This window comes from Haemorhous mexicanus, chromosome 32 (genome assembly GCF_027477595.1).
Source record: "Haemorhous mexicanus isolate bHaeMex1 chromosome 32, bHaeMex1.pri, whole genome shotgun sequence".
NCBI lineage: Eukaryota > Metazoa > Chordata > Aves > Passeriformes > Fringillidae > Haemorhous > Haemorhous mexicanus.
The window spans coordinates 1,053,184-1,194,816 of record NC_082372.1 but is presented as its reverse complement, the minus strand read 5'-3'; the positions used below and the strand labels follow the sequence as shown (position 1 = coordinate 1,194,816).

Below are 141,633 nucleotides of genomic sequence, written 5' to 3'. Positions count from 1 at the left end.
CCACCAGGGCCTCTCTAGGAATGTGGGCTTGCCCAACAGGGTCTGAGTGGGCTCCTTCTCCAGCCAGGTGGTCAGTTGTGAGGGCTGTGATATTCTGGTTTGCATGCCCCACAAATTTCACAAGCAAAGCTTCTAACTCCTTTTTCCACTGAGCATCTGTGGAGGCTGGTGGGCCTACAGAACAAAGTCCATTATAGTCCTTTGGACAGACAGACCCTAAGTTGGAGAAATCTCCCCTGTTCAGGGTGACTGAGCAGAGCCTCTCCCAGGATGCTTTGTTGTATATGCAAATGTACCCCAGTTCTACCTCCCTGGTTGGCCTGTTGGCCTCTCTGCCCCTTTTTCCTTATTGTGTATGCCCTAGAATGTTCTCCCTTCCCTGCTTACCCATTGGCCCCATATTGCCACAGTGTCCCACCCCTTTACCCTATTGGCTGCCACCCCTTGTCTCCCCTCTGTACTGCCCTGAGCCCTCAGCCCATTGGCCCTGATGCTCTGCTCCACCCCCTTTGTCCCCTGTATTTAAACCTGGACCCTCCACTGTTCTTTTGTCTCTGTCCCTGGACCCCTTTGTGCATGGCTGCAATAAACCTCCTCCTCTGACCTCCATACAAAGCCCCGTCCCACTTCTTTGTCCTTGGTGATTCCACAAGAGAAGTGTGTGCTGCAGTGACTCTGTGTGTGTGTGCCTGTGCCCCCGGGCGCCTTCATTACTGGAGACACTTCTGGAAGGTCACGGCTCCGCTGCCTCTCACTCCACCACCAACGGGTGAGCGGCTTGTGACAGCTGGCACCCTGAACAGGGACCTCTTCAGAGCATTCCTGGAAGTGTCTCCAGTGGCTTTTTTGCTACTGGAATTAAGTTGTGTTTGGAGCAGCCAGTTCCTAGAGGAGACTCCTAACTTTTATTGGGGGAATCCCACAGGCAACCAGCAGCCTTCCCGAGGGGAGAAAATCAGTCAAAGCTGATGGACCACCCCAAAAGCTTTTGTTGACCCACTGTCTTGTGAGTAATATATTTGGGGGTCAGCCTTTTCATCTTTCCTTTGCTTTCTTTTCCTCTTGGATGTTGGGAGGAAGTGTGGGGATGGGAGCCAAAGTGACCCACCCTCAGAGGGAAGTTTATACCCAAGTTAAAGGAATCCTTGTGGGGAAAATTTTCATTTCTCAAAGGCAGACTTAAAATGGTTTTTTTGTTGGTTGTTGAAGTATTTTCCTGATGTTATGAGGGAATCCATTGTAACTAATTAGTTCTGGGACCATGTGGGGAAAAGGTTCTATGTTCTTCATGATAAAGGGGATCTTTCAGTGGGAAATTTTATCCTTTGTTTGATATTATTGTTTAGTCTGTAGAAAATGTTGGGAAACATTCAGCACCCCAGTTTAAAACCCATTCTTCACGTTCCTTCCCTCGCGTCCCTAAACCCTCTTCCTAGCCTCAGGGTGGATTGGGAGATGGATCCTGCCAGCAGGAGCAGGGTTGCTCCCGTCTCCCTGACATCTCTCAGTGTCCTCTGTCCCCTCTCCAGGGCAGCACTGGCCATGCTGCCTTGGGCTCTCCCCTAACCCTCTTACCAATGCCCACGTACCCAGTTCTACCACCCCCAGTCGTTCTCCAAGATGGTGCTGGCAATGTGGCCAGCCCCGCCATCTTGTCTTCTCCCTCTCCAAGTTTTCCTGCCCTTTTCCCACAAAATGGTGCTGACCCCACAAAGGCGATGGCCATTTTGTGACCTCCCTGTCCTGCCAAAAATGACCTCTCTGACCCTCCTCCCACTTTCTCTATTCCTGTAATCGCGCCCTGCCCCTCCCCTTCTGTGTCAGGAAGTGTGTCCCTGTTGGGACTTCCCCTCTCTATTGGGAACCCCCTCCCTGTTGTGCACACCCCATCTCTACCTCCTCCACTCCTGGCTCCTCCCCTGATGGTCCCTCCCCTTCCCATTCCCACAACACTGGGAACAGAAGTGGTGATGACAGTGACCAGGAGGAGGCCATATTGGCTTCCACTGCCTCCCACACACAGGCAGATTCTGGCTGCCCCAAGAGGCCCCCTGCAGTCATCAAGCGCCCTCCATCCTCATCCTCAGAGGATGAGAGTGAGGATTCCTCACACTCAGATTCCAGTCCCAAGTCTGAGGATCGCTGGGCCAAGCTGCAGAGGGAAACTACCTGGGAGGGCTCAGAGCTCGCCTAAAAGATCTTGGCCTTCCCCGTTACAGGTAAATGCAGCAGAAGGATGACTGCAATCAATTCCTGGGAGCCCATCTCTTATGGGGAAGTGAAGGAGCTCTGCAAAGTGGCTAATGGGCATGGGCATGGGTTGCACTTCTGTAAAAACTCATTGGAAGCCACCTTCTCTGACCATGTCTTGGTCCACATGAAAATAAAAATATCATGAACTGCCTCCTCTCCCCGGCTGAGTACATGCTGTGGGAGAGGCAGTGGAAAAGGCATCTCAAATCACTAGTGACACATATTCAAAAGATGCCAACAAACCAAATTTAACCCTTGAAGAAATGGCGGGAGAAGGTGACTTCCAGAAGCCACAAGACCAAGCAAAGGATTTACAAGAAGCTGCACTCAATGACATCGCCACAGCTGCAAGGACATCCCTGCTCCTCGCTCTCGATGACACCCTACCTACACAGAGTTTCACTAACATCAAACAAGGAGCAAGTGAAACTTTAATAAAATTTGTAGACAGACTTAAAGTTGCACTTGAGAGACAAACAGAAAGCCCAGAGGCCAGGAAGGGAGTTCTAAATAAGATGGCCTTGGCAAAGGCGAACAATGAGTGCAAAACAGTACTAAGAGCTCTCCCCTTCAACCCAGAACCTACAATCGACCAGATGGTTGAGGCCTACTGTTGAGGAGTTTTTGCAGAGGAGTTTTTGCAGGACAATGGCCATATTCATCTGATGCACAATCCAGCCTGCTTGGGATAATGGACAATGGACACGTTCACAAACAATAATGGACATATTCAGAAAATGGGGTTGGTATATCCTTGGAAAAAGATACAAGAAGAAGAGTCAAATGGACTCAGGAAGTTTGCCAGTGAGCTTGGGAAAGTAAGGAAAAAGACAGTTCACGGGTGGGACAGAAAACCACAGCCAGACACGTGAAAAGTTAGATGATCCAATCAGCATCCTATCTCAGACATGTGAACTGCTAAGCTTAGCCAATCATGTATTAGCTAGAGACGCGTGGACAGTAGAGAATTATTATAAATACAGTCTTTTTAAGGATAATAAATTTGGCTTCACTGGATCATATTGGTTGTGGTGTGATGTCCCTGAACCTCCGCATCCCACACCGTTCCCCCCACATTTCTGGTGGAGATCACGGGCAGCCCTGAGAGGGACTCAAGGACAGCAATTTGGCTGCTGTGCAGAGGATCAGAGCCAGCCCTCGAGGAGAGGAGAAGCCGGTCGAAAGCATCCTCACTGCCCCGGTGAGAGGAAAAGGTTACTGGAGCTCCAGTTGTAGATGTCCTGAATCTCGCCCTGATCAAGGTGAGCGGCCGGGGAGGAGATGGGGTCTGAACATGAAAGGGAAGGTGTTCAGAAACTCCTCCAACATATCCTCTCTAAGAGAGAACAAAAGTATGATGCTTCCAATTTGAAGGGATGATTACACTGGGCTTGGGAACATAATCTCATAGCAGGAGCACAGGGTGCCTTTGAGATTTCGACATGGGAAGCTGTGGAGCGAAGGTTGTGGGACTGTGTTTCATCCGGGGAAAATGAGGCAAAAGAGGCATCCACGTATGCTACGTTATGGAAAACCATCATGGACGTTTTACAGGCCTTAAAGGCAGAGAGGACAAGCTTGTGCTGCCCTTGCCTCTGAGCCAGAAAAGCCTCAGGCGTTCCTGGTTGTCCTGGTTCAGGGCAAATTTGGGAGAGAACCCCCAAAGGGCTCCTCTAGGAAATCAGATTCAATCGCCCTTCCCCCCAACCGGTCCAGGAGAAAAATACCTCCTTGGAGAAAAATGGAAAAAAACTGTTTATTAAACAATAAAACCTAAACAATATTAAACAATAAAACCCCTTGCTGCTCCAAAGGAGATGACAAACCCAGAGAGTCCCCTCTCCAGGTTCCAGTTCAGCTCACTCAGTCCCTTATCAGTCCCTCCGGCGCTGGAAATGCCGTGGCCCAGGCCCGGCCCGCTGGCCACTGATGAGAGCTGCCTGTGCTCTGCTGGGTGTTCAGTCCAAGGTGGGTGTGAACAAGTCCAAAAAAAGGGAAAAAAAAAGAAAAAAACCACAGTTCAGGGAACTTCTTTGCCTCAGCTAGCTAAACTAACTAAAAGAAAAAAAAAAAGAAAAAAAGAAAAAAAAAAAAAAAAGAGTTCAGTTCTGCTGTCTGTTTGTCCGCAGACAACACAGTCCAGGAGCAGGGATGTGTAGGAGTGAGTTCAGTGTCTGAAAACAAACTGCACGCTTCTTCTCTCCTTCTCTCCTCCCTTCAATCTTTGGAACAAGTCTTAAATGTGCAAAACTTCTTATTCAGCATAAACAGAACGAGACGATTGGGGATAAAAGCATCATATAGTCAACCCAGGACATTCCACCCCTTATCCCCCTATCGTCAGCTTATCACTAAAACTAATATATATTCTAACTCTATAAACACATACATCATACATTTAATATACAGCTATACACAGACAATGGTAGTAACATTTAGCAAACAGTGATGTTTAGAGATATTTACACATAGGTCTCACCCAACAATCAGATCTCCCTGAGGTACACATCGTGTTCTTCCATCTCTTTGCATTATCCACCATGTGCAACCTGGTCCCTGAGCAAAGACAACCCCACGAATGGGTTTGTCTGTACTCAAGGCCAGAATTGATCCAAACTGTCTTTTCTATCAAACCTCTGACATGTACCACTGGGACTTTATCTCCATCTACTCTATGTAAAGGCTCAGATTGGGCAGGGCCCACTCAGTTAGTAGAGCCTCGGGTGTACACTAACCAGGTGGCTTTTGCCAGATGCTGCTCCCAGTTTTTAAAAGATCTCCAACCTAATGCTTTCAAAGTGGTTTTCAACAGTCCATTATACCTTTCCACTTTGCCTGCAGCTGGTGCATAGTAGGGGATATGGTACACCCACTCAATGCCATGTTCCCTGGCCCAGGTGTTGATAAGGCTGTTCTTGAAATGAGTCCGATTGTTTGACTCAATCCTCTCAAGGGTACCATGCCTCCAAAGGACCTGCTTTTCAAGGCCCAGGATGGTGTTACGGGCCATAGCATGACACACAGGGTAGGTTTCCAACCACCCAGTGATGGCTTCTACCATTGTGAGCAAGTAGCGCTTGCCTTGGTGTGTCTGGGGCAGTGTGATGTAGTCGATCTGCCAGGCCTCCCCATACTTGTACTTGGACCACCGCCCACCATACCACTTCACTCCCTTGGCCTGCTTGATGGCAGCACACATCTCACAGTCATGGATAACCTGAGAAATACTGTCCATGGTTAGATCCACCCCTCGGTCTTGTGCCCACTTATAGGTGGCATCCCTGCCCTGATGGCCTGAGGCATCATGGGCCCACTGAGCTAGGAATAACTCTCCCTTGTGTTCCCAGTCTAGGTCTATCTTTGACACCTCTATCTTTGCAGCCCGGTCTACCTGCTCATTGTTTTGGTTCTCCTCATTAGCTCTGCTCTTGGGGACATGGGCATCTACATGGCGGACCTTCACAGGTAGCCTCCCTACCCTGGTAGCGATGTCTTTCCACTCATCAGCAGCCCAAACTGGTTTTCCTCTATGTTGCCAGTTAGCTTCTTTCCACCTCTCCAGCCATCTCCACAGAGCATTGGCTACCATCCATGAATCAGTGTAAAGGTAGAGTCTTGGCCACTTCTCTCTTTCAGCAATGTCCAGGGCCAGTTGAACGGCCTTGAGCTCTGCAAGTTGGCTTTATCCACCTTCTCCTTCGGTAGCTTGAACGACCTGTCTTGTGTGGGGCTCCATACGGCTGCTTTCCACTTTCATTTCATTCCCGCAATGCGACAAGAACCATCAGTGAAAAGAGCATAGCGTGTTTCTTCTGCTGGCAGTTCATTGTATGGTGGAGCTTCTTCAGCACATGTCACTCCTTGTTCCTCTTCATCAGCAAGACCAAAGTTTTCACCTTCTGGCCAGTTTGTAATTATTTCCAGAATCCCAGGGCGATTCAGTTTTCCAATACGAGCGCACTGTGTGATCAGAGCAATCCACTTGCTCCATGTGGCACTGGTGGCATGGTGCGTAGAGGGAACCTTTGCTTTGAACATCCACCCCAGTACTGGTAGTCGGGGTGCCAGGAGGAGTTGTGCTTCAGTGCCTATTACCTCTGAGGCAGCTTGGACTCCTTCATAGGCTGCTAAAATTTCCTTCTCTGTTGGGGTATAGTTAGCTTCAGACCCTCTGTAGCTTCGACTCCAAAATCCAAGAGGTCGGCCTCGAGTCTCCCCAGGCACCTTCTGCCAAAGGCTCCAGGACAAGCCATGGTTCCCATGGAATTCCATTTCCATGGAATGTGCTGCAGAGTAGAGCATATTCCTCACCTCTGGTCCTGTCCTAACTGGGCCAAGGGCAACTGCATGAGCGATCTCCTGCTTGATCTGGGTGAAGGCTTGTTGCTGCTCAGGGCCCCAGGGGAACTGGTTTTTCTTACAGGTGACCAGGTAGAGAGGGCTCACAATCTGACTGTACTCGGGAATGTGCATTCTCCAAAAGCCTATGGCACCTAGGAACGCTTGTGTTTCCTTCTTGCTGAATAGTGAAGACATTGCTGTGATCTTGTTGATGACATCAGTGGGAATCTGACACCATCCATCTTGCCACTTCACTCCCAGAAACTGGATCTCTTGAGCAGGTCCCTTGACTTTGCTCTTTTTGATGGCGAAGCCGGCTTTCAGGAGAATCTGGATAATTTCCTTTCCTTTCTCAAACACTTCTGCTGCCGTCTTCCCCCATACAATGATGTCATCAATATATTGCAGATGTTCTGGAGCCTCACCCTTTTCTAGTACACTCTGGATTAGTCCATGGCAGATGGTGGGGCTGTGCTTCCACCCCTGGGGCAGTCGGGTCCAAGTGTACTGCACACCTCTCCATGTGAAAGCAAACTGAGGCCTGCATTCTGCTGCCAGAGGAATGGAGAAAAATGCATTGGCAATGTCAATGGTGGCGTACCACTTTGCTGCCTTGGACTCCAGCTCGTATTGGAGTTCCAGCATATCTGGCACGGCAGCGCTCAGTGGTGGAGTCACTTCATTCAATGCACGGTAGTCCACAGTCAATCTCCATTCTCCTTCAGATTTACGCACAGGCCAAATGGGGCTGTTGAAGGGTGAGTGGGTCTTGCTGACCACCCCTTGGCTTTCCAGCTCACGGATCATTTTGTGGATGGGGATCACGGCATCTCGATTCATCCGATACTGCCGGTGGTGCACCATCGACGTGGCAATTGGCACTCGTTGCTCTTCCACCTTCAGAAGTCCTACTGCAGATGGGTTTTCTGACAGTCCAGGGAAGGTGTTCAATTGCTTGTCGCCCTCTGTCTCTACAGCAGCTATTCCAAATGCCCATCTGAATCCCTTTGGGTCTTTGAAATACCCACTTTGGAGGAAGTCTATGCCTAAAATGCATGGGGCCTCCGGGCCAGTCACAATAGGATGTTTCTTCTACTCATTTCCAGTCAGGCTCACCTCACCTTCCACCAAAGTGAAATCCTGGGATCCCCCTGTCACACCAGCAATAGAAACAGACTCTGTCCCCACATGTCTCGATGGGATTAATGTGCACTGCGCACCAGTGTCGACCAAAGCTTCGTATTCTTGTGGTTCAGATGTGCCAGGCCAACGAATCCACACAGTCCAAAGAACACGGTTTTCCCTAGCCTCTACCTGGCCAGAGGCAGGGCCCCTCTAAGCCTGGTTATCCTTCTTTCCCTGGACATATGTCTTGGAGGTTCCTTCAAGGGCATCAAAAATATTATCATCAGATATGACAGTTCGGTTACTGGCTACTGGAGCTGCTTCCCTTTTGGAACTTCCTCTCTGAGTCTTTAGTTCATGCACCCGTTGTGCCAGAGCAGCAGTAGATTTCCCATCCCATCTCCTCATGTTCTCTCCACTATCACGCAGGAAGAACCACAGCTCAGTTTGTGGGGTGTACCTTCTCTCTCCATCTGGGGAATGCCTGCGCTGGGCACCAGAACCTCTGATCTGTACTGCTGAGATTTGATGAAGGTCTTCCTTAATCTCCTCTCTGAGCTTCTTGTGATTCTCCTCTATCTTATCCTCTAACTTCTGCAGACGTGTTTCCACTGCTGCGATTCTGGCATGTGTTGGGCCATGCACAGCGTCTGCATATGCTCGGAGCTTCTTTGCCATATCCAGCACGGTCTCCTCACCGTCATCCCGCTTCATTATGGCTAGAGCAGAAGCATATTCATGTGGCTCGAGTCGTACAAGTTTTCTCCATATCACAGATGTGCGTGGTACCAAGTCTGGATTTACAGTGTTTACATCATCCGAGAAGACAATCTCTGCCACTGCCATTTCCCTCAAGCGCTGGATCCCTTGCTCTATGGTCTTCCACTGTGTTTGCTGCATATAGAGATCATCTGCACACAGGTATCTTTGTGCAACACTTCCCAGGACCCGTGCCCAGAGGCTGTGAGGGTTAGCCCCCCTCATCATTCCTTGGTTGATGACAGGATCATGGGACAGGGATCCCAAATGCCTGGCTTCACTACCATCTAAAACTGTAGCTTCACCTGCAGCATCCCAGAGACGGACTAACCAACTAATTATGGATTCATCAGGTCGCCGGGTATAATCCTTCCTTAGGCCACGAAGGTCCTTCAGGAAATAGGACTCAATAGTGGCTGTGATGCTGTGTCAGTTTCATTAACTTTGGGCTTTTTATCAGTAGTTGGTGGTGAGGGTCCTTCCCCTGGATCATCATCATCAGTCACTGGCCGATTGGTTTTGCTCGTGTGCTTCTTTCCTGCAGCAGCTGCCAGTGACTTAGGCTTACTGTCTGGTTCAGCTCCAGCCTGAGCAGCTGGAGTGTTGGCTGCAGCCTGAGTGACTGGGGCAGCTGCTGCTTTATCTCCCTGCCTGCCTGCCTCTGTCTGCTGCCCTACAGTATCTAGCAGGGTGCGATAAGTGTAGGCCAGGACCCAGCTTATTGCAATGAGACTTTTTTCCTTAGAGTCACCATGGCACTTCTCTTTCAGGTATTTTCCCACCTCAGCTGGGTTCTGAATTTGTTCACATGGAAAATTCCAGACTACAGGATCAGAAAATTCCTTCAGGGTTTGGCCCATATTTTCCCATTCTCCACACCACTCATCATTTTTCATGCCTGCCTCTACTTCTGGGTCAGGGGTCTTGTCAGCTCCTCTGGACATCTCAGCCCTCATTCTAGAGAAGCTGCAGACCATATAGAGGAAGCTTACCACATTAAATGCCAGAAACATGGTCTCCTTACCATTCAGGGGAAACTGAACATTCTCAAAAAGTGACATAACAGATTCAGAGGAGAAGAAGGAAAGGAAAGGCTGGAAAGTCTCATTTCCTGCTCCTCCTCTAACAAACTGGGTGCAATTACTAATAAATTCCCAAAACATACTGCCGGAACTAGGACGCGGGGTAGGACGAAGAAACCATACACCATACATATTGTAAGCAGACTCCAGCAACCTTGTAAATGCCCTATAAATCATTATCACCAAGGCCAGCAAAATAGCTATTCCAATCCATGCCCCTGTACTGTGAAAATTACGTCTTAGGGACAATAATCCTAGTGACCAGAAAGGTATTGAAACTTCAAAAAGGCTTATAGACCAGAACCACATGAAGGCCTCCACCCCAAGAGACATTACAAAATCAAGCAACATGGCTACTGACTGCTTTAACTCACTGCAGAGAAAGCACAACCAGCATGTAATCAATAACACTTTTTTCCACTTTCTTGAGCCACGCCTTGGGTGACAATAGATGTATTTGTCCTGGTTCAGGGCAAATTTGGGAGAGAACCCCTGTTGTGGTGTGAAGCTCTGCTTCCTCCTTGTTTCCCCCCTGCCCTCTTCCTAATGGCTGTCTGTCCAGTTCCACATTCCAGCTAGAGCATTGTGGGATTGGCAGAAGTTCAAAAGATGCTTTTCAGACTTGGAGTCATTGGCCTGTCCAAGTGTCATTGTCCCCTGAAACCTTTCCCCTCCCACCTGGTTGGTGGCTCCCCTATCCTCTTCCTCCCACCTCCCTGTGAGTTTAAAAGGTGCTGGAACCATGCGGTCGAGGTCTGTCGTACTGAGATTCAGATCTGTGTCACCTTGGAATAAACTCTGGATTTAACTCTCTGGCAGAACCCGCTCTTTTTCTCTTCACCATTGCCTGAACTTTTTCCACTAGAGGTAAACCGAGTTTGTACTTCGTATGAGTCTATTCCGAGTGCCTGGCTGCAACTGCCTGTGAGCTAAAGGTGTCTCTGAGGAGAAATATCCCCAGCAGTCATCTCTAGCACAGTGCAATCAATTAACCCCCAAAGGGCTCCTCTAGGAAATCAGATTCAATCGCCCTTCCCCCCAACCGGTCCAGGAGAAAAATACCTCCTTGGAGAAAAATGGAAAAAAACTGTTTATTAAACAATAAAACCTAAACAATATTAAACAATAAAACCCCTTGCTGCTCCAAAGGAGATGACAAACCCAGAGAGTCCCCTCTCCAGGTTCCAGTTCAGCTCACTCAGTCCCTTATCAGTCCCTCCGGCGCTGGAAATGCCGTGGCCCAGGCCCGGCCCGCTGGCCACTGATGAGAGCTGCCTGTGCTCTGCTGGGTGTTCAGTCCAAGGTGGGTGTGAACAAGTCCAAAAAAAGGGAAAAAAAAAGAAAAAAACCACAGTTCAGGGAACTTCTTTGCCTCAGCTAGCTAAACTAACTAAAAGAAAAAAAAAAAGAAAAAAAGAAAAAAAAAAAAAAAAAGAGTTCAGTTCTGCTGTCTGTTTGTCCGCAGACAACACAGTCCAGGAGCAGGGATGTGTAGGAGTGAGTTCAGTGTCTGAAAACAAACTGCACGCTTCTTCTCTCCTTCTCTCCTCCCTTCAATCTTTGGAACAAGTCTTAAATGTGCAAAACTTCTTATTCAGCATAAACAGAACGAGACGATTGGGGATAAAAGCATCATATAGTCAACCCAGGACAAACCAGTAGAACAATGCCCAGCACCTGGACTCCATGTTAATCCAACACAAAGCCTTAGACCATGCCAGAGTGTCCCAGAGACCTGACAAAGACCTTCCTGACTTCCTCCCTGGGACCACTGACCCAATTTGAGACGCCAGCTGTCATGGTTTGGAATGGGAGGAAATTCAGGGAAGTGATGCAAAGCTTTTTGTGTAACTGACAGTCTGTTGAACGACTCAGAAGCTGGAGACGCCTCTGGCCAACACACATGTTAAAGATGAAAAAACCCGGGAACTCTCTCCTTTCTAGTCGGTGGGAGGGAGGAAGAGATGCCTTGTTTTTGGAGCTGAAATCCTCTTGGAAGCTAGGGAGAAAGGACTCTTTTTCCTTATAACACAAGAAACTATGGGGAGATGAAAGTGTTCAAATTGATATCGAGCAAAAGTCTCCATGCTAGGATAAGCAGATGTTGAAATAGCTGTGATCCCATGAGAAGGCTGAACAGAGGAAGAGAGAAAAGCAGTCCTGTGCTTCCAGGAGAAGATCTCTGTTCCCAGGGATGAAGATGATTTTAGAAATAGATAATGAGAACTTTTGCCTTTGAACTGCTCATCATTAAACAATCCCCCATAAGTCGGCATGGCCCATCGAGGAGCAGTGGGAAGGCTTGCAGAAATGGGAAGGATTTCACAATAGCAGGGTTCCCTGGGCAGCTGCTATTCGTGACGAAATTGAGAACCACGAGAGAACTGGTTTCTATCCTCTTGTGGAGAAGTCTCCATAACCTTAACAAGAGGGACTTCTCTTCCTCAGTGAACTGAAGAAAGACTTTTTTGGAAATGGTAAACTGACTGGAAGTCTTAGGTTTGGTTTCTTTCCACCGTCAGTGGAAAAGAAAAGGTTGTGGGGGGAGGAGAAGTGTTCTGAAGGGTTTGTTTTGATTCTTACTACTGTTTTTTCTTTTTAGTTACTTTTAATAACATTTTCTTTATACCCTTTTAAAGTTTTGAGCCTGCTTTGCCTTTCTCCTAATCCCATCTCACAGCAGGAAGTGAGTGTATTGGTCATTGGCCAGCACTGAACCTGCCACATTGTTTGGTGTGTTGGCCGGGAAAATCTCAAAATTGGGAAACCTGAAACTGGCAAACCAAAACCACTACACCCACCCAATTCAAGAGAAGAATTGCGCGTGCATGAAGGACTAATAACCTCATTTAAACACAAAGAGGGGATAGGAAGTACCGGGGTTGTGCATATGTATTATTTTGAGAAATAAATAGAAGGCAAAAATCCTTGTGTGGTGCAGTTACGCATTTCGGGGATGACTTCTCCCCGTGCTGCCCACTGGTGTAATAAACATACAACTTTCTAACTTTAACTAGTTAGAGAGTCTTTGTCCTTGATTTTCAGTTTTAAAGATTCAGTAACAATGCCTATAGACCCAAAATTGACTACATCTGGGACTGCACAAAAGATTATGGTATTAAAGAAACAAGAAAAAAACCGAATACCCCTAAGAAGAAGCAAAAATTTTTTCTGAAAAAAGAAGCAAATAATGGAGGATAAAAAAAAAGAAATGATAGAAAAGATAGAAAAACTGTTCAAGCCAAATAATTTGTAAAAAAGGGAAGAGGAGGGATTGATATAAATGCATATTATATTGTTTGTTTTTTGCAAATATTAAGATGAATGTTGTATGTACAATGTTAAAAAAAGTTTGCTTTTATTTCTGCTGTTAACGAAAACTTATACATAGTAGCTGATCTAGTTAGGAGTGAACTGTCTGTCTGGTCAGGATAACATCCAGTGAACATGGCATGAGCACCCTGCTGTTGATATGCCAACTATCAGCATCTGCAGACTGAAGAAAGTGTGGACCGAGGGCCAGAGTGGAAGTGATCAAGAGAGGGAACCAAACCCACAGCCAAGAAACACACATGCTCTAAAAAGACAGACCAGGGAGGAGCCATGCTAAGCAGTTCCTGGAATATGTAAACTAGATGATGGATATGCATAAGGGTCTATGAATATGCAACAGGCTGATGTAATAGAAATGGTATAAAAAGGGTGTTTCCCAAACTAGCAGGGATGCTCTTGGCTGAGTGCCAAGGTGCACTGGCTGTAATCTTTGCTTTACTGTCTCTGTCTCCTATTGTCCTTTATTAAACTTTTACATATTAACAGGAAGGTTTTTCTCTTTTTTTTATCTAGTATATTTCGCTATGGGGCTGCGCTCTTTGATGGCTTTTCTCACGATCTTTCCCCTCCTTCGCTTGCTCGAGGCTGCAATGAGTTCATCAATTTCATCTTCCTCGGAGCTCCTGGAGCAGGAGCGCTCTGATTCGGCTGACCCTGTTGTACCATAGAATCTATTTTGCCTACCCCCGATCCTAGGAAGCCCCACGCAGGATTTGCTGCGTCTTTTAACCCGGGCTGCGCGTCCGCCTGCATCGGTGACGTCATCCCCCGAAGCGGCTCCCCGGCGTTCAGGGTTGCTATGGAAACGGACAGACCCGAGAGCGGAGAGACCCCTGCCCCCATGGGAGGTTCCCCCTCCCCTCCCCTCCCCTCTCCCGGTACAAGGCTCTGCCCCCGGCTGCTCCTCCCGGGGCTGTGCCCGCCATCCATCCCCTCCCCTCTCCCGGTACAAGGCTCTGCCCCCGGCTGCTCCTCCTGGGGCGGGGGCGGCGGCATCCCTGCCTGCCCAGGCTCGCCTTTCTCCTCCTGCCCTGGCTGGGACCCCGCCTGAGCTGCGCCTCCCCCGCCCCCCGATCGTGGCGGCAGCGGCGGGGGGCGGTGGCGGCGGCGGGGACACACCTTGGCCCGGACCCGACCGACCCCACCCTCAGGACGGGAGCAACTCGATCTAAGCCTTCTTCCTCCTTTGTTTTACTTTCGCTGTCCAATATTGGCTCTTTTTTCCTTTTCTCCCCTTTTCCCTTTCAGACTAAGGTATGCTCTCCCTTTTCCTTTGCTGCCGAGCTCCGCTGACATGCTGACACCCCAAAGAGCCTCGCATACTCCCGCTCACCTGAGCACCCTGAGCATTTATCCTCGCGTCTACGGGAAATCACACTTGATATTAATCTTTTATCCAAACTACCACACTCGGGCCTCGTCTGATTGTCCTCTAGTTCATACCGCGGCCAGATCTTTTCTGAGAGTCTGATAAGTTTCATTTGAAAAACAAGGCTCCCCTCCCCACCGAAGGTCTCCCCAGATTCTCAGTGCTAATCTCAGGGGACTGTCTCTCGGGATGTTATCGCTACAGCACTCGCAGCAGAATATACACACCGATTTTTATCAGTTAGGAGGATAAATTAAAAGAACCAAGGAGAGAGAGAAAGAGCAAGATTCCAATCGCGGCGCTCCGGAGTGGCGGTGCGGGAACGATCCCCTGCGCCACCGCTGCTGGCCCCACGCCAAGCCCAGCACCGCAATCCAGCCCCGCTCTCACAGCGCCCGCCCTCCCTGACACCGGGGCACACCGAGCACCGCAGCCCTGCGCTCCAGAGCACAAAACACCCCTTTGCACCGCTCTCACCTGAGAAACACAGCACCCCTTCAGCCGCTGCCGCCTCTCTCGCTCCTCCCGAGCTTCTTGGCCTCCCACACCCTCTGCAGCGCACCTGGGCCCCGCCGGTGCCGCGGGCTGGGGGGCAGCAGCTGCACCTTCCTCTGCCTCTGCTCCAGCCCTTGCCCAGGTGCCTCGGCTCCCTTCGTGCTCGCCACCAACTGATGGCTTCAGAAGGCTGACCTGAAGCAGAGGCCAGGCACAGTTACACCATAAAGCAGGCATTTGTTAAAAGGCCTCCACGGAGCCACCTTGGGCAGAACAAGAGCCCAGCCAGGCTACACCCAAGGTGAACCAAAATGGCCACAAAATGGACGAGGTCACGAGGTCGGTCACTTTTATCAGTTCTGCTCCATTTGCATCTTGGAGTTAATTGTCCAATTATAGCTTTAGCTGATGAAGTCCCATCCTTCTTGTTTTTCTCTCCTTACTCCACGTTGTTTATGTTCTTGGGCCTGAGGTTTGGATTATTTGTCCTTGGGTTCCCAGCTAGACTGGAATTGTTTTGTCTCCCTGCTCTGTGAACAGAGCTCAGCATCCCTTAATATGAAGCCCAGAGCCACAGAGTAAGGCAGCACAGAATCTGAAAAATAGAAAAGGCAAAACCTGAGGCATCAAATCCATGGGACACCCCCACACTCACCAGACCCCCCCCCACCATGGCACTCCACAGGCCCCCCCCATTGATTGAAGCCCCCCAAGACACCCCCTGGCCTTCCCCCCTCAGCTCCCTGAGCCCCCAGCCCGTGTTCTCACCTGGGAAACCCAGAATCTTTGGGAATTCTCAACTGGGAAGCCCCAAATCCCTGGAAACCTCACCCAGGCTTCCCAAAACCTCACCTGGGACCCCCAAAACCTCACCTGGGACCTCCAAACCCCACCTGGGACCTCCAAACCTCACCTGGGAGCCACCAAAACCCTTCCAGGATCCCCCCAAGCCCCCAAGGATCCCCCAAACTCCATCTGGGACTCCCCCAAACCCCCCCAGCAGCCTCCAAACTCCACCAGGACCCCCCAAAAAACCCCAAACCCTGGTGACCGTGGGACAGAACTGGTGGCACTGGCTTGGTGGCACTGGAATGATGACACAGGGGTGGTGGCACTGGGACAGCCCCGGGGACCCTGGGGTGGTGGCAGTGGGATAGAACTGGTGGCACTGGGACAGGGATACTGGAACAGGACTGGGGACACTGGGAGGGGAGACTGGGATGGGGACGTCAGGAAGGGACTGGGAGCACTGGGCTGGTGCACTGGGGTGGAACTGGTGACACCAGGACACAACAGGTAACACTGGAATGGGGACACTGGGACACAACTGGTGACACTGGGACAGGGACACTGGGACAGGATGGGGGGCAGTGGGATGAGACTGGAGACACTGGGCTGAAACTGGTGGCACTGGGCTGGTGACACTGGTATGGGGACAATGGGCTGGTGGCACTGGAATTGAACTGGGGACACTGGGCTGGAACTGGGTTGGTGACACCGAGTGGTGGCACTTGGGTGGTGACAGTGGAATAGAACTGGTGGCACTGGGATTGAACTGGGGACACTGGGGTGGTGACAGTGGGGCAGCCCTGGAGACACTGGACTGGTGTCACTGAGCTGGTGGCGCTGGGATGGAACTGGTGACACCAGGACAGGACTGGTGGCAGTGGCACAGGGACACTGGCATTGAACTGGTGCCACTGAATGGGTGGCACTGCCATGTCCCTGGTGCTACCTGTGCAGTGTCCCCATGACCCTGCAGTGTCCCTGGACTTGGCCCGCACTGCCCTGGGGGTGGCTGAGGATGGTGTAAATCTCTGTCCAAAGTTTCTCTCATCTGCCTCAGGATCGTTGTGAAAAGGACAGAAACTGGGGCCACTGAAAAGACCCTGGCTGGAATCCTGGTCTTGCTCAGGACAGTTGTTCACCAAGACCCTGAGGCCTGAGCAAAGCCCTTGGCTTGCCAAGCTGTTGTTTGCAGGTGTGTTTGCTTCCATGGAAGACTGAACCTAGTGAAAAGGAGACACCTTGCCCTTTTCTTGTGCCTGCTTCACAACAATGGCCCTGGAATTTCCCCACCTTTCAGCTTGGCTGGACTTTTCTGGGGTTCCTTTGGTGGTCTCCACAGAAGACCCCACATCTGCTTCACAGCCACCGTGATGGACTGAGATGGGAGAAGCCTCTCCCTCAAGGACTGAGACATGAGACCCCTGTGTGGAGAAGCTCCCCCTCCTCCCAAGGACTGGGACTGAAACCCCTCACCTCGGGGAGGTGTGTGGGGGAGGCGAGCTGACCAAAGTGAGATGTGCACCTGCAGGTGTGACCATTGCACCAAGAAGACAATGGTTCTCACCCACTGCTGAGAATATGGACTGTTTGTACCCTTCTTCAATACCTTTCTTTTTTCCCCCCAGAAATTACAATAGACAATTCTTTACTACTTTTGATTCGATTTCAAGACTCATCCCCTTCCCCCATCAAAAAAGACTATAACAGGAGTTCGAATCAACCAGAGTCTTTGACATCTCCCCTGACGTGACCAGGCGAGCTCCATCGACTGAAGACTTCGTCATTCTACGTTTGGTAGCTATATACCTTCCTTTCTCTTCCTCCCTCTTTTTTCTTATTCCTCCCTTTTTCCCCAATTCCCCCCAACATATTTTGCTGTGGTCATCCAATAAAGGTGCATTTGGTTTTTGATTATTACTGCAAATCCCCTCGCCATGTCGGTTTTTGCGCTCTGAGATCAATTCACGAACCATCTCGAAACCCGTTCGTAAGGACAGATCGTGACAGGGGGCGGGGCCAGGCGGTGACGTCACCTCGCTCGGTCCCTTCCGCGCGTGCCGCTACTCGGGCGGTGACCCCGGCTGGGACAGGGGCTTGTCACAGGGATTTGTTCACCCCCGGACTGTCCCCAGAGTGTCCCCGCCCTGTCTCCAGCGGCCATGGAGCCCTGCGAGGTGTTACAATCCCGGCGCGGGGGGATTGGGGTGGAGGGGACAGGAGAGACACGAGGGGTGACAGAGGGGTCAGGGGGGCGGCAGGGGGGGACAGGGGATCGCAAAGGGGACAGGAGGGCGTGGCGGGAAGGGGGGAGGTGACAGAGGGCTGGAGGGGACCGAGGGTGGTGGGGCAAGGGGAAAGTGCAGGGTAGCGGTGGGGGGGGTGGCAGACGGCATTAGGGGCTGACGAAGGGACAGAGGGGACTGAGGAGCCCTCCAGGGAGGGGACAGAGGGGAGGATGGGAGGGGACAAAGGGGCCACCCCAGGAGGCCGCAAGTGCCACGAGGTTCCTGCCACCTTCCCTGTTCCCTTCCCAGTGGCTGGAGGCTGTGGTGGCCATGGTGGCCACCCTGGGCAAGATGGCAGCTGCCATGACCAGGAGACATAGGGGCACATGGCAGCACATGTCCCCAAAGTCCCTGAACACGGCCCTGAGGAGATTCACCTGGCACCTCCATAAGACCCTGAACACTGTCACCTCCCTGGGCCACTCCAGTGTCTCCTCCGTGGGCCAGGCCCTGGCTGCCCTTGGGGCCACCCCTGGGACCACCTGGGCCGATGTGAGAGCTGCGGGCAGCACCTGGCGGGAGTTGGCAGAGGTGCTGGAGAACTGCTGGGACTGGCTGGCCAGGGAGGCCACCAAGCTCCGTGACACCTGCAGGGACACGGCCACCGCTGCGGCCATCGCTGCAGCTGCCGTTGCAACCATCACCACATCGCGTGCCTGGAACCTGCAGGACAAGGCTGCCCGCTGGGGGACGTCTCTGCACAACCTGGTGGCCATGGCCCAGCGGCCGTCAGTGGCCCTGGCCAAGGAGGCGGTGGCCTCATCAGTGGCCACACTTGAGACCTGGCTGGCGGCAGTCACCAGTGAGGAGGAGGCGGCCACCAAGGCCATGAGAGAGGCCATGGCGGCTGACAGCTGGGTGAGGGTGGCTACCAGGAGGGGACGGCAGGCAGAGGCGGCCCTGGGGCCACTGGAGCGCTTGGTGGCCATGTGTGACAAAGTCACCGCGTTTCCCCAGGAGATGCGGCGCTGGCTCGGGGACATCGAGGCTGACCTGGAAGGGGACAAATGAGGCATCCCCTGATGTCCCCGAGGCCTTGGTGGCCAAAGTGGCAGAAGCCAAGTGGCTGTGGGAAGCCAGCACCCACCTGTTCATGCATCACTTGCTGAGGACATTTGGGGATATCCACAAAGTCCTCTTCAGTCGCTATGGTGGCCGCAGTGGCCCCAGTAGCCCCAGCAGCCCACGCGGCTGAGCAGTGGCAAAAGTGCCATTGAGGACATCCTGAGGCTGCTGCAGGGACAGTGATGTCACCACTGTGATGTCATCAGGACAGTGACATCACTGGGGAGACTTGTGGACACTCAGGTGCCACCAGCCACTGGGATGTTCCCATGCATTGACCCCCCCGCCTCACCGAGCACCAGGACTGGGACTGAGCCCCCCCTTGTGTACCGACCCCCCCAAGCACTGGGCCCGGACCCCCGTTTGTGCCCCCCAACCCATCATGGGGGTTCTGACCCCTCTCCTTTGACCCCTCCTGGAGCTGTGGGATCCCCTGGGAATAGTGACAGGTCTGGGGGGGCTGAAGAGCCGGACTGGGCGGACCCCAAGTGCAGGAGGGGCACAGGGGGGTCCCCAGCACTGTGGGGATCCCTTGGGGCTCGGTCCTGTCATTCCCCATGTTATCAGCCAGGAATCCCTGTTATCACTAGGGACCCCCCCAATTTACTAAGGACCCCACACACTGGGACCCCCCCTTCACCAATCCCTAAATGTGCTTGGACTCCCCTGGTCCATGAACCCCCCTGTACGCCAGGACCCCACACTCCCCTCCCCTTCCCCATCCATGGGATCCCCCACACTCACCAGACACCCCCAACTCACCAGGACTCCCCAATCCATGGGACCCCCATCACACCATGCCCCCCCTTGGAACCCCCCAGGCTCCCCATTCATTGACCCCTCCCTGCCCCAACGCCCCCAGGCCCTCCCCCTGGCTGGCTCCACCCCCACTGCGCAGAGCCCATCAAGAAACGCTGATTGGTGCTGTAGCCACGCCCATAGAGGGGCGGGGCCATATGATTTGGCCAATGGGAAACAGCAGAGTGGAGAGAGGCGGGGATTGGGGAGGGTGAGGAATGGGAGCCTGGGCAAAGAAGCGGGAGCAAGAGCCAATGGGGAGTAGAGGGGGCGTGGCCTGAGGGGGTGGACAATGAATGGGGTGTGGAGAGGGGCGGGGCCTGGAAGGAAACAAAACTGGGCGGGGCCTGTGCAGGCTTGAAACAGGTCCTGGGCAAAGGGGCGGGGCCATCAGTGAGAGGCTGGGAAGGGCAGAAAAAGGGACCCCTTGGGGACATCGGGGGGATGCTTTGGGGCCCCAGGGTTCCCAAATGATCCCAAATCCTGCTGGATCCCAAGGAAGAAACCCAAATTATCTCAAATCCCAAATCCTGGAACCCAAAATATCCCAGATCCTGAATGTTGCTGAATACACAAAACAAATCCCAAACAATCCCAAGCCCCAGATCCCAAATCCTGCTGGATCCTAAGGAATAGTCCTAAATGATCTCAAATTCTGGATCCCAAGCAATCCCAAAAGTACCCCAAATCCTGGATCCCAAGCAGTGTTAAATTCCAGATCCTAAATCCTGCTGGAACCCAAGGAACAGTCCCAAATGATCTCCAACCCTGGATCCCAAACAGTCCCAAAGCCCAGATCTCAAATCCTACTGGACACTGAAAACCAATTCTAAATCCTCTCAAATCCCAAATCTTGGATCCCCGTTCCCAAATGCTGCCAGATACCCCAAATCTGATCCTAAAAGATCTCCAGTCCTGGGTCCCCAAACAATCCCAATTCCCAAACCCCGAATCCTGCTGGATCTTCATAAACGATCCCCAAAACCAATTCCAAATCAGGGTCCTGGCAGGGATAAATGGGCCCTGAGGGGGTCAATGGGGTCCGGGAAGGATAAATGGGATCCTGAGGGGAAAATGTGTCCCAAAGGGATAAATAAGGGCCCTGAGGGGTAAGTGGGGTCCTGAAAGGGTGAATGGGGGTAAATCAGGATCCTGGCAGGGGAAATCAGGGCCCTGAGGGGTCAATGGGGTCCTGGCAGGGAAATGGAGCCCTGGGGGATGGATCCGGGCCCCAAGGGGTTAAAGGCAGCCCCGAAAGGTTCCCTGAGGTCCTGGCAGGGCCAGTTCTGCCCCTCGGGGGAGGATCAGGGCGTGGGGCCCTCCCTCCTCCCAGCCTCGACGCCCTCTGCCCTCAGAGCTCCAGACGCAGCCTCTGGATTGAGACAGGGATGGAGCTCAAGGTGGGAACCCCAAAACCCCGGGGTAGCCCACAGCAGGCACCCGAGGGGATTGGGGGGATTTGGGAGGATTTGGGGGGGATTTAGTGAAGTTTGGGAATCCCCAGGGCCAGGGCTGCAGCCGGGAGGGAAAAAGGAAGTAGAAAGATCCGGAGTCGGGTGATTTCAGAGGGGGCGGGGAATGGCGAAAAGGGGAGTGGGACTCCCCAAATTCCTGGGGGGCTTCAGGTGGAACCCCCCAAAATCTCACCTGGCTACCTGGGAACCCCAAAACCTCCCTGAAGCCTCACTTGAGACACCTGGGAAATCCCAAATCCTTGAGTATTCTCACCTGGGAGTCCCTTGAGACCCTCACCTGGATCCCTGGGGCTCCCCAAATCCTCACCTGGCCAGCTGGGAAACTCCAGATCTTTGGGAAACCTCAACTGGGAGCCCCAAAACCTCAACGGAGAGCCCCAAAATCTCACCTGGGTCCCCTTCAGTCTCTTGGAAGCCTCACCCGGGACACCCTTGATCTCTGTGTCCACCCTGACTCCCCAGTGCTGTGTCCCCTCTTTGCCTGGGACCCCCAAAACCCCACCTGGATTCCCCCCAAAATCCTTCCAGGGCCCCCAAAAGTGCCCTCAGGATCCCCCAAACTTCATCTGGGGTCCCCTACGCCCCAAAAACCTTGCCTGAGACACCCCAACCCCCCCGGGCCACCCCTGAATACCCCTCAGGACCCTCCAAAATCTCCCCCAGAACCCCCAAATCCCTCCTGGGACCCCCCCAAACCACCCCCACCTGAACCCCCCCAATCCCTCCCCCACCCCCCTAACCACCCTTTCTTGTCCCCAGGTGTCCCCCCCTGCCCTCACTCCCGAGGTGGCCCCAGCGGTGGCTGCACGAGACAGGGCCCGGGTGGCCCTGGTGGCCCTGGCTGAGGCCTTGGGGACACCGGACAGCGTCCCCACGGCACTGGCTGAGGCCGAGGCCGCGCTGAGCCAGGCCCAGGTGGCTCTGAAGGGGCTGGAGGGGGCCCGGCAGGCTGCGGTGGGCCCGGCAATGGCCCGGGGGACCCTGGGGGACGAGGACGAGCAGCGGCTGCGGCAGCTCGGGGCCAAGGCTGAGGAGGCGGCAGCGGCACTGGAGCGTGAGGAGCAACGGGCACGGCAGTGCCAGCACTGGCTGCGGGCTGGGCACGGGCTGACCATGGGGCTGATGGTGCTGTGCGGGGCCGTGTGTGAGTAAAAAACCAGCATGGACCAGTATAATCCAGTATGGACCAGCATGGATGAGTATAGAGCAGTAAGGAGCAGTTTAGAGCAGTGGGAGGCAGTATGGAGGAGTATAGACCATTATGAACCAGTTTAGGCCAGTATAAACCAGTTCAGACTAGTATACATCTTTATAGAACAGTGGGAGGCAGTTCAGATCAGGAGGGACTTTCTCCTGTCCTTACCAGTATAGACCAGTATGGACCAGTAGAGAGCTGTGGGGACCAGTTCAGACCAGTATGAACCAGTATAAACCAGTTCAGACCAGTATGGACAATATAAATATCTACAGACCAAGAGAGACCTTCCCCTGCCCTGACCAGTATAGGCCAGTTCAGACCAGTATAGACCAGTATGGACCAGTGTAGAGCATCATGGGGCAGCAGGGGATGCAGAAAACCAGTACAGACCAGTTCAGACCAGTATGGAGCCCTACTGACCAGCAGAGACCTTCCCCTGCCCCAGGACAGGGACACTGGGATGGAACTGGTTACACTGGGACAGGGACACTTGGACAGGACTGGGGAAACTGGGACAGGACTGGTGACACTGGGATGGTGACAGTGGTATGGAGACAATGGGGCGGTGGCACTGGGATGGTGACATTGGTATGGGGACAATGGTATGGGGACAATGGGGTGGTGGCTCTGGGATGGTGACATTGGTATGGGGACAATGTGGTGGTGGCTCTGGCATGGTGACATTGGTATGGGGACAATGGGGCGGTGGCTCTGGGATGGTGTCATTGGTATGGGGACAATGCGGTGGTGGCTCTGGCATGGTGACATTGGTATGGGGACAATGGGGCGGTGGCACTGGGCTGGCAGTGGGAGCACTGGGATGGAACAGGGGACACTGGGTTGGTGGCACTGGAATGATGATACAGGTGTGGTGGCACTGGGATGGAACTGGGGACACTGGGTTGGTGACACTGGAATGTTGACACGGGGCTGGTGGCATTAAGGCAGCCCTGGGGACAATTGGGTGGTGACAGTGGGATAGAACTAGTGGCCCTGGGATGGAACTCGTGACACTATGACACAGCTGGGAACACTGGGACAGGACTGGGGAAACTGGGGTGGGACTGGTGACACTGGGATGGGGACACTGGGGCAGAATGGGGGACACTGGGGCGAAACTGGGGATACTAGGATTGAACTGGTGACACTGGGCTAGTGCTATGGGTGGCACTGGTGACACTGGGATGGGACTGGTGACACTGGGATGACTCCCTGGGTTGGTGGCACTGGGGACACTGGGAGGGGACACTGGGATGAGAACATCAGGAGGGGACTGGGGACACTGTGATGGGACTGGGGACACAGGGACACGACTGGGGACACTGGGAGGGAACTGGGAACACAGGGATGGTGGCACTGGGCTGGTAGCACTGGGAGAGGACTGGTGACACTGGGTTGGTCACACCAGGACAGCCCTGGGGACACTGGGGTGGTGACACCAGAGCAACCCTGTTGGCACTGGGATGGTGACACAAGCCCAGGGACACTGGGCTGGAACTGGCAACAGTGGGAGATGACTGGTGACACTGGGACGGGGATACTGGGGATACTGGGCTGGTGGCACAATGATGGAACTTGTGACACTGGGACACAACTGGGAACACTGGGACAGGGACACTGGGAGAGGATGGGGGACAGTGGGACAGGACTGGGGAAACTGGGAGGGAGCTGGTGGCACTGGGAACACTGGGATGGTGACATTTGGATGGATCTGGTGACACTGGGATGGTGATAATGGTATGGGGACAATGGGGTGGTGGCACTGGCCTGACACTTGAAGCACTGGGCTTGAACTGGAAGCACTGGCATGGAACTGGGGACACTGAGATGGTGGCACTGGGACAGGACTGAGGACACTGGTCCTGCAACTGGGTTGGTGACAAGGGGACAGAACTGGTGGCACTGGGATGGAGCTGGTGACACTGGGGTGGTGACACCAGGGTAGTCCTGGGGACACTGGGCTAGTAGCACTGGGCTGGAACTGGTGGCACTGCTCTGTCCCTGGGGCCACCACTCTGGTGCCACTAGACAGGTAGCACTGCCGTGTCCCTGGTGCCACATGTCCGGTGTCCCCATGTCCTTGCAGTGTCCCTGGACTCTGCCCACACCACCCTGGGGGTGACCGAGGACGGTCACCTGCTGCGGGCCCTGACTGTGGTGGCCGTGTCCTGCGAGGTGGCCCTGTGGCGTCTGGGGACATCACGGCGTCACCTGGCCACTGCTGCGGGCCACCAGCGGGACATGGCCCTGAGCTTGCATGACCGTGCCCAGCAGGTGGCGGCCACCAGGGCCAGCGCCAAGGCCGCTGCAGACACCAACAAGGACAGCGCGGTTGTCCTGGGGCCGCTGACAAAGGTGACGCAGGCGCTGGGGACGTTGGTGGATGCTGTCACCCAGGACAGGGGGGTGACACCCTGGGGGACACGGGAACAGGGCTTCCCCAGAGCTGCCCAGGAACTCAAGGACATCATAGTGGCCTCGGGGACATGGGGGGTGGGTCACGAGGAGGTGACGCGGAGGCTGGAGGCGGCCCATAGAGCGCTGGTGGGACAGGGGTAGGGACAGGGTAGGGACATGGTGGTGGCACTGTCACTGCCAGGGCATGGGGACACTCTGAGGGACATTGGGGACCTTGGGGACGCCCCCGTGTCCTTCCCTTGGGGACCCCCAGGCCACCCTGACATCCCCTGTCCTGTTTTGGGTCAGCACAGTGGCCCTGATGTCCCCACAGTGTCCAGAACAGCATCCCAGTGTCCCCTAGTGTCCCCAGCAGGGTATCAGGAGACATTTGGGCCCTGTTGGGGATATGGGGGGGACATCAAGGCCTGTTGGGGACATTGGAGGGATATTTGGGCTCTGTTGGGTGCCCTGAGGGAATGCTGGGGACATTGGGCTCCTGTTGGGGACATCAGGGAAGACATTGAGTCCCTGTTGGGGACACTGAGGGGATACTGGGGTGTGTTGGGGGACGACATGGTCCTTTTGGGGACATTGAGGGGACATTGGGGTCCTGTTGGAGACACTCAGGGGACACTGGGCCATGTGGGGAACCTGAGGGGACATCAGGGTGCTGTGGGGGCCATCAGGGGGATGGCACCCCTCAGGTGGGGGGGCGGGGCCAGGGTGTTGACGTCACCTGTTCCTGTTTACTGCCGGCTGTGCCACGGTGTTGGTGTTGCGTGCCACCCGAGTGTCCCTCGGGCGTGTCCCTGCCCTGTCCCTTGAGGCCATGGAGCCCCGTGAGGTACAACAATCCCGGTGTGGGGGGTGGGGGGGTGGGGGGAGAGGGGACAGGGGATCGCAGAGGGAACAGGGGTGTGGCAGGAAGGGGGAAGGTGACAGAGGGGTGGAAGGGACTGAGGGTGCTGAGGGGGAGAAAGCGGGGCGGTGGCGGGGTGTGGCAGAGGGGGCCAGGGGCTGAAGAAGGGACTGAGGGGACAGCAGAGGCCTCCAGGGAGGGGGCAAAGGGGAACCCCAGGAGGGGATAGGGGACATCCCAGGAGGCTACAAGTGCCACCAGGTCCCTGCCACTTCCCCTGTCCCTTCCACAGCTGCTGGAGGCGCTGGTGGACGTGGTGGCCACCCTGGGTGAGCTGGCAGCCACCGTCGCTGGGCCGGATGGGGACGTGCTGCTGGGCGTGTCCCCAAGATCCCTGCAAATGGCCCTGGACACCTTCATCAGTGACCTCCAGGGCACCCTGGGCCACCACGGTGACACCTCCCTGGGCAAGGCCCTGGCTGCCTTTAGGGCCAACCTGGGGGCCACCTGGGCCCATGTGACAGCTGCAGCCAGTGCCTGGCGGGGCTCGGTGGCCAAGCTCGAGGACAGCTGGGCCCAGCTGGCCAAAAAGGCCACCGAGCTCCGCAATGCCTGCAGGGACATGGCCACCAGGGAGACCACCACTGCGGCCACCGCCAACACGCGGGCCAGGGACCTGCAGGACAAGGCCACCCGCTGGGAGCCATCTCTGCACAACCTGGTGGCTGAGGTCTGGCAGCCGCTTCTGGCCCTGGACAAGGAGGAGGTGGCCTCAGTGGTGGCCGCGCATGAGGCCCGGATGGCAGCAGCCACCAGTGAGGTGGTAGCAGCCACCAAGGCCAAGGAAGAGGCTGTGGTGACCACCAGCATGGCAGAGGGGGCCACCAGGAGGGGAAAGAAGGCAGAAGCAGCCCTGAGGCTGCTGAAGCGCTTGGTGGCCGCGTGTGACAGAGCCATGGTGTACCCCCAGGAGCTGCAGCGCCAGCTTGGGGACATCGAGGCCACCCTGAAGGGGACAAATCAGGCATCCCCTGATGTCCCCGAGGCCTTGGTGGCTGCGGTGGCCAATGCCGAGCTGCTGTGGAAGGCCCGTGCCCGCCTGGCTACGCGTCACCTAGTGGGGACACTTGAGGACATCCACTTGCTTCTCTCAAGTCACGCTGGTGACACTGGTGGCCCCAGTGGCCATGCAGTGGCTGAGCAGTGCCAAAAAGCCATCGAGGACATCCCAATGCTGCTGCAGGGACAGTGATGTCACCACTGTGATGTCATCAAGGGTGGTGAAATCACTGGGGACATCACTGGAGTCACCTGTCCACTCCCTCCTCCCTGCCAGAGATTTGAGACAAATTTGGGGAATTTTCTGGGAATTTTCATTAAAATTGCCCTAAATCCTGATGGGAATTCCTGGGGTGATGTCACCGGGGACACTCTGAGGACACTCTGGGGACACTCAGGGACACTCAGTGGCGCGTTGGGGGGGTGAATGAGGCAGCTTTCCACCATGGGTACAGCAGATCATTTCTCAAGCCTCCTCAAAAAACCTTCAGGTCCCTTTCCCTCTGTGGGCAGTTTCACCTCAAATGCCCAATTTCCCTGCACTGGTGACATATTGAGCCTCAGTTGTTCAGTTGCCCTTTTCACTTTTAGGGCCTCTCCCCCAGGAGCTCTGGTCCCATTGTCCTCCCCCTGCTCCCGTTTGCCGTGCCCTGACAGAGTCAGTTCCACAGGGGGTGGGTCCTTGCACGCTGGTTCCCCTCAGCAGTAGTGGCTGCCATTATCTTTGCTTTCCCCTTGGCTTTCTCCTCATCCCTCCCTCCGTACAGTGACCTTCTGGGCTTCTTTTATCAGGTCATTCAATCCCTTATCCCGCCATTCCCCCAGTCTTTCCAGCTTTTCCTTGTATCCAGCCAAGCATGAGTGACAAAGGTTATCTTCAATAAAGCTTGTCCAGCTATTGTATCAGTCTATACCTGAGGATTGTATTTCTTTTTAACCTCTCCAGCCATTCAGTTGGAGTCTAGTCCTTCTTTTGTTGTTCAGCAAATGCCTTATGGGCATTCTGAGTTGGTGGAGCAGCCTCCCAAATTCCCCTGATAATTAATGCTCTATAATCTTCCATGTTTTGCCTTCCCCCAGGGTCATGGATGTGCCAATTAGGGCATTACAGGGCATTTTCATCTCCCCATGGGGTCCGTGGTGTGCATGTTCCCTCTCCCAAATCCACGTCCCTGCTGCTCAGATCATTTGTCTTTCCTCTGCTGTAAACAAAAGGTTAATTATAGATTGCACTTTGTCCCAGTTATAAACATTGGGTCCCAAAAATTGGTCTACTTGTTCTGCTAATCCAATCGGATCTTCACACAGAACTTGTAATTCCTTTTAAAGTGCTCTACTTCAGAGGAATTAAGTGGGGCAGTGACAAACCCGATTCCCCGCATGCCCCACCCAAGGGCACTTCCCAGAGGGGGTTTAGTGCCACTGCTTGGTTCTCATTTTTCCATTCCTCTCGCTGGATCGCTCTGCCCCAGGTATTCTGGCTGCCTCCATCAGGAGGTGCAGGGAGGGCATCGGGTGCTGGAGGATAAGGAGGGGGCAGATACTCTAAGGGGTCCCAGTTTTTCACTTCTTTTCATTTAAATGTGTTCTCCTTCTCCAGGGAAGCCTCACCCTTCCAACTGGCAGCAGAATCGGTTTTTTCCTGACTGGCTGGTTCTTTGGCATTCACATGAATATTCAAAGTTTGGCACATCCACCCCTCAAAGGAACTCTTTTGGCCAGATCAGATCAATGATAAATGATCAGATCTTATCTCCTGATGAGTCTATTTCATTATATAGTAATCAATCATTTTGGTTTTATTTTCATTCTTTGTGTCAGGGTTATATACCCACTGTGCCAATTTTATCCCTAGGGGGCTATCTGGAGGTATATCCATTGATGTTTCCCTGCTCCCCTTTCCCCTGGGGGTTTTCTCTTTGCTTGCTTTATGTCCCATTTTCTCGGCTTATCCCGGCACTGTCTGCACACCTTTTTTTCCCTTCTTTCTTAACTTCCAGGCAAATCTGACTCTACACCTTTCACATACATTTTCCCAGTCCTTCTCAGGTACTGTTCAGGCTCGGTAAAATAAATGCTGTTTTCCCACACACTATTTCCTACAGAAAATTTAAAAAATGCAATGCCCAATTCCTGTCTCTCAGTTCCACTCTTTCCCACTCCCAGCCCCAGGCACTCTTTTGTGTGGCTGTGCAATGCCACCTCTCATGACAGATTTTACACTCACACCATACCCAAGGATCACATCCAAGTCGGTAACTTAAAGACAAAATTACATTCATACAGACAACACAAAATCTTTATTAAAATTTTTATTCATATACAAAACACATGCTTTGCTTTTCTCTGGCTGTCTTGGTCACCTAAAAAGTGGAAGTGTGGCTCAAAGCTCCTTGTTGTTTTGTCCTGCAGTACATCTCATTCACTCAGCAGCTACACCCATCAGTCACACAAGACACAGGACATAAACATTCACTTCCCACTCTCCTCATTTCCCATTCACACTTTCACACAGCACTAAGCTGTAGCAATGGGAAACAAAGAGACAGGGATGGCCTTGTGCATCCGAAGGAGTTTGCTTTATTGTAGAAATCACTCTCCTTTTATACCTTTACTCTCAACCTGACAAAACCAGAACTCAAGAGAAGAAGGGCACCCATTGGCTGGCTCAGCTGCAGTCTGCTGTCCACAGGTCCTATCACCCCATCAGCTTCCCTTTCATGTGCTGTCCATGCATTGCTCCTCATAACTGCCTCTCACCCCCCAACCAACCTCCAACCGTCCAGCCTGCAGCTGTGCCTTCCCCACAGGGCCTCTGTGGGCATAAGCCTTAACAACTTTAGGAAATATCACCCCACATTCCACATAATGCCCTTCCTTTTCTTTAGGCAATAAAAACATTCTAAGAAAAACCTAAACAAGTCCTAAAACATTAATAACAGGGACAACAAGAATAACTTTAACAACTTTTAAAAATTGGTAACATATGCCTAAATTGTAGCAGCTATATACACATGGGATCAGGATGGTGGGACAAAAGGCCACACAGCGTGATGGAGCCCACTCCACATGGAGACACTGTGGAGACACAGGCACAGCCCCTTCCCCATGTCAGTAAGCCCAGGGGTCCTTTCCATTGTCCAGTCAGTAAGTCCTTCACCAGCACTGGAGGTCTTAGATGAGCCTTTGTGTTGAAGGAATGCTGTCTGTCACATGCAGTCTGTCCCATCTCATCCCAGTTTTATAAACTGAGGACATAAAGGGCTTTAGCTGGTCTGTCATGAGGGCACCACAACTCCCCCTCTTTTTGTTTTTCAAGCATGGTCTTTGGGGTTCTATGGGCACACTTGACAATAGTTTGCCCTGTGGGAGAGCGGGGAATGCCCGTATTGTGAGGCACACCCCATTGCTGCAAGAAGTTACAAACTCACTCCAAGATGTAGGCAGGTCCATGGTCCATTTTGATGGTGTCAGGAAGGCTCAGAGTGGCAAAACAGGTGAGCCAGTGCCAGATAACATCACAGGCCTTTTCGCTGGTGTGAGCAGTTGCCTCAGAAAATGAGAATTCATGTCAATGGAAACATGAAGATATTTTAAGCAACCAATTACATTGTTTCTCACACCTGCGGACTGGCCTCTCCAGGTGATAACAGTGACACAAACCTGAGAAGAATTTATGAATTGATCAGGGGGTGTGAAACAACAGGATGGAACCAGGAGAAGAAATCAAATACATGGACCCAATCTACAAAATGTCCTGCAGACAAGTCAGAGGTTAAAACCAAGCAAGAGTTCCTGGAACATCCAAACTTCCCAGGAATGTTTGAATATTGTCTAAAGTCAGGAATATATTTGCACCCCTGCAGGGGAATGCAAGCTGGAGAATGATGGGTAAAGTTAAGGGCGAGTTCTTTGGCTAAGTGCCAAAAAACCTTTCTTATCCTTTATGAAACTTTTACAAATTTCAAAGAGTGAACTTTGTTTTTCACATTGGCTGTGGTTTGGGGGGCCAGGGGGGTCCCTGGGAAACTCCCACCTCCACCCCGACACCCCCGATCCCGGCCAGTGACTGCGAGTGGCGCGGCTCCGCTGCTGAGCACTGACCCCGCCCCAGGGTGTGCGGGGATCCCCCCAAAAACAACACCCACACCTCCTTCAGTCCCCCCGACCCCCACTCCAGCACTGACCCCCTCCTCACTGTGCACTGGGACTGGGCCCTCCCTCATGTACCAACCCCCCCTGAGCACCAGGCCTGAACCCCCTTTGTGCCCTGACCCATCCCGGGGGTTCTGCCCCCTCCCCTTTGACCCCCCTGGAGCTGCGGGACCCCCTGGGAACAGCGCTGGGATGGGGGAGCCCAGGGATGTGAGAAATGGATTTGTAAAGGATTCCCAAAACCTGGCAGAAAGCTCACACAGTCTTGTCCATGTCCATGCAAACTCTGAGATCAGCTGTGCTGGCTTAGGAAGGCCCTGGAACAGAGTTGACATTGTGGAGAGATTGAACTGGAAACAAGTTTCAACAAGTCTCAAAAGATGGCCTTATAAAAAGACCAGTTATTTCAGAGAATTAGACCTGTGAAAGATGCATTGTAGCAGGACCATGTGGGGTGAAAATAAGAGTGATTGGTGTTAGAGGTAATACCAGGATTGTGTGGCACAAGCTAATAGGCTTAAAAACATTTCTAAGGTAAACAGGAAATGGGTTGGCTTCTTGTGAAAAACATGGTTCACTTTCCTGTTAAAATTTAAAAGTTTAATAAAGGACAATAAGAAACAGAGTCAGTAAAGCGAAGATTGTGGCTGGGTGCATCTTGGCACTCAGCCAAGAGCACACTTACTGTTGGGATACCCCTTAAATACCTCTTCCATCACATCAGTCTGTTGCACACTCAGAGACCCTTATGCATATCCATAAGCTAGTTTACATATTCTAGGAGCTATTTTACATGACTCCTCCCTGGCCTGCCTTTTTAGAGCATGAGTGTTTCTTGGCTGTGGTTTTGGTTCCCTCTCTTGATCACTTCCACTCTGGGCCTTGGTCCACACTTTCTTCAGACGGCAGATGCTGATAGTTAGCATATCAACAGCAGGGTGCTCATGCCATGTTCACCGGATGTTATCCCTACCAAACAGACAGTTCACTCCTAACTAGATCAGCTACCACCACTACTATGTCTAAGTTTTTGTTAATAGCAGAAATAAAAGCAAAGTGATTATAACATTGTACATATAGCGTTCATCTTACTGTTTGTGAAAAGCCAATACTATAATACGCATTAATAACAAATCCTCCTCTTATTCTTTATAAATCATTTGGCTTGAGCAATATTTCTTATGCTTTGGACTTTGCTGGTAATTAGCTGAATAAAAAAAGGAATCAAACATGAAAGAAATATCCAAGCAGCTGTAGCACAGAAAAGGAAGAAGCCTAATTTCTTCCACCATTCTATCCCCAATGCATTATCCCACCAGCTAGTGTTTTTAACATTGGGTCCCAATTTTGGACCAGTACATGGGCTATTTTTCCTTGGGATCACCTATTTTCAGCAACCTGATATATTAAATTTTCCACAAACACCCCCTTCTTTAGCCAGTAGATCGTCTAAAGCCAATCCCTTCTGATACATTATGAGTTTTGTTTGGCTGTTAATTCTAATGCGCAGCTGGTTATGTTTGTTATTATCTCTACAACTGTTTGGAGTCCTATAATACGATTCAGCATATTGATTGGGGCTGATACAGAGTTAGATTGCTGTGCTGGTTTTACCTTTCTGTTTACTGATTGTTCTTTTACCAAATCTTGGCCTCCACCCTTAAGGGCAAATATGAAACAAATCCATCTCTTCCCTTTTGGACATTCACTTCCCAATCTATTCCCACTTTTTCCTAAGTTTCTCTCAATGCAGTATTTCCCCCGTTTTGCATGCAGGTACTTAATTTGGATGGGTCATAGCAGTGACTGCTGACATGGGTGTGTGTAATAAAAGAGGAACTTTGATTTCTTTCCATGTAATGCTTTTGATAGCATTTGTGACACGATTTTGCTGGTATCCCTAAAGGGAAAAGACAGAAGATGAGTGACAGAAAAAGGAATAACAGAGGTCTGGTATGGCTTATACCCCCACCTGCCATGCCTATGGGGGTGCTGCCCACAGCAGGGGTATCTGATCTTCTCGGTGGAGAGTACAGTGGCCAATCCACTCTTGCCCTCTTCTCCTTGTCACCCCCTTTTTGCTAATTTCCAGGCAAATCGTTTTTGACACTCCATAATTGTGGTTTCCCACCATTCCTCAGGTATCTCCCACTCAACAGGCACTAATAATTCCCATCCACAAAACAAAGTTATTATTTCAGTTGTTTTGAGTTCTGTCTGGACAGGGGATAGATTTGGTACTCGACACTTCCTGCAACGAGAGCATCGATTGTGTGAACTTCAACACCAACTTTCCCCACAATTTAAACATTTACATTTAACCCAGCATTTTAACCCAGCATGTCTGGTATAAGGATGAAGCAAACAGGGGATATGGTATGGCACTGATGGAAGTTGTAATTCCTCTTCCTCTTTGTATAAATCACAAGCTAAGGCCAGAACACGAGAATTCTCTGACTGAAATTGTCCTGACCCTCCTGTTTGCAGTGGAAGTATTCCTCCCCAAAGCGGGTATCTGATGTGTCTCAGATGGCACTTGAAAGCACTGATAAAAGCTTGGCCTTGTTTCTCAATTAGCTGTGATTCTTTGTACATTCCTTGGATCATTTGGGTCCTCCCAGTTCATTACCACCCAGTCCCCAATTAAGAGTCAATTTGGTATCACCCAGTTTAAATGTGCTAGTCCACTCCTCAGGTTCCTTCACAGCTCCTTTGATTCTGCTGGCCTGGATCCACTCTCTTTTCCCTTGGCTCGGATTGCTGCCTCAGTTGTCAGTAGTACCTGAAAAGGACTTTTTAATAGCACAGGAAGCGTGACTGGAAGAAAGGCAGCTCTACATCAGGATTTGCCATTAGAATTCTTCAAAACTTTCTGGGTTTAGCAACAAGTTGGTTTTTTTGGGGTTTTTTTGGCCACAGCTGCTTGTTCTTTTTGTACCCAGCTGGGTCTTCAGCTGCACTAAGCTGTTCAGCTCTTGGGATCACGTTGATAGTGGGGCCCTGGAGAAATGCTAAGATAAAACTCTGAAATGTTAAGCCTTGTGTTTTACCTGCGTAAGTAGTATAATTGCTAGATGTGATGATTGTTTAGTAATGAAAATAATTATTGTATAATCATAAGAAGAACAATGAGAAACTGTATGTTCCTAGTCTAAGGTGGCCATGCTTGGCTGAAATCTATGTATACAATAGAACAATGTAAGTTTAATAATTAACATGAAAGTTAAATAACGATAGAATATAAAAGCATATCCATCCCAAACCTATGTCGGAGTCAGATTTGGGTTTGTACCCCTGACACCCAGAGCTCTTCAATAAAAGCACCTGCATATAATCATTACTCGTGATTATGTGATCCTGAACACTAACAACATAAAGGACAGTTCTCCTAGAGAAAAAGGGACTTGCCGTGCTTAGGATGCTGCCTTCTTGCTAAGGCAGGAAGCCTCAACAGCACTGAAGGGAAAACTCAGAGGCAAATTCCTCTTCTTGTGAGCCACAATTAGTTAAACAAAACAAAAAAGAAACCCCCAAACCCAGAAAACAAACAAACAAACAAAAAACCAAAACAAACCCCAAAACAAACAAACAAAAAACGCAAAAGACCCAAACCAAATCAAAACGACAAAAAAACAAAACCAAAATTCCAGGCCAGTGTTAACATCTACTGCCTTTTACCCTCTGAGGTAATTATTTAGCTGTTTAGCCTTCACAGACCCATTCTTCTAAAAACTTCTCAGAGCAAAAACCCCCATCCTAACAGCGAAAAAAGAAGAAAGAAAAAGAAAGGAAAAAAGAGTCTTGCCTTAAGAAAACAAAAGTAAACGACTTGGCGAGGTTTTGAGAATTAGCGAGAGATTAAGGCTATCTGTGCCTTGGTCTTATCGCTTATTCTCACACCGCCCCCCCTTCTCTCTCTCTTCACTCACAGCAGTGCCTTCAGCGCTGTCCCTTGTTTCTCCCTGCTGCCGCCACCGCACCGCAGCAGCCCCGGCAAGGGCGAGCCAGCGGCTCACTCTGGGAGCGGGGGGGCTCGCAGACAGCCACCTCTGCAGGGACCCTGGGGGCATGCCTCACCCCCCCTTTCACCCCTTCTTTCTCTCTCTCGACCACCTACTGGGGTTGAGGCTGCTGCCCCAGACTGGGGACCCCAGCAGGCTGGGAGCCAACGCCCCGGCAGCTCCGTCACTCAGCCAGCCCCGCTCCTCAGCGGCAAACTGTGCAAACCGTGCCCAGCACCTCTGCCGGGCTGGTGAACGTGTCCGGCAACCCCACACCCTCTGAGACCCCGGCACCACCAATCCAGCTCCCGAACCCCAGCGGCTCCCCGCACAAACCCGCGCCCCGCGCTGCCTCCACCGGGTGGGCAAACACTGGAAGTTCCCTCGCCGAGCCACCCACATGGATCAGCCCCTGCCACAGCCCCGAGACTCTGCTGCTCGCACAAGAGCGCTCAAACACCCCACAACCCCAACAACCTTCATCCTGGTGTTCCCAGGTATTCTTTTTCTTTAATAAGCATTTGGATGAACCATCAAAATATATCTTTTCCCTCTCTAGGAGGGCGTGTTCTGCTAGATCCTCCTGAACTTCAGTTTGCTATTGCACAATTTCTGAACAATCATGTGTTAAGGTATGTTATTGTTTGAGCTTGGCGCAATGTTAGTGCTTTTATGAGAATACTTCTTTCTTTGGTATTTACTGTGAGATGTGATCAGAGACAGAGCAGAGCAGGTTCTAACTTAAGATTGAAGGAAAAAAAACTTTATTAACTTAAAACTACAAGGAAACACACACAGAATACAGGATGAAAACTTTCTAAATTTCTTCTTCTTCTCTTCACTAAATTCTTAATTTTGTTACTACTCTTTAGATAATCAATTCTTAATTTTTCGAGAAGAGAGGAGTCTTTCTTGCACTACAGACTTCTTTAGGAAACAGTCAAAACTTTTCGTGTTTTTGTGTCACGTGTGGTACTGCTTGGAGAACATTTGCTATCGTGACTTTTTTTTTTTATGTCTAGTGTTCTCACTACTGCACATGGACTAGAGCTGGTTTTAGGGGTTTTTTTTTTAAGGATGTTTTGTCTAGTTCTAAAAAAGAGCACAGTCTCTCTCTTTTTGGGACACTTGTCTCTCCCAAATTTCACCCGTTGGGGTTGAGGGGTCTCTTGAATAGAGATCATTTTCTTCTTCTTTTTCTTTGAAGATGGAGGGCACTACTACTACTACTCTCCTCACTTATCGTCTCTGTTCACACACTTTCACATCACCACACTCTCTTGGCTCTGAGCTATTGCCTCCCCCTAGAATGCAGTCTCTGTGTCACAGGAACTCAAGGGTTCTGTCATGGCTATCTAAGAAAAATCTAGCTAAAGGCCACTCCATCATCTCATCCTACCTAGGATTCTTCTTAATTTTTGTCATTCTCATCAACTCTAGGAGGAATTAGCATTTGCAAGGCTTCTATCATCTCAAGAAGGGTTAAAAGTCTCAGGCTCTGCTGGTTTGGTTCATGAACTCTCAGGGCTGGCTGCTCTGCTGGGCACTCCCCCCCCTTCTCCTTCATGCTGGCCAGGCTATCACAGGCACAGGCTGCTCTCTCTCTCTCTCCCTCCGGGGTGGGGGGAATGGGGGATGGCTGCCCGAAGCCCCGAAGCCCTCGCAGTGCTTCTCCACCCTCCGGCCCAGGCCTGGCCTACCTCCCTCCAGCCGCATGGCTCCCCTCCCCCCACCCTGCCCAGCTCAGAGCTGGGCAGGGGAGGGTCTGCTGTCTTTTAAACCGGAACTTAAAAAGGAAATTCTTCTCGGAGTTCACAGCTTTTAACCCCTGTTTTCTCAGAGGCATATCTATGCCCTCAGTGGACAAACCAGGTGCCAATATTAAAATCTGAACACTGATTGGCGTGACTACACTATCACAAAAAACTTCATTTCTTCTCAAACCACGACATTGTACCTTTTTGTTTGCCAAAAAAATTGAGCTAGATACAAACTTTTTTTACTTCTAATGTTAAGTTAGCATTGTTTCACATTTTTACATCTTAGAGTCTGCTAACCATTTTTTCCCCAGCTTTTTCTTTTCCTTTTTTTTTTTTTCCTTTTTGATTTTAACACATTTTGGACCATATGAGGTGTACACACTACTAGTTTATTTCTAAGAGTTTGTCCACAGCCCTTTCTTCTTCTGGTATAACCTCCATTCCCAGCTGGATTTGTAAGTCTCTTCCCAAGAAGTTGACACCTACTCCAGGAACTAAGAAGACATCTCCTACCCCTATTTTGGTTTCCCCTTTAATTGCTACATTTTTAATGACAGGGATTTTAAACCCTTCTCCTCTTTCCCCCGCCATTCCATTGTTTCACCACCGACATCACATCCTCCTGGAACGTCTACTACATAAGTTCTCTCTGCATCAGTATGAACTATAAATTCTAATACTTCCTCTTGGGGGCCTACTTTTAAAGTTCTTAAATGCTCCAGATGGCATCCATCCCCCAGAAAACAGAGCCCACATTCCTCCCACTCCCTCACCAGGCACACCCCCTTAACCATCCCCAGGCCTCCTCCTAAGTGAGGGTGAGCTCCCCTGCTACAGCAGAAACAGGCATCCCTAGTCCTCTCCCAGGACCCTGACTGTAGGGGGATACAGTATGGGTAAATGAAGGTGGTATAGAAGGTAATCTTATCCCCCAATGAGTTGCAGCTGGACCAATTACTAAAGATTAAAAGCAGGCCTGATCTTAACAGGCCACACCTGTAGCCAATAAGAGCAAGTGGTATGAAAGAGTGCACTGGTGAGATCTGGAGTGAGATGACTGCTGCAAGGACCAGGAACAGGCAGTGCTTAGAGGAGCTGCCTGTGAGAAACATCGAGGAGTTATGAAGCTCTGGCGATATGAAATCCTTGCATTATAATGACGTTAGAACTCATGTTATGTGAGACAACACCTGACCATGCCGGGGCTCTGTCTCCTTCTTGAACCTCTCCCATAGATACAGAGGGAGCTGAAATCACCAAGGGAACAGAGACCAGGCTGAAAGTTGGCTGTAAAGCCAGATCCAAAAGGGCACAGAGGGAGGAGCAGAATTCAACAGTGTAGCTAGAATCAACAAAGAAACAGAGGTAGGTGCAGGAGCAGTCAGCTGGGGAGAAGCCACAGCAGGGATGGGAGTGATCATGGCCGATATAGGTGAGAAGGGCTGAAGCTCTTGGCTCAGGCAGAGAAGCTGGTATGGGTAGGGAGACTGGAGCTTCTGGCATGAGCAGAGAAACTGGGGACAGGGAGAGACACTATTTCCAGAGGGTCCCTGCTGTCTTCTCTGGCTCCTTATCTCATTTTCCCAGGACCCCACCCACTTTTCCCTGCTACAATCCATTTCCCCTGACAGCTTGAACATTCCTCACAATATGAAAACAACCTTCCTTTCCAATATGATCCCACACAATCCACCTTCCTCCAGAAAATGAAGTTAAACCATCTATATTACATATGCTTTCATTCCCCCATAATCATTCACTTTTATTTATTTAATATGTCTCAATCACTTTGACTCACTACAGGACAATACAAAAATAAGGTACGTTTGTTCTCACGTCACTTGTTAATATCCACCCATAGGTTTTATAAAATCTCAAAATATTGGCCAACCCCAGATATTCTTGGGTATCCCCCAGTCCAACAGTGTTGTTCAACCCTGGATGCTCTTGGGTATCTTCATCCCTCAATCCAGCTGTGTTGTTCAACCCTGGATGCTCTTGGGTATCTTCATCCCTCAATCCAGCTGTGTTGTTCAACCCTGGATGCTCTTGGGCATCTTTATCCCTCAATCCAGCAAAATTTTAGGGGTCTCCTCCTCTTTTTATCCCACTTTCCCAATGGATTGGAAAACCCTGGTCTTCCCCTCCCCAAGGGGTCCCACCCCTTCCCTGAGACCCAGTCCCAGTTACGCCCGGGGGATTCTCTCACTCCTTTTATCTTTCACTTCATCTCTTTAGTGGCCGTTTTTCTCATGAAAGAACGGAACCGCAGAGTGGGAGACTCGACACTCACTTTGCAGATTTGGGATAACCAGCCCATGTCTCATTCATACACACATTCATCCCCCCGTACCTTGTACCTTCCCCCCACCCCACCCCCTCCCCACAAAGAGTCCTTACAATCCTCTTTTTCTTCTTTGAGTCTTCATGCACAGCAATTTTGGGGCCACCACAGTTTTAGGGAAGAGCCTTTTCCCTTTCCTTTTCTTTATGAGTCTCCTTTTGTCCATGGGGTTTTACCTGCAACTGCTGATCTCACCAGAAGAAGCAAGAGGGTCTGCATGTGTTTCCACAGATACTGGAGTATGATGGGTATCTGCGAGGTGTGTCCACCCTGGTTTGTGACACCAAAACCAGCATGTGGCCAACAGGCAACCTCCAAATGATGATCAAGATGACGACCATCAATCACGAGTGGGGAGTGAACATTCCATCCTTTCTTGGCTTCTGAAGGACTGTTGACAGGCTAAGACTGTCAGTTCTTTGAACAAATTAATGATAAGTTAGACTTAGTATTGAGATTGTATTAGAATAAGTAAATGATTTTAGGATTGATAATGCATTTCTTGTAAGAGGGAATCACAAGTTCTGATCTCTCTGGCCATTTTAAATTGGCAACTGATTGAGGTTCTGACTGATGACTAGCAACTGCTAGAGGAACCTGTGGAGCTATGTTTGTTCTCCTTCCTGCAAGGGGCCCCGCAGAGGATTACAAACACCACCTCCTCCTTTAAACAAAAAAGGGGGACCTGTGGATGTGACAGCCTGGTCAGAGAGTGAGAAAACCAGATAAGCTTTCTCATGGCTGACTTGACAAACTTTTGGGAATTGTAGAGAAACAATGATAGCTTGTTATTATAAAAAACCTGCAGGGGGTGTTTTCCTACTCTCTGTTTTCCTGTTTTTCCTCAAAGATTATTTATAAGAGAGGTGTTTTTATTAATTAGGTGAAGTGTATCAGAACAGTTTATAAAAAGAGAGAATTTTCCTATTAAAGCTGCACTGTGCAAACCAGACTTCTTGTGAATCTGTGCCGTTTCTTACTCAATAGTGACACAATTCATTCTATAAACAGCTAGAGAATGTTTCTGGATCATCAGCCCTTGCTCTTGTTGGTAATTTCAAGCTGCCAGACATTTGCTGGGAACTTAATACAGCTGAAAAAAGACAGTCCAGGAAATGTTTAGAGTTTGTGGAGCACAGCTTTTTGTCACAGCTGGTGGGTGGAACCACCAGGGGAGGGACTATGTTAAATCTGTTATTTGCAAATAGAGATGGGTTGGTGGGAGATGGGGTGGTTGGAGGCTGCTTGGGACATAGTGAGCATGAAATGATAAAATTCTCAATATTTGGTGAAGTCAAGAGGAACATTAATGAGACTTTTACACGGGACTTTTGGAGGGCAGACTTTGGCCTATTCAGGAGACTTATTGAAAGAGTTCCTTGGGAAGTAGTCCTTAAAAACAAAGGAGTTCAGGAAGGGTGAGTGAGCTTCAAAATGGAGATCTTGAGGGCACCGGAACAGACTGTCCCTGTGTGCTGAAAGATGAGTGGAGGAGGGAAACGTCCAGCCTGGCTGGGCAAGGAGGTTTTGGAGGAATTCAGGAATAAAAAAAGGATGTATTATCTTTGGAAGGAGGGTCAGGTCTCTCAGCAAGTATTTAAGGGGTCTGCTAAGAAAAATTAGGGACTCTAAAGAACAGTTTGAACTTAAAATGGCAACTTTTGTAAAGAATAACAAAAAAAATTTTATACATATATTGAGGGTCTAATAGATAATATTGAAAAGGAAGCGTAAAACCAACCTTTGTTCTTTATTGGATGCTGAAGGGAACTTGGTAACTGCAGACAAGGAGAAGGCAGAGGTGCCTAACGCCTTGTCTCAGTTTTTAGTGAGAAGACTTGCCTTCAGGATAACTGTCCTCTTGGGTTGCTCAGTGGTATCAGGGAATAGAATGGTCCCCCCATCATCCAAGAGGAGACAGTCAGAGAACTTTTGAGGCACTTGGATAGTCATAAACCCGTGGGACCAGATGGGATCCATCCCAGGTTGATGAGGGAGCTGGCAGATGAGCTTGCGAAGCCACTCTCCATCATTTACCAGCAGTCCTGGCTCACTGGTGAGGTTCCAGATGACTGGAAGCTGGCCAATGTGACATCCATTCACAAAAAGGGTGGGATGGAGGATCCTGGTAATTACAGGCTGGTCAGCCTGACCTCAGTAGCAGGTAAGGTAATGGAACAGTTCATACTGAGTGTCATCACACAGAACTTGCAGGATGGCCGGGGTATCAGACTCAGTCAGCAGGGGTTTAGGAGGGGTAGGTTATGTTTGACCAATCTGATCTCCTTTTATGACCAGGTGGCCCTCCTGGTGGATGTGGGAAAGGCTGTGGATGTTGTCTATTTGGATTTCAGCAAGGCCTTTGGCACTGTCTCCCACAGCACACTCCTGGAAAAGCTGTCAGCCCACAGCTGGGGCAGGAGCACTCTGTGGTGGGTTCAGAACTGGCTGGATGGCCGGGCCCAGAGAGTGGTGGTGAGTCGTGCTACATCCTGCTGGCAGCCAGCCACCAGTGGTGTCCCTCAGGGGTCTGTGCTGGGACCAGTTCTGTTTAATATCATTTTTGATGACATGGATGCGGGGATTGGGTCTTTCATTAGTAAGTTTGCGGACGACAATAATCTGTGTGTCCTTCTGTTGGAAGGTAGGCGGTCTCTGCAGACAGACTTGGAACAGTTGAGTGGATGGGCAGAGTCTAACAGGATGAAGGGAAATAAATCCAAGTTCTGAGTCCTGCATTTTGGCCACAATAACCCCCTGCAGCACTATAGATTGGGGACGGTGTGGCTGGACAGTGCCCAGGCAGAAAGGGACCTGGGGGTGCTGGTCGACAGCTGGTTGAACATGAGCCAGCAGTGTGCCCTGGTGGCCAAAAAGGCCAATGGCTCCTGGCCTGGATCAGGAATAGTGTGGCCAGCAGGAGCAGGGAGGTCATCCATCCCCTGTACTCAGCACTGCTGAGGCCACACCTTGAGTGCTGTGTCCACTTCTGGCCCCTCTGTTTAGGAAGGATGTTGGGACACTTGAGCGTGTCCAGAGGAGTCAACAAGGGTAGGTGGTGGAGTTACCATGCCTGGATGTGTTTTAAAAATACTGGAAGTGTCATTTGGTGCCATGGTTCAGTTGAGGTGTTAGGGCATGTGTTGGATTCAATGATCTTTAAGGTCTCTTCCAACCTAGTCATTCTGTGAATTTTGTGAATTCCATGAATCCTCTGAATCTTGGCACTCAGTCAAGAGCACACCTGCTCGTTTGGGAAACAACCTTTTTATACAATTTCTATTGCATTAGCTGTTGCATATTCATAACCAATTATGCATATTTAAACTTTTCCATAAACTAGTTTACATGTTCTAGGAACTGTTCAGCATGGCTCCTCCTCAGGTCCGCCTTTTTAGAGCAGGAGTGTTTCTTGGCTGTGGTTTTTGTTCACTCTCTTGATCACTTCCAGTCTGGGCCTTGGTCTATCCTTTCTTCAGACAGCAGATGCTGATAGTTGGCAGATCAATAGCTGGATGCTCATGACATGTTTACTGGATGTTATCCCGACCAAACAGACAGTTCACTCCTAACTAGATCAGCTACCACTACTATGTCTAAGTTTTTGTAAACAGCAGTAATAAAAGCAAAGTTATTTTAAAATTGTACATCTAGCATTCATCTTAATATTTGCCAAAAGCCAATACAATAATATGCATCTAAAACAGCAGGAAGGGGGGAAGTGACAAAGGGGACCAAGGGAGGAAGGGGGGTGGCAGAGGGGACAGCAGTGGGGCATGAGGGTGGCAGAGATGACAAGAGGAGTGGCAGGGGGTGGTAGAGGGAATGAGGGGGTGAAAAGGCAACAGAGGGCACAGCAGAGACCTCCAGGGAGGTGTAGTATATGGTAGAGATAATTCATGCTATATATGTATATAAAATATTGTAAAATCCAAGTTATGTCTTTGACCACCCTGGCTGGGAGCAGAGTCTTATTTCTATTCAATTAGTTCCCGGACATCGTTAAGATACTATCAAGTCTGTTAACGTATGAATGAAACCTTCCTAGGCCATGACTGCTGACTTCCCTGGAATGCCTAAGCCACTCAGGAGGACCCACACCTGGGAAGATTGCATCTACCATACTCAAGCACAGGCGCCACTCTGCTACATGTGAATGCAGGCTCTTCCAAAGAGTTCAGACAACCATCCAGACACCTGGACTGGCTTTTGTATATTTCTGCACATGTATGGCCCCAGTTCTACATGTGAAGGGACACAAAGGAAGATTCAGTCCTTTCTGCCTCAGGCAGAATAAACTGTATATAACCTAGCTGCATGAAGCAGTCGGGGTGAACCACTGGGGAGATGCTGACACTTTGTAGGTCGGATCTCGGTTCATCCAGCGCCGACACCCGGGGCTGACGCTGCCTTGGCTGTGGTGGTTTTTTGAAATTCTATTTTTGTTAAAGATCTAATAAATCTTTGTTAAATTTTATTATAAATCTGGCTGCCGATTTAATCATTTATAACAGATGGGACAAAGGGGACCCCAGGAGGGCACCAAGGCCACCCCAGGGGCCACAAGTGCCATGAGGTCCCTGTCACCTCCCCTGTCCTCTCCCCAGCTGTCCCTGGCCATGCTGCAGCCCTTGGTGGCTGTGGTGGTCACCCTGGGCAAGCTGGTGGCTCCCAATGGCTGGCCTGGATGTGGACATCTTGCTGCTGACCGTGTCCCCATGGGCTCTGCAGATGGCCCTGGAGATCTTTACGTGGCAGCTCCACGACACTCTGTGCCACCCTGCTGTCCTGTTCCTGTTTTACCACAGTGTCATATCTCTGAACCACGGCCATGTCACTGCCCTGACCCAGGCCTGGCTGCCCTTGAGGCCATCCCATGTATCACCCCAGCCCATGTGACAAGCACCACCAGCGACTGGTGGGACTCAGTGGCCACGCTTGAGGAGAGCTGGGCCCGGCTGTCTGGGGAGGCTGCCAAGCTCCGCAAAACCTGCAGGGACACAGCTGCTGCTGAGGCCATGGATGAGGCTGTGCTAGCCACCAGCCAGGTGTGGAAGGCCACCTTGGGGGTACAGTTGGCAGAGGTGGCCCTGGGGCTGCTGTAGTGCTTGATGGCCACATGTGACAAAGCCACCATGTTCCCCCTGGAGCTGCGCCAGCTTGGGGAAATCAACGCTGCCCCAAAGGGGACAGGGAAGGTGTCCCCAATTTCTCTATGGCCTCTGTATGGCCAAGGTGGCTAAGACCAAGCAGCTGTGGGATGCCCGTGCCTGCCTGAGCATGTGTCACCTGCTGGGGACACTTAGGGACATCCACACTCTCTTGTGGAGTTTCCACTGTGACCTGGGTGGCCCTGGTGCCCATGCGGTGGCCGAGCAGTGCCAAAGAGCTATCAAAGGCATCCCGAGGCTGCTGCAGGGACAGTGATGTCACCATTGTGATGTCATCGGGGCAGTGACATCATCGGGGATATCGCTGGTGTCACCTGTCCCTTCCCACTCCCTGCACAGTATTTGAGACAAATTTGGGGAATTTTCTGGGAAAATTCATTGAAATGGTCCCAAATCCTGATGGGAAATTCTGGGGTGATGTGACTAGGGACACTTGGGGACATTCTGAGGACACTCTGGGGACACTCCTGGAGGCAGGGAAAGGTCAGGGAGTGAATCAGCCCCCTCAGTGCCTTGAAGCAGAGGCAGCTTTTGGTCATGGCTGCAGCAAAGCCAGGTTATAAATGACAATACAATGACTGGGTTTTGCATTTCTGTATTGGCTTTCTCAGGTTGTTGTGGGAACTTAGGGCAATTCCTCTGACTGCTCTGGGGGACCCTGACCCACAGAAAGACACTGGCTTTGACTCTCATCCATGAAGAAGGCTTCCACAATTTCTAGATAAACTAGAAATCACAAAAGTGTAAGATAGAGCTTAGTGTAGTATATCACTGGGTTGAGAAATAGAGGTTTTAGGGTGTCTTAGTATTGAGCCAAGATGGAGGACAGGGCAGCGCCCTGAGGTGCTTCTTCTTCTTTTTCATCTGCTCCATTTTCTGCAGTGTTGGCGGCACAGGGGGATTGGAGGAGAATTGCCGCAGTTCTTGGTTATGTGGATAGACAGGGGATGAGTATTGGTAGATATATGAAAATAAAGTAGGTTTCTAGAGTTAATTAGACAAGGTGATTATAAAGAACCTTAAGACTGTGCATTCCCCAGCCATTGCAGTGGTAGTTTCCCTGCACCCTGAGTCCGTTATGGACAGTGCCAGGTTTTTTATAAGGAAATAATAAACTAAGAGATCGAAGACAGAAAAACGTCCTGCGCATCTTCTTTTCCTAACACAGAACTGAGACTATAGAGTCTCCACCAGCTGGCGAGCCTCCCAGGGGCCCCAATGTCTAAGGGTGGAAACTCATAACTGGTGCCCTGTATGAGGACCACACCACCAACCACAACCACCAACCCTTTCTATGTCCCCACAAAATGAAGGGGGAGGGGTGCCTGGGATGCATGCACCCTTCAAGGCAGGAGCAGGTGCATCCAAGCGACTTGCAAATCCACTGGATACAGGCACAGATTTAATTCCAGTTCCCAGACCTGCGAGATCCTTCAACAACATATTGGGCAAATGTCAGAAGGACAGCACTTCAAGAAAGAGACTATGATGTACTGAACACAGACAGTATTGCCTTGCCAGTGAAGTATGGAAGAAGAAATGACAATCCCAGATGGGAACCTTTTGACCGTCAAGTCTTGAAGGACTTATTGGACGCTGTGAGAAAGAAAGGACTTAGTTCACCCTATTTTAAACAACTCTTAGGAGTCATTTTCGGCAATTACAACCTAGTGCTTTTTGATTGTACGTACACTGCCTCAACAATTTTTACAGACTCACAACTCATGCTGTGGGATGCAAGATGGCGAAGGGCCCTCCTTCAGCTGAAGAACAGATATGCAGGAGGGCCACATGCAGGTATCTCATAGGCACGACTGGCAAGAGATGAGCTTCAAGATAAGCTGGAAGACCAAGCAGCAGAACTGCCTGAGATGTGATCGCAGACATCAGAGAAGCAGCCCAAAAGGCAATTCTGCAGATTCAACCCATCAGGACTCCAGAAGGCTGTTGTATTGAACTAAGTAGTTTATGTTATGTCACATAGATTGTTATTCCCTTCTCCCATCACATGGTCTCTCCCTCATCCACCCCTCTGCCCTATACCCCCTGGTGGTCCGTCCCCTCGTTACCCCTCCCCTCTCCCCTCCTCAATGGCATCCCATTAGCTACGGTCCTCTTCCCCCGCTCTCATTCCCTCAGGTAAAAAAGTCCCCTGCAAGAAGGGAACACCCTCTTTTCTACCTGGGGAGTCACCAGAGTCTTAGGTGTCCCTTCCCAAGCCAATAAACAGGACACTCGTCCCCACGTAGAGAAGAGCATTTCTTGTCTTTTGCTTTCATCTATGTAAGACTGTGTGGGCCAAGGTCCACAGCTAGCGAGAGTGGACTCAAACAACAGTCCGAGACACACGGCTCTTACGGGTGGGGCTCCAAGTGGTTGTGTCCCACGACGGTCAGAGATGCCACAAAGAAGCTGGTAATTCACACGAGTGGATTACGTTAGCTTTTGGGACTTTCATCTTCCTCTGACCTCTTTGTCGCGTTTTTGTCAGCAAGAAGGCTAGAGGGTGGAATCAGGACCCCGTCATGCCCCTGGCAGACCGATTTCGGATGAGGACTTCTTTATAGCTGTCCCAGCCAACCAAAGTCCCCAAGAGGGGTGAGTATTCCCCGTGAGTGGTAGTGGGACCTCGGGGGGGCCCCCAGAGGGTGGGAGTGAGCTCCCGGTGCAGGGAAAGGTCTGGTCCCAGGAGTGAGGGTTTGTGTGTCCCGCGGGTCTCTTTTGCAGGTCCACGCGGTCGAATGGGGCAGAGTAGCTCCGAGGAGCAGCGGCACCATCGTGCGGGGCGTGATTCAGTGGCCCGGGCGGGTTTCGCGGTTGTCTCGGCAGACCCCAGCAAGTGGCAGCGGACCGGGGCGGGCGGCTCCAAGCACCCGCGTGGCGGCCATGTGGCACAGGGGAGCCAGCAGCTGTCTCCCGCCATTTTAAAAGCCGCACGGTTTGCACACAAGGAGTTTCATCTCTTCCCCGGAGAGGAGGTGAGGGGAGGCTGCCCAGATTTTTTCTCAGATTGGTGGAGGACTCAGTGCTTTCAGTTTTTGTTTGCGCTGGCTGTAAGGAAGGTAGATTGAGTGCTGCAGAGAGAAAATAACATCTGAATGGTTGCAAAGTTTTCTGCAACACAGAGAAGCATTTATATCCTAATTTTAGATACCCTAAGTAGTGGAAACATTACAGTTTCCAAAGCAGTTTTGAAACGGTTTGTTCACTGGATATCTTTTCATTTCCCTCAGTTTACCCAGCAGAATGTTAATTCTGTCTCTGCGTGGGACAAAATTGGAGCCTTGTAAATAGCGAAAGTGGAACAAGGAGATGGGACAGTGTCTCAAATTTTTCCTGTGTTCCTTGTGATTCGGAAAGAAGTGCTAAATGTTATGAGTAAAAAAAAAAGTTACCAATTTTTTTTAAAAAAGGGTTGCAGAGTTACAAGTTGAGCTGGGAGCTAGTTGCTGGCAGAGTTCTTTGTTAGCTTCATGTTGTAATCACCTGTTAAGAGTCAGTTGTTAACCCTCTATTGTTGAGAATTCCCCTTTTTTTGTATCAGTACCACCCTGCCTGAGCCAGGTAGATGGCCCTTCTCTGATGTGAGAGCTCAGCACATCACTCCTGATGTCCAGAGCTACCGAGAGAACCCTTGGGGGGCTCGAGAGTCCTAAAATGTTGCCAAAAGCACTTAGTGGCTTGATTTTGATCCATCCAGAGATGTGCCACTGATGTATGAAGAAATAGAACCTGCGAAAATCACTCAGGTGTAAATGGTGAAAAGAAGATATCATTATAAAGTGAATGACAAATTTTAGAGTTTTAGTACAAGGGGGTTGTAGAGACAAGATGGAGGAATCAGGGTGTGCCACCAGGCTCTTCCTTCTTCTTCCTGTCTTCCATCTTCTGGAGTAGTGTTGGCATTTGGAGATTGGTCTAAGATGAGAGTGTAGTTAGTGACGAAGATGATAGATATTGGGGACAAAAAGTAAATATGATATACGTAGTTTTTGTTATAAAAGATGCAGCCGCCTTGGGGGTGGGCAGAGTGCCTTTGGCTGCCGTGCTAGTCAGATCCTTCGGGCAGAGAAAAGACTTTATAGATAAGAGATAATAAACAATTCTGAAGACCGAAAAAAACCTAGCGTCCAGACTCATCTTTTGAAGCCCAGCGTGCAAGAACCATCCTAAGCGTGTGTGGGGGCAGAGACAAACAGCCAACCCCATACCTGGCAGTCCCTGGGCGGGCCACAAGGTGGGCCACGAAGGCCGGGCCACAGAGGTGGGCCACAAACGTGGGCCACGGAGCTGGGCTGCAAGGGCAGTGCTGCAAGGCCATCAAGGACTGCGGTTAAGTAAGCAGTCTCGCCGGCGGGCAGCTCCCTGAGTTGGACGGGTTCCCAGGAGACCACTGATAACTCCTTGGGAAAACAGCCAGAGGGATCCGAAGAAGCAGCGGCCAAAAACGACATCGCACTCTACCTCTGCCGAAGAAAAATCGTACCAGAACAGCCCGGACCGGGATTGGAAAGGCGCCTCCGACCCCATCTCCTGTGACCTGCTGGACAGAGACCGGGAGCCTTCGGACTGCTCTGACGACGTGAATTCGGTAAGAAGGTCAGAAATTAAGAACATGGGGACAACATACTCCCAGGAACAAATAGAGGTTCTGTCCGCATTACAAAGCGTGGCAGAGGCAAACACAAAGGGAATTCCTAAGAGAGCGCTCAAAGATTTATTGATGTGGGTGAGACTTAATTATCCACATTTGGAAACCCATGTGTTATTCGAAACGGGTTTCTGGCAAGAAGTTAATAGGCACGTATATCTTTTGGCCACAAAAGGTGATGAGAAGGCCTTGAAATTGCTGTCTCCAGCAAGGACCATGTCAGAGGCAATTACGGCAAGATCCTGGAGTAGGGCCAAGAGATCATTAGTTGTGAATCCCACAGGGGTGGGGGGAGGAGAGCAAAGCTCAAAGCAGAGATTGCCTCTGGTCCCAACCGGCCCTGGCGAAGTAGCTCCCAGTGAGAGGGAGCGGGAAACAGTTTTGCTGCCTCCAGTCGCACTACCCCGAGAGTCCAGGAGGCCTCCAAAACGCCCTGAAACCCCAGAAACAGGGGGGAGTTCGGGTTCCGATTCGGACGCAAATACGGTCCTTACCCCAGATGAATTAAGATTTTCATCCAGCGAACCAGAGGGGCAAGAACGCCCTGTAGGGGCAAACCTTCCCAGTTCATGAAAACAACAGGGGAAAGGGACAGGAAAAGCGTCCAAGTCGGAAAGGGGGGGCGAACGGGGACCAGAGGGGGAGGAGGGATTGCTCTCTTGCGGCGAGCGTGGCTGCGCGGCGGCGGCGAGCAGCGGGTAGAGCGCGGAGGCAGTGGGGGGCGCGAGTTTCGGCGCAGGGTTTGCGAGCGAAACGCCGACAGCGGCAGCCTCGGCTGGCGCAGTGCCAAAGACGCGCGCGCAGGGCGAGACCCGCGGGACCTCCGGGAAGGGCTCTCAAAATACAGCGTCCACGTCAGACGCGGACAATGGGCTGGGAGCAGCTGCAGAGCTCCAAGCAGCACCCGTAGGTAGACGTAGGAGACGCGTGATGATGCAGGACCCGGAAGTCGAGCCGTGGCGGTCTGCTCAGATTGCGCTGCGCATGCAGGCACAGGCGGGGCAGGGGTTGCACGCGCGGGCAGGGGGCGTGAATACAGCGTCAGAGGAGGAGGAGAGAGAGTCAGGGACAGACATAGGGGAGGAGTCATCAGAGGCGGAGCGGGACGGAGACAGTGACGTCAGTTCAGGGGAGACAGGGGGCATTCCCGAACCTGCGCATGCGCAGAGAGTGCGGAAGGAGCGCGGTCGGGGGCGAGCCCGATCCCCTGTGACGTTGCGGGCAAGGAGGGGCCATGCTCGGGGTTCCACATCCCGGGGCTCCACCCTCTCTCCGGTTCCGGCTTCCCCGATCCCAATCCCTGCGGTTCAAACCTCTCCCATTCCTGAGGGACGTTCATGTGTTCAGGCTTCATTGTTGGCTCATTCAAAACCCGTGCGAGCTCGGTTCCAAAAATCAGAAACGCTGCATTCAGCCGAAGCGGCTGAAGTGCCGATCGAGTCTGCGAAGCCATCAAGGTCGTCCAGGCGGACCACAGCGCCACCTAGTGGCGGGAAGACCACAGTGCAGGACATGCCAGACCCGGTCGGTCGCGCCACAGCGCCATCTCATGGCAAAACAGTAAGAATGCAGCAGTTTTTCCCAACAACATACAAAAAGAAAACAGCAACAAAGAGGGAAAAAGCAACGCAGCAAACAGATTTTCCGTCAGCTTTGGAGCTTCAAGGATTTGAAGACACATCATCAGAATCGGAAGAAGAAGAAGAAGAAGGAGAAGACATGATGCAAATTACAGCTTCAGAGGGAACCCCAGCATGGATGTTTACAATGGCAGAAGCAGCAAAAAGCTTTCTGCATTCATTTGATACAGTGAAGAAGAAGAAGTCACGAGAATTTGAAATTCCTTTTCCGGATTTGGGAGCGAGGCCAAAAACCTCAAGTCGAAGGATGTGGACGGAGGAATCACCAACGACTTCCAGGGTTCCACTGTGCAACCTGTTGCAATCAGAACTACCAGAAGAGGAATTTCCAGAGGAAGAAGAAGAGCAACCGAAGAGGCCAATAGATTGGAAAAACATCAGAAAGAAGTTGTCCAAGGAGAAGGGTTTGTTAAGAGGATCAGGAGATCTGACAATGCCAGTGACTTATGATGCACAGGGACAGAACCCAAGGTGGGAAAGGCTGGGTCACGACGTGGTCAAAGATTTAGCAAAGGCCATTCAGAGCAACGGGTTGAATTCATGGTACTTCCAACAACTGCTGAAGGGGACATTCGACAATTATGAATTTACACCATATGACATCCGAAGCCTTGTGTCAGTTATCCTCACGGACACAGAGAATCTCATCTGGGACAGAAGATGGCGACGATATCTCGAAGGATTGAGGAACAGTTATCAAGGTGGACCAAATGCGAACCTCACTGTAGCACAGTTGGCAGGGGATCCTCCAAATGACAATCCAGCGGAACAAGCAGCACGACTTCCGAGGCAAGTGCTGAATGACATCAAAGAAGCGGCGTGAAGAGCAATCCTGCAGATTCCACCAGCAGGAGTTCCAGATACCCCATTCGCATCCATCAAGCAAGGTCCCACAGAATCATTTTCATCATATATAGATCGACTCTCACAAGCTGTGGGTCGACAGGTGGTAGACGAACAGGTAAAGCAGCCACTCATGGAAAGTTTAGCCTACGGCGGTGCCAACCCGGATTGCCAACGGGTCATCTCAGCAATGCCAGGACGGCCATCTTTGGCAGAGATGGTGGAGGCCTGCAGCAAAGTGGGAACGCCTCAGCATGTTGAGTCGATCGTGAGGGACGAGTTGAAAGGAGAGTGGGAAGAACAGATAAAGAGACAGCTGGAAGGACATCTAGCAAAACAGTCAGAGGAGAAGATGCTGGAAAAGATGCTCCAACAACAGAAGAGCGAAATAATGAGCAAAATTCATGCAGCCATCAAGAAGAACAACCCATTGGGAGGACAGTGTTACAGGTGTGGAGCATTTGGGCACGAGGAAGAATTGTCCACAAGTGAACATACGAGTGCAGGCACCAAAGCTGCAAAAACCAATCTGCGCACGGTGCAGAAAAGGAAGACATGCTGCAAATGAATGTTACTCCCAGATGGATGTGGACGGGAATCCTCTACTGTGTCCGGGAAACGCGAGGAGGAGCGCAGACAATCGCCAGCGCGCCACGACACAAGTGATGGTGATGGCCCAAGAGCAGACAGGGCAATCATCGGAGAACGCCAGGCAGATGCACTCAGCAAAGTCCTCAGCCGATTCCCCAGCGACCCAGACCTCCTCCCACCAGGGGCACAGTGCACATTGGCAGCTTCCAAATTAGTGTGTTTCTTGGACGAGAGTCACGCAGAGATACCCACAGGTATCTGCGGGGATTCACACAAGAAGCAAGATTTTTTGATAGTGGGGTTGGACAGAAGTAGTACCCTTGGACTCATTGTTTATCCATCTGTTGTCTCAGCAGACAAAAACACAGAACTGACAGTTTTGGCAAAAGCTCTCCGTCCACCATTGATCGTGGCGGAAAACACCCAAGTCGCAAGGGCTTTCGCCTTGCCACCACACGCCATCAAACAGGTCATGTCGATTTTTGACGAGGAAGGGTTTCCACTGAAGGAACATGTTGAGATACATGCTACATGGATAAAGCACATAGGCCGAGATCGACCCACGCTCACTTGTCAACTGACTTGTGGAGACAGAACGATAGAGGTCAGAGGAATGTTGGACACCGGGGCAGATGTCACAGTAATATCCTACATCTTTTGGCCCCGTGATTGGAGCTTGATTGCGCCCTTGGGAACTCTCTCAGGCATAGGGGGAGCTTCTCTTTGTCTGCAAAGTGAAAATTCCATCGTTGTCACCGGACCAGGAGACAAGACGGCAATCATTCGTCTTTTTGTTGTGCAAAAGCCAATCACCGTTTGGGGAAGGGATCTTTTGGCACAATGGGGCACGAAGATCAAAGTGGATTTTTAGTCAGGGTCACTGCGGCACTCACCACACTGAAACTGACATGGAAAACAGATGATCCAGTTTGGGTGGATCAGTGGCCCCTTGGGCGAGAAAAGTTGAGTGCGCTGAGAAACCTGGTCCAAGAACAATTGCAGAAGGGACACATCAAGCCAACAGACAGCCCTTGGAATTCTCCAGTGTTCGTCATCAAGAAGAAATTATCAGGAAAAAGGAGGCTGTTGCATGATCCCAGGAAGATCAATGAGGTCATCGAGGACATGGGACCTCTCCAACTGGGACTTCCATCAGTTTCGATGATTCCCAGAGATTGGCCACTCGTGGTCATTGACCTCAAGGACTGCTTCTTCAGCATTCCGCTCCATCCAGATGACGCAAAGAGACTTGCCTTTTCTGTTCCAAGTGTCAACAAGGAAGCACCTCTGCAACGATACCATGGGGTGGTACTTCCACAGGGCCTGAAGAACTCGCCGACAATCTGTCAATGGTACGTGGCACGAGCTTTGTCACCGGCGCGGAAGAAATTCCCAAAGGTGAAGATCATTCATTGTATGGATGATTTGCTCATTGCAGCGTCAACACAACAGGAGCTGCAAAAGGCTTGTGAGTGCGTGATTGCAGAAGTGCAGAAGGCAGGTCTGGAAATTAGTGTTTCGAAGATCCAAGAGGTTGCGCCTTGGAAGTATCTAGGGTGGAAGATCTCAGAGAGAACGATAAGACCCCAGAAGATGGAGGTCAGCACGAGAGTCAACAATCTACACGATTTACAACAACTTCTAGGAGAAATCAACTGGATGAGACCAATTCTAGGAATCACGAACAGCGACATCCCAGCTTTGCTCGGTCTCCTGAGAGGAGACACAGACATTCGATCTCCCAGGACACTCACACGAGAAGCAAAAAGGGAGTTGGAGAAAATCACAGATGACATTCAGAAGAGACAAGCGCATCGATTCATTGAATCGTTGTCTTTTGAGTTAGCAGTGCTGGGAAAGGAGACACAGTTCCATGGTTTAATCTTCCAATGGGATCCATCGCAGAAAGACTCTTTGATAATCATAGAATGGATTTTTCTACCTCACAGGCCTTCAAAAACGATCCTTACAGACTTGGAAATGGCAGCACAGATCATCATGAAGGGAAGAACAAGGTTGCTGACAATGGCAGGAAGGGAATTTTCAATCATCCATCTACCTCTGAAGAAAGACTACTTCAAGTGGGCGATGCAGCAATCAAAAGACTTGTTAATTGGATTGTTAGCCTTTCCAGGGATTTGCACAATTCATTTCCCACAACACAGGGTGTTGCAGTCACAAATATGCTACAGAGCGAAGCCAAGAGTAAGCGAAGAACCTCTGGACGGGATCACGGTGTTCACAGACGGCTCAGGAAAGACACACAAGTCAGTAATCACATGGATGAACTCAGAGACAGGGGACTGGGACTCAAATGTGAAGATGGTTCAGGGCTCTCCACAAATTGTGGAATTGGCAGCAGTCGTTCGAGTGTTTCAGTTGTTCAAGCAACCTCTCAACTTGGTCACAGATTCCGCATATGTTGCGGGTGTGGTCAGGCGATTGGAGGGTTCGCTTTTGAAAGAAGCCAACAATGAAGTTTTATATTCATACCTAGCAAGCATGAAAACATTGCTAGAGAGCAGGGAACACAAATATTTCATCACTCACATCAGGGCTCACACAACACTTCCGGGATTTCTAGCGGAAGGGAACGCTCGAGCAGACAGGTTGACGATGCCCATTTCACAGACACTCCCAGACATTTTTGAGCAAGCAAAATTAAGTCATGCATTTTTTCATCAAAATGCACAAGCGCTGATGGAATCCTTCCATCTCACAAAAACTCAGGCGAGGGAGATCATCAGTGCTTGTCCAGACTGTCAACTTGTGCAGCCGCCAGCTTCAACAGGGGCAGTCAATCCACGAGGGCTGCAAAGTCTTCAACTATGGCAGGCAGAAGTCACAAAGTATCCATCATTTGGGAGGCTCAAAAATGTTCACGTTTCGGTAGATACATTCTCGGGAGCAGTTTTCGCTTCAGCACATGCAGGGGAAACAGCAGATCATGCTTGTCAGCATTTCCTGCAAGCATTTGCATCGTTAGGCATGCCTCAGGAGATAAAAACAGATAATGGTCCAACATATACAGGCAGGGTGCTTGACAAGTTCCTGAAGAGGTGGGGTGCCAAACACACGTTTGGTATTCCACATTCACCTACAGGTCAGGCAATCATTGAAAGAACACATCATACCCCGAAATCCCTTCTGGACAGGCAGAAAAGGGGTGAGCCAGAGGCAACGCCTCACATGAAGTTGAACAAAGTATTGTATGTGTTGAACTTTCTCAATAGTTCATCTTCAGAGCCCAATCCACCAATCTTGAGACATTTTTCAAACAGTTCTCAGGCAAGATTAAGGGAGAATCCTTTAGTCTTGATCAGAAACCCCGAGTCAGGACAAATAGAGGGTTCTTTCAGACTAATCACTTGGGGCAAGGGTTTTGCTTGTGTTTCCACAGGGCGAGGTCCAAAGTGGGTGTCAGCGCGGCACGTGAAACCGTTCCGGACGCAAGAGCAGGAAAGCACCGATCCCAGAAACAGAGAGACGAGTACCCAGACAGAAGAGGAGGTTGAAGTTACGAACAGCAGTTCAGAGAAGACAAAAGAATAAAAGGACTTGGGGGATTTTTTTTTTTCTTTCTTTGGGGAAAAAAGGTTTGGGAGGAAAAAATGGCAATGTTTTGTTACAGGGATGGGATCATAAGGTTCGTGATTCTCATGTGTTTCATTTCGTCATCAATTGCTTCAAATGACGAAGCAAATTTGCCAGTTAAACAACCAAAAAAGAATGTTTGGGACGCTTTAGCTCAAGGCAGCAAATTTAGATAGTATTTGTCTGACACATTCCAGACCAGGGAGTCCATTTTCGGCATGCATGATTGGGATGCCGGTGGACGAATGGCCAATTCCAGGGCACGCTCCAGTCAAAATCTCACAGGTCGTTAAAGATCCTGTGACGGAGTGGCGTGCTTGGACGCATCTTCTTCCTGTGGATTCTACTGAACCTCAGGAATTGGAGATTTTTGGGTCCATGACAAAGGAGGTGCTTTTTGTGCAAACAGAAGGGGGAGGGAGATGTGGGAGCTCAGCACATCACTCCTGATGTCCAGAGCTACCAAGAGGACCCTTGGGGGGGCTCGGGAGTCTTGGAATGTTGCCAAAAGCACTTGGTGGCTTGATTTTGATCCATCCAGAGATGTGCCACCGATGTATGAAGAAATGGAACCTGCGAGAATCACTCGAGTGTAAATGGTGAAGGGAAGATATCATTATAGGGTGAATCACAAATTTTGGGCTTTTGGTACAGGGGGGTTGCAGAGACAAGATGGAGGAATCAGGGTGTGCCACCAGGCTCTTCTTTCTTCTTCCTGTCTTCCATCTTCTGGAGTGGTGTTGGCATTTGGGGATTGGTTTGGGATGAGAGTGTAGTTAGTGACGAAGATGATAGGTATTGGGGACAAAAGGTAAATATGATATACGTAGTTTTTGTTATAAAAGATGCAGCCGCCTTGGGGGTGGGCAGAGTGCCTTTGGCTGCCGTGCTGGTCAGATCCTTCGGGCAGAGAAAGGACTTTATAGATAAGAAATAATAAACAAGTCTGAAGACCGAAGAAACCTAGCGTCCAGACTCATCTTCTGAAGCCCAGCGTGCAAGAACCATCCTGAGTGTGTGTGGGGGCAGAGACAAACAGCCGACCCCATATTTCTCTTATAGTCTTAGGTTAATAAAGTTTTTTTTTCCTTTCATTCTTAAGCTGGAGCCTGCTCTGCTCTGTCTCTGATCACATCTCACAGTAGATACCAGGGAAGAAGTGTTCTCATGGGGGCACTGGCATTGCGCCAGGCTCAAACCATGACACCACCGAGCTCCACGACGACGGGGAGGACGCGGCCACCAGGACGGGACTGCCAGCGGAGGAGGCCCTGTGGCTGCTGGGGGACTTGGTGGCTGCATGGGACAGAGCCACCGTGTTTCCCCTGGAGCTGCAGTTCTGGCTCTGGGACATTGAGGCTGCCCTGGAGGGGACAGCGGAGGTGCCCCCTTATGTCCCCGAGGCCTTGGTGGCCGTGGTGGCTGAGGCTGAGCAGCTGTGGGAGGCCAGCACCCGCCTGGCCATGCATCACCTTCTGGGGACACTTTGGGACATCCACGCCCTCCTCTCGAGCCCCTCTGGTTGCCACAGTGGCCCTAGTGGCCATGTGGTGGCTGAGCATTGTCAAAGAGCCATTGAGGACACCCCGAGGTTGCTGCGGGCACAGCGACATCACATCAGCGGGGCAGTGACACCATCGGGGACATCGCTCATGTCACTTGTCCTTTCCCCCCTTCCCACAGTATTTGAGACAAATCTGGGAATTTTATGGGAATTTTCATTGCAATTGTCCCAAATCCTGATGGGAATTCCTGGGGTGACGTCACTAGGGACACTTGGGGACATTCTGAGGACACTCTGGGGACACTCGTGGAGGCAGGGATGGGTCAGGGGGTGAATGAGCCCCCTCGGTGCCTTGCAGCAGAGGCAGCTTTCTGCTGTGGCTGCAACAGAGCTGGGTCATAAGTGACAATACAATAATTGGGATTTGCATTTCTGTATTGGATTTTGCACATTGTTATTGATCACAAGTATTTTGATATGGTCAATTCATAATTCCTTGTAGCTGCTTTTTGTACAATATAATCTATAAGTTTATCTGTGCACCGTGTAGCCGATTTAATGCTAGAGTAAGAAAGAGATATTATATCATAGGCCTTAAAATATTAAAAATAGACAAATAGTAAATAGATAGATAATAAATATTAAAATAGAGACTATGCAAAGTTGAAATGCTTTTCTCTAACTAACTCAGGTGTAAAATAATTCCATTGCTTCTCACACCTGCAGACCTCTCCTGATGATAACAGCGACACAAACCTGAGAAGAATTTATGAATTGATCAGGGGGTGTGAAACAATAGGATGGAACCAGGAGAAGAAATCAAATCTATTGACCTAATGTACAGAATGTCCTGCAGACAAGTCAGAGGTTAAAACCAAAAAAGAGTTCAAAACCTCCCAGGAATGTTTGAATATCTAAACTCAGGAATGTGTTTGTAGCCCTGCAGACGAACTGGATCTGGAGAACAATGGGTTAAGTTAAGGGCGAGTTCTTTGGCTGAGTGCCAAAACCCTTTTATATCCCTTATTAAACTTTTACAAATTTCCAAGAGTGAACTTTGTTTTTCACACACAGCTGTGATTTGGGGTGCTGGGGGGAGGTCCCTGGGCAGCCCCCGCCTCTGCCCCCACCACTCCCAACCATGGCCAATGGCTGCCAGCACTGACCCTGGCCCCAGGGGGCACCGGGATCCCCCCCAAAACTGCACCCACCCCCTCTTCAGACCCCCTGACCCCCCCTCCAGCACTGACTCCCCCGAATCACCTGGCACCGGGATCCCCCCTCAGGCACCAGCACCAGGACTGGACCCTCCTCATGCACCAGGATCCCTCCGTGGAGATTTGCCTATCATTATGAGAAAAACTGTAATAAAAATTTCAAAACCTGGGGCCCTGTAAAACGAGTTACATCAGCTGTATTTCTGCCTCAGCTTGCCTCGGGTGAGGCACTGAAACAATTATATCAATTGGGGTGTTGGCTGAGTAAAGAAGTCAATGCTACTGCCATTGCAATCAGTGACATGATGACAGATGTTAGGACTGTGCTGTCAGACATGCAACCTGACAGAACAGAGCAGCAATCGATTTTCTTTTACTGGCACATGGGCATGGTTGTGAGGATTTTGAAGGACTGTGTTGTATGAACTTGTCTGACCATTCAGTGTCCATCCACAAACAACTTAAAAAATGGAGAGGTTTAACAATTCAAATTAAAACAAACGATGGATCGAGGTTAGATGACTTGTTTGAAGGATGGAGTTTTGCACCTTGGTGTAAGAGCTTTGCACAATGGGTTTATATGCATTGATAGTTATTGTGGCATTGTTAGTGATAGTGCCTTGTGAACTTCACTGTGCATGGCAAATGAACCAGGCCATCCAAAAGTTGTTTCTGTTCAAGAGAGAGGGGTAATGTGGGAAATGGATTTGTAGAGTTCTCAGGCCCTGACAGAAGGCCCACACAGTGTGCATATGTATACAAACCTTGAGACAAGAAATGCTGATTTAGAAATGCCATGGAATAGGACAGATATTGTTGAGAGAGAAATGGAGCTAGAAAAAAGTTTCAAAAGATGGCCTTGCAAATATGCCTAGATACTTTGAAGAAAGAGAACTGTGAAAGATGCATTGTAGTAGGACCCATGAGGGGTAGTTTGAGATGATTTGCTTTAAGGCATCTCCAGCATGGTGTGGCAAAAAGCTGTGATAGGCCAAGAAACGTTCATGGTGTATTGTAATTAGGAAATAGCTGGATTCTGATTGGGATGGTGTGAATAATAACATCTGTGTTGTCTCACCCTTCTCATGAGACTGAAAATGGAGTACAAGTTTTTAGAACGCCTCTCAGTTGCCCCATCTCTGGGTCAGAAAAAGGGTACTGTCCAAAAGTGCCAGGGTGGATAGGAGGGGTTACAAAAGCCAGTGGGGGAATAGGGAGTGTAGAACTTCCTAGACCTTGAACTTAGAAGGGTAAAAGGGGTAGGGAAGGCTAACGGGCCAATGGAAAGGATAAAACTGGGATAGATTACACAGTGCTGCAGAGAACCATCGACAAGCCTTCTTTCTCACCCTAACTAGGGGGTACTGCCCAGAGCCTATGGTGCATCCCTCCAGGGCGTTGCCATTGCCTTTTCCCCAGCAGGCTCACAGGCCTCCACAACTCTCCTTTCTTGTTTAATTAAAAAGGCCTCCCCTATGGATTTCCTCAAGCACTTAATAAAGCAAGGAAACAGAACTAGAACAACAACAACTATAATGAAAACCCATAAAAGACCTATAACAAAAGATAAAACCCATCCTGTAAATCCACAATGTTCAAAAAGTCTTTGCAGACTGTTTGTGCTCTTCTCAGCTTTTATATCTTCCACCAGCTCCTCCAGCTTTTGGATGCTCGCGTGGATCGATCTTGTGCGTGACAAAAAGTTGAAGCAGCAGATCCCAGTGAAGTCCTGACAGCCGTGCCCGTGGGTGAGCAATAGAAAATCGATGGCTGCTCTGTCCTGAAGTGTCCCGTGCCTGGCAGTTTCTTTGTCCGTGAGTAAATCGCTTATGGCAGCGGACGTGGCGTTGGCCTGTTCACTAAGCCAGCCCCCCAGGTGAGTGAGCTCACCAAGGGCCTTAGCTGCAGCAACCCAAGGCAAAACCAGAGAGGTTGCAACCCTCTTTGCTCCAGTTCATATTTTGACTTCACAATTTTTGTCAAATCCTGAGTAAGATCTTTTTTGGTGGGCCAATTCACTTTTCTACTTCCAGTCTTGAATTAGGGTTATGTTTGGAGTGAGGGTAGTGAGCTGGCCAAGGCTGCAGGGACCCCCCTAAAGACACGAGGGGATCCCGGCCCAGACTCAATCTCCCCAGATAAGAAATACTCCCCGGGGGATTATCTTGGGATGGTGAGAGGACACAGATGGTGTAGAGCTGGTGTAATTGCACCAATTTTCTGGATTATACACTTTCTGATTGGGTGTCACGCTTTTTCTATAGATGGATTTGGCCTGACTGAATTTGTGCCAAGGCTGATTTGGAGTGGCAACCCTTCCAGAGTCGCAGGCTGGAGGATCGCTCTCCTCAACAGACCCCCACAAGATCCTTTGTTAACCCACCGTTGGGTGAGTATGTTGTGGTCAGGGTCACCCTTTTCTTTTGTTTTCTCATTTTAAATCTTGTGGGTGGGAAGACTCTAGAATGGGCACAAAACTCACCATTCTGCAGCGGGAGATTTATATCCAACTTAAAGCAACCCTTGTTGCTCAGGGAATTCCTTTTTCAAAGGGGAATTTGAAAGCTTTTGTTCATTTTCTTTTGAAATATTTTGCAAATGTTATGAGGGAATCAGTTTTATCGCTTGGGTTTTGGGATAATGTTGGGGTAAAGTTATTTGTTTTACAAATGGAGGGAAATTTTAAGGTTCAGAAGTTTTATCCTCGTTTTTGTTCCATTTAAGAAAGTCTGTTTTATCATCTTTTTTGTTCTATTTATTATTCAGTCAAAAAATCAGGGGAGAGTTCAGGAGAGGTTACACGTTTAGATCCCCAGTTGTCTCCCCAGTTGCTGTGTTCCTCCCCTCATGTCCCTAGTCCCTCGTCCCCTAAGGGGAGGTCGAGGGACAGAACCCACCAAGAGGAGCAGGAATGCCACCAGCTTTCTGCTGTGCCTCGACCTCTCCTGTCCTTCTCTCAGGATGGTGCTGGCCACGCCATCCTGAGCCCGAACCTAACCCTCCTTCCTATGCCCTCTTACCACTTCCCCTGTCCAGTTTTATTAGCCAAGATGGCACTGGCCTGTGAGGGGACCTGGCATCTTAGCCCAAGTGGTGCCAATTTCATCTTACCATTACAAAACGGCCCCCAGGACCTCCCTCCTCCTCCTCTCTCCATTCCAGGAGTTCCTCTGTCATTGAATTCCTCCCCTGCTACATGTTGCCCTCCACCCACCCTGTCGATGATCACCCCTGCGTTGGGACTGCCCCTTGCCATCAGCACCACCCTTCCCAAGGTGGGCCCTGGCTCTCCCCTCGTGGCCTCCACCTTCCCTGCTTCAGTCTCCAGCCCTGGTGGCCGTGACACTTCGAGTTCCCACATCAATGGAACTGGAAGTGGGCATGACAGTGGCCAGAAGGCAGCCGTCTTAGCTACCAACAGCTCCCAACACCGGCTCACACCGGTTATCCAGGAGCACCATTCCTCTACCAAAAGACCTCCCTCTTCCTCCTCGGAGGACAGTGATTCCTCAGACTCCAGTGCTGAGCCTGAGGCTCACTGGGCAGAGGTGCGGCAGCCGGCGGCCGGAGAAGGGGCCTGGGAGACTGCAGGGAGGCTGGCAGATCCTGGCAGCCCCTGTCCACTACAAAAGGAGGAGGAACCCAAAGTGGGAATCCATGATTGATAGAAGATTGAAAGAGCTTTGTAAGGCGTGCAGAGACTATGAAGAGGGGTTCCCATACGTTAAGCACTTAATCATGATCTACAAAAATATTAATCTCCAGGAAGATCCCCTGCCTTTGTTATTCCTAACACAACTCTTTTCCTCATGTCAGGGTTGTTTTTACAGCAGATCTCACATTTGATCACTACTGATTGTAGAATATCAGTCATTCCCTTTCCTATTACTACCTTTTTTAGATGTTTCAGAAGATTTTCAACCCCAAAATGGATGTTTTCATGTTCTCTCTGAGCTAGCTCCCAAAGGATCAGGGTGGGACTACAACCTGGTTCACTGGTGTAACAGCCCTTCCACTTTCTGCGATCTCAGTGTGAAAAATGCGTATTTTATGATTGGCTTTTCGCAAATATTAAAATGAATATTATATGTGTTGTGTTAGAAAGTGATGCTGTATTAATTCTCTTCAGTAGTGTGTTAAATATAGTTTTAGGTTATAAAAATTGTTAAAATAGAAACTATGCTACGTAGGATACTTTTTTTAAAGAAAGGACTTGCAGTGAGATAGCAGCCACAGGACACCTAAATCTTTCGGAGAAAAAGAATTTATTGCTCCCTTATCAGAAGGAACTAACTTCTTCCCGCCTCGAAGGCGCTGTTAGGATTAGGAGGAAGAAGTTGAGGATGACCAGGCCGAATCTTGTGTTTGAATGGAATTTATACATCATGCATGAAGTGTACGAATATGCAACAGGCTGTTGTTTTTAAGGGTTAATCCTTTGTTAACGAGTGTCCTTTTTCGGGCTTGTCCTGCCCAGAAAAAGGTACCCGGACGCCCGTAACTCTTTGTTTTTATTGTCTCATATTGTCTTAATTCAAATTGTCTAAATTATTATTACTCTAATTGTATTACTATTTTTATAACTATTTTATTACTATTAAATCTTTAAAATTTTAAAAAACAAGTGATTGGTGTTTTTCACATCAGCTTTAAGGAACTTAATTAGTTTGTGGTCTGCTTGGTCATATTTTGGGGTGAACCCCGACAGATCAATCTCTTTTTGTGGAATTACTGCAAGAATACCTTTTTCTGCAATTCCTCTTGCTGCTTTATCAGCAAAGTGATTTCCCAGTTTCAGAGTGGTTTTCCTTCTTTGGTGACTTCTACAATGCATGACAGCTACTTCTGCGGGCTTCTTAATGCTCTCTGAGGGAGCGAATATTTGTTCAGCGTGTTTGAGTTGATTCCCTTCAGCGCCCAGAACTCCCCTCTCCTTCCAGATGGCTCCATGGGCGTGGCCAACACTAAATGCACATTTAGATCAGTCCATATATTTCCCTTCTTTCCTTGGCTTGCTCAGAGCAGCAATGATCTCCTCGGTCTCATCCTCCTCCTCCTCGAGGCCGCTCGAGCAAGAGCGGTCCGGCTCTGCTGACTGTGCTGGAATATCAGATCTGCTCCCACCGATGCCAGGTCTGAAATCGCTGAGCGCGACTCCCAGCGCCGTGGCAGCCGGGCTGTGTCCCTGCACGATCGGTGACGTCATGTCGTGAGTCAGCTCCCGGGAGTTCCCGGTTGCCATGGAAACCCGCGGGGTGAGAGCGGAGCGATCCCCGCTCCCTGCGGAGGTTCCGTCGCCTCCCGCTCGGCAGAAGGCTCTGCCCGCCGCCTCCTGCTCCGGCCGGGGCCGGGGGCTGCTCACGCCGCTGTCCCCTTGCCCCGGCCCGGCCCTCGCTGTGACCGCGGCGGTGACGGTGACAGCGGCGGGGGCCCGACCGGCGGGGCTTGAGGGGTCGCAGCGGGAGCCGGACCCGCCGCGTCTCCGCCTGTTCCTCGAGTGTCCCCCGGGCGCGTCCCCGCCCCGGAGTGTCCCCAGCGGCCATGGAGCCCCGCGAGGTGCGCTGGGGACGGTGGTGGCCGCAGTCACCCGGGACAGGGAGGTGACGCCTTGGCGGACACGGGGACAGGGCTCACCCAGCGCTGCCCGGGCGCTCGGGAACACCGTGGTGGCCTTGGGGACACCAGGGGAGGGACACAAAGACGTGACCAGAGGCTGGAGGTGGCCCAGGGGGCGCTGGCGGAGCAGGGGTAGGGACAGAGTTAGGGTTAGGACAACCAGTAAATCTGAGCCTAATAGACTTCATTGAAACATAGATTTGTCCATTCGCTTCTGGAACTCATATGAGGTTTGGCCCTTATAATATTTGGTGGCAATTGTTTCTATAGCTTAACTAAATTATTCCTTTTCCTCATTTTCAAATCTCCCGCCTTTTATTTGAATTGGTGATGGTCACATTACAAGAGCCCCTCAATGGCCATTGCATCTTCATTATCTTCACATGCCTGAGGCTTTACAGATAAACTGAGGTACAGGGAGGCAATTTGCCCAAAGTCACTGCGAAAGTCTTGAGCAAAGTGAGGGACAGGACACAGATATGCTGGGACAGGGACAGGGTGGGGACACGTGGGTGGCAGTGTCACCGCTGGGGCACGGGGACGTCCCAAGGAACATTGGGGACTTTGGGGACACCCCTGTGTCCTTCCCTTGGGGAGACCGGGGCCACCCTGACGTCCCCTGTCTAGTTTTGGGTCACCACGATGTCCCCAATGTTTCCACAGTGTCCCCAACAGGACATCAGGGGACACTTGGGTGTTGTTCAGGATCCTGAGGAGACACCGGGGCCATGTAGGGACACTCAGGGGACATCGGGGTCCCATTGGGGAAATCAGGGGGACATTGGTGACCCCTCCCTGGCCCTGCCAGAAAGGGGCGGTGCCGGGGGGTCACCTCACCTTTCCCTCACCTCTCCCCACCCCCCCAGCCACGCCCCATTCGGGCGAGTCCCTGACTGTCACTCGGGTGTGTTCGCTCTCGAGAGTGTCACCAGAGTGTCTCCAAGGCGTCCCCGCCGTGTCCCCCAGCAGCCATGGAGCCCCACGAGGTGCGACAGTCCTGGTGCGGGGGGCGGGAGGGGACAGAGGGGACACGGGGGGGTGGCAGGAGGGGCCAGGAGGGACAGAAGGGACCGGGGTGGTGGGGGGGGGTCAGGAGGGGATGAGGGGGTGACAGAGGGACAGAGGGGACAGCAGAGGCCTCCAAGGAGGGGACAAAGGGAACCCCAGGAGGGCAAAAAGGGACCACCACAGGAGGCCACAAGTGCCACCAGGTCCCTGACACCTCCCCTGTCCCCTCCTCAGCTGTTCCCATCCCTGCTGGAGTCGCTGGTCACTGTGGTGGCCACCCTGAGCAAGGTGGCAGCCACCACGGCGATGCTGGAAAGCGATATGCTGCGGCTGTGGCCGTGTCCTGAGAGGTGTCCTGGCGGGGCCCTGGGCTCCCTGCACGCGAACCTGGCGGCCTTCTCCATCCACCTCCGTCACACCCTGGACCACATTGGTGTCACCCGGTGGCACCGCGATGTCACCTTCCGGCGCGACAAAACTCTCACCTCCCTGGGCCAGGCCCTGGTCGCCTATGAGAGCACCCCATGGACCACCTGGGCCCAGGTGACAAAGGTGGCCAGGGCCTGGCAGAAGTCGGTGGCCACAGTCATGGACAACTGGTTCCAGCTGCTGGAGGAGGCCACTGAGCTCCGGGACGCCTGCAGGGACGCGGTCACCGGTGAGGGCACCGCTGCGGCCATAGAAGATGCCATGGGAGAGGCCGAGGTGGACACCAGCCAGGCCGAGGTGGCCACCATGGTGAGAGAGCGGGCAGAGGCGGCTCTGGGGCTGCTGGAGCAATTGGTGGCCGCATGTGACAAAGCCACTGAGTTCCCTCGGGAGCTGCAGCGCAGGGTTCAGGACATCAAAGCTGCCCTGAAAGGGACAAATGAGCCATCCCACGATTTCCGTGTGACCTGGTCGGCCAAGGTGGCCGAGGCTGAGCGGCTGTGGGATGCCAGCGCCCGTCTGGCCACGCGTCACCTGCTGGAGACACTTCAGGATATGGAGGGCCTCTACTGGGCTTTCCATTATCAACCTGCAGCTGATGATGCCCGTGTGGTGCCCGAGCTATGCCAGAAAGCCATCGAGGACATCCCGAGGCTGCTGTGGGAACAGTGATGTCACCACTGTGATGTCATCGGAGACAGTGACATCATCGGGGACTTGGCTGGCGTCACCTGTCCCCTCCCCACTCCGCACATGGTATTTGAGACAAATTTGGGGAATTTTCTGGGATTTTTCACTGAAATTGTCCCAAGTCCTGATGGGAATTCCTGGGGTACTGTCACTTGGGATGCTCAGGGACACACAGGGACATGGTGGCGGGTCAGGGGGTGAATGAGCCCCCTCAGTGCCTTGCAGCAGAGGCAGGTTTCCGCCGTGGCTGCAGTGGAGCCGGGTTATAAATGACAATATAATAACTGGCTTTTGCATTTCTGTATTGGCTTTTGCACGTTATTAATGATCACAAGTATTTTGCTATGGTGCTTGATAGATATTGATGACTGATAATCCCTTGCAGCTGCTCCCTGGTACACTATAATCTATCCGTTGCTGCGTGCACTGTGTAGCCGATTTCTTGGTTGCCTAATGGTCCCTTGAGTCCCTGCCTCCGCCCCCCGCCCCGTTATCACCAAGGACCACCCCCCAATTTACCAGGGTCCCTCCATTCACTGCTCCCCCTCTTCACCAATTCCCCCAAAGCGCTGGGACCCCCCCGATCCATGAGCTCCCCCCTGTGCGCCAGGACCCCGCCACCACTATCCATGGGACTCCCTCCCCGCCACCGCCCTCCCACTCACCAGGACCCCGCAATCCATAGGACCCCCTTCCCCAATCACCATGACACCCCCCGGAATCCCCTGGGCCCCTCCCATTGATTGAACCCCCCTGAAAGTCCCCAGCCCCTCCCCCCTCGGCTCCCCCCGAGCCCCCGGCCCACGTTGGGCCCCGCCCCGGCCGGGCTGGCTCCACCCCCCGGGGCCGCCGCTGAGTGGAGCCTGTCAATCAGCGCCGATCGGTCTTGTAGCCACGCCCACAAAGAGGGGCGGGGCCCCGTGGGGCGGCCAATGGGGACTGGCAGAGCGGGGAGGGGCAGAGATTGGAAAGCTGAGGAATGGGAGTGTCAGAAAGGGGCGGAGCAGCAGGAGCGGTGGCCAATGGAAAGTGGAGGGGGCGTGGCCCGGGGTGTGAAAAAAAGGGGGGGGGGGGGAGCACCGGAAATGGCGGGCAAGGAATGGGGGGGGGGTGGGAAAGGGGCGGGGCCTGGAGGGAAACAAAAGTGGGCGCAGCCCAGCAGCAAGGATGATGCTTGGGAAAGGGGAGGGGCCTAGGCAGAAACGAAACTGGGCGGGGCCTGGCGAGCAAGGGATGGGGCATGGGAAAGGGGCGGGGTTTCAAGTGGAGCCTGGGAAGGGGAGAAAAATGGACCCCCTGGGGACATCAGGATGGGTTGGGGACACCGAGGGTCCCAGGCGATCCCAAATCCTGCTGGATCCCAAGGAATAATCCCAAATGGTCTCAAATCCCAAATCCTGGATCCAAAACTTCCCAGATCCCAAATGCTGCTGGATACCCCAAATCGTATCCTAAAAGATCTCAAATCCTGGATCCCAAACAATCCCAAACCCCAGACCACACATCTTGCTGGATCCCCAAAAGCCAATCCCAGATGATCTCAGGTCCAAAATCCTGGATCCCAAATGCTCCCAAATTCCAGATGATTCTGTGTCCCAATAAATTATTGCAAATAAACCCAAACCCTGCATCCCAACCAAACCCAAAGCCCAGACCCCAAATCCTGCTGGATCCCCAAAAACAATAAAAAAACCAATTCCAAATCAGGGTCCTGGCAGGGAAGTGGACAAGGATAGTGGGACAAGACTGGGGACACTGGGGGAGAGCACTGGGACAGGGTAGGGGGCACTGGGGTGAAACTGGTGGCACTGGGATGGTGTCATTGGTATGGGGACAATGGGGTGGTGGCACTGGGAGGACAGGGATGGAACTGGGCTGGTGGCACTGGGGCAGGACTGAGGACACGGCTGGAACTGTGTTGGTGACACTGGGCTGGCAGCACTGTGGTGATGACAGTGGGACAGGACTGGTGGCACTGGCCTGGAACTGGTGACGCTGGGTTGGGGCATTGGGATGGAACTGGGGACACTAGGCTGTTGGCACTGGAATGATGACACTGGGTTGGTGGCACCAGGACAGCCCTGGGGACACTGGAACTGAGGACACTGGGCATCAGCTGGGGACAGTGGACAGTGAGAGGGGACTGGGAAGACTGGGATGGTGACATTGGTATGGGGACAATGGGGCGGGTGCACTGGGCTGGCACTGAGAGCACTGGGATAGAACGGGGTTGGTGGCACTGGGATGGAACTGGTGGCACTGCTCTGTCCCTGGGGCGATCAATGCGGTGCCACTAGATAGGTGGCACTGCTGTGTCCCTGGTGCCACCTCTGCGGTGTCTCCATGTCCCCACAGCGTCCCTGGACTCAGCTTGCACTGCGCTGGGGGTGACTGAGAATGGTCACCTGCTGCTGGCCCTGACTGTGGTGGCCATGTCCTGCCAGGTGGCTCTGCGGGCCTTGGGGACATTGTGGTGTCACCTGGCCACTGCTGCGGGCCACCAGCGGGACATGGCCCTGCGCCTGCGGGACCGCGTGTGGCGGGTGGCAGCCACCAGGGCCAGCACTGAGGCCAGCGCAGCCACCAACAAGGCCACCGCGGATGTGCTGGGGCTGCTGGAGGAGGTGATGCTGGCGCTGGGGCTCTTGGTGGCTGCTGTCACCCGGACAGGGAGGTGACGCCATGGGGGACACGGGGACAGGGCTTCCCCAGCGCTGCCCGGGCGCTCGGGAACATCGTGGTGACCTTGGGGACACTAGGGGAGGGACACAAGGAGGTGACACGGAGGCTGGAGGTGGCCCAGGCCGTGCTGGCAGGGCAGGGGTAGGGATGGGGTGCGGGCACAGGGGTGGCACTGTCACCATTGGGGCACAGGGACACCGAGGGACATTGGGGACCTTGGGGACGCCCCCGTGTTCTTTTCTTGGGGACACCGGGGCCACCCTGACGTCCTCTGTCCCGTTTTGGGTCACCACGATGTCCCCGATGGCCCTGCAGTGTCACCAACAGGACCCCGGTGTGTTCCCAGTGTCCCCAACAGGACATCGGGGGGCACACTTGGGCTTTGTAGGGGACCTTGGACAGACATCGAGGTTCCGTCGGGGACACTCAGGGGACACCGGGGTCCCGTTGGGGACATCGGGGGGACATTGGGGACCCCGCCCTGGCTCCGCGGGCGGGGGGGGGTGGTGACGTCACCTCTTCCCGCTTTCCCTCTTCGGCCGTGCCACGTTCCTGCGTGTCCCCAACTGATCCCCGGGCGTGTTCACCCCCGGAGTGTCCCGCGGTGTCCCCGGAGTGTCCCCAGCGGCAATGGCGCTCCAAGAGGTGCGACAGCCCCGGCACGGGCTGGGGGAGGACGGGACGCGGGTGACAGAGGGGACAGGAGGGCGTGGCAGGAAGGGGGCAGGTGACAGAGGGGTGGAGGTGACCGAGGGTAGCCGGGGGAGGGGGGAGAGCGGGGCGTGGCAGGTAGTGGCAGAGGGGACGAGGGGGGGACAAAGAGAATAGAGGGGACAGCAGAGCCCTGCAGGAGGAGACAAAGGGGACCTCGGAGGGCAGAGGGGCCACCGCAGGAGGCTACATGTTCCACTAGGTCCCTGACACCTCCCCTGTCCCCTCCCCAGGTGCTGGAGGTTCTGGTGTATGTGGCGGCCACCTTGGGCGAGGTGGCAGCCACGAGACTGGGTCAGTAAGGGATGTGTGGCAGCGAGTGTCCCCAAAGTCCCCGAACACAGCCCTGAGGAGATTCAGCTGGCACCTCCATAGGACCCTGGGCCAGGCCCTGGCCACCCTTGGGGCCAGCCCAGAGGCCACCTGGGCTGATGTGAGAGCCACGGGCAGCGCCTGGCGGGAGTGGTGGCCACACTCATGGCGAGCTGGTCCCAGCTGACCAGGGAGGCCACTGAGCTCCGTGACGCCTGCGAGGACGCGGCCAACGCCGAGGCCACCGCCACCACCTGGGCCAGGGACCCGCGGGACGAGGCCACCCGCAGGGGGACAGCGGGGGACAACGTGGTGGCCACGGCCCAATGGCTGCCAGTGGCCCTTGACAGGCAGGAGATGGCCTTGGTGGGGGCTGCGCACGAGGCCCAGGGGGCTGTGGCCACCAACGAGGCCGTGGGAGAGGCTGTGGTGGCCACCAGCCAGGCGAGGGCGGCCACCAGGAGGGGACATTGGGTGGAGGTGGCCCTGGGGCCCCTGAAGCGCTTGGTGGCCGCATGTGACAGAGCCAGGTTGTTCCTCTCGGAGCTGCAGTGCTGGCTTGGGGCCATCCAGGCCACCCTGGAGGGGACAGAGGAGGCGTTCCCCTATATCCCTGAGGCCTTGGTGGCCAAAGTGGCCAAGTTTGAGTGGCTGTGGAGGGCCAGCACCTGCCTGTTCATGTGTCACCTGCAGGGGACACTTGGGGACATCCACAATCTCCTCTTGAGTCTCTATGGTGACCCGGGTGGTCCCAGTGGCCCCGGCAGCCGCGCGGTGGCTGAGCAGTGCCAAAAAGCCATCGAGGACCTCCCAAGGCTGCTGCAGGGACAGTGATGTCACCACTGAAACATCACTGGGGCAGTGACATCATCAGGGACACCAGTGTGTCACTTGTCCCCTCCCTGCTTGGAATTTGAGACAGATTTGGGGAATTTTCTGGGAATTTTCATTGAAATTGTCCCAAATCCAGATGGGAATTCCTGGGGTGATGTCACTGGGGACACTCAGGGACACTCTGGGGACACCCAGAGACAGAGGACAGGGGTGAATGAGTCCTCTCAAGAGCTTCCAGCTTTCCATCGTGCCTGCAGCCCAGCTGGGTCATAAATGACAGTTTAATAATTGCCTTTTGCACTTTTGTATTGCCTTTTGCACATTGTTATTGATAACCAGCAATTTGATATGGTGTTTGATACTGATATTGATTATTGGTGATTCCTTGTAGCTGCTGGTTGGTGCAATATAATCTGTCAGTTCATGTGTGCACCATATAACCTATAAATAAATAAATAAATAAATAAATAAATAAGCAAATACATAAATAAATATCCTCTATATAAATCAGACCGGGCTGATCTGAACTCTGTGTCAGACACATCCCTTGACCCCACTGAGGGACGAGTGGCCAATAAAGCCATCCCAACATTCCTTGAGGGGAGCACAGCCAGGGAGCTGCTTCAAGGCGCTGTCACTGACATATTTCCCCTTGGAAACCCTGGGTGGAGTGGAAAACTGGGGACACTGGGCTGGTGGCACTGGGATTGAAGCGGGGACACTGGGAGAGGACTGCTGTCAGCGGCACAGGGACACTGGCATTGAACTGGTGACACTGGGATTGAACTGGTGGCACTGGGCTGGTGGCACTGCCATGTCCCTGGTGCCACCTGTGCGGTGTCCCCGTGTCCCTGCAGTGTCCCCAGGGGTGGCTGAGGATGGTCACCTGCTGCTGGCCCTGCCCACAGTGGCCATGTCCTGCCAGGTGGCCCAGCAGGGGGAGGGGACACCTGGCTACCAGCGGGCCACCAGCGGGCCATGGCCATATGGGGGGCGGGGCCTGGGGTTGTGATGTCACTTCACCCCGCCCCTCTCCGGCAGGTGCCATTCCTTGGACATCGGCTCTGGCTCTGCGGGGAGATCGAACCGGCTCTGAGAGTGTAGCAGGCGCAGGGCCGGTTACGGCTCCGTGGAGGGATGTTTAGAGATAGGTAATTGCTGAGTCATAGGGATTGAACCAGGAGTCCTCACTCTGGTCCTCCAGGCCTGCTCATCTCTCTGTGACCCCATAGGCTAGTTTCCCTAACCCTTACAATTGGTCAGTTTTCAATCCTCCCTAACCCTATAAAAGAGGCTGTCTTGGCCCATTTCTTTGGAAGAGCAGCTTCAAGACCCTTCGTGAGACCCTCAGAATAAACCATCGTGGAACCCTTGGCCGCCTTCTCCTCTCTCTTTTCGTCTGCCTTCCAGAAGCCACAGCCAGCCACAGCCCCTACGAGCAAGCTAAGAGCTGAAATCATAAAAGAGCTGATTTTCACTATGAGCTGACAATCACTAAGCTTGCTAGGGGTCACGGCTGTGCCACAGTCTGGCCTAGGGCACCCCAGCCTCCATAGGGCTGAGGTATCCAGCCTTGAGACTGCTTGCCTGGGGCACTTAGCCTACGGGGGACCAGCTATCCAGCTAAGAAGCTAGCCCCCGTGGCTTCATTTTATTTTACATGAGAGATCAAAGGAACAATGGGAAGGGTTCTCCTGAGTGATGGATGCAAAAAGAGATTTGCCTTTGCAAACAATTGGAGCTTGGGGGGTTAATTAATTAATTAATGCTGACATCAGCAAGCCAGTGCCAGCCCAGTGTCCCCATCCCAGTGTCGCCAATCCTGTCCCACTGTCCCAGTGGTCTCAGTTGTGTCCCAGTGCCACCAGTTCCAGCCCAGTGTCACCACCCCAGTGTCCCCAGTTCTGTCCCAGCGCCACCATCCCAGTGCCACCAGCCCAATGTCACCAACCCGGTCCCATCCCAGTGTCACCCATCCTGTCCAAGTGTCCCTGTCCCAGTGTTCCCAGTCATGTCCCAGTGTCACCTGTTCCATCCCAGTGCCAAAAAAGTGAAAAAAAGAAGAATTTATGAATTCTTCTCCCGTCACCAGAGAGTGAAAACAGGACACGATGGAACCGCAAGGAGAAATAAAATAAATTGGTTTAATGCAAAGATGGCGTGGAGGCAAGTCAAGGGTTAAAACCAAACAAAAGAACATCTGAACTCACAGAAATGTTTGAAAATAATTCATACAGAACATAGAAAAATATTTGTATATTTATATATAAAAATATTAATTTTAGATAATATAAATTAATATATAAATATATATAAATATAAATTCTGTTGGTATAAAATATATTATTGTAAAATATTTTTATAAAATATATATTACATTTGTATTTTATTACTCATATATATATATATTTAGATCAATAATATATTATGAATATGCATAAGCCCTCATGAATATGCATGAACCTCCATGATGTAACAGGACATAAAGAACATGGCTTAATTAACAGGGACCTTTTGGCAATTAGCACCAGGATTTTATCCCTTAACAAACTTTTATAAAAATTTCAATTCTGACCCCTGCTTTTCACAGGCGGGTCCCGGGGGGGAACAGGACCAAGCCCCAAGGGACCCCCCAGTGCTGGGGACACCCCTGTGTCCCCCCAGTGCTCGGAGCCCCCCCAGTAGCTCTCCAGGGCTCCCCCCCCAGTCCAGGTGCTGTTCCCAGGGGTCCCGTGGCTCCAGGGGGGTCAAAGGGGAGGGGTCAGAACCCCCGTGATGGGTGGGGGGCACAAAGGGGGGTCCGGTCCCTGTGCTTGGGGGGTTGGTACACGAGAGGGGGTCCGGTCCCTGTGCTGGTGCTCGGGGGTGGTGCGGCCCAGGGGGGTCCCGGTGCCCAGGGGAAGGTCCCAGGGTTCGAGGGGGGCTCCAGTCCAGTCCCGGTGCTCAGTGAGGGGGGGTCAATGCACAGGGGGGTCACGGTGCTCAAGGAGGGTCCAGTCCTGGTGCTGGTGCACGAGGGGGGTCCTGGTGCTCCGTGATCTGGGGAGATCTCCAGTGGTCCCAGCTCCTCTGGGGGTCCGGTGGTGCCGGTGCATGAGGAGGGGAAACTCCAGGGTCCTGAGGGGGGGTCCTGAGGGGGGTCCCGGTGCTCAGTGGGGTCCCGGTGGGTGTCCGAGGGCAGCATGAGACACAGAGAGAGACCCCGGTGACACCAGGGACCCAGCACACGGGGGCTGGGCCAGTCCTGGTGACACTCGGGGGGCTCTTGGTAACATAAGGAGCTGGTGGCACTCAGGGAGCTGGTGGCACTTGAGGGGTTCTTGGTGACACGAGGCACTGGTGGCACTTGAGGGGCTCTTGGGGACACGAGGCACTGGTGGCACTCAAGGAGCTGGTGGCACTCAAGTGTCCACAAGTCTCTCCAGTGACATCACTGCACTGATGACAACACAGCAGTGACATCACTATCCCTGCAGCAGCCTCGGGATGTCCTCAATGGCTTTTTGGCACCGTTCGTCCACTGCACGGCTACCAGGGCCACCCGGGCCACCGGGGCCACCAGGGCCACCATAGGGACTCAAGAGGAGGGCATGGATATCCCACAGTGTCGGCAGCAGGTGATGCGAGGCCAGGTGAGCGCTGGCATCCCACAGCCGCTCAAACTTGGCCGCCTCGGCCACCAAGTCCTCAAGGACATCAGGGAACAACTCCTCTGTCCACTGCAGGGCGTCCTCGATCTCCTCGAGCTGGTAATGCATGACCCAGGTGAACTCGACGGCTTTGCCAAACACGTCCACCAAGCGCTTCAGTGGCCCCAAGGCCACCACTGCCCAATGTACCGTCCTGGTAGCTGCCCTCGCCCGGCTCGTGGCCACCACAGCCTCGTCCATGGTCTCGCTGGTAGCTTCCTCTTCCTCAATGGTGGCCACCACAGCCTCGTCCATGGTCTCGCTGGTAGCTTCCTCTTCCTCACTGGTGGCCGCCTCCTCCTCGCTGCTGGCCGCTGCCACCTGGGCATCATGCACGGCCCCTGCCGAGGCCCCCTCGTCATTGCACAGGGTCACCGGGGGCCACCAGGCTGTGGCCTCCAGGTTGTCCCAAACCGTTTTACAGAACGTAGCCTCGAACCACAGGTCCCTGGCCCGGGAGGGGGCCGCGTCCCAGCAGGTGTTGCACAGCTCGGCGGCCTCCTCTTTCAGCTGCTCCCAGCGCTTCCCGAGTGCGGCCACCAACTCCCGCCAGGCCCTGGCCGCGGCTCTCACATCGTCCCGGGTGGTCTCAGGGGTGGCCCCGAGGGCGGCCAGAGCCCGGCCCAGGGAGAGGACACCACGGTGACCCAGGGAGGTGACATCGCCGTGGTCCAGGGTCTCACGGAGGCTCTGGGTGAATCTCCTCAGGGCCGCGGGCAGGAACTTTGGGGACACGCGCCGCCGCACGCCCCTGTGTGACCCGGTCACGGTGGCCGCCACCTCGCCCAGGGTGGCCACCACGGTCACCAGAGCCTCCAGAAGCTGGGGAGGAGACACGGGAGGTGTCAGGGACGTGTCTACCACCCCCTGCCCTACTCCGCTGTCCCCTATGCCACCCCCAGCCCCGTGTTCCCCCTGTCCCCCACTACCCCCTTTCACCATCCCCCGTCTCCTCTCCCCGCCACGTCCCCTCTGTCCCTCCCCCCCCTTCCTCCCGCCCCCCCGTCTCACCTGGCGGAACGCCATGCTCACTGGGGACCCGGCGGGAACGCTCTGGGGACGCTCCGGTGGCGAACGAGTCCCGGGACAGGCGCCGGTCCCGGCCCAGAACCGGCTCCGGCAGCGGCGCGCGGAAATGCCCGAGCGGGACCGGGAGGCGCCGGAAAGGGGCGGAGCGATGTGACGCCCCCGAACCGCCCCTCACCTGTACCGCCCTAATCCATGGGAAACACCAGACTGGATTTGGGAGCTTTTTAGGCTGAATCCCAGGCAATTTAGGCTCCATCCCAGGGTGTTTAGGCTCCATCCCAGGGGATTCAGGCTCCATCTCGCCATTTCCAGGTGGATTAATTCCGCCGTTCCCGGCTGGATTTATGAGGAGCGGGCGGAACTGCCCTCAACCAAGGTGGCGGCGCTGCTTCTCTCGCGAGACATCAGGCGTGAAGAGGGGTGGGGGCGGCTAGGAGGGGGTTTGGGGGGTCCTGAGGGGATTTGGGGGGTCCTGAGGGAGAATTGGAGGTCTTGAAGGCGAACTGAGGGTGCTGAGGGAGAATGGGGGTTCCTGAGGAGGTTTGGTGGGTTCTGAAGGGATGTGGAGAGTCCTGAGGGGGTTTGGGGGGTCCTGAGGCGGCGTGAGAGGGCTTGGGGGATCCTGAGGGGATCTGGGGGGTCCTCAGGGGATTTAGAGGGTCCTGAGGGGGATTGGGGTATCTGAGGGAGAACTGGGGGCGCTGAGGTGATGTGAGGGGGTTTGGAGTTGGTGAGGGAGAATTGGGGGGATCTGAGTGGATCTGAGGGCGTCTTGAAGGGATTTGCGGGTGATTTTGGGGGATCCTGTGGGAGTTTTGGGCGGTTGTGAGGGGATTTGGGGGTCATGAGGGGATGTGAGAGGGGGTATGAGGGCGCTGAGGGGATGTGAGGGGTCCTGAGGGGGACTGGGGGCTCCTCAGGGAGACTTGGGGGTCCTGAAGGGGTTTGAGGTGGATTTTGGGGGTTCTGAGGGAAAATTGAGGGTTCTGAGGGGATTTGGGGAAGGGGCCTTGAGGGGCTTGGGGTGGATTTTGGGTGGCTGTGAGGGAGAATTGGGGCTCCTGAGGGGGTTTGGGGATCCGGACAGGATTGTGGGGTGGCTTGAGAGGGATTTTGGGGGGTCCTGAGGGAGAATTGGGGTCCTGAGGAGATTTGGGGGGAAATTTGATGGGGTCCTGAAGGAATTTGGGGGTCCTGAGGGTCTTGGGGGGGATTTTAGGGGGTCCGTGACAGGATTTGGGGGTTCATTACTGAATTTTGGTGGGGCTGGGCTGATTTTGGGGGTCCCTGATCAGTTTTGGGGTGATTTGGGGTCATTTTGTGGTCACTGAGCTTATTTTGAAGATTCCTGATGGGATTTCAAGGTCTTTTTGGGTAATTTTGGGGTCCCTGACCAGATTTTGGGGGTCCCTGATTGGATTTTGATGACATTTTGGGGTATTTGGGGTAATTTTGGGGTCCCTGATGGAATTTTGGGTGTCCATGATAGGATTTGGGGGGTTCTTGATCATATTTTGGGGGGTTTGGGGGTAATCTGGGGGGATTTTGGTGCAATTTCAGGGTCCCTGATAGGATTTCAGGGATCCTGCGACTGGATTTTGGAGTAATTTTGTGGTAATTTCAGGGATTTGGGGGCAATTTCGGGGTCCCTGACGGGACTTTGGGATATTTTGGTGCAATTTTTGGGGTGATTTGGGGTAATTTTGGGGTCCCTGACAGGATTTTGGATTGATTTGTGGTAATTTCGGGGTCCCTGATGGAATTTTGGGGTATTTTGAGGTAATTTTAGGGTCCCTGATGGGATTTCAGGGTATTTTGGTGCAATTTTTGGGGTGATTTGGGGTAATTTTGGGGTCCCTGACAGGATTTTGGGGTATTTTGAGGTAATTTTGGGGTCCCTGATGGGATTTCAGGGTATTTTGGTGCAACTTTTGGGGTGATTTGGGGTAATTTCAGGGTCTGTTATGGTATTTGGATGGAATTTTGGGGTATTTTGGATTGTTTTGGTTTGAACAGACAGGTGTGTGCTGAGGAAGGCAGGAGACCCCTGAAATGGAAAATGTGAACTGTCTCCCTCTGCATTGTTGTAAATTTGAAATGAAAAGGCTCTCAGGCAAAGATATGGGAACAGGACTAACAGTTCTTTGCTGGGGACTGGTTCCATGACAAAGGTCACGTAGGCGTGCTCTGGATCGCTGAGAACTGGAAAAGGACCAGACCCAGCTAATCTGAGGCCCGCACTGTGAAGACGCCGTGGCCTTGAGCACGGCTGTGTTATGATACCAAGGTGCTGTAGCCGAGAGCAGAGCCTGAGAAAAGAGAGATGTAAGTTGTAAAGAATGAGGAAGTAAGAATAACCGGGAGATTGCTTAGCTTACAGAATATTCATGAGCTTATTATGTGTTGTGCTTAAATGTCTGATGCTCTAATCAATAAATGAAGCTTGCTGAATTCTCCTATTGAGATCCCCGAGCCTCCCTCGCTGCAACAGTTCTTTATTTGGGAAGGAAAATTAAATTAAAATGAATTAAAATAAATTAAAATAAAATAAAATAAAGTAAAATAGTTAAAATAACTATAGAAATAAAAATAAGAATAAAAATAACAATAAGGATAAAAATAAAATCAGAAATAAAAATAAGATAAAATAATAAATAATAAAAAGATAGAAATAAAAATAAGATGTAAATAAAATGAAGTATAAAAATAAAATTTAAAATAAAATTAAAAATAAAATAAAATAAAAAAATTAAAAGAGAAATAAAAATAAAAATAAGATTAAAATAAGATAAAAATAATAAAACAAAGTAATAAATAGAAGAATATAAATAAAAATAAATTGAAGAATAAAAATAAAATCAAAAATTAAAAATAAAATAAAGTAATAAAGTAATAAATAATCTCAAATTAGAAATAAAAACATAAATAAAATGAAGAATAAAAATAAAATCAAAAGTAAAACTCAAAAACAAAAAAGAAATAAAAACTAAATAAAATAAAAATCAAATAAAAACAAAAATAAGAAATAAAAAAGTAAAAATAAAGTAAAAAATAAAAATAACAAAAATAAACTCAAAAATAAAAAAAAATAAAAATGAAGTCAAAAACCAAAAGAAGGAGAAAGCTGCTCCTCTGGGAAGGCAGAGGGAAAGGCTCTCTGGGTTCCAAATCTGACTCTCTCCAGGTAGGAGTGCTTGGCTCCTCCCCCTGGGCGGAGCATCCCCCGATGGGATGATGGAGTTTTTATCAGCCATGAGTGACCCTCGATGGCCCATGAACAGAAGGTAATTAATAATTAATGGCTCATTCACAGAAGATGTGTCCTGGAGGGAGGATTGGCTGTGGAAGAGAGAAAGAAAACTGCCCCATGAACAGCAGATAACTGCCCCGTCAGGTAGGAATAGAACACACCCCCCCATCTCCAACCTTTAGACACACCTGTGACACCTGAGTGACACCTGCCACACCTGGGCATGTGCAGGGACAGGTCTGTGAGGCACAGGGGCCTCACACACCTGTGAGGGGACAGGGACACGGGGCATGGGACAGGGCACAGGTAGGGAGTGACACCTGTCACACCTGGACAGGTAATGTCACACCTGAGTGACACCTGTCACACCTGGGCAGGTGCAGGGACAGCTTCATGAGACACAGAGCCACCTGTGGGAGGACAGGGACACGAGGGGGACTCAGGGTGATGTCACAGGTGTGACATCAGCCCATCTGGGGACTGACAAACCCAGGGAGGGGTGGTGACTTCACACCTTGGGGAGTGACATCACAGCTGGTGCAGTTAGTAACATCACACCTGGTGGGGTAGGTGACATCACACCTGGGGAGGGTGGATGACATCGCACCTGGTAGGGTGACATCACACCTGGTGGAGATGATGACATCATACCTGGGGGGGTGGACAGATGAGGAGGGAGGGGACAGCTGGGTATGACGGTTACATCACACCCAGGTGAGCCTGGAGGTCACAAACCTGGATGATGTTACACCTGGCGGGGGTCATGTCACACCTGGGCAGGAGGGGGGGTGTGGGCAGGTGATGTCATGGCAAGGTGAGCTGGTGACATCATTCCTGGGTGGGTGGGTGATGTTCTAGCCAGGTGACATAACACACCTGGATAACCAGGTCCCACCCACACCTGGGCACCTGGATCCCTCACACCTGGATCTCTCACACATGAGTTCCAGCCTGCCCAGATGTTCAGGTTCCTGCACACCTGGATCACCAGTTCCCAGCACACCTGGGCACCTGCACCCTGCCCAGACACACTTGGATCCCTCCCAGGACACCTGGATCCCCCCAAAGACACCTGGACCCACAGAGGAACACCTGGAACTGCCCCCAGGACACCTGAAACCGTCCCAGGAACACCTGGAGGCCTCCTGAGCACACCTGGAGCCCTCAGGAACACCTGGATCTCCCCAAAGAATACCTGGGACATGCCAAAAACACCTGGAAATGCCTCTGGGACACCTGAATCTCCCTCAAGGACACCTGGACCCACCCAAACTCACCTGGACCCCCTCAGGAACACCTCGATGCCCCCAAAAAACCACCTGGGACCCCCCAAATCCACCTGGGACCCCCAAAATCCCACCTGGACCCTCCCCCTGATGTCACAGGTGTGGCCGTGCCCCTCCCCCCTGCAGATTTGTATTTTTGGGTCGATTTGTGGCGATTTTTGGTTTCCATTGATAAAAATCCAACCGGGGGCGTGGTCAAGGCTCCATTGGGGGCGGGGCTTCAGGGGCGGGGCTAGATTGCGGAACTGGGACTTTAAAAGGGGAGGGGCATCTGGTAGGCGTGTCCAGCAGTAAAGGGGCGGGGCTAGAAACGTGGTGCGGGGCTTAAAGGGGGCGTGGTCAATACCTAGAGGGTCATCCTGCCCCCTCCTCCCCCCCAAATTCCCCGGGACCCGCCCCCCCTCACCGCCCCTCCCCCACCCATGGGACACCGCCCCCCAAACCCCCCCAGCCCCTCCCCCCTCGGCCCCCCTGAGCCGTCCTCACCTGGGAAACCCCAAATCTTTGGGAATTCTCACCTGAGACCCCCCAAATCTCCTCAGGACCTCCCAAACCTCACCTGGGACACCTGGGAAACCCCAAATCTTTGGGAATTCTCACCTGAGACCCCCAAAATCTCCTCAGGACACCCCAAACCTCACCTGGGACCCCCCCAAAGCTCACCTGAGGACACCTGGGCTGCCCCCCCACGGGGGTTCTGCTCCCCCCCCCTTTGACCCCCCCGGAACAGCCCCGGGACCGGGGTGGGGCCAGGAGGGGGGGAGGGGGGGATGTGTGAGTGTCCCGAGCCCTGGGGGGCACAGGGGGGTCCGGGCCCGGTGCTGGGGGGGGTTCGGTACCCGAGGGGGGCCCAGTCCCGGTCCGGGTGCGCGGGGGGTCCCGGTGCTCGGTGAGGGGGGGTCAGGGCTCGAGGGGGGGGTCGGGAGGGGGTGCAGGTGCAGTTTTTGGGGGGTCCCTGTGCCCGGTGAGGGGGGGTCAGGGCTCGAGGGGGGGTCGGGAGGGGGTGCAGGTGCAGATTTTGGGGGATCCCGGTGCCCGGTGAAGGGGGGTCAGTGCTCGAGGGGGAGCACTGGAGGGGGTGCAGGTGCAGTTTTTGGGGGTCCCGGCGCCCCCCAGGGCAGGGTCAGCGCTCAGCAGCGGGGCCTGCCCGGGGACTCCTCCCAGCCCCCCCAAATCGCAGCTGGGTGTGAAGAACAAAGTTCCCTCCTCGGGATTGGTGAAAGTTTAACGAGGGATAAAAAAGTTTGGCTAAAAACGCATTCCTGAGTGTCATTGTCCCCAGTGACGTCACCGCCCTGATGACGTCACAGCGGTGACATCACTGTCCCCGCAGCAGCCCCGGGATGTCCTCGATGGCTCTTTGTCACCTCTCGGCCACCGCGCGGTGTGCGAGGCCAGCACAGCCACAACTCCGGAAGGTGGTGCTGATGTCCTGAAATGTCCCTGCCAGGTGATGCATGGCCAGGCGGGCGTTGGCCTCCCACAGTCGCTCGGCCACGGCCACCTTGGCCACCAAGTCCTTGAGGACATCAGGGGAGGCCTCATTTATCCCCTTCAGGGTGGCCTCGATGTCCCCAACCCTGTGCTGCAGCTCCCGGGGGAGCGCAGTGGCTTCGTCACATGCGGCCACCAAGCGCTCCAGCAGCCCCAGGGCCGCCTCCGCCCGCTGTCTCACCTTGGTGGTGACAATCTGCCAGGGGGCCACCACGGCTTCTCCTGTGTCTCCTTCTGTGCCTTCTTCTATGTCCCTGTCTATGTCCCCTTCCATGTCCCCTTCCATGTCCCCTTCCATGTCCTTTCCCATGGCCTTTACTATGGCTCCCAGGTCCCCTTCCACGGCCTCTTTGGTGGCCTCCTTTGGTGGCCTGGCCGCTGGCCACGTCCCTGCAGGCGTCCCAGAGCTCGCTGGCCTCCGCCACCAGCCGGAACCAGCCGTGCACCAGCGCGGCCACCGAGCCCCACCAGTCGCTGGCCACGCTTGTCACCTGGCGCCAGGTGACCCCTGGGGTGCTCTCATAGATGGCCAGGGCCCGGCCCAGGGAGGTGACACAGCAGCACCACCGGTGACACTGACCTGGTCCAGGGTGTCACGGAGGTCACGGATGAGAAGCTCCAGGGCCAGGTGCAGGAGCCCTGGGGACACGGCCAGCACCACGGCCCCAGGGCTGGCTGTGCTGGCCACCAGCTCGCCCAGGGTGGCCACCACGGTGACCTGCCACTCCAGCAGCTGGGGAGGGGACAGCTGGGGAGGTGTCAGGGACCTGGTGGCACTTGTGGCCTCCTGCGGTGGCCCCTGTGCCCTCCCTGGGTCCCCTTTGCTCCTCCCTGCAGGGCTCTGCTGTCCCCTCTGTTCCCTTTGCCACCCCCTCGTTCCCTCTGCCACCCCCTCCCCCACCCCATTGTCCCCTACACTGCCACCCCTCTGTCACCTCCCCCCTTCCTTCTACTCCCTCCTGATCCCTCTGTGACCCTCTGTCCCCCGTCCCCTCCCGCCCCACCATGCTGGGATTGTCTCACTCGCGGGGCTCCATGGCAGCTGGGGACACTCTGGGGACACTCTGGGGACACTCCGGTGACACCAGTCCCTGTCCCGAGCCCCTGTCCCAGCCGCTGTCACCGCCCCTTTTAAAACGCGCACTGAAGGGGCGGGCGAGATGACGTCACCCCCAGGCCCCCACCCCCCGCAGGGCCACGCCCGCTGGTGGCCCGCTGGTGGCCCGCTGGTGGCCCGCTGGTGGCCAGGTGACACCGCGATGTCCCCTCTCCCGCCGGGCCACCTGGCAGGACATGGCCACCGCGGGCAGGGCCAACAGCAGGTGACCGTCCTTGGCCAGCCCCAGGGACACTGAGGGGACACGGGGACACCTCACAGGTGGCATCAGGGACACGGCAGTGCCACCCGTTCAGTGGCACCAGCTCTGTCCCAGTGGCACCAGTTCAATGCCAGTGTCCCTGTCCCGCTGCCACCAGTCCTGTCCCGGTGTTCCCAGTTCCATCCCAGTGCCACCAGTTCAGTGTCACCAGTCCAGTGTCCCCAGTTCTGTCCCACTGTCACCACCCCAGTGTCCCCAGTTCAATCCCGGTGCCACCAGTTCTGTCCCACTGTCACCACCCCGGTGTCCCTGCCACTGTCCCAGTGCCACCAACCCAGTCATCATTCCAGTGCCACCAACCTGGTGTCCCCAGCTCCATTCCAGTGTCACCAGCCCAATGCCACCAGTTCTGTCCCACTGCCACCACCCGAGTGCCACCAGCCCAATGTCACCAACCCAGTTCCAGCCCAGCGTTCCCAGTCCTGTCCCAGTGCCACCCAGCCCAGTGCTCCCAGTGCCAGCCCATTGCCACTACTCCATTGTCCCCAAAACCAATGTCACCAGCCCAGTGCCACCAGTTCCAGCCCAGTGTCACCAGTCCCATCCCAATGCCACCATCCCAATGTCTCCAGTTCCATTCCAGTGTCCCCATTCCAGTGTCACCAGTTGTGCCCCAGTGTGACCAGTTCCACCCCAGTGCCACTAGCCCAGTGCTCCCAGTCCCTTCCTGACGTCCCCATCCCAGTCTCCCCTCCCAGTGTCCCCAGTCCTGTGCCAGTATCCCTGTCCCAGTGCCACCAGTTCCATCCCAATGCCACCAGCCCAGTGCCACCAGGGTTGCCCCAGTGTCACCACCCCAGTGTCACCAGTTCCATCGCAATGCCACCAGTTCTATCCCACTGTCACCACCCCAGGGTCCCTGGGCCTGTCCCAGTGCCACCACCCCTGTGTCATCATTCCAGTGCCACCAAGCCAGTGCCACCAGTTCTGTCCCACTGTCCCCAGTGTTTGGGGATTTTTTGGGGGTCCTGGTGGAGTCTGGGGGCTCCTGGGGAGTTTGGGGGAGTCCCAGATGAAGTTTGGGGGATTCTTGGGGGTTTTGGGGGGATCCTGGAAGGGTTTTGGGGGTCCCAGGTGGGGCTTGGAGGTCCCAGGTGAGGTTTTAGTGGTCCCAGGTGAGGTTTGGAGGTCCCAGGTGAGGTTTTGGGGGTCCCAGGTGAGGTTTGGAGGTCCCAGGTGAGGTTTGGAGGTCCCAGGTGGGGTTTGGAGGTCCCAGGTGAGGTTTTAGTGGTCCCAGGTGAGGTTTGGAGGTCCCAGGTGAGGTTTTGGGGGTCCCAGGTGAGGTTTGGAGGTCCCAGGTGAGGTTTGGAGGGTCCCAGGTGAGGTTTCCAGGGATTTGGGGCTTCCCAGTTGAGAATTCCCAAAGATTCTGGGTTTCCCAGGTGAGAACACGGGCCGGGGGCTCAGGGAGCTGAGGGGGGAGGGCCAGGGGGTGTCTTGGGGAGGTTCAGTAAATGGGGGGGGCCTGTGGAGTGCCATGGTGGGGGGGGTCTGGTGAGTGTGGGGGTGTCCCATGGATTTGATGCCTCAGGTTTTGCCTTTTCTATTTTTCAGATTCTGTGCTGCCTTACTCTGTGGCTCTGGGCTTCATATTAAGGGATGCTGAGCTCTGTTCACAGAGCAGGGAGACAAAACAATTCCTGCTCTAGCTGGGAACCCAAGGACAAATAATCCAAACCTCAGGCTCAAGAGCATAAACAATGAAGAGAGAAAAACAAGAAGGATGGGACTTCATCAGCTAAAGCTATAATTGGACAATTAACTCCAAGATGCAAATGGAGCAGAACTGATAAAAGTGACCGACCTCGTGACCTCGTCCATTTTGTGGCCATTTTGGTTCATCTTGGGTGTAGCCTGGCTGGGCTCTTGTTCTGCCCAAGGTGGATCTGTGGAGGCCTTTTAACAAATGCCTGCTTTATGGTGTAACTGTGCCTGGCCTCTGCTCCAGGTCAGCCTTCTGAAGCCAACAGTTGGTGGCGAGCACGAAGGGAGCAGAGGCACCTGGGCAAGGGCTGGAGCAGAGGCAGAGGAAGGTGCAGCTGCTGCTTCCCAGCCCGCGGCACTGGCGGGGCCCAGGCGCGGTGCAGAGGGTGTGGGAGGCCAAGAAGCTCGGGAGGAGCGAGAGAGGCGGCAGCGGCTGAAGGGGTGCTGTGTTTCTCAGGTGAGAGCGGTGGGAAGGGGTGTTTTGTGCTCTGGAGCGCAGGGGTGCGGTGCTCGGTGTGCCCCGGTGTCAGGGAGGGCGGGCGCTGTGAGAGCGGGGCTGGATTGCGGTGCTGGGCTTGGCGTGGGGCCAGCAGCGGTGGCGCAGGGGATCGTTCCCGCACCGCCACTCCCGAGCGCCGCGACTGGAATCTTGCTCTTTCTCTCTCTCCTTGGTTCTCTTAATTTATCCTCATAACTGTTAGAAATCGGTGTGCATATTCTGCTGCGAGTGCTGTAGCGATAACATCCCGAGAGACAGGCCCCTGAGATTAGCGCTGAGAAACGGGGGAAACCTCGGGGTGGGGGGGGAGGAGCCTTGTTTTTCAAATGCAAAATTGTTAGACTCAGAAAAGATGTGGCCGCGGTATGAACTAGAGGACAATCAGACGAGGCCCGAGTGTGGTAGTTTGGATAAGAGATTAATATCAAGTTTGATTTCCCGTAGACGCAAGGATAAATGCTCAGGGTGCTCAGGTGAGCGGGAGTATGCGAGGCTCTTTGTGGTGTCAGCATGTCAGCGGAGCTCGGCAGCAAAGGAAAAGGGAGAGCATACCTTAGTCTGAAAAGGAAAAGGGGAGAAAAGGAAAAAAGAGCCAATATTGGACAGCGAAAGTAAAACAAGAGAGGAAGAAGGCTTAGATCGAGTTGCTCCCGTCCTGAGGGTGGGGTCGGTCGGGTCCGGGCCAAGGTGTGTCCCCGCCGCCGCCACCGCCCCCCGCCGCTGCCGCCACGATCGGGGGGCGGGGGAGGCGCAGCTCAGACGGGGTCCCAGCCAGGGCAGGAGGAGAAAGGCGAGCCTGGGCAGGCAGGGATGCCGCCGCCCCCGCCCCAGGAGGAGCAGCCGGGGGCAGAGCCTTGTACCGGGAGAGGGGAGGGGATGGATGGCGGGCACAGCCCACGGCACCGCCCCGGGAGGAGCAGCCGGGGGCAGAGCCTTGTACCGGGAGGGCGGAGAGGGGAGAGGGAACCTCCCATGGGGGCAGGGGTCTCTCCGCTCTCAGGTCTGTCCGTTTCCATAGCAACCCTGAACGCCGGGGAGCCGCTTCGGGGGATGACGTCACCGATGCAGGCGGACGCGCAGCCCGGGTTAAAAGACGCAGCAAATCCTGCGTGGGGCTTCCTAGGATCGGGGGTAGGCAAAATAGATTCTATGGTACAACAGGGTCAGCTGAATCAGAGCGCTCCTGCTCCAGGAGCTCCGAGGAAGATGAAATTGATGAACTCATTGCAGCCTCGAGCAAGCGAAGGAGGGGAAAGATCGTGAGAAAAGCCATCAAAGAGCGCAGCCCCATAGCGAAACATACTAGATAAAAAAAGAGAAAAGAACCGGTTTTACAAGCCCCACTACGACCAGCAGGTGGCAGCCAGGGGCCGATAATGTAAAGGTTCCATATTCCCTTGTGAAAAACCTTCCTGTTAATATGTAAAAGTTTAATAAAGGACAATAGGAGACAGAGACAGTAAAGCAAAGATTACAGCCGGGTGCACCTTGGCACTCAGCCAAGAGCACCCCTGCTAGTTTGGGAAACACCCTTTTTATACCATTTCTATTACATCAGCCTGTTGCATATTCATAGACCCTGATGCATATCCATCATCTAGTTTACATATTCCAGGAACTGCTTAGCATGGCTCCTCCTCAGGTCTGCCTTTTTAGAGCCTGTGTGTTTCTTGGCTGTGGGTTTGGTTCCCTCTCTTGATCACTTCCACTCTGGCCCTTGGTCCACACTTTCTTCAGACCCCAGATGCTGATAGTTGGCAGATCAACAGCAAGGTGCTCATGCCATGTTCACTGGATGTTATCCCGACCAAACAGACAGTTCACTCCTAACTAGATCAGCTACCACTACTACTGTGTCTAAGTTTTTGTTAATAGCAGAAATAAAAGCAAACTTATTTTAAAATTGTACATACAACATTCGTCTTAATATTTGCAAAAAGCCAACAATATAATATGCATTTATAACAATCCCTTCTCTTCCCTTTTTTACAAATCTTTTGGCTTGAACAGTTTTTTTTTTTCTATCCTCCATTATTTGCTCTTTTTTTCATAAATATTTTTTTCTTCTTTAAAGGGGTTTTATTATTTTGTTTCTTTAACTCCATAATCTTTTGTGCAGTCCCAGATGTAGTCAATTTTGGGTCTATAGGCATTGTTACTGAATCATTAAAGCTGAAAATCACAGACAAAGACTCTCTAACTAATTAAAGTTAGAAAGTTGTATGCTTTTTACGCTGGTGGGCAGCATGGGGGGGGAATCGTCCCCAAAATGTGTGACTGCACCACTCAAGGCTTTTTGCCTTCTGTTTATTCCCCAGAATAATACATATGCATAAATCTAGTACTTCTCTGCTTTGTATTAAAATGAGGTTATTAGTCCTTCACACGTGCACAATTCTTCTCTTGAATTGGGTCGGTGGTCTCAAATTGGGTCAGTGGTCCCAGGGATGAAGTCAGGAAGGTCTTCATCAGGTCTCTGTGACCCTATGGCATGATCCAAGGCCCCCTGCTTTGTGATGGATTAACATGGAGTCCAGGCGCTGAGGATTGTTCTACTGGTTTCAATATGTTCCCATAATGGTTCACTTGCTCCACTTCCTTCTACAAATGAGCTCATAACATAACAATTAGCTTTAGCTAAAGCATCTAATAATCATTAATCAATTGTTGGTTTATCTGACTTCAATATGAATTGGTTCTAACCCTCAGCTAAAATCTTAAATTTTTAAAATAATGATTAATTCCCTACTACTTCTTCAAGGTTATTAAATTCTTTTATTAATATATAGATTCTTCTTTATCTAGCCAACTCATGTGGTAGGTGTTTCTTAAAACTGTACCATATGTTCTCAATATTGAAGTTAAAGCTGCTACTTGCTGCAACAGTGTCTAATTCTAAATAAGTACTGTAATAGACAAAATCAAACTTACACTGACTAAGAGAAGTAAAACAATAACTGGATGAGCTAAGGTATTGAGCAAACCGATTGCTGTTGGGGACTACTCAAAAAGCACATCCCACTAATGATGGGATGGGCCTTTTCCAATCCTTTAAATACTTTCCATATAGTCTCTGTGGCATGGTGTATTGTAATCAAAGTTCTTTTTCTTTTATCTTTAGCTTCTTTAAGAATTTTCTTTAATTCATAATGTTTTAACCATTGGGTAACCAAAGCTAAGTTCATCCCTATAGGCACAGGCAATATTTCTTGGACAGTGATGAAATTCACCTTTATACGTTGGTATGATACGACAGGTGTCTGATAGGAAGAAGCACATCCTTTGGTTCTGACAAAGTTACAAATGCACAAGTTAAATTGAGTTTCCTTCACAGTGATCTCATCTACTATTATAGTGGGGCGTGCTGTTCTGAGGCAGATACAACCTTGTCTTGTATGCACAGGCAAGGCTGTCTGGTTAATGGGATGCATTTCAAAGTGATAAATATTTTGCTCTGTATCTAAGTCTAAACTCAGAGCAGTTAGTTAAGCATTTGTCACAGTATTTAGGATTCTTGGTGAGATTATTGAAATCTATCTTGGACAAACACATATTTACATCCCCAAACATTTCTTCTTCCTTACACAGTTGCATTTGTAATTTTTAGCATTTGACCTAGAGACTTAAGGGAGTTAAAATCATTGGCTTTCCCTTGGCACTTCTATACTAGTCACATGATCTGGAAGTGATGCTGTATTAGCTGTGGTTAGAGCAATAATCATAAATGCCACAACTCTTTGAGCTACACCTGCTTGATTATTACAACTACAAGCCTTTCTATTCTTTGGGGGATTGTTACACTGTGCTTATCATTTTACTCACACTCTATCTATTTTCTTGAGAAAGTTTTGATTTCAGTTTGTTGTTGTTAGCCAGTGTAACTTTCTGAAGTCCCTCAGGAGCCTTCTTCACTTGGGAATGATGGATCTAGGTGCTTTGTTCCATAATCTTGATTGCAGTAAAGGTGGAGAGGAGCACTTGGAATGGTCCCTCCCACTGTGGTTCCAGAATCTTCTCTGCAAAAGACTTAACATATACCTAATCCCCAGGCTGTACATTATGTACTGGTTCATAACAGTGCTTTGGTTACCCCCTGTGCTTTGGCAGTTCTAGTAGGGAAAGCTTCTGGCCACCCTGGAAAGGCATCTGTTAACACCAATAGGTATCAATACCCCCCCTCTCCTGGGCAGTTCTGAAAAATCAATTTGCCATTGTTGCCCAGGTTCATATCCTCTCTTAATTTGGTCAAGCTTTGGAATAAAGCTTGAACAAGGGAAAGGATAAACAGTCCAGGGAAAAAATTCAAACTGCTTAGCTAAAATAACGAGCAGAAGCAAAAAGCAAGAGCAAAGCAGGAGCAGGAGCAAGAGCAAAACAAAGAGCAAAAGCAGCACTGTGTACTGCCCCGTCTGCGTGTCCCGCCAGCTGTGGGGGAGTGGCTGATAACAAAACAAAACAAAAAGCTTTCACTCTTCAGAGCCAGTCTGGAAGGCACAGACCACAATATCCAGCATGAACAGCACACATGAATGGGGATACAAGCATCATAATGTCACCCTAGGACATCCCATCCCTTATCCCGATATTATCAAGATACCACAACATATCATGCATTTAATTCATGTAAAAACTTCCATCTGTTCCCCCCAAAATTACAAGCAATACCCATCATGCCCTCATTGCATCCCCACACCGGACCACTGAATCCAGGCCCCAGACTACAGAGCTGCAGGATTCCCCACTTTCACTTTACTCACTCAAAACTCCATCTTTCACTTGTTCAGACCCTCGACACTTACACGTTTCCTTCCCCTCTTTCACTTGCTCAGACGTCCGACACTTACACATTTCCCTCTATCTCATGTCTGTATGGTTTCGTGTACAGACAATAGCAATAACATAGCAAACAGTGATATTTGCATATCACTCTCATCCCACAATCGGATCTCCCTGAGGTACACATCATGTTGTTCCATCTCTCTGCATTATCCACCATGTGCAACATCGTCCCTAAGCAAAAACAACCCCACAGATGGGTTTGTCTGTACTCAAGGCAGAATTGATCCACACGGTCCTCCCTAACAAACATCTGACATGCACCACTGGGACTTTATCTCCATCTATTATATTCAGGGACTCAGACTGGGCAGGACCTGCTTGGTTGGTGGAACCTCGGGTGTTAACTAACCAGGTGGCCTTTGCTAAATGCTGCTCCCAATTTTTTAAAGATCCCCCACCCAAGGCTTTCAGCTGGGTTTTTAGTAGCCCATTGTACCTCTCTACCTTCGCTGCAGCTGGTGCATGGTAGGGGATATGGTAGACCCACTCAATGCCATGTTCCCTAGCCCAGGTGTTGATAAGGCTGTTCTTGAAATGAGTCCCGTTGTCTGACTCAATCCTCTCAGGGGTTCCATGTCTCCACAGGACTTGCTTTTCAAGGCCCAGGATGGTGTTACGGGCAGTAGTGTGAGACACAGGGTAGGTTTCCAGCCATCCCGTGGTGGCTTCTACCATTGTGAGCAAGTAGCACTTGCCTTGGCGTGTCTGGGGCAGTGTGATGTAGTCGATCTGCCAGGCCTCCCCATACTTGTACTTGGTCCACCGCCCACCATACCACAGGGGCTTCACTCCCTTGGCCTGCTTGATGGCAGCACACGTCTCACAGTCATGGATAATCTGAGAAATACTGTCCATGGTTAGATCCACCCCTCGGTCTCGTGCCCACTTATAGGTGGCATCCCTGCCCTGATGGCCTGAGGCATCATGGGCCCACTGAGCTGGGAATAACTCTCCCTTGTGTTCCCAATCTAGCTCTATCTTTGACACCTTTATCTTTCCAGCCTGGTCTACCTGCTCATTGTTTTGGTGCTCCTCATTAGCTCTGCTCTTGGGGACATGGGCATCTACATGGCGGACCTTCACAGGTAGCTTCCCTACCCTAGCAGCGATGTCTTTCCACTCATCAGCAGCACAAATTGGTTTTCCCCTACGCTGCCAATTGGCCTCTTTCCACCTCTCCAGCCATCCCCACAGAGCATTGGCTACCATCCACAAATCAGTGTAAAGGTAGAGCCTTGGCCATTTCTCTCTCTCAGCAATGTCCAGGGCCAGCTGAACAGCTTTGAGTTCAGCAAGTTGGCTCGATCCACTTTCTCCTTCGGTAGCTTGAGCGACCTGTCTTGTGTGGGGCTCCATACGGCTGCTTTCCACTTCCAGTTCATCCCTACGATGCGACAGGAACCGCCCATGAAAAGAGCATAGAGTGTGTCCTCTGGTGGCAGCTGGTTATATGGAGGAGCCTCTTCAGATCGTGTCACTGGTTCTGGTTCTTCATCTGAGACACCAAAATTCTCACCTTTGGGCCAATTTGTAATTACCTCCAAAATCCCAGGGTGATTCAGTTTACCTGTACGGGCGTGCTGTGTGATAAGAGCAATCCACTTGCTCCATGTGTCACTGGTGGCGTGGTGAGTGGAAGGAACCTTGCCTTGGAACATCCACCCCAGTACTGGTAGTTGGGGTGCCAGGAGGAGTTGTGCTTCCGTGCCAATCACCTCTGAGGCAGTTTGGACTCCTTCATAAGCAGCCAAGATTTCCTTCTCGGTTGGAGTATAGTTGGCTTCAGACCCTCTGTAGCTTTGATTCCAAAATCCCAGTGGTCGACCCCGAGTCTCCCCAGGCACCTTCTGCCAAAGGCTCCAGGACAAGCCATGGTTCTTGGCTGCAGAGTAGAGCTTGTTCTTCACATCTGGTCCCGTCCTGACCGGACCAAGGGCTACTGCATGAGCAATTTCCTGCTTTATTGATTGCACTGTGCTAGAGATGACTGCTGGGGATATTTCTCCTCAGAGACACCTTTAGCTCGCAGGCAGTTGCAGCCAGGCACTCAGAATGGACCCATACGAAGTAGGAACTCAGTTTACCTCTAGTGGAAAAAGTTCAGGCAATGGTGAAGAGAAAAAGAGCGGGTTCTGCCATAGGGTTAAATCCAGAGTTTATTCCACGGTGACACAGATCTGAATCTCAGTACATCCCCGACAGACCCCGACCGCATGGTTCCAGCACCTTTTAAACTCACAGGGAGGTGGGAGGGAGAGGATAGGTGAGCCACCAACCAGGTGGGTGGGGGAGGGTTTCAGGGGACAATGACACCTGGACAGGCCAATGACTCCAAGTCTGAAAAGCATCCTTTGAACTTCTGCCAATCACATAATGCTCTAGCTGGAATGTGGAACTTGACAGACAGCCATTAGGAACAGAGCGGGGGGCGGCAAGGAGGAAGCAGAGCTTCACACCACAACATCTGTTTGGTTTAAAAAGAAGAGGACTCAGTTCGTGGTGCAGAAATTTTGCCAAACCATGGTTGGTAAATTGGCTCCTCCTCTGCAGGAGAGTCAGTGTTTCCCATTGAGGCTTCTATGTCATCTATTGCGGCACTAAGGACTTCTAATTGGTAAACTTCAGGAGGGGGAGGTGAGCTTGAAATCAACTTGAGAACCATGCATTTGATTAAACTAAAAACAAGGCTAACAACTACAATAACAATAATTAAAATAAACAGTATTAAGAACAAAGTTTTCAGAATAGATCCCAGCCAGCCCAAGAGTCCCCAGCCTTTTGAACAGTCTACTCAGCCAGTTGTCAGTTTCTCTCTTGATGTCGTTCACCATGGTTTTCATCTTGGTGATCGTGGCATGGACGTTCTCTGCTTTTGATGACAAGTTAAGGCAGCAGAGGCCTTCAAATTCTTCACAGCGATGGTTGTGCAGAAAGAGTAGATAGTCTATGGCTGCCCTATTCTGAATGGTGGCTTGCCTGGTAATTTCCTAGTCCGATAAGAGGTCACTCAGGGCAGTAGAAGTGAGGTTTGCCTGTTTTGCAACCCAGCATTCCAATCGGCCTAATTCTCCCATGCTTTTTGCTGCCGAGATCCACGGCAGGAAGACTGTAATTGCAGTGGCCTTAAGTCTGGACCAGTGAACAATTTCTGAATTACAGTCAGGGTCTAATTGCCTTAGGTCTCTTTTTTGGATAGCCAATGTATGTGTGTTGTTTTTTCTTTGCCAATGTATTAGGTTTGTTCGATTTGGGGTTAACAGGCTCAGCTTACCAAAGGTGCATGGACCTCCGAGCAGACGAGGAGGGAGACCTGCCCATGCTCTGTCTCCACATATTAAAAACACACCTCTTGGGAGTTCACGAGGCTTATAATCACCACTAGATGAGTGCATGACTAGGACTGAATTTTCACACCAGTTTTTGTCTGTGTAGTGTGGGTTGCTAGGATCAGGATTAGTGTTTCATTTAGTTTCATGATATGGTAAGTGGGAATTGAATTTAAAGTGAACGCAAAAGGTTGCATTCATGGAGACTAAGAGATGGAACTCCTGTGGCTCCCTTTTTGGCTCCGGTAACATTCTCGCCCACTCCTGCCAAAACAGTAAGGGATTGTCAGCACGGTAGTGGCCAGGAGAAGGTGCGAGTGAGTTAACTTCATTGAAAGCATTCTACATTTCATTTGGGACCTCTGAGGATTTGAAGGGGACTCCCACCAGGCAAGTTGACAAGGGGTCAGAGGCTGTCGCTGTGGAGAGACAAATGTGATCTTGTCTAAGGGCTTTGGCCAAGGTGGTCCGTACGTTCGCTTTGGGCTGAGGGACTATCCAGGAGATCGCTGGAGAATTGATCGCAAGTAGGACGAGGAGCAGGCTCGGTCTCATGGCGTCTCGAGACTGCACATGAACTGCAGGATCTAAACCGGTAAAAGGAAACTTAAAACAAACATATATTACAAACTATTCCAGATAGGAGGCTTAAATGGAATTTCTTCTAGAGAATGCAAACGACGTTTTCTTCTCCAGGCAGCATTGGCAACCTGGGGCGCTTCAGTAGATTTTTCTGAGACTTTGGGAACATGGGGCTTTACCCATTTGGAAGGAACCCACTTTAAACCAGAGGGAGTGGACACACAGGCATATCCACGACCCCAAGTAACCAATTTGTAAGGTCCCACCATTTTCCAAGTCTCAGGGTCCTTTACTAAAACCGGAGGCTTTTCCTTCATCAACATATGACTGCTCCCCCCAAAATGGCGTAGGATGGGCGGATTTAAGCTGTCAAAGGAACAATTCAGAAAATTGATTGTGAACAGTGCCCTGGACAACCAGATGTGGGGAGGTTCCACTTTCAGCACCTGATGTTGCTGATCTAGGACTCTTTTGAGATCACGGTGAGTCTTTTCTACTATGGTTTGACCCGTAGGGGAGTAGGGGATGCCAGTTTTGTGCCCTACTCCCCATTGCTGCAGGAAGCTCTTGAATCCCTTGGATTTGTAAGCAGGTCCGTTATCAGTTTTCAACTCCTTGGGGATGCCCATGAAAGAAAAAGCCTGTAAGAGGTGCTTAATGGCATCAACAGATGATTCTCCTGTGTGGGCAGAGGCATAGACCGCTCCAGAAAAGGTATCTACACTAACATGGACATATTTTTCCTATCCTAATGACTGTATGTGTGTTACATCAGTTTGCCACAGTTCACAACTGTTCAATACCCTTGGGTTTGCTCCCGTACTCACTGTAGGGAGTGCATGTTGTTGGTAGTTGGGGCATGTGTCTACAATCACTTTGGCCTGTTCTCGAGTGATGTGAAACTAACTAGGCCAGGTGCATTTTGGTGGAAAAGCTGGTGGCTGATTTTTGCCTGTTCAAAAACATTTGGGAGAGTGGCCATCTCTGCAGGCGCAGCAAGGGCATCTGCCCTTCTGTTGCCCTCAGCGATAAACCCTGGCAAGTTGGTGTGTGACCTGACGTGCATCACATAAAATGGTTGCTCTCAGTGGGTGACTAACTTTACAAGTTTTGAGAGTAATTCGAAAAGTGTGATGTTAGACACTTCTTGCAGTATTGCTTGATCTGCCCTGGATACTACTCCTGCCACATATGCAGAATCTGTAATCAGATTGAATGGTTCTGAGAACTTTTCAAAAGCTCTAACAACTGCAGCCAATTCCGCAACTTGAGGCAAACCTTCCACCTCAGCAACGTCTGTCTCCCACTGCTGGGTTTGAGGATCTTTCCAAGTCATAACAGACTTGTGAGACCTCCCGGATGCATCTGTAAAGACAGTCAGAGCCTTTTTTAAAGGTCTCCTACTTTGAACACTTCTCAATTTCAGAGTGAATTGAACATCTTGTTCAAACAACTTGTGGGCAGGCCTCTGGACAGAAATTTGTCCTGAATAGGAGTCTAGAGCAAATTGCAACATTACATTTTCTTGAAACACTTGTTCTAATATTTGCATAGTATTTTGGCCTGATTTAAACTCTATTGGAATGTGAATGCACTCAAAGTCACATCCTGCCAGTTCCCTGATCCGGGTCTTTGCTTTCCGGATCAGTTCTGCTACCAGCTCTTGAGGCTTTGTCATTCTCTTGGACCTTTTGTGACTGAGGAAAACCCACTCTATGATCAAGAGAGGGTCCCTCTGGTCTTGGTCCTCTTTTGGTGTTTCCTTTGCCTTAGGTGTTTGTTTTTCCTCCCACAGGAAAATGATTCCATGGAGGTGTGGCAACTTACCTAAGATGATAAATTTGAATGGCAGGTCAGGCTGACATCGGTTGGCCTGTCTTGTGGACGTTGCAATCCGAACCTTTTCTAGAGCTTTCCGTGCCTCTGGGGTAATGGACCTAGGAGCACCCGGGTCCTCTCCCCCTTTCAATAAATCGAAAAGAGGGTCAAGGTCTTCATTAGTCAGACCTAGCCATGGCCTTACCCAGTTTAAAGACCCAGACAACTTGTGGACATCCTCAAGGGTCTTGATCTTTGGATTGATTTCTAGTTTTTGAGGAACAATGGTTCTATTTCCAATTTTTAGGCCCAAATATTTCCAAGGTGGCATCTTTTGAATTTTCTGTTCTTGGAGCTCGAACCCTGCAACAATCAATGCATCGATCGTTAGGTCAAGCACATGTGTGAGTAGATCATCACTGGGGGCACACACAAGGATATCATCTATATAATGATAGATGATGGCTTTTTCTGCGGCTGCACGCACTGGGGAAAGCAAGGAAGAGACATACTGTTGGCAGATTGCTGGCGAGACTTTCAGTCCTTGAGGAAGAACAGTCCAATGGTACCTTTTCATAGTGGCTTCCATGTTGATGGTAGGGACCAAAAACGCGAAACGCAGCGCGTCGTCAGGGTGTAAGGGGTTTTGGAAAAAACAATCTTTTATAACAATAACAGCTAATTTCCAGTCTTGGGGAAGAATAGTTGGGGATGGCATACCAGGCTGGGGAGAAATCATATCTTCAATGACATTATTAATTTGTCGTAGGTCGTGGAGGAGCCGCCATCTTTTTTTGTCAGCTTTCTGAATGACAAACACAGGAGAGTTCCACGGGGACATGGTCTCCACAATGTGACCTTTTTTTAATTGCTCCTCCACTAGCTCCTCGAGCGCCTTTATTTTTTGTTTACTGAGCGGCCATTGTTTGTTTCACCTCAACTGGTTTGTCTGTTTTCCACGTCAGTTTATGGGTGGGGCGCTGTTCAACGACCGCTGTACAAAAATCTTGTGGAGAGTCTGGAATATCAATTGTGACACCCCACTGGGCCATTAAGTCTCTCCCTAATAATGGTTCCGAATAATCTAATACAAATGGACGGATATTTGCCAATTGTCCGTTTGGCCCCTCAATTTGGATGGTGCTCTTGGATCGTCTCGCCAATTGCAGACCTCCTACACCTTGAACGTGACCGGCAACGTCTTGCAAAGGCCAATGTGCTGGCCAGTCTTGTACTGGGATCACTGTGCAGTCTGCACCCGTGTCTACAAGCATTTCAATACGTTTAGACTCATAACCCCCACTGACATTACACCAGATTTTGGGTTTATCTTTCCCAATAACTTGGACCCGGGTGACTGTGGGCCCTTGTTTCTCGGCGACTTCAGGTAAACACGGCACTGGGATAGCTTGAGCAACGATTTGCCCTTTGGGAAGAAACAGGGGTGGATGAAAACAGTGCAGCCCGAGAACTAATTGCTCAGGATTTGATGATGTCATTCCTGGAGCAATTTCAATCTCTTGTGGTGTGTGTTTGGTGTCCCCAATGACGATGCACTTACAGCGAATTCGGTGCCAGGTACCCTCATGTTCTAGATTGACAGAGACAAAATGCCAGTTTGTATCTTTCAGGTGGAGTGATTCTGTCAGCTGCAACCTGTAAGACTCATTGACAGAAGATGTGGTTAACACGGGTTCACTTAAGTCATGACAACGGTTATTTGGATTAGTAGACAATGGATTAACAGATGTGGTCTTTGAAGCATCTGCTTCACCTACAGAAATAGTAACATCACCGCGCCCTTGGTCTATTTTGTTTACTTCATTCTCTTGGCCTGCTCTTTTTGTGTCTGTGCACCTGGCAGGCCGGCGCTCCCTTGTCAGTTTTTTTGTTACTGTTGACTCTCTGGGAGTGTTTGTAGTTCTCTTCCCCTGCTATTTCTAAATTCATCAAATTGCTTTTTCAGGGGGCACTGGCTACTCCAGTGTCCAAGGTTGTTGCAAAGCAGGCATGGCTTTGTGGGGTCAACCATTGCTGGTCTTCGCTGCTGCCCAGGTTGCTGCTGTTCTGAGGGAATGGGCGCAGGGCTGGCAACGGCGACACGCTGAGGGAGTCTTGATCTGGTGTCTTCAGCAACACTCATCAGAGGCACTTTCCTGTTACAAACTAGAAGCATATCTTTTAGTGTAGGAGGGGGTTCTAGGGGAAGACTCAAAATTGCTGCTTGACACTGTTCATTTGCATTTGTAAATGCCATTTCCTCTAAAACTTCTTCTCTTGCATTTTCTTTTTTGACTTGTATTTCCATAGCCCTAGTTAACCTTTCTACAAATTTCAAAAAAGGTTCTGATGGTAGCTGCTTGATCTTACTATAAGGCTCAAGAGGCCCCTCAGATTGGAGGGAAAAGAATGCTTTTTCAGCTGCATCTTTCACTTTCTCAAGTGTTTCTACAGGAATTACAGTAGCTTGGATTGAGGGTGAAGACCATTGGCCCTCACCGGAGAGATGCTCAATGGTAATTGGCAAGCCATTGGTATCTTTCGCTGTGTTTGGATCAGCCTGCAAGCTCGGGAGGGCTTCTTTTAGCAGTTGCTTCCATGCTAATTCCCATAATTTGAATTCTGTAGAGGTCATGAGGCATGAAAAAAGCTGTTTTAAATCATGTGGGACTACTACGGTCCTACTCAGTTCAGAATTTAAAAGGCCACGGAAATATGGACTGTGTGGGCCATACTCTTTATGAGATTTACAGATTTCTTTAATCAATTGTCGTCCAAAAGAGCTCCAACTAGCAGTTGGGGCTGCTCCCCCTTGTGCTGCAGGCTGATATGTAACAGGAGCGAATGACAAAGTGGGACCTTGAATTGGGTCTGCAGTTTTTTGCCCTGTATCACTTGAATTGGAAGCATTGGAAACACTGATACAGCTGTAGGGAGAAGCAGTGGGCGTGCCCCCACCGTGGGAACCCAGGGAGGGGGTGGGGAAACAATGGGCACAGGGGGCGGGGACAGCATGGGAACAGGGGGCGGGGACGCTTGGTGATGTCACATCGGCAGACGCCCCCTGGGAGGAGTAGAGGGGCGGAGCTGAGGGTACAGCAGGAAAGGGGGAGGGAAGGGAGGTTTCACAAGGAGCAGGAGGAGAGGGGGATTGGGGAGGAATTTTGGGATACTTAGAAGGATCTTGGGAAGAAGACGGCAAGGTATGGGAAGATGCCACGTGGCATCCTCCATCTTGTGGACACCCTAGGGCATGAGAGCCACTTAGGGGATCACTGCTCTCTGAAAAACTAACACGTGCTCTGGGTTTCAGAGCAGGAGACGCAGGGTTTTGAGAGAGATTCCAAGCAGTCTGGCTAGGACTACGTGGAGAGGGAGACTCACGCATTTTAAAATACTCAGGAAGTTTAGTTTTCTGAGCATTTGTAGAATGTGCACGCTTTAAAATACTAAGTTTAGGGGTAAGAGGTTTAGAAGTGGGAGGGGTAGAGACAGGGAGAGCAGAGGTACATTGCTTGTATTTTGGCTTTTTCTTCAATTCCTTTTGCTTGAGCAAGGCTGTTCGAACTTGTAAACTCCAGAACACAAATTTAGCTGAAGAAATATCTCCAGACTGTCCCAAGGTTATCAATTAATTTCCTACTTTATCCCAAAAATTAATATCATGGACTTCTTCAGGAGAAATTTGTGGGAAGTGTAGAAAAAGCCACTTTATAAACGGTTTCAATTTACCTTTAGAGAACTTAACGTTACCACTGACTAAAATCCCAACAATATGATAATACACTCATTTTTGTGCTGCGCTTAAATTTGAGCCCATTTTAGATGTAAAAAAGGTGCAATACACAAAATCCCGCCGACCGAAAACAAAGACAAATCAACTACTGATTTCTAAAAAAACCTACAGATCAGAAGTGATAACGAGCAGACGTTAGCTTTTCACAATGCAGCTGAGTACACTACTTTCAAAGTCGCCCCGGCAGCAGCTCTGAATTGGGAACTACTCTGTCCCTGCAGAGGATAGACAAAGCCTCCCCCGCCGGCTCCACGTGGCCAAGCCGAAACTGGGGCCGCCCCGCACCGCATGTAGAGAGCCGAGAAAGCACTCCCCGCGCACCTCGTGTAGAGAGCTATCCCCCTGCACCGAGAGAGAGCAGTCTGCCGCTGCGCCATGTGTAGAGAGCCGAGTAAGCACTCCCCGCGCACCGCGTGTAGAGAGCCACCCCCCCCCCACTGAGAGAGAGCAGCCCTTCCGCGCGCCGGTGTAGAGAGCCGAGCACGCAGCAGTGCCGAGCAGGGGGGAAGGACAGGGAGAGCTCTCCCGCTCTTCCACTGGCGCCGCGAATTATAAAAGTGGCAAGAACACGCCGCTGTGAGCTATGTCTCACAAGATATCGTTCCCGCTTAAAACACACAGTACTCACGGCAGAAACTGCTTAAAAGGGAACAGTTTCACGGCAGAGACTGTTTAAGACGAACTGACCCACGGCAGGGACTGGCTTTTTTTTTTTTTTTTAGGTTCTACTCTCGCTAAAGAGCAGAAATACTCACCAAAATCGAAGTAGTTGCTGGGCTGGCAAGGGAAAGGCAGGATGTCTCTTCACCGGAACAGGACCCCCGCGGGCAGAAGAGGGCTCCCCTATTCTCCCCTGGAAAATTGCTCACCAGAAAGGAGCTTGAATTTTTCTAGGAGTACTGAACAGTCCGTGGGACTTCTTCTGGGTTTAATCCTCAAGTCTCTACTGAGAGCAATGCAGTCAAAGCTCTTCCAGTGGGTGCTCGGCTGCCTTGAAGCTTTTCCGAGGTTCCGAGATTACTTCTTGGGGCTGCAAATTCGATGTGCCTCACGTTGGGCGCCAATTATTGATTGCACTGTGCTAGAGATGACTGCTGGGGATATTTCTCCTCAGAGACACCTTTAGCTCGCAGGCAGTTGCAGCCAGGCACTCAGAATGGACCCATACGAAGTAGGAACTCAGTTTACCTCTAGTGAAAAAAGTTCAGGCGATGGTGAAGAGAAAAGGAGCGGGTTCTGCCGGAGAGTTAAATCCAGAATTTATTCCAAGGTGACACAGATCTGAATCTCAGTACATCCCCGACAGACCCCGACCGCATGGTTCCAGCACCTTTTAAACTCACAGGGAGGTGGGAGGGAGAGGATAGGTGAGCCACCAACCAGGTGGGAGGGGGAGGGTTTCAGGGGACAATGACACTTGGACAGGCCAATGACTCCAAGTCTGAAAAGCATCTTTTGAACTTCTGCCAATCACACAATGCTCTAGCTGGAATGTGGAACTTGATAGACAGCCATTAGGAACAGGGCGGGGGGGGGGGGGCAAGGAGGAAGCAGAGCTTCACACCACAACACTGCTTGATCTGGGCAAAAGTTTGTTGTTGCTCAGGGCCCCAGTGGAAATTGTTCTTCTTGCAGGTGACCAGGTAGAGAGGGCTCATGATCTGACTGTGCTCAGGAATTTGCATTCTCCAGAAGCCTATGGCACCTAGGAAGGCTTGTGTCTCTTTCTTTTTGATGTGTGGAGACATAGCTGTGATCTTGTTGATGACACTGGTAGGAATCTGATGCTGTCCATCTTGCCACTTCACTCCTAGGAACTGAATCTCACAAGCAGGTCCCTTTACTTTGCTCTTTTTGATGGAGAAACCAGCTCCCAGGAGGAATTGGATGAAATTCTCTCCTTTCTCAAACACTTCCTCAACTGTGTTCCCCCACACAATGATGTCATCAATATACTGGAGGTGTTCTGGAGCCTCACCCTTTTCCAGTGCAGTCTGGATCAGTCCATGGCAGATGGTGGGGCTGTGCTTCCACCCCTGGGGCAATCAGTTCCAGGTATACTGCACGCCCCTCCAGGTGAAAGCAAACTGAGGCCTGCATTCTGCTGCCAGAGGAATGGAGAAAAATGCATTGGCAATGTCAACAGTGGCGTACCACTTTGCTGCCTTGGACTGCAGCTCGTACTGGAGCTCTAATATGTCTGGCACGGCAGCGCTCAGTGGTGGAGTCACTTCATTCAATGCACGGTAGTCCACAATCAATCTCTATTCTCCTTCAGATTTATGCACAGGCCAAATGGGCTGTTAAAGGGTGAGTGGGTCTTGCTGACCACCCCTTGGCTCTCCAGCTCTTGGATCATCTTATGGATGGGGATCACAGCATCTCAAGTTGTTCTGTACTGTCAACAATGCACTGTGGAAGTGGCAATTGGCACCTGTTGCTCTTCTCCCTTCAGAAGTCCTACTGCAGATGGATTCTCAGACAGTCCAGGAAAAGTGTTCAATTGCTGGATGCCCTCTGTCACTACAGCTGCTATCCCAAATACTCATCTGAGTCCTTTTGGGTCTTTAAAATACCTGCTTCGGAGGTTATCTATGCCCAAAATACATGGGGCCTCGGGGCCAGTCACAATAGGGTGTTTCTTCCACTCATTTCCCATCAGGCTCACATCCGCTTCCACCAAAGTGAAATCCTGGGATCCCCCTGTCATACCGGCAATAGAAACAGACTCTGTCCTCACATGTCTCGATGGGATTAATGTACATTGTGCACCAGTATCAACTAAAGCTTTATACTCCTGTGGTTCCGATGAGCCAGGCCAACGAATCCACACAGTCCAGAAAACACGATTTTCCCTAGCCTCTACCTGGCCAGAGGCAGGGCCCCTCTAAGCCTGGTCATCCTTCTTTCCTTGGGAATATGTCTTGGATGTTCCTTCAAGGGGATTGGATACGTCATCATCATCATCATCATATCTGGCAGTTCAGCTACGGGCAACTGGAGCTGCTTCCCTTTTGGTGGAACTCCCTCTCTGAGCCCTGTCTTCCTTCAATTCACGCACCCTGATCTTCATGCTTCTGATCTTGCACCTGCTGCTTTGACTCCTGATTTTATGTCAGGAGGCATTGAGGGTCCTTCTCCTGCATCATCATCATCTGCATCTGTCGTGCCAGAGCAGCAATAGAATTTCCCATCCCATCTCCTCATGTTCTCTCCACTATCACGCGGGAAGAACCACAGCTCAGCTCGTGGGGTGTACCTTCTCTCTCCATCTGGGGAACGTCTGTGTTGGGCACTAGGACCTCTGATCTGTACTGCTGAGATTTGGAGAAGGTCTTCCTTAATCTCCTCTCTGAGCTTCTTGTGATTCTCCTCTATCTTATCCTCTAACTTCTGCAGACGTGTTTCCACTGCTGCAATTCTGGCATGTGTTGGGCCATGCACAGCGTCTGCGTATGCTCGGAGCTTCTTTGCCATATCCAGCACAGTCTCATCCCTCTCATCCCGCTTCATTATGGCTAAGGCAGAAGCATATTCATGTGGCCCGAGTCATACAAGTTTCTGCCACATCACAGACGTGCATGGTACCAAGTCTGGGTTCCTAGTTGTTACGTCATCTGAGAAGACAATCTCTGCCACTGCTATTTCTCTCAAGCGTTGGATCCCTTGCTCTATGGTCTTCCACTGGGTCTGCTGCATATAGAGATCATCTGCACACAGGTATCTTTGTGCAACACTGTCCAAGACCTGTGCCCAGAGTCTGTGAGGATTAACCCCCCTCATCATTCCTTGGTCGATGACAGGATCATGTGACAGGGATCCCAAATGCGTGGCTTCAGTGCCATCCAGAATTGTGGCCTCACCTGCAGCATCCCAGAGACGGACTAACCAACTAATTATGGATTCATCAGGTCGCTGGGTGTAATCCTTCCCTAGGCCATGAAGGTCCTTCAGGGAAAAGGACTCCATATTGGCTTCTGATCTTGCACCTGCTTCTTTGACTCATTTTATGTCAGGAGGCCTTGAGGGTCCTTCTCCTGCATCATCATCATCCACTGGCCGATTGGTCTTGTCTGTGCATTTCCCACTTCTGGTGCTAGTAGCAACAGCCATTGGTTTAGCTGCTGGCTTGGGCTCACTATCTAGCTTGGCTGCTGGCTTTGAGCCTGGGCTGTTGGCTGCAGCCTGAGTGACCGGGATAGCTGCTGATTTATCTCCCTGCCCCCCTGCCTCTGTCTGCTGCCCGACAGTATCTAGCAACGCGCGATAAGCATATGCCAAGGCCCAGCTCACTGCAATGATCTTTTTCTCCTTAGGGTCATCCTGGTACTTCTCTTTCAGGTATTTCCCCACCTCAGCTGGTTTCTGAATTTGTTCATGGGGAAAATCCCAGACTATAGGGTCAGAGAATTCCTTCAGGATTTGGCCCATATCCTCCCATATCCCACACCACTTAGGATTTTCCACACCTGTGTCTACTCCTGAGTCAGGGGTCTCATCAGCCCATCTAGAAATCTCAGCCCTCATTCTAGAGAAGCAGCAGACTGTGTAGAGGAAGCTTACCAGATTGAATACCAGAAAGATTCTTTAACATTCAGGGGAAACTGAACATTCTCCAATAGCGATGTAACAGAATCAGAGGAGAAGAAGGAAAGCAAAGGCTGAAAAGCCTCACCCCCTGCTCCTCCTCTAACAAACTGGATGCATAACCATAGCCACGAACCATTCAGAAGCAAAAAAGTGAAAGCAAAGCCAAAGCAGAGCAGAAGCAAGAGCAAAGCAAAAAGCCAAGCAAAAAGCAAAAGCAGCACAATGAACTGCCCCGTCTCTGTGTCCCGCCAGCCATGGGGGAGCATCTGATAGCAAAACCAAAACAAAACTTGGCTCTTCAGAGCCAGTCTTGAAGGTACAGAACATAATATCCAGCATAAACAGAACAAACGAATGGGGATACAAGCATCACAACATCATCCTAGGACAACTGCTTAGGAAAATTAATTCAGCATCACTTTCTAACGTAACACATATAACGCTCATTTTCATATTTGCGAAAAGCCAATCATAAAATATGCATTTTTCACAATTTCTGAGCTTGTTGGCAACAGAGCCCACTGTCTCTCGGTTGGTACCAGCATCAATCGTTGCAATGAAGGTGGTGTATTGAGATGGCCCCAGATTTGCCAGACTCCACAACATTTGCCCTGTGCACCTGTGTAAGAGCCTGATTGAGGGATGTGGGACTCCAGGTGGCTCTCCAAAATGCAGTTTATTGTATCCAAAATGTTACAGCAGCCCAGTGTCTTCGGTGACAGAGCCTGTGCCTACAGCTGTCAGCTCCAGCTGCAGGCAGGCCTGGAGACCCTTTAATTTTGGTGACAATGCATTATAAACTTTTCTTTGCTGAGCATCTTATCTAATCCTTAACTATTATCTATAGCCTATTATAACTACTATAATTACCATATTCATATTACTGTTCTCCAATCACCAAAATTAGTACATTACAGTTCAAGCTGGAAGATGTTTTTCAGTTTTCTTGCAGTGGAAAATTCTGAGACCTCTTTTCTATTTGCACCATCGGCAGGCTTGTTTGCCTGTGCTATCTTTGGGCTTGGTAAAAACATCTTCTTGTTTGAGGTGGGTTTATCCTTTGCTCTAAGCCATGAAAACCCCTTCTAACTAGCACACCCTTTGCTTCCTTGGTTATCCAGTAAGACTGGCTCAGTAATTCTTTTCTTCTACATCAAAACTTGCTTCCATCTCTATTCCTTCTTCAGATTCTACATTCAAAAATCTTTCTGCCAAGCACACACACCTGTGAGACTTTCTTGTCAAACTTTCATCCTTCCCAACAAGACACTTTCCAAACCATACTCCAAAGCAGCAAAACACAGGAGGAGCAAATCAGATAATTGTTGTTTTCATTTTTCTCTGAGGCTTCTCAGCTTCCCAGGAGAAGAAATCCCGGCGAAGGGATTTTTCAGAAAATGTGACAGTGACAATATCTAAGGGGGATGAGATAGTTGTCAATTTGGCTACCTCCTGGAAATTGTTGTATGAGGCATTGAAGGAATGGGAAGCAGAACAAGATAGAGGGGAGGAACTGGAGGAAGGGGAATTAGAGCGAGAAACTGAAGTAGAGGAACAGGAGTACTGGAATAAGAGCAGTATTGCAGATGGGATGTGTTGGAAGCCAGGACATCCTCTGGGTGCCCTGGAGGGCTCGGATCCCCGGCAGGAGGGATTCGGGGCTGGAGGGTCTTGGCAGGAAGCCAAAGACACTTGGGTTTTTGATTTTAACCCATGGAGCAAATTGCCAACCTTGTATGAAGAGTTACAAGTCATGAAAGTTTAAGTAAAGTGATAATGAATTAATCACAGGGTGAAAAGTGGAATTCTGGGGATTTTTAGCATCAGGGTCTAGGAGGCAAGATGGAGGGATTTGAGTGTTGTCTTGTGCTTCTTCCTTCTTCTTCTTCTTCCTAGCCTCCGTCTTCTGTGTGATGGTGGCACTTTTGGATTGGTTTAGGGTAGAAGCAGACAGTCTAGCATACATGATAGGTGTTGGAAAATAATGGTAAATAAAGCACACGTAGTTCTTAGTATAAAACGTTGACACCAGCCCAAGGGTGGGCAGTGTGCCTTGGACAGACCTGCTGGACAGACCTCTGCGGGTCAGGAAAAGAATGGTTTAGGTAAGAGAAAATAAACAACCTTGAAAACCAGAGCTGAGCAATTCCAACTCTTTCTTCGACCATTAGGCTGGGAAAAAAGAGACTTTCTAACAATCTTGGGGCCATCCTGACTGCAGGAAACCTGAGAGGGATGTGCCTGGGCTTGTCTGGCCCTTGCTACTGAACCAAATAGCAGCAACTGTGCTGTTTCAACCTAGAGACACTTTTGGCTGGCTGGATGTATGGTGTTTCACCCGAGACACTTTTGGCCATAGCAGCAACTGTGCTGTTTCAACCTAGAGACACTTTTGGCTGGCTGGATGTATGGTGTTTCACCCGAGACACTTTTGGCCATGGGTGTGTGGTGTTTCACCCCAAGACACTTTTGGCTGGCTGGGTGTGTGGTGTTTCAGCCCAGAGACACTTTTGGCCATGGCTGTGTGGTGTTTCACCCCAGAGACACTTTTGGCTGGCTGGATGCTGCAGCTGGGCACGTGGAGACAAGTCCAGGCGTGCAGGAGCTCTGGTGGTGCTGGGATGGAGTTTCCCCCTGTGGAGGGGCCGCTCCTCAGGTTTCCCTCTGTGGAGAAGCTTTAAGGCAATGGTGAAGGAAAGGAGTCGGTTCTGATGGAGGGTTTGGATCCAGAGCTTTATTCTGGCCCACAGGCCTCTGAACCCAGCAACAGCTCCAACAGAACTCCCAAACCGCGTGGTCGTTTGCCCTTTTATCCTTTTGCTAGGATTTTTTTCTCCAGAGAAGCTGAGAAGCCTCAGAGGAAAAGAAAAAAATATTATCTGCTGCTGTCGAATGCAACAGGTGCATCTTTGATTGGTCTTGTGGTTGTTTCTAATTAATGGCCAATCACAGTCTGGCTCGGACTCTGGTCAGTCACTAGATTTTATTATCATTACATTTCTTTTCTATTCCTTCCTAGCCTTCTGATGGAATCCTTTCTTCTTTTAGTATAGTTTTAGTATATCATTTTCTTTCAATACAATATCTATCATATAAATCAGCCTTCTGAAACATGGAGGCAAGATTCTCATCTCTTCCCTCATCCGGGGACTCCTGCGAAATCCACCACAGTGCATGGACCTCCGAGCAGATGGGGGAAGAGATGCTCTGACTCCACATATTAAAAACACACCTTTTGGGAGCTCACGGGGCTTATAGTCACCACCTGATGAGTGCATGACCGGGACTGAATTTTTGCACCAGTTTTTGTCTGTGTAGTGTGGGTTGCTAGGGTGAGGATAGGTGTTCAGTTCAACCTCATAACGTGGTAACTGGGGATTAAATTTAACGTGAATGCAAAAAGATGCATTCATGGAGCCCAAGAGATGGAATTTTTGTGGCTCCCTTTTTTGCACTGGTAACTGTCTTGCCCACTGCTGCCATAACAGTAAAGGATTGTCAGCAGGGTAGCAACCAGGAGGAGGTGCGAGTGAGTTAACTTCATTTAAGGCATGCCGCATTTCGTTTGGGAACTCTGCGGATTTAAAAGGAATTCCTGTTATAGAAGCCTCCTCAAGCCAGGTCTAATAAGCTCTCGGAGACATATACCTCACCCAAGATACCTCAGCTACCTTTGGAGGCATAAAAATCAGCAGGATGGCTTCTGTTGCAGTGTTGGAAATAAAAAGGTTTAATAAAAGGCAAAATAACAAACAGAAAAACCGAGCCAGGTGCAAGCAGTCATGCTCCTGGTAAAACACCTCACAAAAGCGATTCGTTTCTTTTGTTCTTCTTCTCTTTTCTGCTAAATTGCACAGGTGGGACTTTTTGGCTTCTGTCCAGTTGGCTATCCTTAAGTCTGAGGTGAAGTCTCCTGGGTCCTATGAGGTGGCTTTTAGTCTAATTAATGAGAGAAGCTTCTGGGCTTCTTTCCTTTTTAAAGGGACAAAGGATAATTTTGCCACTCTGTCAACAGGGGACACATTCCCACACCCACCATCAACAGGGAAGCCCCAATGAAAAGGTGCCATTGGAAAGTTCTTCCTCAGGGACTGAAGATCTCACCATTGATCTGCCAGTGGTATGTCTCTTCCCTGCTGTCCCCAGTGCGTGCAGCCGCAGAAAAAGCCATCATCTATCATTATATAGATGATATCCTTGTGTGTGCCCCCAATAATGATTTACTCACCCACGCGCTTGACCTAACGATCGATGCATTGATTGTTGCAGGGTTCGAGCTCCAAGAACAGAAAATTCAAAAGATGCCACCTTGGAAGTATTTAGGCTTAGAAATTGGAAAAAGGACCATTGTTCCTCAAAAATTACAAATCAATCCAAAGATCAAGACCCTTGTGGATGTCCACAAGTTGTCTGGGTCTTTAAACTGGGTAAGGCCATGGCTAGGTCTGACTAATGAAGACCTTGCCCCTCTTTTCAATTTATTGAAAGGGGGAGAGGACCCAAGTTCTCCTAGGGCCATTACTCCAGAGGCACAGAAAGCTCTAGAAAAAGTTCAGACAGCAATGTCCACAAGACAGGCCAACCGATGTCAGCCTGACCTGCCATTCAAATTTATCATCTTAGGTAAGTTGCCACACCTCCATGGAATCATTTTCCTGTGGGAGGACAAACAAACACCTAAGGCAAAGGAAACACCAAAAGAGGACCAAGACCAGAGGGACCCTCTCTTGATCATAGAGTGGGTTTTCCTCAGTCACCAAAGGTCCAAGAGAATGACAATGCCCCAAGAGCTGGTAGCAGAACTGATCCAGAAAGCTAGGACCTGGACCAAGGAGCTGGCAGGATGTGACTTCAAGTGCATTTACATTCCAATAGAGTTAAAATCAGGCCAAAATACTAAGAAAATATTGGAACAATTTCTTTGGGGAAATGAAGCATTGCAGTTTGCTTTGGATTCCCACTCAGGACAAATTTCCGTCCATCGGCCTGCCCACAAAATTTTTGAACAAGATGTTCAATTTACTCTGAAATTGAGAAGTGTTCAAAGTAGGAGACCTTTAAAAAAGGCTCTGACCATCTTTAGAGACGCGTCTGGGAGATCCCACAAGTCTGTTATGCCTTGAAAGGATCCTCAAACCCAGAAGTGGGAGACAGACATTGCTGAGGTGGAAAGTTCACCTCAGATTGCTGAGTTGGCTGCGGTTATTAGGGCCTTTGAAAGGTTCTCAGAACCATTCAATCTGATTACAGATTCTGCATATGTGGCAGGAGTAGTATCCAGGGCAGATCAAGCAATACTGCAAGAAGTGTCTAACATTGCACTTTTCAAATTGCTCTCAAAACTTGTAAAGTTAGTCACCCACCGAGAGCAACCATTTTATGTGATGCACGTCAGGTCACACACCAACTTGCCAGGGTTTATCGCTGAGGGCAACAGAAGGGCAGATGCCCTTGCTGTGCCTGCAGAGATGGCCACTCTCCCAAATGTTTTTGAACAGGCAAAAATCAGCCACCAGCTTTTCCACCAAAATGCACCTGGCCTAGTTAGTCAGTTTCACATCACTCGAGAACAGGCCAAAGTGATTGTGGACACATGCCCCAACTACCAACAACATGCACTCCCTACAGTGAGTACGGGAGCAAACCCAAGGGGATTGAACAGTTGTGAACTGTGGCAAACTGATGTAACACACATACAGTCATTAGGATGGGAAAAATATGTCCATGTTAGTGTAGATATCTTTTCTGGAGCAGTCTATGCCTCTGCCCACACAGGAGAATCATCTGTCGATGCCATTAAGCACCTCTTACAGGCTTTTTCTTTCATGGGCATCCCCAAGGAGTTGAAAACTGATAATGGACCTGTTTACAAATCCAAGGGATTCAAGAGCTTCCTGCAGCAATGGGGAGTAGGGCACAAAACTGGCATCCCCTACTCCCCTACAGGTCAAACCATAGTAGAAAGGACTCACCATGATATCAAGAGTCCTAGATCAGCAACATCAGGTGCTGAAAGTGGAACCTCCCCACATCTGGTTGTCCAGGGCACTGCTCACAATCAATTTTCTTAACTGTTCTTTTGACAGCCTGAATCCGCCCATCCTACGCCGCTTTGGGGGGAGCAGTCGGATGTCAGTGAAAGAAAAGCCTCCAGTCTTAGTAAAGGACCCTGAGACTTGGAAGACAGTGGGACCTTACAAATTGGTTACATGGGGACGTGGATATGCCTGTGTGTCCACCCCCTCAGGTTTAAAGTAGGTTCTTTCCAAATGGGTAAGGCCCCACGTCCCCAAGGTCTCAGGGAAGTCTACAGCGCCCCAGGTTGCTAATGCTGCCTGGAGAAGGAAACGCCGCACGCGTTCTCTGGAGGAAATTCCATTTAAGCCTCCTATCTGGAATAGTTTGTAATATATTTCTGTCTTAAGTTCCCTGTATCAGTTTAGATCCTGCTGTTCGTGGGCAGTCTCGAGACACCATGAGACCGATTCTGCTCCTTGCCCTACTCATGATCATTCCACCAGCGATCTCCTGGAGAGTCCCTCAGCCCAAAGCAAACACACAGACTATCTGCTCCTTCTGCACAACCATCGCTGTGAAGAATCTGAAGGTCTCTGCTGCCTCAACTTGTCATCAAAGGCAGAGAACGTCCAAGAGAAACGGACAACTGGCTGAGTGGACTGTTCAAAGGCTGGGGACTCTCGGGCTGGTTGGGATCTATTCTGAAAACTGTTTTTAGTACTGTTCATTTTAGTTATTGTTATTGTAGTTGTTAGCATTGTTTTTGGGCTGATTTCTGTGTCCATGCCGGCTGAGGATCCATGTGCTTGGGTAGAAGGCAAGAACCTTTTTTTGGTGGAGTTTCTACCCCACTGTCTCCAAAACCTTGGTCTTTTCCCCAGTTTTTCACCATTTGGCTGTAGAAGACACCCTTGGCAATAGGAAATCAAAGTTGTGTAATCCCTGAAGGTGGAAAAGACCTTGTCCTGGTTCAGGGCAAATTTGGGAGAGAACTTCCGAAGGGGTTCCTCTAGAAAGCAGATTCAATCGAGCACTCCCCCAACTGGTTCAGGAAAAATAAAATACCTCCTTGGAAAAAGGTGGAGAAAACTATTTATTAAACAATAAAACCTAAACAATATTAAACAATAAAACCTCTTGCCGCTCTAAAAGAGAGACAAACTCACAAAGTCCCTCCATGGGCTGCAGCTCAGCTCACTCAGTCTCTTATCAGTCCCTCCGGTGCTGGAAATGCCGCAGCCCAGGCCCGGCCCGGTGAGCCACAGGTGAGAGCTGCCGGTGCTCTGCTGGTGTTCAGGCCAGAGCAGGTTTAAACAGGTCCAAAGAAAAGTGGAAAAAACCACAGTCCAGGGAACTTCTTTGCCTCAGCTAGCTAAAACTAACTAAAAGCAAAGGAGAGCTCTGTCCCGCTGTCTGTCCATCTGCAGGCAACACACTGCAGGAGCAGGAATGTGGAGGAGTGAGTGCAGTGTCTGAAAACAAACTGTGCACTGCTTCTCTCCCCCTTCACTCTCAGGACAAGTCTTAAAGGTCCAAAACTTATTATTCAACAAGACAATTGGGGATACAAGCATCATATAATCAACCCAGAATGTACCTCCAAGACCATTCAGTACTCCTTGATGTCACCAGAAGACAGGATTGAATGCTAAAGATTTTATGGGGTTGAAAGTCGACAAATCTGCTCTCCCCAAGGAAATCCCATTGCTGGCCTGCCTCCTGATGGATGTTCCTGCCACTGGGTTTATCTAGGTGCCCTCAGGGAACCAGGAAGATGTGGAGGCCCCAGCCAGATGCCTTCCAACTTGGATCACCAGGACCACAGATCACCAGGGCTCTGCCCAACGGGGGTCACTGCGGATCATCCAACGCGGATCCTCGCATGGGGGATGGAGCTGGAGCAGCACACGAAGCTCTTCCCGCACTCGGGGCACTCACAGGGCTTCCCTTAGTGGCACCTCCGTTGGTGTCGGGTCAATGTTGAGCTTGTGGAGAATCTCATCCCACACTCAGGACATTTGTAGGGCCTCTCCCCGGTGTGGATGCGCCAGTGCATGGTGAGCTGGGAGTTTTGCTTGAAGCCCCTCCCGCAGTCGGAGCAGCGGAAGGGCCTCTCCTCTGTGTGAATCCGCTCGTGTTTGCAGAGATCGGAGCTCCTTGGAAACCTCTTCCCACACTCAGGACACTTGTAGGGCTTCTCCCCAGTATGAACATGCTGGTGTTTTCTCAGGTCAGAGTGCCACCCGTAGCTCTTCCCACATTCCAAGCAGGTGTAGGGCCATTTCCCCGTGTGGATCACCTGGTGCCGAATCAGGGCTGAGCTTCCTCTGAAGCTCTTCCCACATTCCCCACACTTGTAGGGCTTTTCCCCAGTGTGGATCTTCTGGTGCTCCGTCAGCTGGCACTTGATGCTGAAGCTCATCCCACACTGCCCACACTCGTAGGGCTTTTCCCCAGTGTGGATCCTCTCATGTTTCCTCAGGCCAGAGTTGTATCTAAAGCTCTTCCCACATTGCCCACACTCATAGGGCTTTTCCGCAGTATGGATTCTCTGGTGTTGCATCAGGCTCCCCTTCTGGTTGAAGCCCATCCCACATTCCCCACACTTGTAGGGCCATTCCCCAGTGTGGATTACCTGGTGCTGCATCAGGTGGCCCCTCTGGCTGAAGCTCTTCCCACATTCCCCACACTCAAAGGGCTTTTCCCCAGTGTGGATCCTCTGGTGTTGAGTCAGGACAGAGCTCTGGCTGAAACTCTTCCCACACTCTCCACATTTAAAGGGTCAATCCCCAGTGTGGAACCTCTGGTGCTGCCTCAGGTTGGAGCTCCAGCTGAAATGTTTCCCACACTCCTCACACTCATAGGGCCGTTCCCCAGTGTGGATCACCTGGTGCTGGATCAGGTGCAAGCTCCGGCTGAAACCCTTCCCACATTCCAAGCACTTGTGTGGCTTCTCCCTGCCATGAGGCTTCTCCACCAGCTCTGAGCTCCAGCTGGATCTCCGGACACCTTCCTGGCTCAGGGGGGCTCTTTCCTCCCCGCAGCTCCCTGGGCTGGGTTTGCAGCCCCTCCTCATGCGAGATCTCCAGGGCTTTTCCTCCTCCTCCATCCAGACATTCCCTAGGAATGAAAAATCCTGGTTTGGGGAAAAAACAAGATGAGAATGCCTTGGACTCCTTCCCCCCTTTATCTCATGAAGTCATTGGGAATCTTGTGTCTGTAAGAACCACCAAAATAATAAGATTGAGGCCAAAAATCCTCCAAACATCAAGACACAGATCAAAAACTCCCCAAACATCATGATTCAGCAAAACCCCCTTCCAAAATATAAAGATTCAGCCCCAACAAAAAACCAAAGCACCAACATTTAACCCACAAAAGCTCAGAAACATCAAGATTCACCCCTGTGAAAATCAGGGATCCCCCTCCCTGGTCACCTGCTGCATGTTGGGGGGAGAAACACGCCTGGGGCAGGAGGGAGGTTGCAGATACAGGGAGGGGTAGAACCTCCTGTTTCTGCTCCTCCTCCTCCTGTGTCTCTGCTCTTGCTCACACTCCTCTTCCTCCTGCTACGCCTCCTTCTCCAGCACAATCCCACCTTTTCCTCCCACGTGCAGCGTTTGACCATTTTGTTCCTCAACCCTGCTTCTCCTTCCCTTCTCCTCCTGCCCCAGGCCCAGCACCCACTGCCGGCTCCCCCTTCCCCCCAAACCCACAGCATCCCACTGCAGGGGCAGGGATGGAGCTGGGGCAGGTCGGGCTGGGGCAGTGCTGGGCTCTCGGCCGCTTCCGCCCGCACTCGGTCCCCACTGCAGCTGCTCCCGCCAGGACAGCGTGGGGGAGCCCGGCCTTGGCGCTGCCCCACTCCCACCTCCCCAAATTCCCCTCGTGGGGGGGGGCGCTGGGGCGATGACGCTGCAGGTGGGGAACGCTGGGAGCTGCGGGTCTGCCTGGACACTGCTGGGTCATGAGTGCCACACACTCTGATTGTGTGAGCACTGCCTGAGGGCTGGGGCTGCAGCAAGGGGGACACCCTGCTCCAGGGGGATGTCCCACAAACGAGGGACCCCCATGAAAGGAACAAGAGGAAAGTGTCTTTACAAACAGATGCTGTGAATCTGATTAAAGATAGGGCCAGGTACAAAAGGAAGCAACAGGAGAAGCCATCAGTTTCAGAAAATGTTATTAACTGATGACACTGACTGCTGCTGAGCCAAGGTCCTGCCAAATTCATGAACTTCGAGAAGAACAACAATGAGCCATGAATATCGTTTGCTATACAAAAGTGGGAACCCTATCAAGGGGGTATGCAGTAGGTGGATTGGGATGTTTGTAGCTCTCAAGTACTCCACCCAATGGGGAGAGGGAGATGTGGCTGGGAAAATTAGGATGAAAAGGAGGCTGTGTCCTTCAACAATAGGAGAGACCACATGGAAAATGTTTCATGGCATCTCCCTTTTTTTAGGAATGTAATTACTTTTACAGGACTCCTCTGGCTGCTTTGTGGACAGAAACCTCTGGTGATGTCAATTTTTCCACACACCTTGGAGCTCATCCAGAATTCCTTCCACCATCCCAAGCAGCCGGCAGTGAGTGCAGCTGAAGGTGCCTCACCCAGTTTGGGGGATGGGCTCCCTTGGGTGGCGGCGGCACCGGGGATTGATTGGGTACCCGAGAGTGACCAGGAGACAGACGAGTGACACATCGGGGGGTGCTCTGAAGAGTCAGCAGGGAGAGAGCTCTGGAAATCTCATCAGTGAGTGCAGTGGGATCTTTGGGGAATGAACATGGCAGGGCACCCATGGAGGGTAGAAAAGGGAAAGCTGGGAAGGGGTCCTGGCCAAAGGGATGATGATCCCAAAATATCTCTGAAGCGTCCCTTGGGAGAATGTTGAGGCAGTTTGCACATTCCCCCAGAGGTAATTAAGGACATGGATACCCAGGGGGGCAATAAGGGAAGTGGAGAAGGCATTTGGACAACAGGGGATGGATGGTGTTGGTGTGCTGGGAAGGGATTGGGTGAAGGGGAGCGTGCAGCAATATGGATAAGGCAAAAAGCAGCAGGAGGAATCTCTGTGGGAAGGAAAAGGATGATGCAAAATCAGAGGAAGAGAAAAATACTGAGGACTGGGATGTTTTTCAGCAGGGTTTTAGCCTCAAAACTTTTTAGCTGATTCAGGTCATTTCTGTCCCCAGTTTCCAGGAGAGGAAAACAAGGAGGTCAGGATTTCAGGGGTTTGTCTGTGGTGGGCAGAGGCAGCACTGGGCGCAGAGGGGCGGGACCGGGAGCACGGGCTGGGGGCCTGTGGGGAGCTGCGGGGCCGGGCCGGGGCTGTGGGGCAGCCGGGGCTCAGCGCCGGGCACTGCCTGACCCCACCAGCCCCGGGCAGGGCCGGCAGTGGCCCCCGGCCCCCAGGAGGCTGCGGGACGCCCCGGCCGTGCCCGGCCCCGTGGAGCTGCCGGCCCTGCCCGCCGGGGCGGCACCTTTGGACACTGCGGCAGGACAGGGACTGGCTCTGGGATACGGGCTGGGGAGGGGACCCTGAGCACAGGGAGCAAGGAATATCTGGGAAATGTGGATTGTACGTGGAAGGACTGAAATTTTCTTTTAAGGATTTTGTTAGGGTTGCTGGAGAAACAAATGATTTTGCAGAAAGCTCGGGAGCTGAGGATGAGCACCCACAGGCACTGAGGGGAGCTGCAGGAGGGGCACAAGAAGGACCTGCAGCACTTGGGCACAAAGGCACAGCAGGGGAATGCAAGAAGGGAGCAGAAAAAGGCCAAGCTGAAGGCAAAGGCCAGGGCAGAGTTCCTACAGCCCCTGAGGGATCAACCCCAGGGCCCAAGGGGGCCCCAGCACCCAGGGGATAGGCTCGGCCACAAGCACCTGGCAGAGGCATTGCCCTCCTCGGCAGGGGAGAGCCCACCCAAACTGCCCCTGGCAAGGAATCAGGGCTCCAGCTGCAGGGCACAAGGACACTGCAAGCAGAGACAGCAGCACCCTCAGGAGGAGCAAGTCCACCCCTTGATGGACATGGACTGGCAGGGGTGTCACAGCTCCCATCACACCAGGGACCCACAACACTGGAGCCCTTGAGCACATTCAGGGTGGGTCTGCATTGAGAGGAGTCTTTTCCTGATGGACACAGGGGCCTCTCAATCCACTGTGAATCTTAGACCCAAGGGGAGAAAAACGCCAAAAATGTCTTGGATTATTCATGGGAGAAGTGGGAAAAAATGAGCAGGTGTGTTTTATTGAACCACTATTAGCAGATGTGGGTGATGGGTTTGAAATGCATGAATTTTTATTTGCTCCTAATTGTGATTATAATTTACTGGGAAGGGATTTGATCACTAAACTGGGAACGTAAATTAATTTTATAAAAGATGATGCAGAGGTTAGTTCTGTTGTACCTCCGTGTCAGATGTCTGGCACGGCCTATGCTGAAGTGAACCCAGAAGTGTGGGCAGACCCAGGGAAAGAGGGAAAATTAGATATGGAGCACTTTGAAGCAACCAGGACAAGTGGTGTCTAAAAGCAACACACTGTTCCAGGGGAGGGAAGGAAGGGGAATCAGACAAAGCGCAGGTCACCGCCCCATGCTCAGCTCAACCGGCAGAGCTGTGGGTGCTTGTGAGAGTCTGGCACTGAAATGCCCTGAGCAGGAAGGCTTCAATATCTTCTGCTGACACCATGTCACCTAACAGGGGGGCAAAAACAATTCTGAAAAGCTGAAAGGCCACCAGAACAAATCCTACAACACCATGGACCAGCCCCTGGGAACCCTAAACAATTCATTTCAATGGCATCATTAGGTTACAAGCTGTCCTCAAAATAATAACCAACCAGACAGCTCCAGCTCCTGACCTTCCTGCTGACCAATCCACTGAAAGGAGGAACACAACATTTCACCAGGGGATGGGATCAGATCATCTGTTAGCAGAAAAAGGAGGAGTTTGTGGAAAATTAAATGACTCAAACTGCTGTTGGCAAATAGATGGCAAAGGAAAAGTGGGGAAACAGATAACAAAAGAAACAAGAAAGTAGCTCATGTACCAGTCCAAACATGGAAAGGATGGGAATGGGACACGGTTTTGTGGCTCCCTGGCAGACCATGGGTTAAACAAATGGAATCCCTCCTCTCATGTGCTACAGCAACTCTCATCTTTTTACCATGCTCCACACCTGGAGAATGCAGCTCATTCAGCAGGTGAGCCTGGGGATACAGGTGGCAGCCAGGCCTCCTGATCCAGGAACGGCTACAGAAGGACAGGGAAGGAGGGCACTGAGAATAATCCCAAAACCAAAGAGGACCCAGAAAGAAAAAACAGAGTCAATGAGTGAATCTGCTCGCAGATAGGGCCAGGGACTTGTAGATAAGGAAGTAAGGGGAGAAACCATCAGTTTCAGAAAATGTTACAAATTTACACGGACACCTGCTCAAAGTCCCGCTAGATTCCTGAACTTCGAGAAGAACAAGGACTTAACAGAGCCCATGAATATCGGATGTTAAACAAAAGTGGGGGTGCACATTAACGAGGACATGCAGTTGGAGGATCGGGAAGTCTGAACCTTCCAAGTACCTCAGCCAGTGGGCAAAGGGAGGGGGAAATGAGGCCGGGAAAATGAGGATAAAAAGGAGGCTGCGAACTACAACAATGGCAGAGACCGCACGGCAAATGCCCCACGGCCTCTCCCTCTGCTCAGCAATAAAGTCACTTTTACAGGACTCCTCTGCCTCCTCCGGGCACAGAAACCTCCGGCGAAGTGAATTTCCCCGCACAGCCCCGGGACGGGGCAGCCCCCTCTGTCCCAGCCACAGGAACCGGGCCGAGCCAGCGCCGCTCCGGCAGCGGCTCCTGCCGAGGCAGCGGCGGAAAGGAGACCGCGGGCAGGGGATGCCCGAGAGAGGCTCCGAGCCCCTGGGAAGCCCCTGCAGAGCCATGGAAGTGGCTCCTGGCGGGACCTGTGAGCCCGTGGGCGATCCCCGCTGGAGCAGCCCGTTCCCGAGGGACTGTGTCCCGTGGGAGGGACCCCAGGCTGGGGCAGGACGAGGATTCCTGTCCCTGAGGGGAGGCTGTGACATGACCGGGCTGGGACCCCCAGGCCCTGCGCCTCTGGGTGGGGAGAAGGGAGGGAATGCGGGATAGAGTTAAGCCCGGGAAGGAGAGAGAAGTGGGGGGAGGATGTTTCCCTAGGAATTATTTCAGTTCTCATTCTCTTGCCCTGGTATGTTTGATAATAAATTCAATTAATTTCCCCAAGTCAAGTGTGAGAGGAATGATGGATTTTGTCCTCACAAACAAGCTGGGGGTCTGCTGGTAGATCAAACCAGCACTGAGAGATAAAAGAAACAATGGGAAAGATTCCACTGATTGATGAATAGAAACAGATATTTGCTTTTACAAACCAACTTTAGGTTCACTGATAGATGAAACTGAACATTGAAAAATGAAAGAAATAATGAGGTAAAACCCGAAATTCCATAAGAATTAAAAATTAAAAGGGAGGGTTACACATTAGAGGGAAATCTTCGGTATCAGGTGTACCGAGAAGTCTGAACCTGTCAAGTACCTCAGCCAACGGGGAAAGAGAGAAGGGAAATACGGCCGGGAAATTGGGATAAAAAGGGAGGCTGCGTCCTCCAAAAATTTGAGAGAACCCAGGGGAATGCCCCAGGGCCTCTGCCTTTATTCGAATAAAGTAAAAAGACTCCTCTGTCTCCTTTTCGGACATAAACCTCTGATGTTTGTGGATTAATTTTCCTGACAAGTGTGTTGTGCCCGTCACCAGTGATTGAACTGTCCCCACTTACCCAGACCCTGGAGCCTTTCCTTGTGTGCTCTGTTCCCTGCCCAGGGGGAGGAGGGAAGTGACTGAGAGGTTTTGGCCTCTCTCCAGCATCCCCTGCTCCGGCCTGGGCTCCTGCCAGGGCTGCAGGTGGGTCCCTGCTCCGTCCCGCACTCACCCCAGCGCCCTCAGGTCCCGGTCACGCCGAGCTCCCGGCGGTTCGGGGCAGCAGCAGCGGCTCCTTGGCCTCCTGCCCGGGCTGGGCCCAGCGCCGGGGCCGCTCCTCAGCCGCGGGTTCCGGAAAATGCCGGTGTGCGGGGAAAGGGAGGCAAGGCCGTACCGTGTGCAGAGCCCGCTCCTCGCCGCGATTGGCTGATTCTGCCGTCACTCCTCGTTCTAGCCGCTGATTGGTGGGAGCAGGGCCAAGCACGGCCCCGGTGCCGCCCCGAGGGCGCCCCTGGCTTGGCAGAGCCGCCATTACCGGAGTGTCTGTGCGGGTCTGGTAGTGGTGGCAGCGGCCGGAGCCCGGTGAGGCGGCGGCCGCGGAGCTCGGAGGCGGCCGCAGCGCAGCCTCCGGGGACGGGGCAGCCCCCTCTGTCCTAGCCACAGGAACCGGGCCGAGCCAGCGCTGCTCCGGCAGCGGCTCCTGCCGAGGCAGCGGCGGGAAGGAGACCGCGGGCAGCCGCTCCCGCAGCGCCCTCAGCCCAGGGACAAGACGGGCCGGACACGGCACAACCAACCCGCCTGAGCCCCCTGCCGCCCCCGAGGCCCGCAGCGAGCCCCGAGCCCCCGCACAACCCAGCGCGGCTCCCACCTGCGCTCCGGCCGCCTCCGAGCTCCGCCGCCGCCTCACCGATGGTTCCCGGTCACTCCCAGTAAGGTCCAAAACACTCCCCCTTCACTTGTTCTGGGACCCACTGCACCCCTCCCCGGGCATCCCGCCCTCCCCATACCCCAGACCCGCCCTTTCCCTTCACCTTTGCACCCCCAGATCTCCCAAATTTCCCTGTTCCCCCAGTTCTCCACTCCCGGCGCTTTCTTAAGGGGGTCCCAGGTGGTTCTCAGAGGGCTCCAGGGCGGCCGCTGTGGGGATCCAGAGGGATTCTCTGAGATTCCCCCGTCCCCTCCCCATCCCCGCCCTCCTCGGTCCCTTTCGCGTCCGCGTCCCAACTTGTGAGACCGGGATCTGCCCGGTGACCGATGACGTCACTGACAAATCGAGCTGCTATTGGTAGAGAGAAAATAGCGAAACCAATGGCGGCGCCGGAGGCGGCTCTGGGGGCGGGGCCGGGCCGGGCCGGGCCGCCGCGGAGCGGCGCCATGGCTCCAGCCCTGGGGCTGGGGGTGCTCTGGGGGCTCCTGGAGCTCCTGTGGGACCCGGGGAGCGCGACCAAAGGTGAGTGGGACCCCCGAAACCGGGAACCCCTTGAACCGCAATTTCTGGGCACCGGTTACCCTTTGAACTTCCATTTCCGGGAATCGGAGCCTCCCTAAACCTCCATTCTTGGGCAGGGGAGCTCCCCTGAACCCCATTTTGGGGTCCTGTGATCCCCCTCCATCCCCTTCCCTCGCACTGGGACCCCCCTGAACCCCTATTCCTGGGCACGGGGACCCCGTGAACGTTTTCATGGCAGTGGAACCCCCCTGCACCCCTTTATCTGGCCCCAGGACCCACCGGATCTCCCATTCCTGGGGATCAGGATCCCTTTGAATCCATAATCTCGGCACGGGAACCCCCCTGAACCCCCATTCCCGGGCACTGGGACATCCCTGAACCTCCATTTCTGGGCACCGGGACCCCCCTGCATCCCCTTTATCAGGGACTGGGATCCCCCCATACTCCGTAAGTGCTCTGGGACCCCCTGCCCCCCCTTTTCTGGCATCCCGCTTTTCCCAGACCCCAGACCCACTCTTTTCCTTGAGCTTTGGATCCGCAGATCTCCCAGCTTTCCGTGTTTCCCCCATTTTCCACTCCCTCCCCTTCCCAAAACGGGATCCCAGAGGGTCCCGGAGGGTCTCAGGGGGGTCGCAGCGGGGATCCAGATGAACTCCGTGGAATACCCCCTTCCCTCGTCCCTTCCCTCCCGTGTTCCCTCGGTCTCTTTCCCATCTCCCGGGATCTGCCCCCCTTTCCCAGCCCCACACCTCCCCTTTCCGTGAGCCAGGGACCCCCTGGAGCCCCATTCCTGCCTTTCCCAGCTCCCAGAACGCACTTCCCTCAGCACCAGGGACCCTTGGACCCCCTTTGTTGGGCATAGGGACCCCCTGGATTCCCCATCCCACCTCTCCCAGTCTCTTCTTTGAACCTTGGACCATTCCCGGCTCTCCCAGTCCCCCTTCCTGCCTCTTGGATGCCCCCAGAGCCCCCCAATCTCTGCATCCCCTCAGTTCTTCACCTCCTGCTTATCCTGCAGGAGAATCTCAGGGTGTCCGTGAGGGTCCCAGGGGGGATTCTGGACTCCAGGACCCCCATGAATTTTCAGTTCTGGGGCACTGGGACCTCCCTGCACGCCCTTATCCAGTACAAATCCCCCCCTGCACCCCCTTTCCCTGCCTTCCCTAGTCCCCAGACCCCTCTTTTCCTTGTCCCTGAGACCCCCTGGACCCCCATTCTTGCTTTTCTCAGCCCCCAGCTCCCCCTTTCCTTTGTGTCAGAGACCCCCAGCCTCCCATTCCCAGGTCTGCCCACCCTGTGATCCCTTTCCTTGGCACTGGGGACCCCTGGACCCCCTTTCCTGGGCACAGGGATCCCTTCCTTGGCACTGGGGACCCCTGGACCCCCTTTCCTGGGCACAGGGATCCCCTGGAACCCCCATCCCTACTCTCCCAGTCCCTGCACAGCGCCCCCCCCTCCCCCTTCCATAACCCTGGAACCCCCTGAGCCCCCATTCCTGGACACCAGGACCCCCTGCAGGCCCTTTCCTGTCCATCCCACCTCTCCCACCCTGCACACCCTTTCCTTGGCCCCAGGATCCCCAAACCCCTTCCCAGCTCTCCCAGTTCCCCTTTCATTGCTCCATGATCCCCCAAACCCCCCCCCACCTCTCCGTGTCCCCCCAGTTCTCCACTCCCTGCGTTACCTGGCTGTGGCGGTGTCAGAGTCCAGCCCAGGGGTCCCCCAGTTCATGGCCACCGGGTACCTGGATGGGATCCCCTTCACGCGCTACGACAGCGAGCGGGGCCGGGCGGAGCCGCTGACGCAGTGGATGAAGGACGGAGTCAAGCCGGAAGATTGGGAGAGGGGGACCCAGATTGCTGTGGGGACCCAGCAGGTGTTTGCCAGGGGCCTGGAGACACTGCGGGAGCGGTACAACCAGAGCAGGGGTGAGTGGGGGGTCTGTGGGGCTGGGATGGGGATACGTGGGGCTGGGCTGGGATCTGTGGGGCTGGAATGGGAACTGTAGAGCTGGGATGTGGATCAGTGGGGCTGAGATGGGATCTCTAGGTCTCAGATGTGGGTTCACAAGGCTCCAAGGGGCTGAAAATGGGGATCTATTAGGTTGGGATGGAATATTTTGTGATCCACAGGTTGGGATATGGATCCGTGGAGCTGGGATGGGATCTGTGGGACTGGGATGTGAATCCATGGGGCTAGGATGGGATCTGTGAGACTGGGATGTGAATCCATGGGGCTGGGATGGGATCCGTGCAGCTGGGATGAGAACCGTGGGGCTGGGATAGGAATTGTAGGGCTGAGATGGGGATCCATGGGGCTGGGATGGGATCTGTAAGGCTGGGATTGGATCCATGGGGCTGGGATAGGATTTGCAGGGTTGGAAGGGGAATTGTAGGGCTGGGGTAAGGATCTATAAGTCTCAGGTATGCATTCACAGGGCTCCAAGGGGCTGAAACAGGGATCCATTAGACTGGGATGGGATAGCTTGTGATCCGTGGGGCTGGGATGGGATCTGTGGGGCTGGGTTGGGATCCGTGGGGTTGGGATGTGGATCCATGGGGCTCCAAGGGGCTGGAATGAGGCTCTGTGGGTCTCCCTCAGACTCTGGGGCTCCATAGGGCTGGAATGGGGCTCAGTGGGGCTGGGACACAATTCCATGGGTCTCTGTGGGTACAACCCCCCCAGGTCTTCACACATGGCTGCGAGTTTCCAGCTGTGAGCTCCTGTCCGATGGGAGTGTCCATGGATACTACCGGGTCGGCTACGACGGGCGGGATTTCATCTCCTTTGACCTGGGATCCGAGAGATTCATGCCGGCCGACAGCGTTGCTGAGATCACCAGGAGGCGCTGGGAAAAGGAAGAGGTGGCTGAGGGGTTCACAAATTACCTGAGGCATGAATGCCCAGAATGGCTCCGGAAATACGTCGGGTATAGGGAGAAGGAGCTGGAGCGCAAAGGTGGGAGCAGAATTCCTGTGGGAATTTGGGAATGGAGAACTTGGGAACATGGGATTCCTGTGGGAATTCTCTGGGTAGATCTCATCTCCATCCCATTCCCATAGAATCCTATGGTCAGATCTCATCCCCATCCCATTGCAGTTGGAATTCCATGGGTAGAGCACACCCCAGTCCAATTCCCATGAACTCCATGCATGAATTCCACCATTATCCCATTCCAGAGGCCCCTGATGTCCATGTGTCGGGAAGAGAGGAACACGGGACGCTGATCCTGTCCTGCCACGCGTACGGATTCTACCCCAACACCATCGCAGTCAGCTGGATGAAGGGGGGTGAAACCTTGGATCAGGAGACGGAGCGGGGCGGGATCGTTCCCAACAGCGACGGCACCTTCCACACCTGGGCCAGGATCGAGGCGCTGCCGGAGGAGCGGGAGCAGTACCGGTGCAGGGTGGAGCATCCCGGAATGCCAGAGCCCGGGATCTTCGCTTGGGGTGAGGCTGGGAATGTGGGGATTGGGAATTTGGAATTCCCAAACGGGGATTCCCCTCCCCCTCCTCACTATCCCGCATTTCCCAGAGCCAACATCTGGCGGGAATCTCACCGTGGTGGTCGCTGTGTCTCTCATCGCTGCCATCCTCATCCTCATCCTCATCCTCATTGGATTCGGCGTCTGGAAGCTCCAATCTGGTAACACACGGGATGGGGGTTGGGAAGGGACACGGATCCACCCGGCACCGTTCTGGGAATCCTGTGCCACTGATGCTGATCCCACTTTGTTTCCACAGGGAGGAGGGACGGGAATGGATACAACCTGGCAGCTGGTGAGTACCAGTGGTGGATCCAGCTCTGGATTCCCTCTGTGCGGATCCCAGGATGGATCCTGGGATTAATCCCAGTGCGTGATCCATGCTGGAATCTCATGGATCTTCTCTTTCTTCAGGAAAAGATGTGGGAACCAACGGCTTGAGCACAGGTACAGAGCAGGATCAGAATGAGATTCCAGAGGGGGATTAGGGCAGGATGGATAAACTGGGATCAGGGAGGGATTCCAGATCAGAGCAGGGGTCCAGAGCAGGATCAGATGGAATTGTTTGTCATTGCAATGGGCCTCCGGCCAGATAATAATTAGCATTGACTTCATGATTTACAGAAGGCTGGTCAATCTCTTTATTATATATATTCATTATTAAGAAACCCATTGCTTTTGTAGACAGTTACAATGCAAGTTGACCTAATTGGTCCTTCAATCAAAACCCATCACCATTGGCTAATTAAGAAACCACCCTCTGGTAAATAAATATCCATAACACATTCTACATGTTCACAACAACAGGTGCAGCAGGTTAAGATAAGAATTATTTCTCATTCTTTTCTCTGATTCTTTTCAGAGACTTTCTCCAGAAAGGCCTGAGGAAGTTGTGTGTTGCTCTCTGTGGCCAGAGAGCTGCTGCCACAATTGTAAAGTGGGATCAGTGCTAGATTCTGGGGCGGGATCAGGTGGGATGGATAGAGCAGGATCAGGCTGGGATTACAGAGAAGGACTGGGGCAAGAGGGATGGGGCAGGATCATTTGAGATTCTGGATCAAGGCAGGATCAGGATTCTAGTGCAGGGCTAGTTGGGTAGACAGAGTGGGATTGGGGCAGGTTGAATGGAGTGGGATCAGGTGGAATAGATGGAGCAGATTGGTGTGGGGTGGATGGAGCAGGATAAGGTTGGAATTCCAGAGAGGGATTGGGGCAGGATGGTTGGACTGGGATTGGGTGAAATGGATGGAGCAACTCCCACTCTCCATGGGCTCCAGCCAGGTCCATCCAGTTGGGATGGGGACAGGGACAGGGTGACACCATGACCCTCTCTCATTCTGGCAGGAATCACCGCCTGAGCAATCCACGGAGCTGGACATGGCCCCTTCCCTCTTCCCAGGGCAAGCCGAGAGCTGCCAGCAGTGTGGAATCCTCAGGATCTTTCCCCCTCAGGGAATTCCCCAGAGCTCTCTGCTGGAGAGGCTTGCCATAGAGTTTCCCCACCTGGGCAGACAGAAAAGACCTCCCCATGGAGTCTTGCACATCACTGACTGTCCTAGGGTGGCGTTAGGATGTTTGTATCACCATTCATGTGTGTAATTTATGCTGGATATTATGTTCTATGCCTTTAAAACTGGCTCTGCAGAGTGAAAGTTTTGTTTTGGGCCTCTTATCAGCCACTCGGCGGGACATACAGATAGTACAGTACATAGTGCTGTTTTTTGCTTTTTGCCCTTCTTTTCACTTTGCTCTTGCTTCTGCTCTGCTTCTGCTTGCTCTTGCTTTCTACTTCTTCTCATTAGTTAGTTTAGCTAAACAGTCCAAATTTCTTCCCGGACTGTTTCCCCTTTCCTGTTTGGATTTACCTGAACCTGCTCCGGACTGGGACCTGAGAAACACTGAGAGAGAGTTTGCACCCTGTGGCTGCAGCAGCTGCCCCAACACCAGAGGGACTGATAACAGAGCGACCACCCCAGGAAAGACTTTCTGAATTTGTCATCTTTTTCAGAGTGGTGAAAGAGTGGTGTCATCCAGTATTGTTCATTGTGTGTGCAGTGCCTGTTAAATAAACAGGTTCTTTCCACCTCTCTCTGAGGAATTCTTCCCGAACCAGTTGTGGGGGGAGGGGCCATGTGGGTTTGCTTTCTGGAGGGGCCCCCTTTTTGGGGATTCTCTCCCAAATTTGCCCTAAACCAGGACACTGACCCATCCCAGTTCCTTTCCCCATATGTCCCACCTTTCCCTGGTTTCTCCTTTCCCTGTTTCCTCATTGGTTGTGGTACCCCCGGTGGTCAGCCCTGTAAGACTCATCTCTGAGGGCCTTTGAGGGGTCCAGTCTGGCTAGCTCTGGACCCTTGGCCCCTACAATCTCACCAGGACAAAAGTAAAAGACTGGAGGCGCTCTTCTCCTCAGGACGATTGTCGTGCTTTATTGTGGAACCACTCCAGGGAAGTCCAAGGAAGGAAAAGAGGAAAGGAGACTGATTGTGTGATGGCGGGAGATTTTAAACCCAGGGGAATGGGGGGGCAGAGGAGAGGGACCACAACCAATGGGATACAAGCGATGGGAGGGGTGAGGGGAGGGAGTAACCTGGGGAGAGGCCACCACCAGGACTTTGGGGAGGGGTGTGTGCGGAAAAAATCAGGAGAAACAACATAAGCTATTCAGTGCAGTATAAAAACAACTCAGTGCAAAATTTCCAACCAGTGCAAAACAACTAAAGAAACCACTTAGTGCAATACAACACCTCCCCCTTTTCTGTTAAAAAATATTAAAGGAAAAGTGTTGGTGTATTCTGATCCAGATAATGAATTTGTCCACCATTCATGATTTGTGGGCCTGTTGGGTTGCTTTAGGTCCACAAACTCCATGTGGTTGACTTCTGAGGTAGTGGAGATTAAACCGTTGATACCTTTTAAAATTATGCAATGTAGAATTCCAAATGCTAACATGATTAGGAAAATAACAACAAAAAAACAACAGAATTGTCTTAATAATTGAAGTCCACCACCCTGAGAGTCCCCAGTCCTTGAACAGTCCGCTGAACCAGTCCTCGGATTACTGCTTGACTTGCTCAATCAGGCTTTTCGCTTCTCGGAGAGCTGTGTGGACGTTGGGTGCTTTTGGTGTTAGGTTCAAGCAGCAAAGTCCTTTAAATTCCTGGCCATGCCAGGGTCACCCAGATGTTTTGGTGTGGCTGAGGGACGAACCACGCAGCTGTCAGACTGCTCAGCGCAAACAGGATGACAACTTGGACAGAGCTCATAGTGAGGTTAAGTGGGAGGTAGATTTTCTTTTCTAAAAGGAAAAGTAAACATTTTAAAACACATTACAAGTCAGGGGGCTGCTGGATTGTAGGAAGGCTTTTCTCTTTCTGGCGGCATCTTCTCTTTGAGGCGACAGCTACTCGCTTCTCATCCCCGTCTGCTGGAGCTGGATTTTTGGTGACGAAAGGTTTTTTCGGAACCCAGGACATCCCTCTGGGTGCCCTGGATGGTTCTCAGCCCCTGGCAGGAAGCCAAAGACACTTGGAATTTCAATTCTAACTCATGGAGCAAATTGCCAACCTTGTATGAAGAGTTACAAGTCACAAAAGCTTAAGTAGAGTGATAATGAATTTATCACAGGGTGAAAAGTGGAATCTTGGGGATTTTTAGTATAGGGGTCTAAGAGGCAGGATGTAGGGATTTGGGCGTTGTCTTGTCCTTCTTCCTTCTTCTTCCTAGCCTCCATCTTCTGTGTGATGTTGGCACTTTTGGATTGGTTTAGGGTAGAAGCAGACAGTGTAACACAGGTGAGAGGTATTGGAAAATAATGGTAAATAAAGTACACGTAGTTTTTAGTATAAAGAAATAGCACCGCCTCAAGGCAGTGCAGTGTGTCTCGGACAGACCTGCTAGACAGACCTCTGCGGGTCAGGAAAAGAATGTTTTAGATAAGAGAAAATAAACAACCTTGAAAACCAGAGCCAAGGAGTTCCGACTCCTCCTTCGAACCTCGGGCAGGGGAAAAGGACTCTCGGGGTCATCCTGACCGCAAAAAACCTGACACCATTCCCCATATTTGCCACATTTCCACAACCTTTTCCCACTATCCCCTCCTCCTCCCGTCCATTCCGGGCTCCCACCGCCCCCTTTCCCCCCTTCTCCCCCCCCCGTCCCACCGCCTCCCGCCACCCCGCTCACCCGAGAGCTCCGCGCCCGCAGCCGGGGGCACTCCCAGCACCACCAGTGCCACCAGTCCGGCCCCAGCTGCCGCCCCTCGCCCCATGGCCAGCGCCGGGCAGGGGCCGCAGCCCCGAAGCAGCCGCGCTGCGCTGGGAGCACCAGTCCGGAGCGGGGCGGGCTCTACAGCGCCGCGCGCTCCCATTGGCTCCCGCCACTGCTGGGGAGCCGAGCTCACAGGCTCTGCCACACAACTGATGACTCATCAACGCTCCGTGCTCTCATTGGCTGAGGCGCGTTCCAGCTGTGTTGTGATTGGCTGAGGGGTTCCCGGGACGCATCAGCCCCGGGGGCGGCTTTTCCAGGGAGGGGGAGCCTTGGGGCGCTGGGCAGGTGGGAGCTCAGGTGAGCCCAGAAATGCGTGCCCAGGTGCGCGGGATCGCAGGGATGCCCGTGGCGAGCGGTGACGCTGGCACGATGCCAGGCACCCCCAGAGTCGCTCTGTCCCTGCCCCCCGCAGCCGCACAGCGACAGAAAATGGAACCGAGGGTTCCTCCGTGGGGACAAGGACCGGGAGAGATCCCTCAGCAAATCCGGCAAGGGCACAACAGACCCGGCTGGGCACACGGAGGGAATTTATCGCCAACCAAATCACAGCAGCACAAGAAGAGGGCAAAGAAATCTCTCCAACAGCTTCCTCCACACAACGGGGATCACCCGGATCGGGGGTCTCCAGGGCTCTGCCCAACGGGGGTCACTGGGGATCATCCAGCGCGGATCCTCCCATGGGGGATGGAGCTGGAGCAGCGCACAAAGCTCTTCCCACACTGGGGACACTCGCAGGGCCTTCTCCCTGGTGTGGAAGTGCTGGTGAGTGACGATCTCTGAATTCCACCTGAAGCTCTTCTGACATTCCAAGCACTCATGGAGCCGTTCCCCAGTGTGGATCTTGTGGTCCTTGCTGAGGTCAGAGGTCTCACTGAAGCTCTTCCCACGTTCCCCACACTCACAGGGCCTCTCCCCAGTGTGGATGTTCTGGTGTTCCATCAGGGTGGAGCTGTGGCTGAAACCCTTCCCACATTCCAAGCACTTGTGCGGCTTCTCCCTGCCATGAGGCTTCTCCACCAGCTCTGAGCTCCGGCTGGATCTCCAGACACCTTCCTGGCTCAGGGGGGCTCTTTCCTCCCTGCAGCTCCCTGGGCTGGGTTTGCAGCCCCTCCTCATGAGGGATCTCCAGGGCTTTTCCTCCTCCTCCATCCGGCCACAGCTTGGCAATGACAGATCCTGGTTTGGGGGAAACCAAGGTGGGAGCACCTTGGAGTAGAGGCTCCCCCTGCCCAATTCCATCTCTAGAATTCAGCAGTCTTGTGTCCATGAAAATCTCCACAATGCCAAGATTCAGCCCAAAAATCTCTCCCAGGAGTTCCCTATCACTGCTCTCTCCAATTTTGTGGTTCCAACTTTTCCTTTCCTTGGGATAATGGGGGTCCAATGGCTCCAGGGCTTGCCCTTTCTCCAGCATCCTGCTTAGGGATGATCCAGGGGCTTTTGGGGGTCCACGGGGTCCCTTCTCCCCTGATGCCCTAATTTGAGATCCCAGGAGTCCCAGAGGTCCCTCCTCTCCAGGCTCTCCCCCTTTCCAGCCAGCCGGGGTCCCCCAGCTCTGGGATCGCCCCTCTCTGCTCTCCCCACTCTGGGGGTCCCAGGGGTTCCCCTCCTCTGCTCTCCCAGGGGTCCCCAGGACCAATGTCCTCCCCTGCCCATACTGGGCAATGGCCACGTGGACCCCCAAAGATCCCCCCAAGGGGCTCAGCCTTGGGGTCCTTCAAGATCCAAACCTACACACACACAGAAAAAAACCTCCCAGGGATGGGAGATGATATTTGGGGCTCAAATCCACAATCTGCAGTCTCCAAACACACCCCAATAAAAAACCCTCTCAGCGAGACCCCGATGGATTTGGGACGAGCTCCCCCTCCCCGCTCACCTGCAGGACGAGGTGGGGGCGATGGTCCCGTGGCTGCGGCCACAGGGGCCACTGGAACCTCCTGCTCCTGCTCCTGCTCCTCCTCTTCCTACTCCTCCTTTTCCTCTCTCCCTCCTCCTCCTCCTTCCTAATCCCTCCTCCTCCCCAGTTCCTGCCATCTGTGTATTTAGAGTGGAGACCCTTGCTTGTTTTTAGAACTAGAACAAAGATCCCCGATGGAACAAGGCTTGCTGCTTTTAGTCAGAAGTATCAGTGACTAAAGGTCACGTTTCCTTTGGTTTGGTGCAGTCCTTGTTCCTCCTCAGTGTTCAGGCTGGGCTATGGGGTGTCCTTGTGTGCTGCATTTTCCGAGTTCCTCTGGCATCCTTTGGGCCACAGGCTGTGCCCTGGGAGGGATCTTTGTGCTCCTCTGTGACACAGGAGAACCTTCCAGGCGGTTTCTGCGTGAGCTGCTGCTGTGGTGTCACAGGAGCAGTGCCACGTCCCCGTGGTGCTCCCGTTGCTGTGGGACACAGAGGCCTCAGTGCCCAGAGTGGCTCTGGGCTCGCTGCAGGAGGATCCTCCTGCCCGAGGCATTCTCAGCAGCCAGCCCAGCCCTGACGGGTGTCCTTCTGTGCTCACAGGGCTACAGGCTGCAGACGTGTGCAGCGCAGCCAAAATGATCCAGCACGTGGCTGCTGCAGTTTGCACTCTCTACTCTGTGGCTTATTCGGGGTATTTTTTAACCCACTTGGCATGTAAGTCGAGGCTTTCCCTCGTTGCAGAATCTGTGGCTTTGGGATTCCTCTGTGCTTTCTGTTCTTCCTCTGGAGCTGAGTTGACTTTGGAACCAAATTGCCATGAAGACACCATTGCTTTGGGAGAGCTGCTGCCAGCAGCTGCAGCTGAAAAAGGGGGTGTCTGCAGCCAGGGGGGCGTGCACAGCACTTGCAATGAGCCCTGGGGAGTTCTGTTCCCTCAGGCAGGGAGTCTGTGCCAGCAGAGCCTGGAACTCCCTCCGTTTGCTGCTCCGGCCAAGAACTGACCCAGCCCAGTATTTTGTGCTGTTCTCTTGCTTGCTGTGGGAAGGGACTGTGGCTTCTGCAGGGATGCTGTGAAAGCAAAATGCTCTCTTGGGGTTGCCTTGCTCTGTGGCATTTCCCACCACGGGCAGTTTTTCTCCTAACAGCATCTGGTTCATGTTCCCTCTCCCATTTCAGGGCACTTCTTCTGTGGATCCCGAGCAGCTCCTCCTTCGGTGAGTGGGAAAGGAACCTTTGGTGTTTGGAATTGTGCAGCAAGTTGTGAGCTCGGCATGTGGCAGCTGAGTGCCAGCCTGGGAGGCTGAAGGAAAATTCCTGTCAGTGTCTCAGCAGCAGCAGCAGTAGCAGCAAAGGGATCCCAGTCAGTTTTCTCCTTTTCTGCTGAAGAGCTTTAGAAGAGCTGCAGGTCTGGCTTTACAGGCAGAGGATTGCTGGCTGGCTTTAGCCATGGTGGAATGTTGAATTCCCAGCAATAAGTGGCAATGTCGACTTTAGCCCATTGTTAGTTGGAACAGCTCCAAACCCAATTTCTGCTTAGTGCAGCTGGATGTGCAGCTGAGGATAAACAAGGTGAGAACTGAGATAGAACTTCCCGTCCCTCACACTGCCATCTGTCCACAGGGCACAAAAGCAGCACCAGCACCTCCTGTGGCTCCCTCTGCTTCCAAAGAGGAGGCCAAAGATGAGGAAGACAGCAGTGAGCTTCCTGCTGTTCTGGGAGATGAGGGCAAACATCCCGCGGTGTGGGAATGCAACGGCGAGGCTCCTGCGGATTGGGACAAGGACAGTGGACATCTCCCGGAGTGGGACGAGGAAGGTGGATGTCCCCTGGTGTGGGACGAGGATGGCCAAGCTCCCGAGGCATGGGATGAGGACAACGGACATCTCCCAGTGTGGGATGAGGATGGAGGACATCCTGTGTCTTGGGAAGAGAAGGATGAACATCTCCCAGCATGGGAAGTGGACAGCAAACATCTCCTGGCTTGGAAAGATGATGGAGAACTGGCAGCATTTTGGGAAGAGGATGGAGAAGCTGCAGCATTTTGGGAAGAGGATGAAGAACCTCCCTCTGCTGTGGGATCCTGGGCTGAGCATTCTGACAGCAGCACAGCCCTGCAGCCAGAGGGGAGAGGGGAGTGGTGCCTGATGCAGCTGAGTACGTCTGCTCTGTCCCTGGGTGCCCGAGCAGGGCGCTGTGTGTGTGTCTCGGCATCAGCTGCACCCAGGGTTGCTCTGCAGCTGACTGTCACCGAGCCATTTCTTGTCCTTCCCCAGCTGAGACCAAGGGGCTCACGGCCCCAGGGAGTGGGGCTGCGTTCTGGCTCTGCTGCAGGGTGGGGTCTCACTCTGGGAGGGAGCGTCTTCCACGTGGTTTCTTTCAGGGAACACCGTGAGCGAGGCGGAGCCTGCCGAGAAATACCTGGAGCTGGAGCAGATTGGCCAAGGGTAAGGGCACGGCAGCGACTTCTGCACAAGCAGGGCCAGGGGTTGTGCTGGGGCAGGATCCAGTGAGAAGTCAGGAGAACTCCAAACACCTTCAGACACTGGGCTACCATCCTGCTGTCTCTCAGTCCTGATCAGAATTGATAACTGTGGTCAGGAGGCATCGTCAAAGGGCCCTGAGGCTGGCAGTGTCCTGCCTGCAGCACGGAGCAGGACCTGGAAGATCTTCTGTCCCTGGAATTGGATTGCCTAAAAGAGCAACTCACCATCTGGTTGCTGTCAGAAAACAGTTCTCAAGAACATTTCTTTCAAATATTTTTCTTCAAAAAATATCCACGGGGCAGGATTATTTACCTAATGGTTTAAAAACAGAAACCAGAGATGAACTAATTAGGGCTCTATTCTAGCACAGGTAGCAGACCCCATCCATTCAGTAACAGACACAGAGCTGATGCACTCTGGGAGAAAATGCATCACCTGCCTGATGGCAGGGCCCTTGTGGAACCTGCAGGTCTTAGGCAGGACATGGAAAAGGATGAAATGCATTCTTTTCCAGTTCTTTAGACACCCATTTCCCCTCCTAGGTTTGAACTAAAGCAGTTCAGGGTGGACATTTGGGATTTGCTCCAGCCCAATTCCTTCGTGCTGGGTCTCAGTTTTCTCTTGCACACCTTGCAGGGCAGAGGGCTGGTGGCTGCTGTGCTGTTGTTGGAAGGGTCGATGCACCCAGGTGTTTGTGAAGGCTGCAGGCAGCAGAGATCTCCTGTCTGGGCTGGCTTTCACTGCCAGGGCCTGAAGCGCTGCTTCTTTCTTCTCTGCTGTTTTGTCTCCAGGGCTTTCGGAACCGTTTACAAAGGACTGGACAGGGCCACTGGAGGAGAGGTCAGTGTCAACACGCCCAGCACACCTGGCAGCTCTCCAGGGCTTTCCCCTCTGCTGGGAGCTGTGGCTGCAGCTTTGGGGGCCAGCAGAGCTTTCCTGCCCAGCCTGCTCCTCTGAAGGCAGAGCAGTGTCAGCCTGCAGAGCACAGCTGGGACAGACCTGGTCCTTCTGAAGTGCCAAAGGAATGCAAGGAGGGCAGCGGTGTCTGTCAGAGCAGGACGCGCTGGCTTGGTCTTCATATCTAAAAGTGTGAATGCATCAGCTGCTGGAGACTGAGGCCCAATTTATCTTCATCCCAGCCTCAGACAGGAACACCATTTAGCAGTTTTTCCATCCTGCCTTTCATCTTCAAAGGGAACCTCAAGGCCTGATTAGGGAGAGATCCCACTTGGGCTCAATTTGGGGTTTTAGTCCTACTTCCGCAGTTCACAGAGAGAGGGAGAGAAATGAGAAGATAGATGTCCAGACCAAAGCTCTCTCCCAAACCCTGCAGGTGTGTTTGGGTCTGGTGTCAGTGACAGCCTGTGACAGGGATCACCTGAGCCATGGATGTGCGTGTTTGCTTTGTTGTGCAATCCCAAACAGAGCAGTTGGATCTGAAATCATGACCAAATCCCATAGAATTGCTAAAGGGTTCCTGGCTGTTTTGCTCTGTTTTCACAGAACCAGAATTACCTCCTGCTTTCCAAATGGGTTTGAATAATAATGAGAGTGTTGAGGCCATTTGAGCAGACTTTAGGTGCAGAGGATGTTGTTAGAGCTTTGAGGCTGACAGCTGAGGGACCATTTCTGCAGAGCTGGCAAGGCCAAATGTCTCTGGCCATGTGTCCTGTGAGCAGCCCCCAGCTGGCAGAGCAATGGGCTGTGGGAATGGCACTTGCTGAGCTCTGGTGTCCCATCCCAAGGCAGTTTGGCACAGCCTGGCTCCGTCACTCCAAACAGACTCGCTCCGTGTTTGCTCTGGCCTCCTGCCACAGACTCCTGCAGTTCAAGGGCTGCCATGTCCCTTCAGGTGGCCATAAAGAAAATGAGTCTCCGAGGGCAGAACAGGGAACGAGCTGTGAATGAGATCCTGCTCCTAAAGGACAAGAAGAACCCCAACATTGTCAACTCTTTGGACAGGTGAGTGTTTCAGCTCTCATCCCGTGCCCGGGCCCTGCGTTAACCTTTCCTGGCATCCCTAGTCTGTAGCCTGTTTTGAAAATGCCTGACCCAGCCACATCTTCCCCAAACAACAGCCTGGCAGTTCACTCCCTGCGTGTGCTTTTGTTGCTTTGGTTTGGTTTTTCCTTCAAGTTGACCCCGTTTGTTGTGTCTTCCAACAAGTGCTGATGAACCACAGCAGAAATTATTTCCCTTGGCTTCTTCTTCCCAACGCTTTTCCATTGCTACAGATGCCAGGCAGACCAGGTTATTCTTTCCAGAAATGCCTCATTTGCCCATTTTTCACTGGCCTTGCCTGTTTCTGACGAGACTTTCTGAAAGTTTTTCTGACTGCTTTTGTCCCAAGTGCTGCACGGCCTCCTCCCCTGGATAACCCTGGCAGTTGTGTTGCCTTGTTCTGGAGGGAATGGTGGAACTGAGGAGTTCAGAAGCTGAACCAGCTGGGGGCAAGTGTTGTGGTTCCACATTGATCTGGGCTGTTGCTAATCTGCATTTTTCACCTGCTTGCCATCTAAGGCCTCTCCTTTCTCACAGGTGTCTCCTTCTCCTTTAGACTGTGCAGATTCCATGGGCTGGGCAGCCGGGCAGGAATGTGTCTCCATCTGATTCTGTCCTCACTGACAAGTGACCTGGAAACAAAACTCCATCCAGGCTTTTCCATGGGGGAATTGAGCACTGCCCATTCATCTCCATGCCATTGTTTTCCTCTTCCAGCTTCCTTGTTGATGGAGATCTCTGGCTGGTGATGGAATACATGGATGGGGGAACTTTGCAGGACGTTGTCAGACAGACACGCATGGCTGAAGGAGAGATGGCAGCTGTCAGTCGGGAGGTGAGGGATCCTGCTTGTCCCTCCCATGGCTGGGACACGATGGTCCTTCCAAACAGGCATGAGAACAGGAGTGGCTCCATGCTCAGGGCTTTGTTTCTGTGCTGTTTTCATGAGCTGGAGAAGAAAGAGCCTCTGCAGTGAACAGCCTGCCACCATCACTGCACTTCTGCTCTATTCTTGCTCTCTCTCCTGCTGTTGTGGTACTCTCTGTCCTTTTTTGATTTGATTTGCTGTTCTCAGCTTTGCCTTGCACCGTTTGCCTGGAGCTTGTGTGCACTGCACTCCTGGTCTGTCCCAGCAAAGCTGCTGCTGGCAGAATTCTGAACTGTCCTTTCTGGTGTGATATATTCCGGCCATTGGTTTTTACCCTGGTGTTTCTTGTTCTCTCTCAGTGTCTGCAGGGCCTGGATTTCCTCCATGCCAACCGGGTGATCCACAGGGATCTGAAGAGCTCCAACATCCTCCTGGGAATGGACGGCTCTGTCAGGCTGGGTGGGTGTTCCTGGCCAGGCACGGCGCTCCCGGGCTGCGGCTGTGGGGCTGCTTCCCAGTGAGGCCAGAGCCCCACAAGGGCTGCTGGGGGCACTGCCCGGGCCCTGCTGCCAGCTGAGAGCGGCTGCCCCTGCAGAGAGCTCAGGAGAGGAGCAGGGTGCCAGCAGTGCCTTTGCTCTGGCTATGGCCCTTCCAGAGGGGCAGCAGTGGGAATCTAAAGCTCCAAGGGAATCAGTAAAAGCCACTGCATGAAAGCTGAGGGTTTCTGTAAGGGTCCAGTTCCATCTTTCCTTGGCTACAGCCCTGAGGACTTTTCCAGCTAATTTCACTACTGCATTCTCAGATGGAGAGTGGGGAATCTTTGTGCTTGGTTTCCTCATTCCAGCTGCCTTTGACAGGGTTTGTTTCTGTCCTCAGCTGATTTGGGCCTCAGCACTCAGCTCAGCCCTGAGCAGGACCGGCGCAGCTCCATGGTGGGCACTGCTCACTGGATGGCCCCAGAAGTTGTGACCAGATCTCCTTATGGCCCCAAGGTGGACATCTGGGCCTTTGGCATTGTGACCATCGAGATGGTGGAAGGAGAACCTCCTTACTTCAGGGAAACAGGGGCCATGGTAAGAGGCAAATTCTCCAGTGGTTGCAGAGGCCTGTGGGCACAGGGGGACCCTGCCCTGGGACCAGCAGCTGGAGGTTTCTGCACATGGGCAGGGAATTCCCAGAGGACTCCAGCCTGAACACAGATGAATATTCTGCACTCTCCAGCAACAATTTGCTTTGGGCTTTATGTTGTTGCAGCTCTTCTAGCTGTGAGGATGACCTGAAAATGTGAAGCAAGTGCATCAGCTCTAATGTTATCTTGCAAGAAATCCCAAACCAACCCGATATCCCAGCCCCAATCCCAACAAGTTTACAGCAGGAGTTTCTAAAAGAGCTTTTGCAAGATGATCTCCCCCCTGATTCTTCTCACTGTGAAACTTGTTGAAAACCTGAGGATGATTGTTTAACATCTCCATAGTCTAACATATTTCTTTCCTAGTCCAAGCTACTTTCTCTGTGTCACCAAAGCTGAGCTTTCAGCATCACAAACCTCCTGTTTCTGGCCTGGCAGTTTCTGGGATGAGGCATCAGGAATGCATTCACTTGAGTGTCAGTGGCACTGCAGAGATGCACTTGATGTAAGAATCCTGTGAAATAACACAGTCAGACCACACTGACTCTGGAAAATGGCCTGTACAGCTGGTGTCCACATTTGGAGAAGCAAAATGTGCTATTTCTGATGGAGGTTCCTACTAACAGAGTCAGCCAATGAAACTGGCTCTCAGGGAGAGATCATTTGGATGTTGCAGTGGCTGTGGCAGCCCCAGGGTTTGGGTTTTTTGGCTGGCACAGAAAAATGAGCTGTGAGCAGCATCTCTGTCAGGGAGGAAAGTGCCCCTGGAGCGGGGCTGAGGACCCGGGGTGGATGTGAGCCCGTGTGGGTGTGAAGGAAGCTGGCAGAGCGCTGAGTTTGCTTTCCCTGCAGGCTCGCGCTCTGATCCGGCAGAACGGGACCCCGCAGCTGCAGGAGCCCCGGCGCCTGTCGGCTCTGCTGCGGGACTTCCTCGAGTGCAGCCTGGAGCCGGACGAGGAGCGGCGCTGGGCTGCCCAGGAGCTGCTGCAGGTGAATGCCAAGGGCTGCAGGGCAAGCAGCAGCGCGAGGGAGGGGTTTTCTTGTGGGGCCCCCTCCGACAGTCTCCAGCCTCGCTGCTTTCCACACGCAGAGCGAGCAGAATCCTCGCCTGCTTTGGCTTGGCAGGCTCCTTTCGAGGCCAGCTGGGCCTGGTGCCCCACAGCGAGCAGGGACATCTTCAACAGGTCAGGGGGCTCCGAGCCCTGCCCGACCTGAGCTTGGAGGTTTCCAGGGAGGAGGCACCTCCCACACCTCTGGGCACCTTCTGTCAGTGTTCCCCCACTCTCCTGGTTAAAAAATTCTCCCTTAGATCTAATCTGAGCCTGCTTCCCTCTCTTGAGTTTTAAACCATTTCCCTTTGTCCTGCTGCAACAGGGCCTGTGAGGAACTTGACTCTGGGAAGTAACAGTTCATTTCTTTCTTTTTTGTCTTTTGGGCAGCACCCATTTTTGTCATCAGCCAAGCCTCTCTCCAGCCTGACCCCTCTGATCACTGCAGCAAAGCAACTGAGGGAGCAGCGGAGGAGATGAAGCACATGAAGAGAGTTTGTTGTTACAGTAGTTAGGACAACTAGTTAGTTATGGTAGTTAGCGCTGCTAGTTGTTTAGGGTAGTTAGCACAGTTTGTTTGTTATGGTTCTTGTTTGTTGTGGCAGTTTTTGGAATAAAAACTCTCTCAAACCTCGACTCCCTTGACGTGTCCCTTCCTTCTCCCGCTGTGCCTCAGCTGCCCGGAGCCATGTGAGGGGAGAGCGGGCCCAGCCCGGCCCAGAGCTGAGCCCCAGCAGAGCCCTGGCAGAGCCCAGAGCAGCCTCGGCACCTGCAGAGTCAGCCAGGAAGGAGGCGCTTGGAGCCTTCGGGGCTGCACCCGGCTCTGGGTTACAAACTGTGTGTGCTGGAAAATGCCAGCGGCTCTGCAGGAGGGCAGAAGGGGCCCGGGGAAGGCCCAAGTGCTCCATGCAAGGGAAAAACCTGCCCTGGCTTTGGTGTAAATAACTAGGCAGTGTTGGCTTTTGCTATTATGTATTGACTTTTGCAAATTATTCTTAGTCACAGCGAGTTTGATATGGTACAGTTTGTAATCACCTTTCACTGGTTTTCCTATATGTCCTAGGTTGACTATATGATGCTTTTATCCCCAATCGTCTCATTCCGTTTATGCTGAATAGTAAGTTTTGCACCTTTAAGACTTGCTCCAAAGATTGAGGGGGGGAGAGGAGGCGCGCAGTTTGTTTTCAGACACTGAACTCACTCCTACACATTCCTGCTTCTGGACTGCGTGGTTCTGCGGATGAACAGACAGCGGGACAGAGCTCTTTTTTTTCTTGCTTTTTAGTTAGTTTAGCTAGCTGAGGCAAAGAAGTTCCCTGGACTGCGCATTTTTTTTCCCTTTTTTCCCCTTTCTCTGGACCTGTTCACACCTGCTCTGGACTGAACAACCATAAGAGCACCAGCAGCTCGCCTCGGTGGGCCGGGCCGGGCCTGGGCCACGGCATTTCCAGCGCCGGAGGGACTGATAAGGGACTGAGTGAGCTGAACTGGAATCTGGGGAGGGGACTTTCTGGGTTTGTCATCTCCTTTGGAGCAGCAAGGGGTTTTATTGTTTAATATTAAGTTTTCTTGTTTAATAAACAGTTTTTTTCCACTTTTCTCCAAGGAAGTATTTTCTCCTGGACTGGTTGGGGGAGGGGTGGTAGAATCCGATTTCCTAGGGGGGCCCTTTGGGGGTTCTCTCCCAAATTTGCCCTGAACCACGACACTATAGTATAATTTGTCAGGTTCTTGTGGCCAATGCCCTGGCCCCTGTGCAGCTCGTATCCTCAGAACATCATTTATTGATGATATTTTAGTTTGTGGACGGTGTGAAAAACAGACATTATAGTTTTGACTTTTGCAAAATATTGAAGTGGATGCCATGTGTTGTGCATTGTAATGTTAACTTTTGCAGAAGTAGCTGTAGTTGTGAAATAATAGCTAATGCTTTTATTTTTGTAATTAACTGACAATAGTGAGAATGACTCAGAGATATTTGTGAAATAGCTCATTGTCCTAGGTTGACTATATGATGCTTTTATCCCCAATCGTCTCATTCCGTTTATGCTGAATAGTAAGTTTTGCACCTTTAAGACTTGCTCCAAGGATTGAGGGGGGAGAGGAGGCGCGCAGTTTGTTTTCAGACACTGAACTCACTCCTACACATTCCTGCTTCTGGACTGTGTGTTTTTTCTGCGGATGAACAGACGGCGGGACAGGGCTCTTTTTTTTCCTTGCTTTTTAGTTAGTTTAGCTAGCTGAGGCAAAGAAGTTCCCTGGACTGCGTTTTTTTCCCTTTTTTCCCCTTTCTCTGGACCTGTTCACACCTGCTCTGGACTGAACAACCATAAGAGCACCAGCAGCTTACATCGGTGGGCCGGGCCGGGCCTGGGCCACGGCATTTCCAGCGCCGGAGGGACTGATAAGGGACTGAGTGAGCTGAACTGGAATCTGGGGAGGGGACTTTCTAGGTGTGTCATCTCCTTTGGAGCAGCAAGGGGTTTTATTGTTTAATATTAAGTTTCCTTGTTTAATAAATAGTTTTTTTCCACTTTTCTCCAAGGAAGTATTTTCTCCTGGACCGGTTGGGGGAGGGGTGGTAGAATCCGATTTCCTAGGGGGGCCCTTTGGGGGTTCTCTCCCAAATTTGCCCTGAACCAGGACAAACACATCAATTGGCGCCCAACGCGTGGCTCGAGAAAGTGGAAAAAAGCATTATTGATTGCATGTTGGTTGTGCTTGCTCTGTAGTGAGTTAAAGCAGCCAGTAGCCATGTTGCTTGATTTCGTACTGTCTCTTGGGGTGGAGGCCTTCATGTGGTTCTGGTCTATAAGCCTTTTTGAGGTTTCAGTACCTTTCTGGTCACTAGGATTACTGTCCCTAAGACGTAAGTTTCACAGTACAGGGGCACGGATTGGAATAGCTATTTTGCTGGCCTTGGTGATAATGATTTATAGGGCATTTACAAGGTTGCTGGAGTCTGCTTACAATATGTATGGTGTATGGTTTCTTCGTCCTACCCCGCATCCTAGTTCCGGCAGTATGTTTTGGGAATTTATTAGTAATTGCACCCAGTTTGTTAGAGGAGGAGCAGGGAATGAGACTTTCCAGCCTTTCCTTTCCTTCTTCTCCTCTGAATCTGTTATGTCACTTTTTGAGAATGTTCAGTTTCCCCTGACTGTTAAGGAGACCATGTTTCTGGCATTTAATGTGGTAAGCTTCCTCTATATGGTCTGCAGCTTCTCTAGAATGAGGGCTGAGATGTCCAGAGGAGCTGACAAGACCCCTGACCCAGAAGTAGAGGCAGGCATGAAAAATGATGAGTGGTGTGGAGAATGGGAAAATATGGGCCAAACCCTGAAGGAATTTTCTGATCCTGTAGACTGGGATTTTCCATGTGAACAAATTCAGAACCCAGCTGAGGTGGGAAAATACCTGAAAGAGAAATGCCATGGTGACTGTAAGGAAAAAAGTCTCATTGCAATAAGCTGGGCCCTGGCCTACGCTTATCGCACCCTGCTAGATACTAAAGGGCAGCAGACAGAGGCAGGCAGGCAGGGAGATAAAGCAGCAGCTACTCCAATCACTCAGGCTGCAGCCAACACTCCAGCTGCTCAGGCTGGAACTGAACCAGACAGTAAGCCTAAGCCACTGGCAGTTGCTGCAGGAAAGAAGTACACGAGCAAAACCAATCGGCCAGTGACTGACGATGATGATCCAGGGGAAGGACCCTCACCACCAACTACTGATAAAAAGCCCAAAGTTAATGAAACTGATACAGCCTCAGAAGCCAATATGGAGTCCTATTCCCTGAAGGACCTTCGTGGCCTAAGGAAGGATTATACCCGGCGACCTGATGAATCCATAATTAGTTGGTTAGTCCGTCTCTGGGATGCTGCAGGTGAGGCTACAGTTTTGGATGGCAGTGAAGCCAGGCATTTGGGATCCCTGTCACAGGATCCTGTCATTGACCAAGGAATGATGAGGGGGGCTAACCCTCACAGCCTCTGGGCACGGGTCCTGGGAAGTGTTGCACAAAGATACCTGTGTGCAGACGATCTCTATATGCAGCAAACACAGTGGAAGACCATAGAGCAAGGGATCCAGCGCTTGAGGGAAATGGCAGTGGCAGAGATTGTCTTCTCGGATGATGTAAACACTGTAAATCCAGACTTGGTACCATGCACATCTGTAATGTGGAGAAAACTTGTACGACTCAGGCCACATGAATATGCTTCTGCTCTAGCAATAATGAAGCGAGATGACGGTGAGGAGACCGTGCTGGATATGGCAAAGAAGCTCCGAGCATACGCAGACGCTGTGCATGGCCCGACACATGCCAGAATCGCAGCAGTGGAAACACGTCTGCAGAGGTTAGAGGATAAGATAGAGGAGAATCACAAGAAGCTCAGAGAGGAGATTAAGGAAGACCTTCTTCAAATCTCAGCAGTACAGATCAGAGGTTCTGGTGCCCAACGCAGACGCTCCCCAGATGGAGAGAGAAGGTACACCCCACAAACTGAGCTGTGGTTCTT

The 141,633-nt window shown here is 51.9% G+C and overlaps 3 protein-coding genes, 3 long non-coding RNA genes and 1 pseudogene across 14 annotated transcripts; 4 read left to right on the top strand and 3 right to left on the bottom strand.

Moving 5' to 3' along the window:
- The first annotated feature begins 24,942 nt into the window (after positions 1-24,942).
- On the top strand, positions 24,943-27,596 carry LOC132340567 (uncharacterized). The gene is made up of 2 exons (XM_059871638.1): positions 24,943-25,611; positions 25,919-27,596. Exons 1-2 carry the CDS (start codon positions 25,597-25,599, stop codon positions 26,876-26,878), a joined length of 975 nt encoding a protein of 324 aa, XP_059727621.1. The 5' UTR covers positions 24,943-25,596; the 3' UTR covers positions 26,879-27,596.
- A 3,822-nt stretch (positions 27,597-31,418) lies between these two features.
- LOC132340668 (uncharacterized) lies at positions 31,419-35,677 on the bottom strand. Its single transcript, XR_009489985.1, has 2 exons — positions 33,506-35,677; positions 31,419-33,091 (listed from the first exon to the last, which is right to left on the bottom strand). It is a non-coding gene; the product is annotated as an uncharacterized LOC132340668 (long non-coding RNA).
- Positions 35,678-72,562: 36,885 nt separating this feature from the next.
- On the bottom strand, positions 72,563-75,454 carry LOC132340557 (uncharacterized). 2 transcript variants are annotated; one of them, XM_059871623.1, is made up of 2 exons: positions 75,139-75,454; positions 72,563-74,468 (listed from the first exon to the last, which is right to left on the bottom strand). In XM_059871623.1, exons 1-2 carry the CDS (start codon positions 75,452-75,454, stop codon positions 73,903-73,905), a joined length of 882 nt encoding a protein of 293 aa, XP_059727606.1. In that variant the 3' UTR covers positions 72,563-73,902. The 2 variants fall into 2 exon arrangements, with proteins under 2 accessions (XP_059727606.1, XP_059727604.1); XM_059871621.1 differs by having other exon boundaries at positions 72,563-74,949; positions 75,139-75,273.
- On the top strand, positions 75,392-79,880 carry LOC132340618 (uncharacterized). 2 transcript variants are annotated; one of them, XR_009489920.1, is made up of 4 exons: positions 75,392-75,532; positions 77,328-77,481; positions 78,470-78,550; positions 79,357-79,880. It is a non-coding gene; the product is annotated as an uncharacterized LOC132340618 (long non-coding RNA). The 2 variants fall into 2 exon arrangements; XR_009489921.1 differs by having other exon boundaries at positions 79,351-79,880.
- A 4,672-nt stretch (positions 79,881-84,552) lies between these two features.
- On the top strand, positions 84,553-110,497 carry LOC132340662 (uncharacterized). Its single transcript, XR_009489979.1, has 3 exons — positions 84,553-84,726; positions 107,735-107,839; positions 109,806-110,497. It is a non-coding gene; the product is annotated as an uncharacterized LOC132340662 (long non-coding RNA).
- A 314-nt stretch (positions 110,498-110,811) lies between these two features.
- LOC132340545 (zinc finger protein 239-like) lies at positions 110,812-119,238 on the bottom strand (annotated as a pseudogene).
- A 141-nt stretch (positions 119,239-119,379) lies between these two features.
- LOC132340541 (class I histocompatibility antigen, F10 alpha chain-like) lies at positions 119,380-125,498 on the top strand. Of its 7 annotated transcripts, XR_009489886.1 has the most exons (10): positions 119,797-119,924; positions 121,589-121,852; positions 122,610-122,882; positions 123,104-123,376; positions 123,462-123,572; positions 123,671-123,706; positions 123,826-123,858; positions 124,096-124,174; positions 124,274-124,343; positions 124,756-125,498. XR_009489886.1 is itself a non-coding variant. In XM_059871602.1 (9 exons), exons 2-8 carry the CDS (start codon positions 121,654-121,656, stop codon positions 124,294-124,296), a joined length of 948 nt encoding a protein of 315 aa, XP_059727585.1. In that variant the 5' UTR covers positions 119,380-119,403; positions 121,589-121,653; the 3' UTR covers positions 124,297-124,343; positions 124,756-125,498. The 7 variants fall into 7 exon arrangements, 5 of the variants coding, with proteins under 5 accessions (XP_059727585.1, XP_059727582.1, XP_059727583.1 ...); XM_059871602.1 differs by lacking the exons at positions 119,797-119,924; positions 124,096-124,174 and adding an exon at positions 119,380-119,403; XR_009489887.1 differs by lacking the exon at positions 124,274-124,343.
- Positions 125,499-141,633: the final 16,135 nt, after the last annotated feature.

Coding starts and splice junctions, on each gene's coding strand:
- LOC132340541 (XM_059871599.1), top strand. CDS start 119,849: ATGGCTCCAGCCCTGGGGCTGGGGGTGCTCTGGGGGCTCCTGGAGCTC. Junction 121,853..122,609: donor GCGGTACAACCAGAGCAGGG/GTGAGTGGGGGG, acceptor CAACCCCCCCAG/GTCTTCACACATGGCTGCGA. Junction 123,573..123,670: donor CGTCTGGAAGCTCCAATCTG/GTAACACACGGG, acceptor TTGTTTCCACAG/GGAGGAGGGACGGGAATGGA.